The 144,179-nt window shown below is 38.5% G+C and overlaps 3 protein-coding genes across 7 annotated transcripts; 1 reads left to right on the forward strand and 2 right to left on the reverse strand.

Moving 5' to 3' along the window:
• Positions 1 to 968: 968 nt before the first annotated feature.
• LOC137273223 (small ribosomal subunit protein uS13) lies at positions 969 to 14,163 on the reverse strand. Its single transcript, XM_067805729.1, has 5 exons — positions 14,127 to 14,163; positions 13,546 to 13,647; positions 12,519 to 12,605; positions 11,505 to 11,698; positions 969 to 1,088 (listed from the first exon to the last, which is right to left on the reverse strand). Exons 1-5 carry the CDS (start codon positions 14,130 to 14,132, stop codon positions 1,013 to 1,015), a joined length of 465 nt encoding a protein of 154 aa, XP_067661830.1. The 5' UTR covers positions 14,133 to 14,163; the 3' UTR covers positions 969 to 1,012.
• Positions 14,164 to 14,183: 20 nt separating this feature from the next.
• Positions 14,184 to 48,780, forward strand: LOC137273224 (vacuolar protein sorting-associated protein 52 homolog). 2 transcript variants are annotated; one of them, XM_067805731.1, is made up of 19 exons: positions 14,184 to 14,275; positions 17,479 to 17,554; positions 19,474 to 19,526; positions 19,837 to 19,912; positions 20,582 to 20,649; positions 21,067 to 21,180; positions 22,800 to 22,861; positions 26,496 to 26,646; positions 26,902 to 27,002; positions 27,224 to 27,356; positions 38,505 to 38,562; positions 39,328 to 39,461; positions 39,807 to 39,962; positions 41,138 to 41,256; positions 42,323 to 42,446; positions 44,553 to 44,756; positions 46,130 to 46,307; positions 46,657 to 46,775; positions 47,430 to 48,780. In XM_067805731.1, the coding sequence occupies exons 1-19, from the start codon at positions 14,210 to 14,212 to the stop codon at positions 47,574 to 47,576; spliced, it is 2,139 nt and encodes a 712-aa protein (XP_067661832.1). In that variant the 5' UTR covers positions 14,184 to 14,209; the 3' UTR covers positions 47,577 to 48,780. The 2 variants fall into 2 exon arrangements, with proteins under 2 accessions (XP_067661832.1, XP_067661831.1); XM_067805730.1 differs by having other exon boundaries at positions 14,194 to 14,275; positions 39,325 to 39,461.
• Positions 48,781 to 54,317: 5,537 nt separating this feature from the next.
• Positions 54,318 to 85,252, reverse strand: LOC137273225 (nuclear receptor subfamily 6 group A member 1-like). Of its 4 annotated transcripts, none has more exons than XM_067805735.1 (6): positions 85,182 to 85,252; positions 67,704 to 68,656; positions 64,377 to 64,525; positions 61,048 to 61,109; positions 58,445 to 59,441; positions 54,318 to 57,503 (listed from the first exon to the last, which is right to left on the reverse strand). In XM_067805735.1, the coding sequence occupies exons 2-6, from the start codon at positions 68,654 to 68,656 to the stop codon at positions 57,304 to 57,306; spliced, it is 2,361 nt and encodes a 786-aa protein (XP_067661836.1). In that variant the 5' UTR covers positions 85,182 to 85,252; the 3' UTR covers positions 54,318 to 57,303. The 4 variants fall into 4 exon arrangements, with proteins under 4 accessions (XP_067661836.1, XP_067661834.1, XP_067661835.1 ...); XM_067805733.1 differs by having other exon boundaries at positions 55,444 to 57,503; positions 85,128 to 85,252; XM_067805734.1 differs by having other exon boundaries at positions 55,444 to 57,503; positions 85,186 to 85,230.
• Positions 85,253 to 144,179: the final 58,927 nt, after the last annotated feature.

The raw sequence follows: 144,179 nt of genomic DNA on the forward strand, positions 1-144,179 counted from the left end.
GGTGATCAACATGAGCATCAATCTATGAAACTGGTATGTGATGACGTGTGAACCAAGTCAACGGCTACAGAGCAAAGTGGAAGGAGCGTACATAAAAGCATTCAGTTCTGCTCCAGAAACAAGTATTGCCAGCAATTTCAAAGTCAGATGTGTTGCTATGGAAATGCAATGTCTTATTCAGAAATCTTAACTATGAAAAAGGCACCAGTTCACCACCAGACTTACCTATGAGCACCAAGTATTGTGTAGAAATATTGCATGGTTTAATGTTCTGGTCCAGATTGAGCACTGACGACAGAGTCCATTTCAAGAACACCAGGAAACACATTGTGGTAGATAAAAATTATAAGCAAATTGCAGTCTTGCATGTGCGTGTTTGTTTGTTATAGAGTGGAAGGAGAGTATTGGAAGGTTTTCAACTGTTGCTCCAGAAAGGAGACACAGCACCTACTCCAGTTGAACCTAACCTTGTTGGAAACACGAACAAAAAATTTATATCACAATTCCAAACCTACCAAAAAGCAATAGTTCACTGCTACATATGCATAGGTACTAAATTTGGTGAAGAAACCATGGGCAGAAAAGTTCTGCACCAGAAAGAACCACTACCACTAACTTCAAAGCTGAATTTGTTGCCATGGAAACAAAAAAATATTTAATTCAGAATTCCAAAACTACCAAAAGGCACCAGTACACCACCATACCTATGTATGTGCCAAGTTTGACGAAGAAACAGTGAATGGTCTTAAAGACCTGCACTGGAAAAGACAAATGTACATGGACGCATGAATGGAGTCTAGTGACTGATATTATGAGCAAGAATCTATTTCGTCAGGGTTCTTGCAATGTTCCTAGTCAGAGTATGATTCCTCCCCATCACATTCCCTCTAGTTACCAGCATAGCTTTCTTGGAAGTGACTTCTCACTGATGGTATTCAAAATGAAGAATGTGCAAAATGACAAACGTGGAGTTTTTCTTGTTTATTTTGACATTTACAGAGCTGCAGAGATTTTACTTCTTCTTTGCCACACCAACGGTTCTTCCACGACGTCCTGTGGTCTTTGTGTGCTGACCTCTCACCCTCAAACTGAAACAAACAAATGCATCACTTAATGACTGGGAACACACATGCACACTGGAAATAGAAAACCTACACAATCAATGTCCTGGTAGGACTTTCATGTACAGGTTTACTGCACAGGAAAACTAAATTGTGAATTAAATAAGCTGCTCAGTTCGGCGAGTGAAAGATTGAAATCACAGGACGTCATCCACCCAGAGGGTAGGTTCATCATGGCAGCTTATGATACCACATATTCAAGTGTCAGGTCATTCAAACAATGTCAAGGTTGTCACTGAGACATATTAAAGCAACGACTCGCTTGTGTTAAGTAAATAAGGAGTTCAATTATACACCAGTTAAACTTAAAGCTTTATTCCAGCAATATCAGGGCAAGGGACACCAGAAATGGGCTTCACACATTGTACTAATGTGTGGAATGAAATCAGGGTCTGCAGTGTGATAAGTGGATGTGATAAGTGGATGCGTTAAGCACAATGCTATACCTCCACCCTGTTTCATAGTAATGTCCACTCCTCAAGTCTTAATATTATCAGCCAAGTACCAAAAACAATTACATTCAGGACTTTCAAATGATCCCTTATGAGTACATAACCACACATGACAACAATTCCACAATGTACCATTATAACCTTCTTAGTCTGATAGGATGGTTACAGAAACCTTGAAAATTACAGAATCTATGTTGAGGGTTAGGTTCATCATGGTTTATAAACGGTCTATCCTTAAACAAAACTTTTGCCATTAACTACATCGAAAAATGCAGGAATAAATGGATGGATGGATGGATGAATGAAAGGTGGTCCTCGGTTGTAGGCCATGAAGCAAATGCACTATTCTCTGAAGAAAAAACTATTATGTCACAGTGAAATTCTCAGCAAATCATATTTAAACCAATAATCACAGTGTCATCCACCGAGAAGGTAAATTCATCATGGCAGCGCAATAACGTTTGAACTATTTCTCCGCTAAATCCACCATAGATAATTGTACAATTCAACATAATGTCATTACATTATTCACAGATATAGTCTGCAGCTGACTTTGTACACTCAAAACATGCAGAGTCAAAATACCTCTCCTGCAAACAAATGATTACTGTGTATAAGTATAACAGTTCCAACGTGGAAACAATTCCCAATTTAACAGCACGGCTGCTCAGTTCGGCGAGTGAAAGATTGAAATCACAGAATGTCATCCACCCAGAGGGTAGGCTCATCATGGCAGCACAGTACTGTATGAACTATCGGAAAATATAACAAGCCATCAGCAGCAAAGTATTATCTCCTGAATCAGCTGAAACATGGTGACTATTTCATGACAATGATGATGACCTTCAGATCCTGATGTAACCCTTATAAACACAAAAGTCAATATTTTGTATGAGAGAGAACAACAGAAGTAACACCAATCTCATAACACCAAACAAAAGTATCAAAACCTGAATCACATAACATGTGCAACTGGAACTGTACTTAGCATCACTTTTGTGTTTGATGCAGGAAACTGATCAGATTGTGAGCAACATTACTGAACATGAAAGTATTACAAAGCAAAACATCTTAAAATTATTTCTTGATATGCTGCTCAGTTCGGCGAGTGAAAGATTGAAATCACAGGAGGTCATCCACCCAGAGGGTAGGCTCATCATGGCAGCACAGTACTGTATGAACTATCGGAAAATATAACAAGCCATCAGCAGCAAAGTATTATCTCCTGAATCAGCTGAAACATGGTGACTATTTCATGACAATGATGATGACCTTCAGATCCTGATGTAACCCTTATAAACACAAAAGTCAATATTTTGTATGAGAGAGAACAACAGAAGTAACACCAATCTCATAACACCAAACAAAAGTATCAAAACCTGAATCACATAACGTGCAACTGGAACTGTACTTAGCATCACTTTTGTGTTTGATGCAGGAAACTGATCAGATTGTGACCAGCATTACTGAACATGAAAGTATTACAAAGCAAAACATCTTAAAATTATTTCTTGATATGCTGCTCAGTTCGGCGAGTGAAAGATTGAAATCACAGGAGGTCATCCACCCAGAGGGTAGGCTCATCATGGCAGCACAGTACTGTATGAACTATCGGAAAATATAACAAGCCATCAGCAGCAAAGTATTATCTCCTGAATCAGCTGAAACATGGTGACTATTTCATGACAATGATGATGACCTTCAGATCCTGATGTAACCCTTATAAACACAAAAGTCAATATTTTGTATGAGAGAGAACAACAGAAGTAACACCAATCTCATAACACCAAACAAAAGTATCAAAACCTGAATCACATAACATGTGCAACTGGAACTGTACTTAGCATCACTTTTGTGTTTGACGCAGGAAACTGATCAGATTGTGACCAGCATTACTGAACATGAAAGTATTACAAAGCAAAACATCTTAAAATTATTTCTTGATATGCTGCTCAGTTCGGCGAGTGAAAGATTGAAATCACAGGAGGTCATCCACCCAGAGGGTAGGCTCATCATGGCAGCACAGTACTGTATGAACTATCGGAAAATATAACAAGCCATCAGCAGCAAAGTATTATCTCCTGAATCAGCTGAAACATGGTGACTATTTCATGACAATGATGATGACCTTCAGATCCTGATGTAACCCTTATAAACACAAAAGTCAATATTTTGTATGAGAGAGAACAACAGAAGTAACACCAATCTCATAACACCAAACAAAAGTATCAAAACCTGAATCACATAACATGTGCAACTGGAACTGTACTTAGCATCACTTTTGTGTTTGATGCAGGAAACTGATCAGATTCTGAGCAACATTACTGAACATGAAAGTGTACAAAGCAAAACATCTTAAAATTATTTCTTGATATGCTGCTCAGTTCGGCGAGTGAAAGATTGAAATCACAGGAGGTCATCCACCCAGAGGGTAGGCTCATCATGGCAGCACAGTACTGTATGAACTATCGGAAAATATAACAAGCCATCAGCAGCAAAGTATTATCTCCTGAATCAGCTGAAACATGGTGACTATTTCATGACAATGATGATGACCTTCAGATCCTGATGTAACCCTTATAAACACAAAAGTCAATATTTTGTATGAGAGAGAACAACAGAAGTAACACCAATCTCATAACACCAAACAAAAGTATCAAAACCTGAATCACATAACATGTGCAACTGGAACTGTACTTAGCATCACTTTTGTGTTTGATGCAGGAAACTGATCAGATTCTGAGCAACATTACTGAACATGAAAGTGTACAAAGCAAAACATCTTAAAATTATTTCTTGATATGCTGCTCAGTTCGGCGAGTGAAAGATTGAAATCACAGGAGGTCATCCACCCAGAGGGTAGGCTCATCATGGCAGCACAGTACTGTATGAACTATCGGAAAATATAACAAGCCATCAGCAGCAAAGTATTATCTCCTGAATCAGCTGAAACATGGTGACTATTTCATGACAATGATGATGACCTTCAGATCCTGATGTAACCCTTATAAACACAAAAGTCAATATTTTGTATGAGAGAGAACAACAGAAGTAACACCAATCTCATAACACCAAACAAAAGTATCAAAACCTGAATCACATAACATGTGCAACTGGAACTGTACTTAGCATCACTTTTGTGTTTGATGCAGGAAACTGATCAGATTCTGAGCAACATTACTGAACATGAAAGTGTACAAAGCAAAACATCTTAAAATTATTTCTTGATATGCTGCTCAGTTCGGCGAGTGAAAGATTGAAATCACAGGAGGTCATCCACCCAGAGGGTAGGCTCATCATGGCAGCACAGTACTGTATGAACTATCGGAAAATATAACAAGCCATCAGCAGCAAAGTATTATCTCCTGAATCAGCTGAAACATGGTGACTATTTCATGACAATGATGATGACCTTCAGATCCTGATGTAACCCTTATAAACACAAAAGTCAATATTTTGTATGAGAGAGAACAACAGAAGTAACACCAATCTCATAACACCAAACAAAAGTATCAAAACCTGAATCACATAACATGTGCAACTGGAACTGTACTTAGCATCACTTTTGTGTTTGATGCAGGAAACTGATCAGATTCTGAGCAACATTACTGAACATGAAAGTGTACAAAGCAAAACATCTTAAAATTATTTCTTGATATGCTGCTCAGTTCGGCGAGTGAAAGATTGAAATCACAGGAGGTCATCCACCCAGAGGGTAGGCTCATCATGGCAGCACAGTACTGTATGAACTATCGGAAAATATAACAAGCCATCAGCAGCAAAGTATTATCTCCTGAATCAGCTGAAACATGGTGACTATTTCATGACAATGATGATGACCTTCAGATCCTGATGTAACCCTTATAAACACAAAAGTCAATATTTTGTATGAGAGAGAACAACAGAAGTAACACCAATCTCATAACACCAAACAAAAGTATCAAAACCTGAATCACATAACATGTGCAACTGGAACTGTACTTAGCATCACTTTTGTGTTTGATGCAGGAAACTGATCAGATTCTGAGCAACATTACTGAACATGAAAGTGTACAAAGCAAAACATCTTAAAATTATTTCTTGATATGCTGCTCAGTTCGGCGAGTGAAAGATTGAAATCACAGGAGGTCATCCACCCAGAGGGTAGGCTCATCATGGCAGCACAGTACTGTATGAACTATCGGAAAATATAACAAGCCATCAGCAGCAAAGTATTATCTCCTGAATCAGCTGAAACATGGTGACTATTTCATGACAATGATGATGACCTTCAGATCCTGATGTAACCCTTATAAACACAAAAGTCAATATTTTGTATGAGAGAGAACAACAGAAGTAACACCAATCTCATAACACCAAACAAAAGTATCAAAACCTGAATCACATAACGTGCAACTGGAACTGTACTTAGCATCACTTTTGTGTTTGATGCAGGAAACTGATCAGATTGTGACCAGCATTACTGAACATGAAAGTATTACAAAGCAAAACATCTTAAAATTATTTCTTGATATGCTGCTCAGTTCGGCGAGTGAAAGATTGAAATCACAGGAGGTCATCCACCCAGAGGGTAGGCTCATCATGGCAGCACAGTACTGTATGAACTATCGGAAAATATAACAAGCCATCAGCAGCAAAGTATTATCTCCTGAATCAGCTGAAACATGGTGACTATTTCATGACAATGATGATGACCTTCAGATCCTGATGTAACCCTTATAAACACAAAAGTCAATATTTTGTATGAGAGAGAACAACAGAAGTAACACCAATCTCATAACACCAAACAAAAGTATCAAAACCTGAATCACATAACATGTGCAACTGGAACTGTACTTAGCATCACTTTTGTGTTTGATGCAGGAAACTGATCAGATTCTGAGCAACATTACTGAACATGAAAGTGTACAAAGCAAAACATCTTAAAATTATTTCTTGATATGCTGCTCAGTTCGGCGAGTGAAAGATTGAAATCACAGGAGGTCATCCACCCAGAGGGTAGGCTCATCATGGCAGCACAGTACTGTATGAACTATCGGAAAATATAACAAGCCATCAGCAGCAAAGTATTATCTCCTGAATCAGCTGAAACATGGTGACTATTTCATGACAATGATGATGACCTTCAGATCCTGATGTAACCCTTATAAACACAAAAGTCAATATTTTGTATGAGAGAGAACAACAGAAGTAACACCAATCTCATAACACCAAACAAAAGTATCAAAACCTGAATCACATAACATGTGCAACTGGAACTGTACTTAGCATCACTTTTGTGTTTGATGCAGGAAACTGATCAGATTCTGAGCAACATTACTGAACATGAAAGTGTACAAAGCAAAACATCTTAAAATTATTTCTTGATATGCTGCTCAGTTCGGCGAGTGAAAGATTGAAATCACAGGAGGTCATCCACCCAGAGGGTAGGCTCATCATGGCAGCACAGTACTGTATGAACTATCGGAAAATATAACAAGCCATCAGCAGCAAAGTATTATCTCCTGAATCAGCTGAAACATGGTGACTATTTCATGACAATGATGATGACCTTCAGATCCTGATGTAACCCTTATAAACACAAAAGTCAATATTTTGTATGAGAGAGAACAACAGAAGTAACACCAATCTCATAACACCAAACAAAAGTATCAAAACCTGAATCACATAACATGTGCAACTGGAACTGTACTTAGCATCACTTTTGTGTTTGATGCAGGAAACTGATCAGATTCTGAGCAACATTACTGAACATGAAAGTGTACAAAGCAAAACATCTTAAAATTATTTCTTGATATGCTGCTCAGTTCGGCGAGTGAAAGATTGAAATCACAGGAGGTCATCCACCCAGAGGGTAGGCTCATCATGGCAGCATAATACTGTGTGAACTCTGGAGTTAAATCCAGCATCAATCCATTGAACATTCACCTTATGTTGCGACCTTATCAACAGATCTCGTTTATTGTTGACTTCACATATCCAAAATATACCCAAAGGAAATCAACAATTTTAACATGGTAAAAGACACAGATGCCATAATCAAAATTATCTCTAAACAAAATAATGAAATCATCTCCCTGACATAAACATTCAAGGTGAGCTGATTTTTACGCCACTCTCAGCAATATTCCACCCATATAGTGACGGTCTGCAAATAATCTAGTCTGGACCAGATGATCCGGTGATCATCAGCATGAGCATCGATCTGCACTACTGGGAACCGATAACGTGTTAAAAGTCTGCGAGCCTGACCACCTGATTCCGTTAGTTGCTTCATATGACAGGCATAATCGCCTTTTATGGCAAGCATGGGTTGCTGAAGGCCTATTATACCCTGGACCTTCACAGGTCTGTAACATTCAGAAATACCTTAAGCACTTGCTGTATGATTAGTTTAAACAGTTCTTGTGCAAAATTTACTGAATCTACAGAAGCAAGGCTGCTCAGTTCGGCTAGTGAAAACTTGAAATCACAGAACGCCATTCACCCAGGGGGTAGGTTCAACAGGGCAGCATGGGAATAGCTAGATGCTAATGGTATATAGACAAAGTCTGCCCAACACAGAAGCAAAGCCTGATGTGGGTGATAGATCGATCTTGTTCTTTGATCACTACAGAAACATGATCTGAGCTCATGCACATTATTTTTTCTGAAATACCACCTAAATAACAAACATATACATTTGGGAAAGTTACATCTGCAAAAAAAAAAAAAAAAGACTATGCTTCTGAAACATTTCTAGAAAAGTGATCGCCAAAGAAAATCAACTATCAACTAGGACCCCCCACCCCCTCCACTTTGATCAACGGAAATCCATGATCACACAATGCTTGAGAACAAAACAAGGAAGAAAAACTTCCGAGACAATAGTAGGCATGAGTCTCATTTCCTTCAGGAACTTAAAAAGGAGACATTATCATTGAGAAATGCAGACATTTGTCAAACAAAACAAACATTGCAGACAATCTAGTCAAAACTGCACTGGCTTGTTCCTTCCACTGTTTACCTGGAAAAACTCACAGATCATGTTTTATTGTTTTAAAATCAAATCCCCTTAAGAGAATTTCCTGAATCTTTAAGTACTCCTCTATCATAAAAGGTTGAAGTTCATGTGAATGCAAAGATCAATTTTGAGAAACATTCCAGATTGAAATAAAGACTAAACCTGAACACACAAAAACAAATTGTTTAATTAGATCTCGATGTGCTGCTCAGTTCGGCGAGTGAAAGATTGAAATCACAGAAGGTCATCCACCCAAAGGGTAGGTTCATCATGGCAGCACAGTACTGTATGAACTATCGGAAAATATAACAAGCCATCAGCAGCAAAGTATTATCTCCTGAATCAGCTGAAACATGGTGACTATTTCATGACAATGATGATGACCTTAAGATCCTGATGTAACCCTTATAAACACAAAAGTCAATATTTTGTATGAGACAGAACAACACAAGTAACACCAATCTCATAACACCAAACAAAAGTATCAAAACCTGAATCACATAACATGTGCAACTGAAACTGTACTTAGCATCACTTTTGTGTTTGATGCAGGAAACTGATCAGATTCTGAGCAACATTACTGAACATGAAAGTATTACAAAGCAAAACATTTTAAAATTATTTCTTGATATGCTGCTCAGTTCGGCGAGTGAAAGATTGAAATCACAGGAGGTCATCCACCCAGAGGGTAGGCTCATCATGGCAGCACAGTACTGTATGAATGACTTAAAGACTGCATCAAGTGAACATTGAAGGCAAAGAACAAGAAAATAAACATAAGGAAAACAACCCAATCAGTATTATCTCCTGGTTAATCTACTGAAATGACAACTTCATGTCCATGATGTTCTGTATGGTAACCTCAAGGACACACTGATCAAGATTTTATATAAAGATGTCAAAAACCAATCACAAATGTTTGAACACTAAGTTATCCAAAACTTTAACGACAATAACAGGCAACATTGCTAGGACGTCACATATACCTCATGCCAAACCAACATGTGTTATATCACAAAACATGTGATTATAGGTAGCTGTTGAGACCTTCCCTCCTGTGTATACTGAAGCTTGCAAGTAACAAGTGAACTAATTGTAACATTAACCCTTGAATCGTAAGTTTTACTCGGTAACAATTCTTTAAACTATTTCTCAATCAGCTGCTCAGTTCGGCGAGTGAAAGATTGAAATCACAGAATGTCATCCACCCAGAGGGTAGGCTCATCATGGCAGCTATAACATGAGAAATCGTGGCATCTGTGTTAAAAATATATCTAATTTCTGTTGATCTTCACGACAGTAAAGTTTACATCTTTATAATGCAAACAGTCTTGGATCTATGTTGAGTGGCGTGATGTCTGATTAAAGATTCGCCGTTGCTGTAGCAATGAATTTTTCTATTCAACAGTCAAACAGAATGAAACATTAGCGGTATCCAATGTCGAGTTCACAGTTATTAAATTAACAAAGAACTTACAGATTACCAAATTCCTATATGAAGTGATTCAATTAATGGGTACAGATATCTTTTTCCATAAGATCTGCTGATAGATAAGCTTGCTAACTTGCCTTATCAGTTAGCCTCAGCTCAATAAGGTGAGTGAAAGATTGAAAGCACAGAATGTCATCCGCCCAAAGAGTATGGTAGGTTCATTATGGCGTAGAACAGCTTAAAAATTAACTTGACATTTGAAATGTAATCAGAAAACTAGCCCTATCAGAGCACACATCAGGTGAATCAATAACTCTTATAGTGACAACATAAAAACTGCTTTTTGTTCAGGTTTAAAGTCTTAAATTTTCAACAACACAAACACCTGGGATCCCTAGTACATATAACCACAGTAGATCTGATCTAAATATAGCAGATCAGAACGGTAGTTTAATTTTTCTACTGTACTATCTTCATTTCATGAGTGACATTTACAGGTGTTGTGAGATACCTCTCAACAAGTATCCTCAACTGTTAGGACTTATACAACACTCAGAACTATTCCACTTATCAATGCAGACAACAGTCTGGACATAATCAAGTCTTGAAAAGGCAATACAATTATCAACATTACGAGCATTGACACAACTATGAATGACATGCCGTGTAATGCTGCATGCCCAAAATTGGTAACTCATATGTACATATGTGTAGATACAAATAAAACCAACACTTTCAGGAAATGCTGCAATATATCTCTGCTCAGTTCGGCGAGTGAAAGATTGAAATCACAGGATATCATCCACCCAGAGGGTAGGTTCATCATCGCAGAGATACAAATCATATTATATTAGGCTTATATACAAGTCACTCCAAAATTCAGAAAGCAGTATTGAAAAAATGTACCTGTGATTTTCAAACATCAAATAAAAACTATGAAACAGATTCAGTCGCGAGCCTACAATCATTGACGTATTGCAAAAGCAATGTATTGCCAAACAAAGATCACCACTTTAAAATATTTTAGTCAAAACATATGCGTAAAGCAACGAACAGTTGTCATTACCAGGTTATTTTATGCATTGATGTAGTCTCAGAAGTATGATTATATATGGAAAATTCTTAACCTGTGTGCACTAGTAAATATCGCCTTAGTAGATCTACAGTTTAGTGACACCTTGAGGAGTCAAAAACTGAATGGAGATGAACTGCAACATCTTGACGCATGGTTAAAAGATGTCACCACTGAAACCAGTTTGTACATCCACACAAGGGACCTCACCCCTGAATATTCAAACAGAATGTCAATGTGTATCTGGGACCTAATCTTCACAAGATCCTCTTGAGGAAAATATTTATCAGAACATTTCCAAGGAACATATTGGAGACAACACGTCTAGTGTACCTATTCAGCCCAGAATCTTACAACAGAAACATTTTCATGAGGGGATGGGAGAGCTATCTTGCTAGAAATACAGACAGCTCCATCAACTCACCCCCAGTAGTGACGGAGACCTCGGTGATTCCTGATCTTCTTCAGCCTCTCCAAATCCTCACGGAGTTTGTTGTCAAGCATGTTGGCCAGCACCTGGTTGAACTTGCCATCCTTCACATCCTTCTGTCTGTTGAGAAACCAATCTGGGATCTTGTACTGACGGGGGTTTGTCATCACTGTGATCACCCTGTCCACCTACAACATCCACATGTTAGTCAACAAATCATGAACATGAATAACTGTACAGGCTGTTAACAAATGAATTCAAAAACAATAAGTCAAGTGCAACCATGACCATGAGAAAGTATTTCTTGCTTAAAAATTATTTCAGGATTACAAATGAAACTAAATAAATAACATAGTACCATTAATAATGAAACATGCCAACAGTATTCTGTTTAGATTCTTTAACATTTTAGTGATTCTGCATTCAATAAATCCCTCTGGCAATAACACATACAAAATTACAGCGAGATCTAGCCTGGACCAAGAACTCCAAAGGATTCTGGTACAGCAAAATGTGGCAACCCAGCAGTGTAATTAAAGTTACCTTAGTCTACCTGGAAACACTTGCCGCAAAAAAATTCAAAGGACATTGTAAGTATGAAGATAAAACAAGGAGCTACTCAGTTCGGCGAGTGAAAGATTGAAATCACTGTTCTTCATCCACCCAAGAGGGTATATTCATCATTTGTAGCCCTTCAATTTCAGGTTATACAGCAGTATTAGAAATGATTTAATTATATTGTTCTTAAACTCAACCAGAAGTAAAGTGAGTGTTAGCAGGGATTGGGATAGAAAACTTTGACCATGTGCAATCTTCAGGATCATTACCCATGTTCTCAATATAGAATAGGCCACTGCCCTTGTATCAACAGTAAACATCAAAATTTTAGTGGGCCTTTTTGTTACTCTAATGTGCAAAATGGCCCATGGCCCCTGCCTTTCCCAATCCCCGTTGTTAGGTTATTTACAAATGCAACTATCTAAACCATGAGAAATGGTGTGATTTTACCTCCTCATCAGAAAGCTCTCCTGCGCGTTTAGTAAGGTCGATATTTGCCTTCTTCAACACAACGTTGGAGAATCTACGACCCATACCCTGGAATAAAATAACTTAACTTTTACAAAACATAGCCAAACACTGTTTCTGGTTCAAGAATGTTCAAGAATGACAACCTGCAAGGAGGAGGAAAATACCATTTATACTAATCACTGGAACATGTCTAACAATAAATTACAAAATGTCTGTGGATGCATTCACACATTGGCATTTCTTGAAGTTGAGTTTAAGTTTATAATAATACCTACAGTATTTCAGCCATATCAAGACTAGAACTAGATACAAATTCCCAGTATATATACAAGAACAGAAAAAGAAAACTGTCAGTGACGGACAGCAATATGATTTAGGATTTCACAGAAACAAAAATGAAAACTAGCATCCATCTCTAAAATTTGATTTCATCAGGACAATATAATATAAAAACTGAATATTGCAAGCAGCTGAAGGTAATCACCATACTTCAGACCTGGGCAATTATTGAGAAATTTAGCTGAACATTAAAATAATACCTTCTACTATTAAAACATGGTAAACATAAAAATACTTTGACTGAAATGGAACTTACTTACCCTCTCCAGTGGATAATTTTATGGTACTTTGTTTAAACTACTAATTCCACTAATATAATGGTACCAACAACACTGTTTGGAGCACTAGAGGAGTGCATTATAACTAATATAAGCCAAAGTCGAAAGTCGCCACCATAGGTACAACAGAACCTGCAGGTATACAGAAATGTTCCCTAAACTATGTAAAAATATATCAGTATGTGTAGTAACCCCATCGAACATGGGTCACCATTATTGCCCCCTTCTTCACAAGTTACCACCAATGTATCCTGGCTGATTATAAACACATAATCAACAACATCCCATGTCATGACATTGTTATGACTAGCCAACATTTGGCTACAACTACTTCCCATTTCTTGCAATGTACAATAAACATCACTTACATGGGAAATGAAACTACACACCTTAATTGCTGTAAGGGCGAACATAATCTTTGTTCGTCCATCAATGTTTGTGTTCATCACACGCAAGATGTGTTGGAACTTCTCGGGTATAACCAGTGACCCCTGGAAAGAAAAGTCCTTTTCATTTATACACGAAGTGGCCATGCATTAATATAACAGGCCATCAGTAATGATTTTGTAATGACTTGGCCCCAAAGACTTTAAGCTGCACGCCATTCAGTATGGAGATTTGAGCAGGTCATATAACCTTTAATGACAGATATGATCAGTTAAATGGAATCTCCATGCGAAGGTACTGCAATCCGCCAAATGGCATGGGCAAAGGTTCATAAATACGGACAAACAGGACTGGTAACAACTTCTAAAATCAGGCGTTGTGAAATAACAGACGAAAAGATATGTAACTATTCATCGAATAACATGTCATAGTAATGTGGAAGTATCTTTATATCATTTAAAATTGTGTCGAATGTGACAAGACAACATATAAATGTTTGCTCCTGATAGGTATAATGTGTCAGAAATATCACAGATTTCCCTGGATGAGTGGATTAAATTCTGGAGTCGCTTCCACAACTCACCGACATGTTGGAGGTTTAGCGGAAAAGGAAGTACAGGGGGGATAACTACGTAAAATGAGTGTGACAACTTCCGCCTTCGCAAAATGTCGGCAGTCGTAGCAGATGACACGAAGACCAGCGATGGTATTATTGGCATTGGAGAAGATGTGGTAAACTCAGTTTTAAATTAGTATAGAAACCTTTCTAGAAACAAAATAATGTTAGACAAATAATCATATTTCATCGTTGCTAGCCAACAATAAAGTAATGTCATTTGTCGGTGATCATAGTGGACAAATAGCAAGTACAAGTTCGCCCTGTATACAGTTGCGAGTCACCAAGCTCCTTTAAGAAAATAGCAACCAAAAGTGTTCTGTTAGACTGTCTCAGACCTCTCTGTGGACGAATTAAGCTGCTGGTCAGTGGAACAAGTATACGTGTTCATTCTCAACGGCAGTGTTTGCCCTAGACATGACAATTTAAGAGTCGTTATTTCCGTGGTGTCATGAGAGGGAGTCATAGACATGTTCTGAGGAGTTAACTTCAGTATGGAACTTTCATCAAGGCATCAACTGTGACTGTTTATTAATAATGATAATGAACTTGAACCCAGTAGACGTTTAAATTCACTGAGTATTTGAGATCATTTGTGTGTCAAATACACAGGTTTTCTGTGTTATGGCAAACACTGATACAAATTACAAGTTAGCAAAATTATGAAAATACATCATGTAAAGACTTGTTATAGATACAGAACACTGGTAATAAAGTAGTCATATGACATGTTCGCAAGCAATATAATGCACATGTATTTCAGTCAATTCTAGTATGCTGCTAGTGTCAATTTGTTTTCTTACATAAAATTTTGCAGGTGTATTAACTCCACCAGCTGTTAATCAGACCATGAACTGTTGGCATTTGATTATATTATGATAAAATAATAAACCTGGCAACAAAGATCTTAAACTAAAGGAGTATATGAGAGAATTTCAATAATTTTCTTAGTGAAAGATAAAGTCATCAGAAACATATACCCAAAGTTTCATATACAAATTATGCTTATTTACGTCTTAATCACGAAAACAGTTTCTGTTATCTCAGCTTCGGCTGTTATACATATTCTGCTGGAAGTCATGTGACCTTTCTGCTCATGGCGTCAAATGTGACAAGCATCTAAAGACCAAGCGCTCCAGTAATACAAGTCGTGTTGTCTCTGACGTTTTTGCAAATGGTACGATGATTTATTCAGTTATGTGGGGATGCGTGGAATCATCGAACAATGAAAAGAGCCACCATTTCACATGTTTTCCAAGTATAAAGACAGATTTAGGCAAGTTCATTTCGAGTCAGGAGCGCTTTCTTTCAAGACCAGTTGACATTGGATTGCACTCACCACAGTTACACCAAAGACTATATTAAAGTACAACTAAAACATGTCTGTGTGTGTGAACTGTGATACCATCATCTATGTGATTCATCTGTTAAAACAGTCTGACTGTTTTTCTTATGGGTGGGTAAATGTGACGGTAAATGTGTGTGTGTTTGTGTGTGCGTGTGTGTGCGTGTGTGTGCGTGTGTGTGTGTGTTTTAAGCACTTTGACTGTTAAAGGGATGGAGGAGTGTTATGCAATAAGGTATTATTTTCACATGAGTAACTGCGTGTGCTTGCCGGTTGTTCCGATGACTGTCTGATGGTTGTTATACTATGTGTGTTGACTACAGGTGTGCCATTTTAAAATCATCATGGTTTTTATCCTTGTGTTATTGAGTCTCATATGCCTAAAGAGGCCGTACGCTCTGACACAGTGTAATGCACAATTTCCTCTTTATCAGAATGAGAATCAATCAACTTTACCCATCAAACATAAAGCGCGTTTATTGCTTTGAATGTTATCATAAACCTGTTTATTTTACATGACGATTTGGTACAACAAAACGAATTCCAATGAACGTAAGAATAAAATGGTACCTACTGCATGGATTGTAAGATGTGAAAAAATGTCAACAGTGTAAAAAGCTAGACAACAATTAGTACTTCATGAGTAAAGGGGATGCTAGGTATTATGGATGCATAGAAAAGGTACAAACTACATACTTAAAATCATTTTGAAATGTTTGCAAGTGTGCATCAAATAATGCCATATTGGGTGGGTGTGGTAGATACGCACACGTTTCTACTCAAAGGCGTGTTATAAAGTTTTGGTTAAAAGTATTAAGAATGGAATCACACCGCCTTCCTCACCAATGTTATCTATTCCTATAAAAAAAATTGATGAACATGGTAAGCATACATATATTTGACATGTCCGTCACTTATTTTTCACAACTGGTCTTTCATATGTTCGGATAGAATTGAATTGAATGGAATCAAATTGGTGCCTCCAATTCAATTGATTCATCGTTTTCATTCACTGGAAGTTTCTCCTGCTCAATGTAAAATCAGTTAGTATTGATACATTCTAACTTACAGGTAAAATATGACGTCGGGTACATATATACACTGTCAAGTTGTCAAATATAACCAAAGAGGAAGCCACCGGCAATAGTCAAAGTGATACCACCTCTGCTCATTAACTGTCGGGTCTTTCCATAACAATCGGAAATCCGAGGTCGTTTTTCACGTTTTTATTGCGATTTTACAAACTTTTTGAGAAATTTTGACACAGAAAATGATCTTTAGAATGCGTGTTTCCATATATCAAAAAATAGTTTTACGTTAGTATTCTCCTTTAGGTAAACATGATGTCAAATTTAAGCGACTATTGGACATCTTCTTTCTCTTCATTATCATATTGTTTACCTTAATGAGTGAGTGGGTTTAGTTTCACGCCGCACTCAGATGTATTCCAGCGGTATGGTGGTGGACTGTAAATAATCAAATCTGGACCAGACAGTCCAGTGATCAACAACATGAGCACTGACCTGCACAACTGGGAACTGATGACGTGTCAACCATGTCAGCGAGCCTGACCACCCAATCCTGTAGTCTCCTCATATGACAAGCATGGGTTACTGAAGGGCAATATTCTAGTTAGAACCTTTTAGGTCTGTTTACATTAATGCCCAGTTTACAGTATTATGAAAAAAGGGATCCACACTGTGTAAATGTGTTCACACATGTGTTATTTAGCCATATATAACAATATGGCAAGGAAGTAAATAATGTTTATGTATTTACTTTGTTACAAAGAATATAAAGTTGTTACCTATAAGGCTTCCATGTCATGATATTTTTTTAAACTGATATGCTGCCATATCATAGTTGCTGCATCATCACATGCCTTTTATAATATAGCACAGTGACTTGTTTCTTTTCAAACATTTACCAAAATCCCTCAATGTTGCATCAGTGTTTTAATTTATTTTGTTGCAGGGCATTGAAGAAGTTCATCTTAATCTGGGAGAACTGGACTTGACATCAAATGAGTTTCTCCTAGATGAAGTTGATGGTGAGGAAATTTGGGATTTTCTGATGTAGGTTTTTTCAAGTTGTTGAATACTCTTTATAATTGAACTGAATCAGCCTATTGGGTGCACCATTCCTGATATAACTTGTACAAAAACCAGTGTTTGACACCACATCAGTGACAACAAAATGGTAGGAGTGCCATTTTGAAAGGTCGACCTGAGCTAAACCAGAAAATGTGCACAGTTGGAAGACAGAGATATTACCTTGCTGTCAGAAAACTGTAGTGGATATATGGTATAGCTGTTGATTTTATAAGACAAGGATGGTAACATCAGGTTCTGTATCAACAGAAATTAACACCAGTAAGAATTACTGAAACCTGTTGTCATATTGGTGACATTCTGATGAAAGGTCACATGCAACCAAAATAAACAACATAATCAAAACAGAATTATCACTTATGCATGACATGTAATATACATTGCTGCTTGTAAAAAATCAAATAAACAAAATTTTGAGCATACAATCGCGATTCAAAAGTGCAGTATGTTATACTTGGGCTTACTTCCCTCAAAACAAAGCCCTCGAGAGGCCAAACCCAGTCATAGCATGGGGATGTGCACTCAAGTGTAACAACAGCTTCTGATTGGCAGGTTCATTTTCTAATGCAATGAGGGCTCATTGTGTGTATAGAAAGACGATCTGTTTGATGGGCATTTTAGAAGTAAGGTGAGTCACAAGAAAGTAAGATTCTTTATGAATAACAGCTTCATTTATTGTACTTGATGCGTCGTGTCAGTATGGATTCATATACAGTTGTCAACAAAATCATATACGCTAGAAGAAGTTGTTATCCATAAAGAATGTATATAGAGATGTTGGGTTTTGTAAATACATGCTCTCTGAATTTGCATTCGATCCAATAAAAAATCATCTCAGTAGAGATGGTGAACTACTGCGTTGCTGGAAACTGTCATTCGTCCAAGTAGAAAGCACGACTTGAAATTGACAAAAGTTTGCACCAGTTTCCGTCAGATCCAGTCATCCGAGAAAAATGGATGTAGTTTGTTTGCAACCTACAGACACAAAAACATGTCATGTGTACAAGTATCACACCTGCCTAATTACATAATGTGGCAGAGACATTATTTGGATGCACGAGTCATAAATCAATTTATTTTGTTTATGGTGTATAGCCTGAGAGGTGTTAAGTTAATTGAAATTAATTGTGTGGAGAAAGATGCACCATGTGTATTTCCGTTCGTTAACCTCATCTCAGTGAAAACACCAAATATGTATTACAATGTTGATGGATGTATCAGATCACTAATGGTAAATGACTTTCACAAAAGGGCATTGTCACAGACACAAGTATGCAGGATGTTATGAAGGAGAGTTTCATTGATTCATTGATTTAGCAATTTGCGTTAATGTTGCATTTAGTAAGTAATCAAACCATGTTATGTTCTATAATGAATGAGACAATTATAATGATATGAGAAAATTATACACTGTGTGAACTATTAGTCTGAACTTTGTTTTGTTCACATTCAACCAAATTCTCTACTGAACATGGCATTTGTTTTCACACTTGATTTGTATCGCTTGACTTTACAGAGATGTTTGGCATTGGTGATGAGGTCATTTGTCATATTGTTAAATGTATGTGGAAATCAAGGATTCATCTAAGGAGGCTGATTTATATGTGATGTAACTGGCGTAACATAACTGACATGTAACACGAGTTTTGGACACACTGTAATATGGTTGAAAGCAATATGGCGGCAGTCTATAAAAATCAGTCCAGTGATCAGCAGCATGAGAACCGATGACATGTGTCAACCAAGTCAGCTAGGCTGACCACACAATCTTGTTAGTTACATCTTACCAGAAGCATGTGTTACTGAAGGCCAATGTTCTAACCCAGACCTTCACAGGTAAAAACCCTCTGTGTTTCAGTACACATCCAGCAGAACCTAGAGGACGACATTGTGAAAGAAGCCCTAAAAACTGTAAGTAATTATTAAAGAATAACCAACAAGCTGTAAGGGGTAACAAACTCTATAACCATGTGAATGGATAGTGTAAGCCTTGACCTCTTTGAAAGAAACACTCATATGATTTAAATTTCGTAAATAATTCTTTTTAAAAATTGCACTCTGGTTGGACAAATAAGATTTTAAAAAAATGTTTATTTGTCTGTAGCTCACTTTGGCATCTTTGTCTGTTTTGCCTTCTTTGAATGTAAGAGCTTCTCTTTCTTAAATCAAAATTATATCCTTACTACATTGTAAAGGTTTCGTATCTGATGGTTTGTTTCAGGGTGTAGACCTTCGTCAGTATTCCAAGCAGATTGAGAAGGAGTTGCTGGATGTAGAGAATGCCTCTATACAAGACTGTATCCTTCTGACAGATCTCAGACCACCCTTTTTTCTATGCATTTGTTATAGCCATGTCAACTATTTACTGCAATACTGAAATCAAGCACCCGTTTACCCACAGACATAGGCTGTATTTACACAGGCGAGTATGAGTTGGTGAATTAAGTTTTACGCTGCTTTTAACAACATTCCAGCAATATCATGGTCTTCACACATTGTACTTTTGTGGGGAATCGAACCTTCGGAAGGGCTAGTAAGCGCTTTTACCATGAGGCAACTTCACTGTCTGGTATACACATGTGAGAACAGGTGCTCTTGTAGGAGCATCACATTTACTTACAGACTTGATCATGTCCTGTTTACATATGTTCCCAGTGTGGTTTCACCTTAGACAATTTATCAAAAATTGCATTTGTTCATCAAGCAATGAATGGGTACCCAATGGGATAAGATGGTTATATGGCTAGGAACCGTCTAACACCTCACAGGCGGTTTGGTGAACCATATTAATAATGTTTGTGCTTTAGGCATGATTCGTCCTTAGTACCACTTATCTATCTTTTAGGTGGATATTAGGTGTTCTTCAAATGTATCATAAATATATAACATTGTCATGTCGATAGTGATTGTAGTAATTGTTGTAGAACTGTGTCATTGGTTCTGATGTTGTCCTTGACCTTGGTGAGATATCAAGGAGAGCCAGAATATTGCCAGCCTACACAAACAGATAGCAGCATGTGATACCATTCTGGAGGTGAGTTGGAGTTGCTGAATGTTGACTTGAATGCTGTTACAGATAGTTTGTATTTCTAAATGACTACTTCTAAAATTCTATCTGTGTACCAGTAGGTAATCATTCTCTGTTTTATGTATGTATGCTCCAGTTTTGTCACTGTATTAGTGCCACTGAGCATCTGTAAGGTGGACATTAGACACATTAATGATGTATTTTTATGTTTTTGTATTATGTTTATTGAGTGCTTGAGTAAGTGAGCAAGCAAGTGAGAGACATGTGGGTCAGTGAGTGAGTTTTTTAGTGAATGGGGCTCTCAGTCAGTCTTTGAATCACAAGGATGTTTAAGTGAGTGATCCAGTGACAGAGCCTTATACATGATGGTGAACCCTGAACCCAGGTTCTGTCTTTGACCCTGTCACTGTGTTTGTGTTACAGAGGATGGAGATGATGCTGAATGGGTTCCAGGGTGACTTGAGCAGCATCAGCAATGAGATTCAAACTCTGCAGGACCAGTCCATCACCATGAATGTCAAACTGAAGAACAGACAGGTCAGTGTGTGTTTATAAAGGTCACGGACAATAGAATAACAACTGCCTGACTGTTGACACATTTTGTCAATGTACAGAAGAACCTGGTTCTGCGAGGGCTCCACCCTCAACACTTGCCACGAAGAATATCTCTTAGTTTGTTTTGATGTTTTGCATACCACTTATCTTGTCTTCACATCTGGCCTACCACTCAGTTTGTCTTGGCATCTGGGATACCATTCAGTTTGTCTTGGCATCTGAAATACCATTTAGTTTAGCATACCCTTCAGTTTGTCTGTACATCTGGCATACCATTTAGTTTGTCTTGGCATCTGGCATACCCCTCAGTTTGTCTGTACATCTGGCATACCACTTAGTTTGTCTTGACATCTGGCATACCACTCAGTTTGTCTTGGCATCTGGCATACAACTTAGTTTGTCTTGACATCTGGCATACCACTTAGTTTGTCTTGACATCTGGCATACAACTTAGTTTGTCTTGGCATCTGGCATACCACTTAGTTTGTCTTGGCATCTGGCATACCACTTAGTTTGTCTTGGCATCTGGCATACCACTTAGTTTGTCTTGGCATCTGGCATACAACTTAGTTTGTCTTGGCATCTGGCATACCACTTAGTTTGTCTTGACATCTGGCATACCCCTCAGTTTGTCTTGGCATCTGGCATACCACTTAGTTTGTCTTGGCATCTGGCATACCACTTAGTTTGTCTTGGCATCTGGCATACAACTTAGTTTGTCTTGGCATCTGGCATACAACTCAGTTTGTCTTGGCATCTGGTATACCCCTCAGTTTGTCTTGGCATCTGGCATACCACTTAGTTTGTCTTGGCATCTGGCATACAACTTAGTTTGTCTTGACATCTGGCATACCACTTAGTTTGTCTTGGCATCTGGCATACAACTTAGTTTGTCTTGACATCTGGTGTACAATTCAGTTTGTCTTGAAATCTGACATATAACTCAGTTTGTCTTGACATCTGGCGTACAAATCAGTTTGTCTTGGCATCTGGCATGCAACTCAGTTTGTCTTGGCATCTGGTATACCAGTCAGTTTGGCATCCAGAGCCTTCTTAAGACATATCGTAACCACTACCAGGATGAATACTTTTCACATAGAATGAATGACCACGTATGTTCATAAAGTCAGCTCAAGCTCAGTCTCAGTAAACTTATCCTCAATACTTTTCGTTACACTCCACTACCATGTCCAGCAAAACCTTATGGGAGGTCGTGTCAGGTAACCATTGAGATTGACCAATCACAACACAGCTTATGAAATCGCGAAAATGCACATTCGCACATACCTTTTGAACTTTTTATCTTGAAAAGGTTCGTACCCGAACGATTCCGAATGCTATTTAGTGTATGCTCGCTTCCAGGTGATGCACACGCCATATAACAGTGTTTTCAGCAATATTCAAGGATGTTATCTTGCGGAAATATTAGCTAATGGTAACCATGTCAACAGAAACCCCAAAGTGTATATCCTGCAGGTCAAATACACTGAGACTAAGTTTACTTAGACTGAGCTCAGGATGTTACCTTGATTTATCTATCTATCAGATAAAAAATTGATATCCTGGCCTTTTCTTGTGTGAAAGATGGATTTTTGTTTCAGGCAATACGAGGGGAACTGAGTCAGTTTGTAGATGAAATGGTGATCCCTGAAAGTATGATCACGTAAGTTATTTTGACAATGTTGGTCTGATGGTCCTTTGTTAAATTGCTCAGTTTACTGTTCTTATTTTGATTGCTTAAAGAATGCAAATGTGTCAATTCTTTTTCAGAAGAGGTCCTCCTTGGGGTACATATAAGCATTTTTATGTCCATTAAAAATCCCTACAACAGTTGTAACTATTTTGATAATAATATTTACAGTCAAAATGGGTATATTGGTTTTAAGACTCTTAGTCTTTTTTCATGGTGTTACGCAATTATATGTACACACTTGTAGCTTGCATTCATCCACTTATACATGCTGTTTAGCTGGGTTAAATGTATTTTAGCTTGGTTTTGGCAATTTATTATCGCCTGTGCGTTCATATTTTGCTTGTGGTGTGTTTAATTGTGTATATATTTCTGTACATCAGTTACCATTAGGTTGGTTCAGATTGTTACAGTTCCGCCCCCACACTTCCTGTGGTAATACCCTACCACCTCTGGACCCACATCAGATATGTCTTAGGTGTCTAGCGGAAGAACACCACGATGATCAGGCCTGTGATAAATGCAAGACGTTTTTGCCACGAACTATCAAGAGCCGTGCGGCCGACTACATGTTTTACAACAACTTGTTACAGGCGGGGAGGATATTTGGGCACAGGACCCGCCCTGCAAAAAACGTCAAGGGGAAGAAGTCAAGAAGAGCTCTAGCTCTTTGGAAGGTCCAGGGAGTAAGCGGGGAATGTACCCTCCTCTTCCCCTCTCCCCTCTACCTCTAAAATCCCTCCCCCAGCACCACTCACTTTATCTGATATATCATCTCTTTTACAGCAGCAGATTTCGTCTGTCCGGTCCTTGATCATGAATGCGATGTCCGATCTCTGGCAGGGGATCTGCAGCCACCCCTCTGATCTTCATGGCCTGGGGTCGTCTATGTGGGGCACCCAAACCTCAGGTTTAGGCTGGGGCACAGGTGCTGTCCCTGGAGGAGTGTCCGATCCGAGCTCAGGCTCCAGTGACAGCCTCCTCGCTGGTTCGGCGAGTTCTGCACTGGCCTCTGGCCTGGGTGCAGCTCTGCTTGCCGGTGCTGGTCGATCGGGTCTCGTATCGTTGGTCACCGTCAACCTCACTGGTGGTCATCGAGGACCAGCTTTGCCACCTGCCTCGGTTCCACTCAGTGCAACAGGGGTCCCTGCTTCGGCAGCCTACCCCATGGGTTCTCGGCACCTGGGTTCTTTGGTAACCCATGGGTCGGTCGGTTTGGGCAACTCGGCTCTTCTAGATCCGTTGTCCTTGTCTGCGGGTTCCTCGCGCATACCTTCAGAGGTATCCCTCGGTACGGAGCAGTCGCGGGAAGTTCATAGCTTCTCGCCCCGATCATCCCTGTGGCAAGTGCGCGAACGTATTGCTGTAGTTTTGCCGCAGGTGGTCGTCCCTTCGGACGCTCCCGATCCTGCAGAGTTCTGTCTTCCAGGGGAAGCGTTTGCTCCATGTAGGGTGGCAGAGACTCAGTTGTGCATATTGCCTTCACTCATCATTGAGGTTATTAATCCGCTTCTGTCGGTTAGCCACTCGCGGTTCGATCTCCCGGAGCTCAACCGCAGCTACTCAATCGGGGAGGATTCGCTGTTTGACCATCCTGTTGTCGATGAGTGCATTTACGCCTCGATCGCGCTTGGAGGGTCGTCTGGCCACAGTCGGGTGTCTGCTTGTCAGGGCCGCTGCTTGCCACCTTTCACCTCATCGAACCAGGTGTTGTGCTCGGTTTACCACTCTTTTGAGGAGCAATATCGGAACGCTGTGCAGCAACTTAAGGTATGCACTCAGCTTACCTCTCTGTCCTGCAGAGGCAGCTGGTGTCACAGGAGGACGGGGACGAATATATTTCCTTGTCCACGTTAGAACGGCAGCTTACGGAGGTGCATTTACATCTGGCGCGCGACTCAATGTGTTCTTGCGAGAGTCAGATGATGTGCCTTCGTATGTTATGGCTGTCTGTCGCCAGGTATTCACCGGCAACACAGCAGGCACTGCTGTCTCTGCCTTTCTAGCTGGGCTCGACCCTGTTTGTGGGCGCTCAACAGTAGTTAGGGAGGCCGCGGAGGCTGTTAGTCAATTGAAGGGCTCTTAGCCCTTGCTTGAACAAACCTCCACCTCTTGCACGTGGCCTTCGGTCCTTAGCTTGAGCTATCCTGCGACTCACCACTACAGACACGGAAGGGCAAGGCCAAGGCAGCTTCTCAGCCGCCTTTTCAGAGGAACGGGAAGTCTGCCCAGGCTTCCCAGTAATCGTACCCCCAGAACCCTTAGTTGTTTCGGTCCAAGCGGCAATCTCTCTGCCATCAGCCGAGACACATTGCCTTCTGTCCGAAGTTCCTGTGGATGGTCGCCTCCCGTTATTCCTCTGGGAATGGGAGAGAGTCATGTCCAATCCCTGGGTCCTGTCCACACTCAGGGATGGCCACATGCCACAGTGGAAGCGAGAGCGTCCTATTTTTTTTGGCCGGGATTCGCTTCACTTCGGTGCAGAAGTCGCCAGAAAAGGTGGCAATCCTCCATGCTGAAGTTCAGTCTTTATTGGACAAGGCAGCTATAGAGATGGTTCCATTGGGCCAGGAGAATATGAGGTTCTACTCCACTTATTTCCTGGTGACCAAAAAGGACGGAGGGTTCAGACCCATTCTAAATCTCAAGGGTCTGAACAACTTGATACAGGTGCCGTCTTTCAAGATGGAGACACTGAGGTCAGTGATCTCGTCTGTAGAGCAGGGGACTAGCTTACATCAATCGACCTTAAAGACGCATACCTCAATGCACCGATGCATCCTGAGTTCAAGAAATACCTCCGGTTTTCCTTCGACGGGGTTTGTTATCAGTTTCATGTGCTCCCCTTCGGCATCTCCACGGTACCAAGGGTGTTCACTAAACTCATGCTAGTGCCAACTCAGGTCGCCAGGGCGCAGGGCAACTTTTGTTTCCCGCACCTGGACGACTGGATCTTCAGGGCGTTCTCCCAACACCTAAGTCAAGAATCCACACAGTCAGTGATGGATATTCTCACCAGGCTAGGTTGGGTTATCAATCAAAAAAAATCAGAATTGGTGCCGACACAGGACCTGATTTTCTTGGGAGCGAGGTTCGAGACAAAACGAGGGTTGGTTTCTCTGTCCCAAGAGCGCACTACCACGGTCCAGGGAATAGTGTTATGGTTCCTACTGTCCCCCATGGCCTCGGCACGAACTTTGCTTCAGTTGCTAGGCAACATGTTGGTGACGGTGGACTTGGCGTCCACTTCTGAGAATGCGTCCCATTTACCGGTGGTGGACCGATACCAGAAATCTGTTCAAAGGTTTACCTCTGACGACTCCGGTACCGTCGCTTACAATTCAGACGGATGCCTCCCTCACAGGGTGGGGGTGCATCGTGGGCAACCTCACAGTGTCGGGTCCAAAAACGAGTTTTTTGTTTTGTAAATATTTTATTGTCAAAATAGTTTCAACTGTCGTAGGGATTCTTAATGGACATAAAAATGCTTATATGTACCCCAAGGAGCACTTTCTTAAAAAAATTCATGACCTCTACAGGTTTGTATAAATATTGCTGTGATGAGCAACAAGCACACTTGTGTCCATGTTTGTGTCATATTATTCAGGCACATATTAGATACACCGGTAACAGAGCGGGAATTCTTGGAGCAACTCCATGAACTCAATCACAAGATAAACTTTGTCAAAGAACAGAGCTTCAGAGAGGCTCGGTCCTGTCAGGATGTAAAAGATATTCTGGAAAAACTTAAGATAAAGGTGAGTAGGTCCTCATGAGTGAATAAGTGAGTGAGCGAGTTTAGTTTTATATCACAGTCAGCAATATTACAGCTGTATGGTGACTGTCTTAGCATCAGTCAATGCAAATGTCCTATGTAGGATGTAGTTGTACAACTTGTAGCTGACCAGTGGAAAGAAAACTTGCTTTTCATCAATAAATGATACAGAATGATAGACTTTTGTTTTAATGACCTTGTTTAACAATAATATTTTTTTATTCTTCTTTTTTAACAGGCAATAGCAAAAATCAGAGAATTTCTCCTCCAAAAGATCTACTCCTTCCGAAAAGCAATGGCAAACTATCAGATCCCACAGAATACCATGTTAAAATTTAGGTAAGTTGAACCAAGATTTTAAAGAAACACAACAATTAGCCGCAGTGGTTAAGTGGTTTTAGACTGCTGACATTTTGTGCTGGAAATTGGGTTCTTGAGTGTCCTGTATTAGACTGAAGCTGAGAAAGGTACTAGAATCTGTACTTGCATAATGGGCACAAACTGGTCCACTTATCAATAACCAGTTTGAAATTTTGATACTTTGTTGTTTTTATTGACAGGTTCTTTAATGAGTTTTTAATGGCTAATGAGCGACACATTGCCAAGGAAATACGTGATGAATACATTGACACAATGAGCAAAATATACTACTCCTACTTCAAAGGGTATTCCAGCAGACTGATGAAACTACAGGTAAGTTGCCTTAGGAAACTAGAATATCCCGTCATGTTTCGGCTATGCTCAGCTGCATACTTAATTCGAATGTAAGCTCTAAGGCAAAATGAAATTGTGATCATTTAAATGTATCTGTCAGGGATTTATCTCATGTTCCTTACAGCCCCTGGGGTGGTGGTGTAGTCAGGGTATATGACCAGATGGTGGCCACATAAACACGTGCATACACCTAGTTGCAGGTACAGCAACGTGCAGTAAACTTGGACAAAGTGCTGTGACTATGTGTCCCAGTCCACCCAGCTGTCAATTGGGTACCTCGTTAGGATGAGAGAGCCACAATAAACTCGGTGCGCCTAGTGGCAGCAAGAGTTGTATACTCCCCAGGGAGTAGAGATTGAAATACGATGTGCTGTTGAGATTGACATCCGGTGATGGAGGGAAAAATACCAGCGCCTTGAGCATTCACTAGTGCGTGGATATGTGCGCTATATATATAAATATCCAATATATAGTCCATTGGTTAAAGTGTGTGCTTGTCATGTCGGAAACATAGGTTCCATTCCCTATGTGGGTACAATGTGTGAAGCCCATTTCTAGTGTTTACCACTGTGATATTGCTGGAATATTGCTAAAAGTGGTGTAACACCAAACTCACTCACCCTTACAGTCCCACTTGGGAGACAGAGTATTAGCAACAAGTGACATTTCCTTACAGTTTAATTTGTAGAACCTGATGGGCACCATATTCTTCCTCATTCAATATACCCTTTTACTGAATTGAAATTGGGGTTGAAATCAATATGTGACAATGCATAACGTGCTCACAGTTTCTGTAGCCTATGGTTTATTTTTTATGAGATATCCTGTCCTTGTTGCACCGTCAATACAATGCTTGTTGTAAATGGCGACTACTATCGGGATCAGTTGGGCACTGTGTCTGAGGCATATGAATAATGGGCCCCATTTCACAAAGCTCTCATAAGCCTAAGGTCTTGTAGTATTGCTTGTAGCACTAGTACCTCCTGTGTTACAATATGAGAGGTATGAATGCTATGAGAAAAGTTACAAGATCTTTGGTTTAAGAGAGCTTTGTGAAACTGGGCCCTAGACTGTGGGCTAGTGTAGACCTTTGAGCAATCACTGGTTTGTCTGGTTGTTTTGTTTTACAGGATGCTTTGATATAGCTGTGATCAAGCTGAATAAAGGCAATTACTTTGTATCTTTACACACTGACTTGAATTGCATTTCCCATTTTATCAGTAGACTGCATACATATGCTCCATGTTACGTGTGAGTCACATAAGTGCATTGCTTCAGATTGCTAGGGGAAACAGATAATTTGAAATAACATATACATGGTCTGCAGGTTAGCACAATCTGTTCTTATTCAGTACCTGCTTTATCTTGTCCTCCCTGACTTGTATAATCAGTCAATCTGAAGCCTTGTGCTTGGTTGACAATAGTTTGTTCATCCCATCGATTGGTTGACAATAATGACAGTAATTATATCTGTTGATAGTGTTTCTGTTTTGCGTCCATGCTTCAGTCTGTTCATCATGAATACTTCAAAGGCTTGTACACTATGTTCCACCATGACTGAGATGTGCAGAATGCTGCTTCCTGGTGTAGTGCTAGATTTAGTTCATGCATCATGACTGCCAAAGGATGCTTGAGAATGCTCTGATTAATGAACCTATGTTTATGAAGGAAAATATCAGTTAGGACACTGTTTCTTTTCCCAGGCAGACCCACGAAGAACCGCGATAGAATAGGTCTTCAGCAACCCCTGCTTACGACAAAAAAGGCAACTGTGCTTGTTGTAAGAGATATGGGATGTGGTGGTCTCGATGACTTGGTTGATACATGTTATCTGTTCCCAGTTGTGGAGATCGATGCTCATGATGTTGATCACTAGAATGTCTGGTCCAGTAGGAGTTATCTCCCTTAGACTAGTAATTGAATCCTGACATTGTTCATGTGAACCTTTGCCAAATACCAACAGGACCCTAATCCCAAGGTGATTGGGGACATTTATACAAGTGTAATGGTAATAATATACAAGCCTATGAAGTATACATGATGTGTGCCCTCTCATCTATGTACTAATGTCATCGCCCTCTCATTTCGCCTTTCAGCCCATCCAATTAATGGTAAAGTTAAGCTTGGCATCGTCACTGTTTTAACTCTGCGTGTTGTAGTCAGATTTGAATTGTGTTTGTATTTGTCATCATAATTCATGACATAACTACAGTCATTTATGATTACTTAAAGCACTTTTCTAAAAATACTCACCTAATTAACGATAAAGACTATAATACAGTCTATGAAACGGACTTTTAGGATGAGCCTCTGTGCTTCAGAGTGCAACAGTGATTAGGTAAAACAGCACTTGTTACTCCATTTGTAGACGATCTGAGTCTTGTGAACTGGACCCAGGTGCTTGTCATAAAAGGCAGCCAGCTTGACCCATAGGTTGTTGATATTCTGTCCATTAACCCCACTGACATGGATCATTGTTCATAATATGAACCACTGGTAATATGCGATCAAGCAATTCTGAGGTCAGGTCCACTGACAGAGTTGATAGTGTGATATTCCCTGTTAACAAGGATAAATGGTCACAGTATCAACCACTGGTTTTCAGGACTATCCTAGTCTCAAAAGGAGACCAAATGGATCAGTAGGTTAGGCATATTGGCATAATTGATAGCGTGTCATTGTTCCCTGTTGGCAAGGATCAATGTTGATCACAAGATTGTCTGGTCCAGACTTGATTATTTACTGTCTGCCATGTGTAGCTGGAGTATTGCTGAGTGTGGCAGAAGACATTTGCTCACTGTTACTGTAATGTTCGTGTTTCGTCTGTAGATGCATGTCCTTCTCTGTACAGCACACAGATTCCCAGGCTGTTAAAAGCTGTATGTTGTAAACATTTTCTTGTTTCAGATATCTATGTTAAATGTTAGTGAAATGTAAATCTGTGTAACAATAGATTTTCAATATTTGTATCCAGAACTGCTGGAAACCTGCTCCACAAAGTCATCATCGGCAGAGTTTTGTGTTTTTGTAGGGGTTCTGGGAGAGAGACTCTTTGGTGGCTTCTATGGAAATGTCCAATGAGGTGTCAAAATCTGAATGTCATGTTTTACCCAACAACCATATCAACCCCTGAAAGCATTTTCCTTGACTGGTGGAGATTTTTTAATTTAAGTGAAGGATAAAAACTGTTTTAACTTCTAGACCAGGATCTTGATCTGCAAAGCGTCAGTAACACTACCACCTGCGGTATCTCTATGCTTCATCATTGGCTTACGAATGGCATAATGCTGTGAACATTTTGTGGATTTTGACCCTGCAACTAGACACTGAAGATTTGTTGCATAGTGATTTATTCTGACACCCTGAGGATTTAAAAGGCTTAGTGCAGGACACTACCACTATGTTTGAACCAAACTACCTACTTAAGTAATAAAGCAAACAACCTGACAGATTGTTTGACTAATGCTGATAAAAAATTTGTGTAAGACAGATAAGAAATAAGAAAGGAAGATTCCAGTCAAACACATCAGACACCTGTCAAATTAAGCACACCTCCACTCAAGTTTAAATTCATGTAAAGGTGAGCTGTTGTACCTCAGGTACTCATCCTAGTTTGTGACAGACCTGTAAAGATCTGGGTTGGAATTGGTCTTCAGCAACCCATGCTTGTCTAAAGAGGCAGCTAATAGGATCGGGTGGTCAGGCTCGCAATCATAAATTATGGTGTTTTCATGCAGTCCAAAACAACAAAACCATTGCTGTATCATATGACAATATATGTAGAGTTATGGACGTGATATTTCCTGCAACATTCAGTCGTAGCTCTGATGACTTTGTGGAACAGAGGTGATCAATATTGCAGATTGTGATGATCATCTGCAGTGCATATTGGCTTGTCATGTATGTCAACAGCTGCAATAGTCTGGGAATTGTAACACTAAAATGGTTGTGTTCTGCACGTAATATACTTCTGTTACCATAGTGACACTGTTTCTATGGTTGATACTTTAAGGGATGTCTGCTGCAATGTTTTGTGCTCTTGGCAACACTTTTGTCTTTTGTGTATCAGGACTGCTTTGTGAATATTCCATTTCATGATATGGTGTAGTTTGTTTATAGATGTGACTAGCGTGCAGTCTTCATTTATTACTCAGAAGTTGAATATAACACTGTTAAATAACTCTTTAAAATCTTAGCTCAGTTGCATGTATATATAAATATATTATGTTTGTCCTTTTTTCATACCCCATTGTTTATGAAATGTATTCATATGCTTTCCCCATGTTATGACGGCGTAGTGTGCTTGTTCTGTAAGTTGAATTTTGAGATATTATTTTGTTAATGTTGGACGAGTAATAAATAAAATACTAAACAATGCAATACAAATACCATTCACTCATTTCATAAATGCTAACTGTGATTACTTGCCAGTGCAGTTATGTTTGGCTTAGGCCTTCTTTTAAATGGGTAGATTATATCCTTTAGATTGGATTAAGCTTTGTACAGACCAACAGACATCCTTAAGTTGACGTTACCATTGAGCAGCTTGTAGGTAGAGCTAACATGTTTGTTGGTGTTGGTGATATAGCTACTGCACTGATACACCTCTAACAATGCCTAACATCTTAGAGAGCCCAGTCATTGCAGGTGCAGGGTTGCCTCCCTTTGGCATGCAAGAAACTTATGATTCTTATGACTTATGGTTCAAATCCTGGTTTGTCTTGATAAAAGTTCCAGGTGTGCCTTGTCCTTGTTTGTGTTTTTTGTCAAAATAGTAAATTATAGTATGTTTTTGAAAAACCCGGAAATCTTGATTGAAGTGGAACTTGAATACAAATCAAACAAATATTTTAGATTTTGTCAGAAGAAAGAGTCAAAGAGGCGTATGATGATGATCTTATGAGGGATCACCCATTTTGTTCTTGGGAGGTGTAGGGGTCCTCAATTTTGTACACATATAGTACACAGGTCAGCAGTGAAGTACATAAAAATATTCAAAAAACTATGCTTAAAAATGAAAGGAAGGAAGCAGGTGGGTGTCACTGATTTTGTACATAATATGCAGGAGGGGTCACCTAGGGGATTGGCATTCTTCATAAAAAATCATCATCACCCCTCTTATCCATTAATTATTAACAGTCTCATAAGACACTAGTTTATCACCTGACTTCACTTTTTGTGTGTTACTGTATTGCTTGTTGGGGTGAGGTGTTCATGTAATGAAGTTGTCTCCTGTCTCTCCTGTCCTTTTATCTAGGTATGAATTTTTCAGTGCAGAACATTGGCTTTTTGAATGGAAATTAGCGATACACATATAGCAAAAAATCATGGAAGTAAACTTCTTTATTTTGATGAATACAAATTGATAATGATTACTTTGTTCTAACAATTTTGTGTGTTGACTTCCTTTGTGTGAGATGAAGTGAGCTATTATCATTGTATGTGTTGGTTCAGGACTGTTGTGATTGCTCTGGCTTCAGGTCTTGGTTCGTTTCTAATGGTGTGGGGCATGTGGACTTATGAAATTGGGCTTGGATTGTTCTTCAACTCTCTCTTGTGATAAATGAAAAGAATAACTCAACTACTATCATTACATCTCAAATATCTCAATATTATAATGAGATCAAGTTCTAAAATTTTATGGTCTATTGTATAAATTAAGTGCAAGTTAATGAACTGGTTGAGGAAGTGATGATGATGACTGACTAACAGGATCTGTTGGTTGGGTTAAAAGATTTGGTTGATGAATCTCATTATATCACATTTGGGTAGATTGGTTCTCATAATGTTAATCACTGGATTGTCTGGTAGAGACTATTTCATTTACAGTCATATAGGTGTAGTACTAATGAATGTGTAACCACATCATAGACAAACAACCAAGACGTTATATTTTTACATTGCGGCAATAAGACATTTTCTGCGATGATTAATCTGCACTGTTGTAACAAAAATGTCTGTCTGTACAAAACAGACAAAAACAAATTAGATCGGTAAAGGTAAATATTCTTGTCTACTGATATGTATTTGCAAAAAAAATTGCACTGTCAACTGACAAATTTGTCTTTTCTTGTTCATTCATGCGAAGTGATACAATGTCGTTTTCTTACCACCATAATCATATTTGATGAAAGGGTAACCATTAGATAAGCCCACTCCTTTCTACAGACTTCCTTTCTTTCAGCTTTTTTTGGTCTATTACATTTAGCATGTTTGGTGACTCATCTGTTTGATTGGCATTGGTGACTCAATATGGAAGTATTTTAAACTGTTGACTATATACCCTGGTCAGGTACAATGCAAGTGACTGCATTCTCAAAGAGTTACTCTTTGTCTTGATTCGTATAACTACCAAAGGGTTGATAGATCGGGTGTAATGGTTTTCATTTGCGTTTTAGTTCTTTTCAAAAATGATCCTGATGCAATCTGTGCCTTCCAAATGAATCAAATGTAGCCACGGCCATCATCATCATAATTGGCAAATAATAGGATGGTAGTCTATTTTTAGCTATTTATAGAAAGGATTCAGTTACTTGAGAGTGTTTGGGTGTTACACCCACTACAATTCACTGAATGAAATAGTGGTCAGCGATGAATGACTTGATGGATAGAAAGTTCTGTGATGAAGAGAGGGAGACAGGTTGAAATGTAGTGCAGTTATGTGTGACATCATCCCATGAAACATGACGTAGCAGCTGTGACATGTAATACTACTGGTTTATCTTCCAATCTCTTTAAGTCAGATTTTATATTTGATACATTGGCATCTCAGCTAAAGTCTTCAGTACACTCTCACCACTGAGCATTATCATAAGATGTGATTAACTGTAGGTTTAACATTGTCTGCAAGTAGATACATGAGTGGTATTTTTAGAAGTTGGATGGTCAGATAAGGGCAAAATTCTTTATTCTGGTGATGCAACATTCTTGTATTGTTATCTTCTTTTATTCTTGAAAATTTAAAATCTGGAAACGGAATATCTGTTATAGGCAGTCATTTTTATTAGCTAAGAGATTGTTTTGGGATCGTAATTGACTGGAGGGTGAGGTTTGTGGATATTTCAGGTTCATGTATCGAGAGCCTCGCTGTATTTAAATGTCAATGACTCACAGTATCACAGTTATCACAAAGTTTGAAATACCAAGCCCGTTGGTTGTAAATTTACCATCCTGTAACAGAAATGGTATATCCGTTATAGGCAGTCACTTTTGTAAAATAAGGGATTGGTTTTGAATGATAATTGACTGGAGGGAGAGGTTTACAGATATTTCTGGTCCATGTATCAGGGGCCTCACTCTATTTAAATTTCAGTGACTCGCAGTATCACAGTTATCACACAATTTGAAATACCAATGACACATGGAAGGGAATGACAGTTGTGCTCACTCACTGGGGATGTATTGAAAGATTAGGTGATAAGCTGATCAGAGTTGTGTTAACTGCAGTTTGGTCATCTGATGTCCTTGCTTCCTGACAAAATATGTTTGGTGAAATGAAAATGATTACTTTGCCGTTTATTGTGTTGTGTAACAACTGGACAGAAATCTTTGTTTGGCCTGAAACTAGTTCAAAGTTTGGTTGCTGCAGTGAAATAGAACTTTTTTCAAACTCAAAAATCTTGGTCTTTCACACTTAAGTAGATAATATATCAGTTTATTGCATTTTCTTTAAAGTCATGCATATGTAATTTAATTCTTGTTGGCAAATTTATGTAAGTGACAAGTCAGTTTCAAATAATTAAATTCAGAAATTAGCATGCAATAAGTGTGAATAAAAAACAGTTTGTTTGTATGTAAGTGGAGAGGATCTGCAGTTGGAAGGCTGTGTGTTTCAGTACTGAGCATTTACAATAGATGAACTATAGTCAGCAGAAGAGGAACAATTTTTCTGGAAAGACAACTTCTTTCATGCAATAGATGCTTCATAATGGTGTTAACTTCAACACCACTTTGTCGCATATGTTGCAATAAAAGAAGTAACAACGTATTTAATGTAACAACACTTCGATGTAAATTTTCAGCTTTTTGAAGCACAAGTATTTGATGACAATAAGGGGTACCAATTAGGCAATTAGCCAATACCGACAACAACCAAAACACTGCTAACACGAAGTTCTGCTTTCCCAGCAGGCAACATAGAAAATGTTATCTGCTTATAAAACTCATGTGGTCGATTGATTGGCTGGAGGGAATGTATGAGATGAGAGTAAAATATTTTGTGAAATTTTTCTCATTTACATTTGAAAAGTAGAGAAATTAGTTCAAATTTCAGTATTGGGAACCAACAAACTGGTTATGTATAATGGTGATTCTCATTAGCACATAAACTCATATATTTCTCCTGTATATATGAAAATGAAGGAATTTAGCTCATCAAGCATCCAAAGATACATAACTCAAAAAACCCATCAATATTTTCAGACCAAAATTAGTAGATATAGTAGTGTGAACCTATGGTTGTGCCTTTTGCTATTTAGAGATTTTTGGCATTTTTATGTTTTCTTGTTTTTCCATGGAACATTTTCATCTTAGTCAAAAGGTGGGGTGGGTTTTGTTTCTGGAGCATAACTCAAAAAACATTTGATATTTTTCTACAAAACTTATTAGATATATCAGTCAGAACCTAAAGTGGTACCTTTAGCTATCTACTAGTTTTTGTGATTTATTATTTTCTCAAAAGTGAGAGAAGTGTTTCCTTTCTGGAGCACAACTTGAAAACTTCCTAATATCTGTCAGCAAAACTTGGTAGATATGTAGACCCTAAAGTGGTGCCTTTTGCTATTTACAAATTTTTGTGATTTATCATTTTCTGGGTTTCCATGGAAACGATTTTGACTTAATCTCAAAATGTATGGATGGGCTTTAAGGGCTTTCCGTAGCAGAACTCAAAAAACTATTTAATATCTTTCAAGAAAACTTGGCAGATATTTGAGGCATACCACAAAGTGGTGCCTTTTGCTATTTACAATGTTTTGCCATCTTTATCTTTCCCGGTTTCCATGGAAACAATTCTGACTTAGTCTCAAAATGGAGGGATGGACTTTGTTTCTGGAGCACAGCTTGAAAACCATTTCATATCTTTCAACAGATCTTGGCAGATATATGAGATAGATCTTGAAGTGATGTCTTATGCTGTTTACAGATATATGGCATTTATATTTTTCATGACTTCCATGGAAACGATTCAAACTTAATCTAAGAAAACATCAAGTAACTGTCAGATGATATGTCCTTTCAGATATGTGGGGGTCGGGGGGATAGGTCATCTTCTGATGACTCTTGTATTTAAAAATAAAAAATACTCTTTACCTATTTCCTTAATGTAGTGTATATGTTTCGCATTTCTTGTATACATTGCAACATCCAACTAAATGGTGAACAAGTATGTAGTTATTGGTGTACATGACATAGGGTGTTAATACATGTGGTGTTTATTGCAGGGATATTAAAGCAGATCTCTGCAGCAGAACTCAAATACCTTTCAATACTCTCCCTCCACACCGCCATATACATGCCAAAATATGAAGAGTATTTGCCATTGTCATTGTGGGAGATATTGGTGACTTTGTCTTTTTATTAAGTTCATGACAAAGCACGAAAGAATGAAGAATGAACACATATTATATCTCAATGCATGAATCATTTTGTAATATATTAGCAGTGTATGAAATAAGGCCTGTCTGACCACACCACATGGGCTAGATTTCTTAGAGACGGTGGAAATTTGCAAGTAGCCAGGCCGATGGTCTGGTAAAAATATTAAATGTTCCATACATCTAAGTAAATTCAGCACATGTTGATGTCTGATCTGGTTAAATCCTTTGCACACTGGTAACATTGTGAAGTTACAAGCCCTGATGTCAGACTTGGTTTTTGGCTTATTTCATACACTGACATTATTTTACAGTAACCATCAGTAAACACTTAACTTACAACAATGAGCCTAGTGTCTCTTGTACTTAGGTTATTCCTAGTTGTACACGTATGATGATCGAGGACTGATGTTTGGGTCTCAAGTGAAGCATACACTGCAAACATCTGTATAAATATTTCTCACCTCTATTGCTACATATGACCACTTTTTGTAATGTTCTCTTTGTAGAATGTTCTATTTTGTAATGCACTTTTTATATCAAAATTTCTGTTGTATTAGCTTTGACGCAATTCTACCCTTTTTTGATGTAGTTTCAATACTGATTTTCTCTAAAGAAAATATTATAACATTCAGTATACCAAATTTAAATATTGCAATCTTTAGAGATATCTAAAAGGTTTTAATCCAGAAACTGCCTTTTGGATAGTATCTTTATGTGGGAATGTACATAAATTCTTATGAATACATCCTTCTGACACTTCAGAGCCTTTTTCCTTAGAAAATATTTTAGATTCTCATGCTTTCCATTAAGAAAGATAACTCCTTCAGTAGAGCTTGGGAGAAAGAAAGAGAGAAAGACAACACAAGAGCATGAATTAAGGAAGTAGTTTTTAGGAAAAAGGCAATCATGTGTTAGAAGTTGTATTCTAAGAATTATTATCATTGTTGATAATGTTCCAGTATTCAAAAGGATGTTAGTAAAAGGTCAACATTGTGAAGATAAAGTTAGAAATGGTCTTCAACAAGACATCCTTGTTATAAATGTGACTAAGAGGATGCAGACCAGGTCATGTTGATGCTCATGTAGTCAATCACTCAGTAGTCACATAGTCTTACATACCAACCACCGTGATATAGATGAAGTATTGTTAATGGCAACATTAAACAAAATGCAAATTTTAAGGGTCATAGGCTTCAGTCCAAGATTCACTTTTTCTAGGGATTGTGGGGTAGCCTAGTTGATAAAGTGTTTGCTTGACATGCCAAAGACACGGATTCCATTCACCACATGGGTACAATGTGTAAAGCCCATTTCTGGTGTCCCGTACCATGATGTTGCTGTAATATTGCTTAAAGCTGTGTGAAACCTGGCTCACTCACTTTGATTAAGGTGCAGGTGTCATGTTAATGGTATCAGTAAGTGTCAAGCATTGATATGTCGTTGGCTTGAGGTAATGTTTAAATGGCTGGAGATGTAACAAACGTAGTGTGGTTTTCTGTGGTTGTACCTATTGTAATATATTTTCTTACAGTTTGAGGAGATGGCAACGCGAGAAGACCTGATGGGTGTTGAAGACACAGCTAAAAAGAGTATCCTTGTACTGACATACTGAAACTCACTCACTCACTCACTCACTCACTCACTCACTCACTCACTCACACTTGTTTGTTAGCATGAACAACTTTTTTCAATGTGTAACAGTGTCTGTTGCAAATGTGAAAGGTATCTACATCTGTAGGTGGATGTCCTCAGCAGGACCACTGAACTACTAGTCATATATAGAGGCTGTCAAGCTAATGAACAGAGGATGTCTCCGCTACCTGCAAACTTCTTTGACCTTGATGAGATGCCTCAATCTCAGTACAATCATTGGCAGACTGGTTATTTGAGCTGATCAGGCGGATGGACCATATCAGCCATGACCCGCATTCCCTTTGAATTTCCTCCACTAGGCGACCTGTAAAGTTCCACGTCTTTGGCAACCCATCCTTGTCATAAAAGGCGACAAAGGATCGGGTGGTCAAACTCGCTGACTTTGTTGACACGTCATTGTATCACAATTTTGAGATCAATGCTCATGCTGTTAATTACTAGATTGCTGTTCAAGACTCGATTTTTTACAGACTGCCACCATATAGCTGGAATATTTCAAAGTGTGTCATTAAAAAACCAAATAACCAACCAACCACACTCAAGAATTGTTGCAAAAACATTCAAACTGTTACCAGGCCATGACCTCATTATATGTGCGTCCAGATCAGGATCGGTCCTCACATTGTGCACTCAGACTCATACACAGTTAGAACTGTTATTCAATAGCCTTCTTCTTTTTCCATGTTCCTTAACTGTAGCAGGTTTCTTCTCATCACGTCCGTCACTGACAAACAGATCCACTGTCTTCACACTTGGACAGCGAGGGGACGTGTTGACGTCAGAGTTAGAAGCTCCAGTCATTGTACCCCATGCTGCCCAGAAGTCAGATGTTAAGGTAGGTCTGAACAGGTGAACTGTCTCTACATTCTGACATTAAGGAGTTGTTGAAATTGTTTTGTAACTGCTTGATTGAGTCCTTGATCCTTCATCTGTATTCATTGTTACTCATGCTATTATTCATTTGAAATATTTTGTCTACCAGAAATCGCATTTTATTCCTGAAGCTCCTTCAGACTCATACTTTGTATGTGGTGAACGCTTTTCTGTGAGATATGTCATATACATAGCCTAGACAAGTATTCCTGACTGATGTGAACCACATCTTTGTTAGCACAGATTTATATTCTAAGATTTAGGGAACTGCTTGAGTCATGATATTTTCCACTGTTTGCTGTTCCAGTACACATTTGAGTGCCTGTTCCGTAGTCTTCACTTTGCACTGATGGACAACTGCTGTCGGGAGTTCCTTTTTGTGGTGGACTTCTACATGGCTACAGGATCTGTGGCCCAGAACCTTTTCGATGCCATTATGGGGAAGACTCTGACTATGTTCCTGGTGAGTCAGAGTCCTTTAGTCAAACACAAATTACAGCTTGTTCAGCTTGACCTGATCAAATGAATACTAATGCATTGTGTGACCATGTCACAACTGGTTGGGTTGTTGTTTTGAAGGGCTGCACCTTTGTCAGTTGCTTGTCAACATTTCTGAACAGTGGAGACAAGGTTGCCGTTTGACATCTCAGTGTTGAGAAATCGCAAGCAATGTCTTAACTTTCTTTAAAAAATAAGTTACAGGTGGTTTAATGTTGCCAATGTATGCATGTTTTGCATGAATGCAATACTAATAATGCTCACTGTTCCCCTAAATAATGACGTTAACTCGACCTGCCATTTGTGCCATTTGACCTCCTGCCTCATGCACATGTAGAGTAGTGTAGGTCAACCTGAACAAGCTGTCAGCTCACTCTCTCTCTCTCTCCCTCCCTCACTCACTCACTCATCCTTTAGTCAAATCAGTTATATAGTGTCTTAACTCAGAGTACATAACGGTCAGTGGTTCATACCTTGAGATGGTACTTGTTATTCACCCTGCATGGGCACTTTGCATTAAGAGAAACAGAAACAGACTGATCAGCTCTGACCCTGAATAGTGTGTAATGCCTCTGACTGGAGTTTCACTGTTAAACTGCAACATGGTTTTTTGATTTTGTGGCCATGGCATACTAACAAATGGTAATTGTTGTGACACCTGTGAAAATCCTGGTTAGAATTGATCATCAGTAATCCATGCTTGTCGTAAGAAGCAACTAATGGTATCAGGTGGTCAGGCTCGCTGATATGGTTGACACGTCATGGTAACCCAGTTGCGTAGATCAATGCTCATGCAGATTCGATTATTTACAGACTGTCACCATATGGCTGGAATATTTGTTAAGAGTGACATACAAGTAAGCTCGTTCACTCACTCACTTGTGACCTTCTGCCTCCTAGCATAAAAGGGTACAACTCAGGACTGGTGAACTCAGAGCATGAATAATGTCTTGCGTGTTTAAATGAGGTATCCATGTTAGCATGGTATGACATGCAGCATGGTTACCAAACTTAGGGTTTATCCAGCATTAAGCCATGGTATAACTGACATACTGCATCATGCAGAACTGATTCACAAAGGGAGAAAATCATTCAGTTTTAGTACAGTTTTTCTAATCTCTTTTTATGTCTTGTTTACAGAAACAAATGGAGGATTATGTGAATGACTGTTATGACTCTATTGCCATCTTCCTGTGTATACACATCGTATACAGATATCGGACCATGATGCAGAAGAGAAGTGTACCAGGCTTAGACAGGTAGATCATCGCCATCTTTCTCTTGTGACAAATATCCACATAATTTGTTATAGAGGATACACACATTATAGCACTGCTATTTCATGGTTTGAAGAGATCGTCAAAGGGAATATGCAAGGGTCCCAAATTCTGCCCAACAGCAAACTTTGAGGATTTCAGATGCACTTTACAGTGACATATACCTGGGTTCTTTAACAATGGGGCTCCATGGAGTTAAAGCCTTTGATTGTGTTGTATTTTGATTGTTGTTTAACGCTGCATTCAACAATATTCCAGGTATGCGAGAGCAATCTGTAAGTGTTCAAGGCTGACCAGAAAATCCAGTTATCAACAGCATGCACACTGATCTACACAATTCTGTTATGATGACATGCGTCAACTAAGCAAGTCTGACCACCCGATTCCATTAGTCACCATTTTCAACAGAAATGGTTGTTGACAATTCTGAGCAGGATCTTCGTGGGTCACAGGTTGAAAAGATCTAGTTCCTAATTGTGCAAAATGGGGGTCCTGGAAGATATGATGTCGATAACTTAAAATAGTACACTATCACAAGTAAAATTGCAAGGCACATTAGTAAAAGCTATGAAACTGAAATGAGTTTTCAAATGCCAGTGATAGAAGGTTTTGAAACATTTCTAAATCTGTTATACATTATGTTAACTCTGACATTTGGTAAGAGTGATACCTATTGATGCCTAAACATGCAAATAACTTTCCAGCAGCCCAATAAATGCACTCTGTATATTTATGGGGATAGAAACTAATATTATACATTCACTGAAATGCCCACACCACAAATATTTTGAAAAGGCTAACGGTTATATTGATTAGAGAGCAAAGCATTGATTTACATGCTGGTCCAGCTGTTAGTTTGGACTGTCATTTTCCTGTAGCAGCTCTCACCAGCCAGTGGTTAAAACATTCACTCATCACACTGAAGACCCTGGTTTGATTCACCATAAGGGTACCATGTGTAAGGCACTTTCCTAGAGTCCCTTGCCGTGACATTGCTGGAATATTGCTAAAAGAGGCATAAAACCATACTCGCTGACTCTTGTTGCAGGTACTGGGAGGCGTTGCTGAATGCCATGTGGCCACGCTTTGACTACATCATGCAGCTCAACATTCAGAGTGTTAGGGACTGCGACCCACAGAAGCTTCGACACATCGATGTCAGACCACATTATGTAGGTGACAACAGTCATTCCGTATGGAATTTGTGGCAATGATGTCATTTGGAACCAGTTTGGAAATGTTTCCCAGTCAGTGAAATTAAGCACACGAATCTTTGATAGGCATTCTAGAAGTTGTGTAGATGAAGAATGAGGACTAGGACTTATGGATATACAACTTCTTTTATTCAGTGAATGCGACGTTTCGAGATACTAATGTCGTTGTCAAGCAAATGGTACAGGATAATGAATTGTGGAGGAATATATACATGAATTATTACAACGAGTGAGAAGGCGATGAGTTGTTTACACAATTAATGGGGTAGATGTACACAAGCTGATGGGAAGCCAGAAGTTAATAAGGAGTAGGTTGTAGGAAATTGGAAGCCAGTAGAGTGTTGTTAAAACAAAATGGATTGAAGTACAGAATGATTTTATCAAGTGATGCTGGGTAAAGAGCTTCTTGTAGGGTTCACCCCTATCACCACTTATCACTGAAATCTACATGCCCAAAACCTGTGGATGCAGTTCACCATGGAAACAGAGACAGACAACAAACTCCCCTTCCTAGATGTACTGGTCCAGAGAAAAAACCACACCCTCACCACAAGAGTATACCACAGGATGACCCACACTGACCAATACATCCACTTCTCCTCCTGCCATCCCATCCAAGTCAAGAGAGGCGTTATCGCAACTCTGACCCGTCGTGCCAAAAACATCTCCTCTACACCTGAACTACTCGAGATCGAGCTGGACCACCTCAGACATGCCTTCACAGCCTATAACAAATACCCACCCTCCTTTGTCAACCAGACCATCAAGAGCATCCTCCATCCAACCACCAAGAGCCCCAGACAACAATCAGCTCACTTCACCATCAGCATCCCGAACATTGGATCAACCAGCCACCACATCTGCAGACTCCTGAAACAACAGGCCAACATTGACGTCACCTTCCAAAGAGGCAACACCATCCAGATTCTCCTGCAAGCAACAGACAGGCCCACAGCATCCCAGAAGCCAGAACCAGTAAGTGTAGTGTACCACATTAAATGTGACTGTGGCGACACTTATGTTGGTGAAACCTCCAGACTCCTCATCCACAGACTCAAGGAACACCAGACCTCAGTTTGTAAATAGGAATCCAAATCAGCCATTGCCGACCACATCAGAGACCACCCAAACCACTCCATCAACTGGAACAACATCAAAATCTTAGAAAAGAACCAATCAGACTACAAAATCTGCAAGCTACTAGAGGCCATCTACATCATGAAGATTGAACCAGCCAGAGATGAGGGTTAGCAAATCCCACTCGCATATCATCACTTTTGTACTTCAATCCACTTTGTTATAACAACACTCTACTGGCTTCCAGTTTCCCATACCCTACTCCTTATTAACTTCTGGCTTCCCATCAACTTGTGTACATCAACCCCATTAATTGTATAAAGAACTCATCGTCTTCTCATCCTTATAACAACAATTCGTGTATATATTCCTCCACAATTCATTATCCTGTACCATTTGCTTGACAACGACACTAGTATCTATGTTGAAACGTCGCACTCACTGAATAAAAGAAGTTGCATATCCATAAATCATAGTCCTCATTTTTAAGCAAATGAATTTGAAACAAAGTTTCAGAGATTTTTAACAAATGTACTTGCATATTTAAGATCCAATAATTAGATTTATATGTAATGTTTAGTGTAAGGATTAGCGTTGGGCATAGTGGACATTTTTTAGAAGGAAATATATACTGGATATGAGAAGAAAACTCATAGTCTTGAAAACGTTTTCCTATGAAAAGCCATTCCATTTGACTATATTTCCTAGACAGAATAGTACAAAGGAGCAGTGACACTACAGAAATATTTACTTATGACCAGACAACAGTTATGCAAGTATTTCAGCTTTTTCAAAAAGTTGTTAACTGTTCTTTTTTAGGTATATTTATGTTTGTTTTGTTGACATCCAGTTAAGTATGAGATAAACATTCAGGATTGTGAGTGACATTATAATTGCTAGATTTACCCTGGCATTCAAGTTGACCAAGAGAGGTAATGTACACCTTGGTACATTCTGATGTTTTCATTACATTTTGGGGATTTTCAGATAACACGACGCTATGCCGAGTTTTCTGCTGCCATTGTTGGTATCAACCAGTCATATCCAGATGAGCGGGTTGACCGTCTACTTGGACAGCTGCAGTCAGAAGTTGAAAACTTCATCCTCAAGATGGCCGCAGAATTCCCACAACGCAAGGAACAGCTGGTGTACCTCATCAACAACTACGACATGATGCTCGCTGTGCTCATGGTATCAGCTGTTTTCATTGTATCATCTCCAAATGTAATCAGGAATCTCATCTCTCTTAAGTCAAAACCCATCAAGATCTTCAGTATTGATCTTCAGTAACCCATGCTTGACATAAGAGGAGACTAATGGGATTGTGTTGTTAGACTTGCTGACTTGGTTGATACATGTCATTGTATCCCATTTATGTAGATTGATGACCATGATGTTGATCACTAGATTTTCTGGCTGCCGTATTGCTGACTAAGGCATCTATCATTCACTTTAGTCTCACCAACGTTGAAAACCAAACATGGATATATCTCCTTGGAGAAAGTAATAAATAATACAGAAATGATAGTATATTCTGTTGCATTATTTTAGACTTGTGATCTTAATAATTTGTCAACTAATTATTGTTATCTGAAAACGTAGTGTGCTTCACTACGATGATCCCCATATTTTATCAGCAGATTTTTGTTTAACCTAAGCTTGTCAGAATAGGTGATAAACTTGGTTTGACTAGAACATCTGCTATTAGCAGCCATATAGGTCAAAGTAACACATAGCATATAGCTCAACATGCAGCTTAACATATTCAGCATTGTGACACCTTATGCATTGTGACATCATGGGCACAGTTAACAGTTACTGTTCATTATCTTTACCTGATGATGTGTCCAGAACAGGCCCAAAATGTTGTATCAAAGAATAGGAGAAGATGAAACCCAGGACATTCCTTATGTTCATCAAGTAGTATCTTCTGAAGTGCCAATCAAGCAACTAAAGCTCAAAACCAGCAAGGATGTTTCAGAATTAGTTTGTTAGTACTGATTTGTCTGGCAAACTGGTTAATATGTTTCTGTTCCAGGCAGTGGGTGAAATAGTTCCACAATTTTGCGATTCAGTCGGGCTAGCTGTGCCATGAAATTACACATTTTTACTAGCCACAGGGTTGTGGGCCAGTGCCTGTTTTGCACACTGGTTCTGATACTCATGTCTGCTGTTTCTTCTGTGTTTGATGGCTCCATCACAACAGTTGTAATGTTTTGTGAGTGGGCAGTGGAGTAGCCTAGTGGTTAAAGGGTCTGCTCATCAGACTGAAGACCAAGGTTCGAGTCCCTACATGGAATTGGTAAAGCCCATTTCTTGTGTACCCCTGGAATATTGCTAAACATGGCCTTATAAAACCAAACTCATTCAATTCACTCTTCTGAGACATGTTGTGTAGAGGTGTGTTTGTTACCTGTACAGAATCCATTGATTCTTGGATGCCATCCCACAGCTGATATCATTATCATCGGATTAACATTGCCATACCTTTGGTTCTAACATCCAACACCTGCACCAGTTTGAGCTCTCCTGTCTTTGTAAGTTGACCTGTTTATTTGTTGCAGGAACGGACTGCTGAAGATTCCAAAGAAACAGAAAGCTTCAAAGAGCTGCTTCAGGCTCGAACTCAGGAATATATCGAAGAGATTCTAGCACCTCACTTTGGGGGAATGATTACTTTTGTCAAGGACTGTGAGGTCATCCTGGAGAGAGGTCAAGCGGAACAGCTCAAACAAGAAGAGAGTGAGTCAATTATCATATCTGTGTGTATGTCAGCCATTTTCAATTAACCCCCAATGAGCAAACTTAACAGGTGCTTCAAGATGTATGACGTGCTTGGGTACTTGAGCTTAACTCACTTGCGACTGGGAAAAGAAAAAAAAAATTGGTTCCTTGCTGAGCTAGAGTGAGTGAGTGTAGTTCTACCTGCTCGATCATTCACTTACTCAAAATCCCTTTGTCTTAAAGCAATAAACCATTATGTATGATAAACACTTTTAAAAAATAGTTGACTTGTCCAATATCACTCTTTAACTATCAATTATAATTTAAGAAGAACTGTGACAGTGTTAACCTCTGTGTTATCTTGTAGAGCGGGTGCAGCAGATCGTCCGTGGTTTCAACAATGACTGGAAGAAAGCTCTGGAGACCATCAACCAGGATGTGATGCGTTCCTTCACCAACTTCAAGAATGGAACCCAGATACTACAGGTGAGGCAGATACTTCTAACATCCACAGACAGCACCCTGCACACCATGCTTGTATCCATGAAGAGATTCCATTTAAAGGGTTTTCAGAAGACCCCCCATGAAGATCCAGGTAGCATGATCCTCCATAACCCATGCATGTTGTAAGAGGTGACTAACAGGCTCGTATGGTCAGACTTGCTGACTTGGTTGACACTTCACAGTATGCCAGTTGCGAAGATCAACCTTGATCACTGGATTGTTTGGTCCAAACTCGAGTATTTACAGACTGCCACCATATAGCTGGCATATTGCTTAGTGTGGCATAAATTAAACTCACTCACTCACTCACTCACGCACTCACGCACTCACACACTCACTCACTCACTCACTCACTGCACACATGGCTTCCTCAGTTTTGTTTCTCTAAAGAGATTCTTTTGAAGGATTCTCAGTACCACATTCTTGTATCTCTCGTGAGAATACTTGTCAGTTGTCGACCCTTAGCAGCCTCTTCATGTGTGCCAAGATCCCAGCAGGATATGCTTGTAGGGTACCTTTTAGCTACAGCTGCAATGCTGAAGGTCATCATACACTAATTCTGTGTCCAAATCGTAGTTATACATGCACTGTGATATGTACTGAGATACTAGTATTCAAATTAATGTTCTATTGCAGGGTGGTTTGACGCAGCTCATCCAGTACTACCACGGCTTTCAGAAGGTTCTCTCGCAGGGACCACTACGTAACTTCCAGATTCGCAATGAGCTCATCAACATCCATCATGTCATGGTAGAGGTCAAGAAATACAAGCCCAACTTCTGATGCTGGCTGCCAGATAGACTAGGGAAACTTGCATTATCACCTGGCAAAGACCCAGAAGTGTTCCACAAAGCACTGTTAATAGCTGAACGATCATTGTTTACTGTGATGAATTATGTGCTTGCTATGTGGATCAGTCTGTGATAGTGCTTCAGCAAGGATTTTTTAGAGTTGCCAGTTGGCACATCAACTACACATACTAAAATGTGTGCCAGTGCAGTCCAAACTTTTGCCATTCAGGGTAACCTATTTATGGAAGACCTGTGGATTATACTAAAAGTTGCTCCAATCTGTATGCTCTAGCATTGAAAACAAGAGTATTTCATATTTGGGGCGTGAATTGCACAATGGCACTGCCTTGCTAGAGCACTGGTTAAGGCTGGATGTGTGAAGTATCAGCCAGAAATGTGGCCCATTGGTCCTTGCACAGAGATGTGTACCTTTGGCATGTCAGGGTCTTATACTTTGACCTGATTATGACACTTGGTTTCAGCTCAATTTGCTTGTAGATTTGAGTGAAGTTATAACTGGCTAAAACCTGCTTCAACTTGAAGTGATGAACTGACATTGTGATACAACTGACTGAACACATTTACAGTCATGTCCGCTTTCACCACTACATTCCTGTAATATTGTGACATACCTGAGTTTCCAAGCAGCACTGCTATTTAAAGGGGCACTGATCCAGGGCAATTAAAGTTTCATGTTAACAATCTAATTACAAATCCAAGCTGCTAGTTGGTCAGTGACAATATTAAGGGTGAATGTCCATCATTATTTGAAAGTATTATTATTTCAGTGAACTTTAACACCCAATCAAAATAATTAATGTTTCTTTAATGGCTCTGCATGTTTCTGATTGGTTAAACAAACAGACATCCTCTACCCTGATTGGGTTAGAAAATGTCAGAAGCGAGTCTGTCATGATTCATGACAGGCATGAATAATGCATGAACCTTACACTCACCTGTAGTTTTTAGAATCAAAATAAACACATCAATAGAAGTTAATGAACTCGCTGATTTTTTTCCTGTTATAATATTACAGAAATATCAGTGGTTCATTTACTTCTTTTCAGTAGTAGTTCAGGCTGTAAGAGACTAGCACATTGTGCTGTTGTGCTACATATTTCTCTGTACATGTAATATCTGTACATGTAATGTGTATATATTGTTGGAATGTGCATTAAAATATGTCAATCTATAAATGTTTCTTTTGAAACTGAAACTTTCTTCAAAGCTGTCTTGCATCAAACAAGCAAAACAGAAGTGTTATGTATTTTGTCTTGTTGGGTATTGGGCCAAAGTGGGCTTCAGGAACCATGCTGGACATACGAAGTGACCTTATTGATCAGTGGGGAGTACCCTAGTGTCAGAATGATGTCTTTGGACATCTTTAGCTGAATAGGCATGTTGACATCACCATTCATGACATCTACAAATATTTACAGGCCATTCTCACAGATCTAGAATATTCCTGAGAGTGGTGTTTAAAAAACAACATTTTTGAAACACCGTTCCCAAAAACAAAACTAACAGATCTGAGGTTGAAGTGTTTGTTAGGGGGTCCATAAAAGACATATACTGAGCTCATGTCAAGTCTGTAATTGTTTTAATAAAAAGACAAAAGATACGTAAGTGACAATGATGTTGGAGGTTCCAGCAAATCGTTACATCATGGATTTGGCAAAAATCCACTAAACGCGATATACCTTTTTTATTTTAGCATGTACATTAGCTGCCATGAGTCAATAAGACTCTGTCAACAGACACACGACTGTGGCCAATAATACATGGAAATCCCTGCATTATATATAAATTCATGACACAAACAAAACAGTGATACCATTTAATATTTATTAATATTCAACAGCCAACTTCCACAATATTACAAAAAGCAAATGTGACAACGCGAGTCTGGGCTTAATATCGACATGAAGACAGGTGTGTATATACATCCGAAATACTGAACACTGTATATATTCCAGCCAACTGGCTCATGCAACTGTCACTGTACAGAACAACCTGGACTCGTGTTAACAACAATATATACAACTAAGTAACGTTGTCAGCAACTACCTGTATCACGTGGAAACAATGAAGTTAACAATGATATGAATCTTAACAATAATTATAAATTAACATAAATATTTTATCAACATTGAACAATTGGCCAAAGATAAAATTTAGCACTGTCTCCTTGAAAAGAAATCTGGAGTTCGAAATACAAAAGATTCCACACGTCAGTCCTGAGACCTGAATATGAAACCTCTGTAGACACAATAAAACTGATGTAATACCCACAACAGAACAAAACTCTGCCTCTCAAGCAATGCTACAATAAACAATGCAGTATATCAAGGTCCCTCTTCAGTTAGCACCCGAAGATTAGCAAACAAACATTTCCACATTACTTTACTGCAAGTCCATCAAAATCTCTGTCCTTCCTTTTATCTTTCTTATTCTTATATCAGTGGAGGATCAAGTACGAGAGTGGCAACAAGCATGCACCTGGATACCTATGGTGAACCTGGGTGGTTTACCTCACCATATAGTAAATCACTAAAAATGTATTTGAAAGCAAAAGATCTGGTCCTACATAACAAAAATAATACTCTTTTTCATGACTTTGGAAAACTAGATTTAGTTTCTTGCAATTCAACACAGGAGTTTGGCTACATTATAAATAACAATAGCTTCTTAGAACAAGTATGCTCAACAAGCATTAAAACCAGTTTAGTGGTGCCATATACTCTGTAAATACCTTCATAACAGTGCTCATTAACAGAAAACAGAAAAAGCAATGACTCGAGCACTCTTAGCACTGGAATGTTACAGTCTAACATTTGTGTCCATTTGAGTGATTTTACCACAGCTTCCAGCTAATACTAATTTTCTTCAGTTTTATCACAGCATGTAACTCATTCAGTACAGAAAAATTGGTGAGAAAGGTCAATTTTTCAAATTACATTTTACCTTGAACAAGTCTTAAAAAGATTATTTTTGTAATGTATTACTTCACTTCGTGACTTTATTTTGGTTTACGACTGATATTATAATGGTGTGAAAGGCTTCTTCATCTCAGAGAGCTTACAAAAGTCTCAATTTGTGGTATTGCAAGCAGCATACATTCCTCATTTTCTTCTTAATGGAACCTCGGCTCTGTTTATAATTGATACTGTGATAAAATTTCCTTAATTACCCACACATAAAGGTCAGGAAATGTCAGTCCCTAACATGCTTTGAAGATGTATTCAAGAATATATAATTTGTGACACATGTTCAATATAATTCATTTGGCACAAAAAAAAACATTGGCAATTTTGCCATTTAAAAACTTCGCAAGTGTTTTACAACCAATGAGAATTCATTTCACTTGAATAACTTCTAACTCCACCTTGTGTGATTGAAGCGATTGTTTTTCATACATACAATCATGTTTTGAACAAAACAGTCTAACTCACTGGCCAGGGGTGTTCCAATGCCAAAATCTCCCATTTGCCCAAATGCAATTATTCAAACTTAAAAATCTACTACCCTGCTTAATTAGAATAAAATATTTTTTTGTGCAAAATTGTATACGGAAGCAACAGTTAATGGGGGATGTGCACAGCAAATATCAACCTGTCAAGTTGTTTCACATCAGAACAAAAACACCTGCTGCATCTTTCAGAATTAATAAAGCCGACTTTCTACCTTGCAGAGTTGCCACAAAGCGTTTATTTTCCAACTTGCCTGGCATTGTTTTCAAACATCAAGCAAGGTAACTGAACACCCCCGCTTTGACAAAATTAGTCTCCTTGCATATGATTTCAGTTTATGGATGAACTTAACAATGAAGTATATTACAATGACAGATATTTTTCTCTAAAATAAATATGAAAATTTCAAGACTGATATAAAATTCAAAATTTCTCACATATTCTGAAACCACCATACAAACAATAGGTTGTTGAACAGAGAGACCAAAGTGTATTATGATGTAAATAGAGTTATCTCCCTTGAACACATTTTCTGTTCAGCAAGAGACAGAAAGTAAAGACAAAGGCACTTGATGACAAGTATCTACTGCATGAACCAGTAGTTTAAGGCTACAGTGGAGAAGTGAGATACGTAGACATTCATTCAGAAGGAGCTGGGCAGGCAGTCCTGACTGTACAACCGCATATGAAAGCTGCATTAAAGTCATGTTCTGGAGCACCCTTCCACGTAACTGAGGGGCGAGGTAGGACAATTTGTTACTTTCCAGTGAAAAATGATGTTGAGAAAGGAACCTCATTCTCTCTATTCTCATGAATAGCATACCAAAGACCAATAGGAACAAGCTAAACTTGATTCTTACACATACAAAACATATTGGGTTCTTTTTATGGATTACAGAGTCTGCTTTAGATGAGGCGCAATTGTGCAAAACTTCTTATTTTCAACCAAAACAGGAATTTAAGTTTACATTTAGATACCCACGAAACAATTCCTTTGTCAAACGTAAACATGATCTTGACAAATGTCCATGGACTTATGTACTTAGGTGGTTCCTGCTTGTGTCGTCCATAGTTGGTAGAAAATGTACAGTAACACTTTATTCCACAAACTAGTTTCTGGAAACAAGAAACCACCAGCAGACTGATGAATGTCCTCTAAATACACTAAATCCTGTATGCAAGGCACACATATTATTGTCATGGTTGTAGTCAGATACACATGATAAGTAGATGAACTGGTCTGCTTATTCTAACCTGATTAATATTTTCAGTATCTGGATGATTGAGAATGTTCCATAAATGTTGAAAGTGTAAGCACTGACGATAAATATCTATGTCATGAAAGTTCAATATTTCTATCACTTAAAGACACTTGACAATGAAATATATCTACAGTCGTGAAATGATATGAAACACAATGATCAAAATTAACAGATACTACATTGGAAACACTAAATATACTGATCATGAGATCAAAAATTTGCTGCAACATGAGAGTTATCTCCCATTGAAAGTTATCTCCTTTTTAAGAAAAGAAGGACAAAATATGGTAAAGACCCATTTTGGTTTATAAGATCTGTATTATTAAAGAATCAATCAAAACTCTCACAAATACCTATGAAAATTATCAGATGTGTTTCTATGAATGAGTGCTTTGTACATTCCTGTATCTACATTGTTGGGATCTTTGTACTTGAGCAAAATTACCTAACAAGGCTCTTAGTGAAGCAGGGTTTGACTTGAATATTCAGTCAATCTACTAATCTTGCTGTTGTGTCCTAAAACATTTCAACAAATGATTTGGTAATGTCATCAACTTGAAAAAAAATAATGCTCCAAAATGGGGCTGGGGGAGGTGGTGTAGCCTCTTGGTTAAACTCATCACACCAAAGGCATGGGTTCATTCTGGTGTCCTGTGCTGTGATATTGCTCGAATATTGCTAAAAGCAGCTTAAAACCCAAGTCACTCACACAAAATAGGGCTGTGCTGAAATTGCATACCATTTATTTACCATTCACTAAACCTCGAGATACCACATAGCAGCATTACTATTTGGTATAATTTTAACCTTGCTCACTGAAACACTTATCTTGACTTGATGATGCTATGCACTTGATGATAGCAAAGTTCCAGGTGTGTGATAAAACTTATCTTTTTGTGAGTTATGTCATCATTATCCACCTGACAATTTTCATAGGACAATTTCAGACATTTCTGGAGAAGTAAAATCTGACATTTCCAGAGGCAAAATAGGCATTTATCCTATCCCATCCTTCCAGTCGCCTGTCCATTAGAGAATAATGGCCCTATACCCTAATAACATGTACAAATTCATGAACATTCTTACTCTGATTTCTACAACTAAACACAAGATGTTACAATCATGTTTTTTAAAGTATATTTCTTCAGTATAATGTCAAGGCACTTTACCCCCACTTTTATTGTGTTAAAAAGGAATATGACAATATAATTGAGATGATCTTTACCTACACAACAGAACAATGATTTCCCCATTAAAGTCACAACAATTTACATACACAAACTCTGGCGTAAAAATGGAAAAAAACATCTTACAAAATATTCAACTCTAGAAATACACACAGTGCATCTTTATGTGAATATTTACATTTCATTCAGTATTAAGTTTCATAAAACATCCTAAATAAAATAGCTGAATTGACATAACACCTTCAAAATAGCATTTGTATATAAACTCGCTAACTTTTCCTGGATAAAAATGTTCAAAAATATAATTAAAGAGAAACATCATCAAAGGAATTGTCCTCATTAAACCAGAAACTAAATGTTACTCTCCATGGAATTAGGCTGTTTATCTTGATACAACTTGACAACTTAAACATTTAACAACTAGCAATTTTGTTCGTGTTTAAAATCTAAAGAAAAAGAACTTAAAAAAAAGAGAAGAAAAAAAAAGAAACAAACAAAAACTAGTTATTATCCAAATAATACGTTTCAGCTTGAAACCATTTGAACATAAAACAATATTTATCAAAAAAATTGTACTGAAGAGTTTATACCCGTACTCTTTTAAAAGAACACATTTTCAATGCAGGACCATGTTAGCAAGGAATCTTTCATGTAAGAAATGTGGTTCCTATAACAGTGAAGATATAAGGACTGGTCTTCAGCTACTCACACCAGTTTATATATATGCAATGCTAATCCAAGAAAACAGTACTGTGTTACTGAATGTTTGAACTTTCTAATATTCTAAGATGAAACAACTCCACAAAACATCTGATTTTTTTTTTTTAAATTTCTAAACAAACAATAACAAAAACATAAAGTCATAAACTTACAATGTGAAATTAACAATTTCTATTATTTACTTCCAAAGATCTATATGTTCATAACTGCCATACTGTTCAAATTGCTGTGATTTTGTTTTTTTATGAAGAAGTTGGTGTACTTTATAAACTGAGAAATGAAAAAAACCTATGAGCTGTAATAAAAAATGAGTCAAATATTACTACGACCCTGTGGTATTATTAATGTTACATGTACAACATATCATCTGGATACATTACTTCACTTTCTAGATTAAATTGAGGACTAAAACATCATGCTGTTGTCATCAGTGAGTTCTGACATCAATGAATATGGGGAATAAAAGATGATCTATAAATGAATTGTATTGATTACAGCTAGAAAGGACACCACACATCAAACAATGCTAGAAAAAAGAATTGTCTATTAAGAGCATTACATGATGAGCAGAGATTTCTAAGGTGTGGCCGAGCCTCATCTACTGACTAGGGTGTGTCCACAATGGTCTTACAATAAACCTATCATTTTTTCAGGTCAATATTACGTTTGAACCTGGCAATATATAACAGAAGGTAATGAGTTATTATTCTTTCAAATACTTTAATTATTATGTATAAAATTAAGAATTAATTTAACTTCCTCAGATTTTGTAATAATGTACTTATATTCTGGATAAAGAAATTCAACCTAACATGCCTATACTTTCTGATCGTGATTTTTCTCTCCTGTTCAACAATAAAATACAAAGAAGTGGCTTATAACATGTTTTTTGTCTGCATACTAGCTTAATAAGTATGGCCTTCCAAAAATGTGCTCATTTCAGTGTTTTAAAGGAAGATGGATAGGTACATGGATGTGTTTTGAGGTATTGTGTTTTATACAATTAAAATCTATAGTTCAAATAAGGCAAAAAATACTGTTAACTGAAAGCTGTGCTTGTTAAGATTTTATGATATATCATTTCCTGACATATACTTATCTGAAACTAAAATGCATTTTAATAAATAAAAATTTCTCTGTAAGAGTGAAGGTTATATCGGTCTTTAGAGACACAAAATCTGTTTCATAGAATGAAATTTGGTTTAAAAAATTCAACTTAATTTTTTTCCTTCTAACTGTTTGTAGTAGTATGCGATAGTTTTGCTTTTCATTTTATACAAACAGCTTTCAAAATTCTCACATTTTGACCTTTTCCTTTACAAAGAACTTTATAAGTTCTGATGAGATTGCTTTATGGATTCAAACGGTATAAAAATCAAGATGACAATATTTTCAGCAGCCCCAAATATTAGAATTAATAATTACTCCATAAAAGCATTTTTAAGCATGTACATATCCATACTCTCGTGTCTCAGATTTTCCTGACAAATAACTTGCCACAGCACATCAGGGTATGTTAATGCATGGCCTCTATAGCCATTAATTTTAGCCTTTTAGATTAGAACTACCAACTACAAGTATGTTCACAAGCTAAATTTTGTTTAGCCTACTTACATTAATGTCAGCAGAGTTTGATTGTTTGCTTGACTGTTCTATACAGCCTGCCGTTGGAGTGAGTTATCGGGGTTAAACACAGTATTGAACAATATTTCAGTTATATCACAGCAAGCCAGCTTGATGTGGGAGTGCCACCCTGAACGTGGGTCTTAGATGTGAGCCAATTTAGTTAAAACCATAGTGTAGGCATAGTGCTAACAAACCCACTAACTTACAGTCCCTCCTGGATTCTGCAGTTGCAGAAAAAATCGCGGAATTTACCTTACCATTCAGAAAAACGTCTGGACCACGGAAAACGCATTTTCTTGCAGAATCTGTGCAGAATTTGCCACTTTACTGAAGTGGAATTTGCTTATTTTAAAAGTGAGTGAAAACTGACTGACAGCTGAAATGAAAAGCAGAGTTAATGTCAAAAGTAGGATTGGTTATACATAAAACGAATTGACATATGTACTGTGACAACATTTTCCAAATAATCATGATTGAAGATGCTTTATTAATAAAGTATTAGGCATCTTTCCAATAATATTATATGAATTTGACACTGCAAGTATGTTCTCAAAATCGATCATTCTGAAAACTGAAATTATTTCAGATTTAGTTTAAATATAAAATTGCTATTTGCATGAAGCTGGAAGTTGCATAAAAGATGCATCAAAGTTACAAATTCTCAAACAGAAAAAGGTGTTGGTGCTTTGTCATCAAACTAACTCAAGATGTGATGTGTACTGTTGACTTAACACTATATCTGTGTTTGAGAATTAAACTATGAAGGTCTGTATAATGTTTTTGTTTTCCCTAAATGTTTTAACCGCAGAATGTTTTGCAGAATATTGAAAAATAGGGTGCAGAAACTGCATAAATTTGCCGAGCGAAATCCTTAAAAATTTGCCGCAGAATCCAGGAGGAACTGAACTTATATGACACTAAATCTGGGATTCAAACCCAGAATCTAGGAGCTATATCATGCTACATGAACAACTAAATGGACTTGGAGATTTACACAGCCAATGACTTCCTGGATTAACACAAAATGGTTTATCTCCCTTTGCCTGAACCTTGTTCACAATACACGAGTCTACAACAAACCAGCAGATGAATTCAAACTTCCTTGTTCTTTGTAATATAGATTTAACATATATGTTTCAAAATTGATGATAGGAGTAAAAATGAGATTGTCTTGTTTAAATCTGAAAACTATCACGACTGTATAAAATGTTTCTATCACATGTGACATGTATGTAAATAAATTAGCAGAAACTTCATTTCTGAAAACACTTTTGCAATAACAATTTCAGATAACTTCATGTGAAATATTTACAAACAGATCATGTATCAACATCAATATACGTGAAATTTACAAAATTTTTCACAAGTGTCCTCATCACTTTTAAAAAAACACCATCATGTGAGTTCTCTGATCAGATTGTCCAGGCAACAACAGACGTACAGAATACGATGATTCAAGAGTTGAGGAGGAATGGGATGTATATCATCTTGCTCTTCAGTAGGAGGGAGGATGCAGCTTGTATCTGTGGCAACTGCAGCAACAGCTCCCCGAAGCGGTTTGGTTCGTTAGAATAATGTGTATGGACGTACGTCTGCAGCCCGGTCATATAGCGATCCTGCACCTTCTCCATAACCGGACTGGGATTTGCATCATCTACACATGGAAACATGAGATTAAGGACGAAAAAAGGTAGCAGCAGTGAGTCCTACTAACGTTCCAAGCCACACTTGTACTTAGTATCTTTGGGTCCGTCTCACAATACAAACTCAGCGCTAAGATGAACACTACTGCACAGCTGAAGCTAATCCTGAATATACCTAGCTTGAACTATAAAGACTCGTCATAAACCATGAAGATTTACCTTGAAACATAGAGCTATCATGAACTATTGATTCATTACGAACTGTAGAAACTTACAGTGAGCTATGAAACTGGCCATGAAATAGAGACTTGTCCTGAATTCCGTTAATTCCAGTCTTGTTACAATGAACTTCAGAGATTTATCACAGACAATAGCTTCTCAGATGAGCAAAATAGACTGTTTATTAAATATGGAGACAAGACAGCTCTAAACAGACTTTACATAAATACAGTTAATATTAGAGACTTGCCATCATGAAATCTAAAGACATATCACCTACTATGGAGAACTGCCATCATCACTAACTATTGAGACTTCCAACAAGAATTATACAGACGGACAGACAGACAGTCGTATTTGTAATGTATGTACAGTGGCATATAATACAGTTTACAATTCATTTGAAGAAGTTGACACTGCTCAATATCAGTGTACAGAGGTTGCTGCAAGTTTCAAGATATGGTGAAAGAACTTAGCAGGTGTATGGATTATGTGATGTTTTAGAACTGAAAATAGCTGGAATAGCTAGTTGTCCATCATAAACATTTTGAAGATGTGAGAAATTCATCCTGTATATGCTAATATTTTCACATATGAAAAAAACATGGTTTTCATTTTCAATTTCCCGAGACTTTACCAGAGTCTTGCCATCATTTAATACAGATGTGTAAGTGACTTGTCACCACCACGACAATCACTGGATCAATGAGAAACAAGTATAAAGGGTACTTACTGTGATTTAACAAAAGGATGATCTGCAGGCACACATACTCCTGGAGTGACAGTGACATCTGGTAGAAGGATGACATGATGTGGGTCACCTTCTCCATCACATCGCCAATCTCGGAGTGCAGCTGGTCAATGGAGAAAGACTTCCCAAATGTGTTGTTCAGATACCACTGCATTTTCTGCATGTTACGCTGGTACAGGTCATTGTATGACGGAGTCTCATCTTCAGGCTTTGTATTCACGGCTCCATACGCTGTCATTATCAGGAGCAGAAGCTCATGCCATTTGTTGGTGAGAATCTGAGACTGAACGTCCACTGGGATTTCCCTATAGAATGGCAGCTGTCTGATCCATTGGACCAGCTTCACCACAATATCATCCCCGATTTTACACAGGGTCTGAGCCACGGAGTCCTCGCTGCCTGCGAACTGGTCAATGCGATACGATTCCGCAATGCCCAGTAAAGAGTCAACATGCATGAGTTCATCTATGAGATGTTCGGAGTCAGGATTGCTGTTAGGGCTGAGAGCTTGATATGATGTTGACGATGTGTTGGACACGGGGGACAACAGAGCTGTGCTCTGGTAGGAACCTGGCGAGTCCATGAACGATCGCTCGTCACCATGCGTGTGACTGTTGTCGTCAACACTCATGCGAGACTCGGTGTCCGTATGGACTTGCGTATTCAGAATGCGGAGCTGTGTGTCACTTCTCCGATCGTACATTTCACTTCCTGGGAACATGTGCATGTTTTCTTTAATCGTCATTGGTGGTACGGCATTTCCCATCACATGACTTTGTGAAGTTTTCACAGAGTGAGTCTGATTGTGTGGCATGTTCTGAGATCTTTTGGCAACGGCTGGCCAGTTTATTGGTTCCTTGTAACCCCCGGTAACTGTTTCTGTGGCAATTTGACCATCACAATTCACCTTGATCTGTGCCACTCGTTGCTTGTACATTCGCCCACTTGCATCTCGTCTCTTATGTTTCTTGTACTTTACCTTAGAAAGAAAAAATTTGTTAGAAAACATGATCAGTTATTGGAACTCCTACTGCCACCATGTACATGAGAAGCACTGAGTTTGTAATAAGTTTCGAACATGTTTTAATAGTCACTACTTTTAGAACTCAACATATTCTTTGCATGCAAATTATCTGTCTCCTGTCTCTATGCAAGGAAACACTAGAGAAGAAAAATTTTTATGTGCCAACAAAATACTTACTCATGAAATAAACCAAAGTTTCTAGTCTTTAAGTCTTATCATTACATACCCATATAGTCTATTAATACCAATACAGCAATGAAATAGGCTTAGGTGAAGTTCATACTACACTCTGATTGCTGTATTGCATGGATGCCCAATTTTTCTTCCATAAAAATCATAATTTACACATTATTTAGGTCATTGGGATTCCCTTTTTAATGTGATCTCTACATATATTTTTTCTGGATTGTTTCTTTTGTGATCAGTCTGGCACTTGCTTGCTGAAGTCAGCCAGAGGACGCGAATGTATATATACATGATACATCATGTGCAATACTGAGTGATACTCAGTTTTGAATGCACAAAAATCAGTGGAAAACAAGTATCTTTGAAAAAAAAAACCAGCCTTCTAAAAGAGAAATTCTTCAGATTATTCAGAAAAATGTAAGTTAAGCATTGGCAAGGAGAAGTGTGATGGGTTTAGTAAATGGGAAACGTGCTGTCATGGGTGGGACTCAGTCCAACACAAGAAATAAAACTGAGAGAAAGGTTAATACTATACTCTGTTTGAGACATACAATTAAACATGAAAAACGAACAAAAGAAAGAAACTGGACAAAAAACAAAAGAAACAGGACAAAAGAACCAAAACATGCACAATTCACCCAACATAAAGTAGTAACAAAATGATTGTAACACAAAGAGAATAAAAGTCCAATGATTTAGTGGAGACTTCCACCCGTTGCAACTATCTGGATGAAAAGGCTCCCTTTGCAATCTAAAAGGGCTGCACAATTTAACCGGTTTTCCGATATTTACTGGTTCAGACATGAAACTGACACGCATTGTGATATGCTGATCAAAAACCGGTATTTCAACATGCATTCTGAAAACTTTGTAACACTCAGAAATCTTCAGATGTTTCCGTTTTTCACACTTGAAATTAAGTTCGATTTGGATCTGTCTTCATAATTTTTGTTCAAGTGTTTTCCAGTGTTTTGTATCTGAATGTTTAAAATATTTACTCATTAATTACCAATCATCTCTGATAAGTCCTGATTGTGTCAACAGGCTGTCTGAAATCTGAGGACTTTTTTTTAAAGTGAAGAAACTAGTTGAAAGTAGTAACCACTGTTGATGGTATATTGTTCGTTTCCTTGTTGTTACCTTTATAAATGAAGCATTAACTCGGTTAACAGTTGCTGATTATTGTTGTTCCTGTTTTGGGGGCTTTTTTTGGGTGCAATACATATCACAATACATGCTTTCTCATCACAATATACTGCAAAATGAAATATGAAAATTCTCTACAATACCCAATACGCATCCCTATTATTTTGATGAAGCCTACAATGAAGACAGACCTGGTATAGGAGACATGGACTAATGGAAAAACACTTACCTTGTAGAGGTTGTACACCGCTCCTGAGTTTCTACCCCCTGGCATTCGGTCTTCCCGCACAGCTGGAAACATCACACATCCATTAGTATTCTGTAAAGCTGCACAGTGTCCCTACACCATAAGCATGACTAATAGACAATTTGGAATGGTAGGGTTCATATGGAAGAATAGGTCGATGACTGGAAATGTGAAATGACAGATGCATATGCAAATGAGTTGACATGGTTGGAATAATTATTGTGTTTTGTTTTAGTTGAACATCTAAGCATGGTGAATAAAAAAAGCAAGGTCAGTGGGTTGTATAACATCAAATGTTTGTTGTTTACACCATGTGCCTTCACCACTAGCACGATAGCTAAAAATGACACACTGTTCCTTAACGAGGTGGGTCTGATTAGCGCACTTTAAAAATAATTTGACTCAAATCAATCATATCAAAACATACCTCTTCAAACTCTTTAATATTCATAATATATTTTCACAATTCCAAGCGATAAATCGGCATTAATAATCCCCACAGTGCTGTACATGATTTCCCACATCTAATGTAGTGCCTAAATCAATGCATGGGGCTTGTAATATGTAGCTTATTCAAGGCATGCTGTTTCGTTATACATTAAGAGTTACGTCCCCTACCAGTGTATTTCCCAGGTCTATATCAAAGGGCAGTAACTGAAGTTGAAAAGACAGTGTGCAGTTATCGAAATAAAGTGTAGCTGAAAAGTCATTTGCTGCTGCATTTTTCGAGACAAAAAGAACAAAATCTGATAGAGAAAATGCCAAAACTGTTGCAAAGTGTAGTGATAACAGTTCTAATTTAGTAACTGAGATGAAACTATCAAAAGCCAATGATACGCCAACCGATGTTAAACCTGAGATCATAACATTAACCCGTTCATTCAAAATGAAATGGGAAGGCTTGTATCTGTGGGTTACAAGTGTAAAAACAAAAGGAATTGTGCACTTAGTCTGAAAAATGGAAAACATACTGTTTTCACTCATTGAACTGATAATTTCTGTACATACACACCCAAGAGACACGCTATTAGTGCTGACCATAAACTTGCTGTGCAAGCTGAATCGTTGAAGGAACAAATGAAAATGGCAGTGAAAAATATGCTTCGCGGTAAAGAAAAGGCAGCAATTCAATTTAAATTAACACTTTAATTGATACAACTGAACAGCTTTTTGTATAACAAATTCATTAGAACTGCAGAGTGAATGCATTGTCTCTCTTGTCTTTTCTGATGACCCACCTACAATGGCAAATGCCCTACTATTTTAATTAACCATGGGCCAAAGGCCCACGTCTTCTAAAAAGTAAATTAGACACTGGTACAGTGCAAACTCTAAATGCACATTTCCAAGAGGAGAAATAACGCACAGAAGGCAAGTCTGAACAGGACGGTTTTGCATTATACACAAAGACAATGATTCAGCCTTTGAGGTACTGGGCAGAAAATTCCAGACTTTAGTGGCTGAATATGAAAATGTTCTCTCCCCATAGCAGGATGTTTTCACTACAAGAACATAGAGCTGGGCTTTGTGTGGTTAATGGGTGTGGATGGGTGGAGCTGATGAACTGCTCTTGAGGGGGAATATGACAACAACTACAATTTAAACTACTTCTCTGCAAGATTACTATTCATATAAGCAAAAGGTAATAATAATAATCAAAAGCACCAAGTGTTAGTGATAAATGTATTATTTCCTGTTTCAACCAGGAAGTGGAATATAGGTCAAGCAGCCAGTGACCCACCAGAGATCGTACAACAATGTGTGACAATGTCTGTTTCTGTAACACTGTTTGCAAACAAACATTCCTGGAAGCAATCGCTACATGTAAACGCCTACAGACTAAACATGACAATAGATTTCAGAGAAGCCTACATTTGAACTGCATTGTTTAGACTTTGTGAGAATCAGCTTCGAGCCAAACAATGACTGGTTCCCGGCTTAGTGTTTATCTGAGGCCCGATATGGAGAATATTAAACAAACTTAGGTGGAATATTTGTCAAGTCTAGTCCAACACCTTTCGCTCCAAACATATAATAGGAAGTGTCACATTTCCAGAGACACGGCTCTGATTGTGTAGAAATTTGCTCGCAACCAAAGAAACGTTTCGCCAACATTGTTTGTCTTTAGCGTCCGTAATTGATTCAGTCGTTTCCACCCATTTCTAAACAGAAAATTCTTGACACGATTAACAAAAGGAAATTGGTGAACTTGCATTCAGACCTGTTGAAATCTGTTGCTCTACAGATAGATTATTGCGAAAAACAATAACATGACTCGCAAAGAGTAAAGAATAACATGAAATGCCATCTGAAGATATACTGATGTTGACAGTCGTTGAAAGTTGAATTTAAAAGGAGAGAGAGGGCGGAGACAGGGAGAAAGAGAAAGAGGGATTATTTTCGCAATATTCCCACAGTGGGGAACACCAAGCACAGACTTGACACGTTCTCGTATGTGGAACCATCAAAAACTGGTCTTCAGCATGACGGGCCTTAACAAATACCCTACCACCCTTTACTAGCCACTGAATGGATAAAGGTTGAGAGTTATGACCTTATAACATTTTTATGCACAGTTAAGAATTACTTAATGTTGAATGGTGAGGTTAACAATGATGATATCACATACCTTCGATGTTGAACCAACATGACATAACACAATCCACTGTTAGTGGCACAAACTGATTACATCATGTCACATGGACCAGAGGCTGTTTAAGATAAGATTACATATTTTCTTCATTTTGTTTATTAAAATGAAATTGAGTTATATACAGATTAGCCTACTTACAAAGTGAAATGAACTATGACACAAATTCCAGACATCTAATCAGAAGAGTCGATGGGGTAGCTTGGCAGTTGAAAAGTGTAAGACCTGGGTTCGATTCTACATGTGGGTACAACGTGTGAACCCCATTTCCATTTCTGGTGTGCCCTACCATGGAAATATTGGAATACAGCAAAAGCTGGCAAAAACCTTTATCACTCACTCACACTATTCCATAAGCTCACATGATCCACTTTATCAATCATGAGGTCGTCCAACAACCGACCCACAAAGGTCCGGGTTAGAATGTATCTTCAGCAACCCATGCTTGTCGTCCAAGATGACTAACAGGATCGGGTGGTCCAACTCGCCAACTTGGTTGACACATGTCATCGGTTCCCAATCACACAGATCGACACTCATGATATTGATGATTGGATTGTCTGGTCCAGATACCATTATTTACAGTCCACCACCATATAGCTGGAATATTGCTGAGTATGGCGTAAAACTAAACTCACTCGCTCACTGTCCAACTACCCACCTGCTAGAACCATGCCCATCTGGAGACATTTCTTGAAGCGACAATACTGACAGCGGTTCCGCTGAGCCTTGTTGATTTCACAGTCGCCGTCAGACACACAAGTGTACACCCTCTTGTTCTGGACTGTCCGCTTGAAGAAACCCTTGCAGCTGAAGCAGATTGAATACATGTAGAACTCCCAAACCACAAAGTGACTTCACAACACTTGGATGATCGTAACTCCCATACCTTAACACTGACTTGTTTCAGTTATAGTATAGAGATGATCTTAACTCCCATATTCTAACACTGACTTACTTCAGTCATTGTACGGAGACAATCGTAACTTTCATATTTTAACATAGACTTATTTCAGTCATAGTAAAGAGATGATCGGAACTCCCATACTTTAACACAGACTTCATTTAGTGGCGATACAGAGATTATCTTAACTCCCACATTTTGTTACAGACTTACTTCAGTTGTAGTGTGGAGACAATCATTACTCCCATATTTAAACATAGACTCATTTCAGTTGTGATACAGATATGAACTCCATACTTTAACATGTTTTAGCTGTAGTTTGGAGATGATCTTAACTCCCATACTTTAACACAGAATTATTTCAGTCGTTGTATGGAAACAATCGTAACTCCCATACTTTAACATAGATTTAGTTCAGTTGTGATACAGAGATGATCGTAACTCACATACTTTAACAGACATATTTCAGTTTTAGTTTGGAGATGATCGTAACTCCCCTACTTTAAGACAGACTTATTTCAATCGTCATATAGAGATGATCGTAACTCCCATACTTTAACATAGACTTGTTTCAGTCATAGTATGGAGATGATAAGAACTCCCATACTTTAACATAGATTTATTTCAGTTGTTGTATGGAAACAGTCGTAACTCCCATACTTAAATGTAGACTTATTTCAGTTGTGATATGCAGATGATCGTAACTTCCATACTTTAACATAGACTTATTTCAGTCGTAGTATGGAGACAATCGCAACTCCCATGCTTGACATAGATGTGTGTAAATAAAGTTACACTACTTCTTTACCAGTAGTCGAACCTGCACTGAGTTATTCATGAAATAAAGACCACTTTCTGGACAAATGTCATCAAACACCTATCTTATAAAAACTTCCTGCCTTGTAGAAACGACTTTCACCTAACTGATAACAGGAGAAGGAGAAACATACTTATATATGTATGGTTTAAGATTACTTCATAGAGTGCAACATGATAACAAAATGTTGAGATATCTCCGAGTTGAAAATATTTACACCATCAAAGAAAAATCTCAATGGAGAAGACGTCTAAAACTAATACTGAAATAACACAACATGCACAGGGGAAGTATGTTAGTGAGCACAGGCCACTAACTTCATCACTGAACAACAAAGAGATGTATGCCTTGTCAAGGCTCAGCAACTGGGTGGAGCTCAAAGTCATATTATCCAGATTATCAGAAAATCTTTCAGGTATGGATGATACATTACTCTGATGACTACCTCTACTTTGGGTACAAAGTGCAACTGACTTCATCAAGGGCCTGCTATTTAATGGTAATCAGCTTTGTGAACTGTGTTCACAAAAAGTGTATTTTGCTTTCGTCAGTTCAATTTTGTGAAGGGTTCTAAAAGAAACAGAATTCTAAAATGAAATGAAAAAACTTACGTCTTGTGTTAGTTGGTACATAGCCATTTATTGGCTCGTAACAAATTCAGCAGCATTTGCGTTTTGCGCTTTCTTTCAGAAACTTGGTAAAATACATACCTGACAAAGATCACCATGACAGTTGTGATAATAACAGTAAGTAAAACACATACAAGGGAAATAGCAATTGTTACGCACCATGTAGTGGATGAAATCAGTACTTTTGAACTAGTTTGAGAAAATACATGACAAGTTACTGTCACTGAGATGACTGAAAAACTAAGCTTGTAATGTTTCCTATCAAAATATAACAAGAGGACCAAATCATTAACATCTCCACAATGATAAAATACTCTTCATGAGCGTGTCAACTAGCTACGGCAAATATCACGCTAAGAGGACAATATTAAAAACCATGCACTTTTTACAGAACCCAAATCAATTATTCTTACAATCCATTAGTATATTATTATTATATAATATAGGTCAGTCATGTATTTCAAAAAATCACTTTTTTTTGTTTTGCCCCTGATGTATTAAAAAAGTAACAAAGACAAAAATGAAAAAAAAGTAATCTTTGCCATCAAAGTATCCTCACCAAGAACAAAGACCAAAAGGGCACCTGCAACAGCTTCTGAACCTCTAAATTCAAAAATAGATTGTCACACGTCTTCATTCAAAAATGCTTTTCTCTGACTTATTTTTGTATTTCAAAGACACTTCCGCAGTTCTTGGCATTCAACACGGCTTGTTTTTATGGACATATAGTTTAGGATATCTTATATTTGGGTTGGACTTTAACAGTGACCCTGTGTTAGTTCCACCCCATGTCAATGCTCTAGTTTGTCGGCAAATATGAACAGCGCTGGCGGCCTTGGTGTGGCTATGTCTGGGATCCTGCTAATACTTTGGCATGGGATTGTAAAGACGGTAAAGGAGGACATTAACTTGTTTCATTGGGTAACGGATTTCAATTACCTTAACTGGCTCAAAACTGGCTGAGAATAACTTTTTCTATTCCTGAATATTCCCTAAAGAGTATCTGGGGATTTTGCTTGAGCCCAAACCAAAAACAGTTTTGCCCCAGGGACTGGATTTAGTTAGTGATAAAAGACACTCTAATGTTTGCAATTTCTTTCAAAAACCTTGGTGAAAGGTCATTATTTGCTTAGGTCGCAAAATGATCAATTCTCTTGGTTTACAGATCTGCTGACCTGAGAGTTTGAAAGTTCAGAATTAAAACATATTTTTTTCAATGCTAAAGGCAGTATCACTTTGACAAAAAAATAATTCCATGGGAGTTTTACTGGAAGTGTTTCCAATGTTAAATTATCATTGCATTTCAATTATTATGACGCAATTCTTCAACATTCATATTTATATTCACTGAATTTTCATGAATCACTTTTACTATCATTCACTGTTATTATTCCCTAATTTGTTACTATGGTTAGAATGACATCCAGGCTATTCAACTATGAAAAAGTAATGATAAATGGAGAAAGTTGACAGATGGTAGTGGTCGGACTCAATCACCTGTAGTTTCTTGGGATGTCATATGATGGCGGTTTGAAATAGGACACAAATATTGCTAGATGTCAATGGCAATACACTGCAATACATTTCACAACCAGGCACAGTTTGCAACACTGCAATACAATTCCAAGGAATACTTACCCTTCACATGTGATGATTCCATAGTGCAGACCTGTCGCTCTGTCATTACAAATGGCACAGATCATTTGTTCTTCTGGATCAGAATCATAGTCTTTGTGCTCTGACTGGTCTGTTGAGCGGTCATTTGGGCGAATGTCCTTTTCAGCCAAGTGACCGCTATATACAAACTTGCCGTTCGTATAATGAGCAATAAAGTCTTGTTCCTTGCAGAACTTTTCATTCCCTGTTGCCTTTGAAGATTTGAAGTTACTTGAACTGTCAAGCTTCTGTAGGCTGGATCCAGATGCTGAGTTTATGTGGCTTCCATTGCTGCTTGGGAGGTTGAATAGTGGCACATTTTTATCCATCATCGTCCCACTGCTTGAAAACATGAACCCAGTAGGGGGCGCTGCAACAAACATAGGAGTTGACATGTTGGGCAACGATGTCGGCATCAAGCCCGGCATGGCGCCCATAACTGGGATGAATCTCATCCCAGTGGGGACAAGTCCTGGTACCTGGGACACCCCATGATTTTGCAACATGTTCACATATGCCGGTGGGAAACCAAAATATGTCATTCCCATTGACACGTTCTTGTTCCCACCTGGTTCAGAGTTTTTAATCTGCTGTGTGAAGTTATCAAACTTTCTTGCACTGTCATCTTCAGATGTTCGGCACGTTTTCAGTGGCGGTTCATCAATGCTGCGTCTGTCACTGATGTCACTGGCTCGATCAGATATATAGGCACTGTCTACACTTTCACTGCTCACATCACTCTGACGGTCACAGTCGCTTGACTCATTCAGTTTTGTGTTGTGTGTTCCAGAATCAGTGTCGCTTCCAAAAATGTCTTGAACACGCTTCCTCTTGAGTTTGAAATCTCGGAACATGCTGGGTGCTCGGTACAAGGACTTGTCACATCCACTCGTCTCCATTGGGAGATGATATCTTGTTGATACAAAGGCTGTCATCTGAAACAAAAGAATACAATGTCAAAACCATTATCAGTAAGCCCAAATGACTATATCAAAACAGAGAATCTCAAGCAAGTGAAATTGATATTGAATTCATATCACCAAAAGTCTTAGCCAAAAGACACTAAAAGGCTTACCAAAGAATACAACATTGTATCAACAAGCATTGATTTAAAAAGACACAAGGATGATATTCTATTTATCATCCCATGTCAATCTTCAAACTACAGAGGTAGAGACTACAGTGATGTCATTTGATTGTTGTGGATCATAAAACCTTTCTACACATTATTGTTGCAATCACAGACAATCAGTCTGGGAACTGAACGTTACTAACAGCGCCTTAATTGCTGGGCCACCCATGGCCACAATGAGATGACCACATGAAGCAATAGGATGCCATAATTAAACGCCTGCACATAACGTGACATATAAGACAAATTTCTGGATGATAATTTCTTAGTTATTTTATAACATAACATTACTTCTTGCTCCTTCTTCAGGTGATTAAAGACAGATGTACAAAAGTTACTGTACAAAACATACTATATGCACCAGAATTACAGGAAGCCAAAGATGTGCATGTATATACAGTAAATCACAGAGGATCAATCAAAACACATTTTGATCACCAAATTGCTCAGACTGCTTTGAACAACAGAAACCTAGTCCACTTAAGTATTTACAGGTCAGTGAGCTGGGATAATCATACAGTGTGGTGTTAAACAAGCAAATGTGTACACTTCATACGCTGCAATTATTAGAGGAAATATGGTAGTTCAAAAATAACTTTTCAGTTGACACATGACACAGTGTCTTGTAAATTAATGACACATTGCTGCAATGAGTGCCAGGAATATGACCACATAATCTCATAAAATGAGGCTTAAGAAAGCCTAAAATCACCTTCAATGAACATCTTTGAAATAGATCAGATCTGTCTACATTCACAGGACTCTGCCAAGCATAAACCCATGAAGCTTCACCTCTAAGCACTAAGGCTAAGACAAAGCCTAAGTCTTCAGATCTCTTTGCTAACACTGCATGTGCTTTTTCAGGGTTAGAATACTTGCTGACTTAACTATGATGGGGATGATGATGTATTCAGATTCCTCAAGTAAGTACAACTGGTAGTTAAATTAGAAAAATTTCTCATTTTGTACAAAATAGTTGAGTCTTTTCAGATTAAGAAGGCTAATAGGTCACATGTGATCTCTCTCTCTGGCCACTAAGGATCTTGAGATCTGCACCATGGCAGTTAATTCATAGTTATTTTCGTAAAGGCTTAAATATTCTAACATCTTGTTAGGATCAAAACATCACTTTTCTGGTTCACATATATATAGATGTAAACAACATACAGATAATAATAGGTTAAAGATGCGTATCAGTAGAGACTTTTGGATTGATTTAATACTTTTTTGTAAACTTTTTTGACAACACTTCACAACTAATTAAATAACTGCTCACCTGAAACAAACTCTAACAATAATATGAAATCATCACAGAGATTTAACTGTTTGACAACTACCTCCATTTTTCTTATTACATTTGAGTTTTAACTCAAATGAGGGAAAAGGGACGATTTTTCATGAAGATTCCAACCAGGAGCAAATATGTGTTACAAAGTGAAACTTTTCATAAGTGATGAATAAATTCAAATCATTTATGTGCTGAAATGTAAAAAGTTGATCACCCATGAATACTGGCATTTGCTGAACTGAAAAAGTAAAGGATAACGAACTACTGTGCATATACACAACAAAGGAAACAATGTCCTCAATTATACATTCCATACATTCTGGCTTCTTCCTCCTTGTTTATGAAGAACATGGATTAATTCTGCAACTTATTATCTAACATGCATAAACATAAGCTGATTTGAAAAGATACAGAACAAAACAAAACAAAAAACTTTCATTACTCTATCAACATGCAATATAGGTTGTTGAATACTGGTATATAATATAGTCAAAAGGTTCAAGAATGCCATATAGGTTGTTGAATACTGGTATATAATATAGTCAAAAGGTTCAAGAATGCCATATAGGTTGTTGAATACTGGTATATAACATAGTCAAAAGGTTCAAGAATGCCATATAGGTTGTTGAATACTGGTATATAATATAGTCAAAAGGTTCAAGAATGCCATATAGGTTGTTGAATACTGGTATATAACATAGTCAAAAGGTTCAAGAATGCCATATAGGTTGTTGAATACTGGTATATAATATAGTCAAAGGTTCAAGAATGCAATATAGGTTGTTGAATACTGGTATATAACATAGTCAAAAGGTTCAAGAATGCCATATAGGTTGTTGAATACTGGTATATAACATAGTCAAAAGGTTCAAGAATGCCATATAGGTTGTTGAATACTGGTATATAATATAGTCAAAGGTTCAAGAATGCAATATAGGTTGTTGAATACTGGTATATAATATAGTCAAAGGTTCAAGAATGCAATATAGGTTGTTGAATACTGGTATATAATATAGTCAAAAGGTTCAAGAATGCCATATAGGTTGTTGAATACTGGTATATAATATAGTCAAAAGGTTCAAGAATGCCATATAGGTTGTTGAATACTGGTATATAATATAGTCAAAGGTTCAAGAATGCAATATAGGTTGTTGAATACTGGTATATAACATAGTCAAAAGGTTCAAGAATGCAATATAGGTTGTTGAATACTGGTATATAACATAGTCAAAAGGTTCAAGAATGCCATATAGGTTGTTGAATACTGGTATATAATATAGTCAAAAGGTTCAAGAATGCCATATAGGTTGTTGAATACTGGTATATAATACAGTCAAAAGGTTCAAGAATGCAATATAGGTTGTTGAATACTGGTATATAATATAGTCAAAGGTTCAAGAATGCAATATAGGTTGTTGAATACTGGTATATAACATAGTCAAAAGGTTCAAGAATGCCATATAGGTTGTTGAATACTGGTATATAATATAGTCAAAAGGTTCAAGAATGCCATATAGGTTGTTGAATACTGGTATATAACATAGTCAAAAGGTTCAAGAATGCCATATAGGTTGTTGAATACTGGTATATAACATAGTCAAAAGGTTCAAGAATGCAATATAGGTTGTTGAATACTGGTATATAATATAGTCAAAAGGTTCAAGAATGCAATATAGGTTGTTGAATACTGGTATATAATATAGTCAAAAGGTTCAAGAATGCCATATAGGTTGTTGAAAACTGGTATATAATATAGTCAAAAGGTTCAAGAATGCCATATAGGTTGTTGAATACTGGTATATAATATAGTCAAAAGGTTCAAGAATGCCATATAGGTTGTTGAATACTGGTATATAACATAGTCAAAAGGTTCAAGAATGCCATATAGGTTGTTGAATACTGGTATATAATACAGTCAAAAGGTTCAGGAATGCAATATAGCTTGTTGAATACTGGTATATAATATAGTCAAAAGGTTCAAAATGTAGTTTGTTCAGTCAGACTTGGTAAAAAGTCCAGATGTATTCAATCAGAATGCACAACAATCAAAATTTGAGTTATGTTAAAAAACATGATCAAGCAATTTTGTCATACGAGAAGAATGCATAAACACTGTATCCTCCACATTAACCAGCAACAGGTATGGGGGTATATTCCAGAAAGTACGCATGAACACCTACCGCCATTGCGTCCTGTACACTACTACAGCCAATCTATAAGGTAAGCGCCAGCATCGACGTTATCCCAAGCCCTTTCAACTTGACACTGACAATGCCAGCACTCGGACAAGGGAATACCTCAAACAGTGCTGAGCGTCCCTTCCGACACTGGGCGTTGGCGGAAGAGGAACTGTTTGCTTAATACCTTAATAGTAAACACCAACAAAAAGCCACTTTGTTGTGACCAAGAAAAGAGCCAGCGGCTGCTGGATAGGCAAACAGCGGCCAAGACCTCGAAATCCCTTGCTTCTAAACATAGGGTCTCACAGCCATTCCACAATTATTGACAGAAGACAACAAAACTCAACTGAAATGACAAACTAGTGACCTTGGATCAACAGTTCTCTCCCATTGTCAACAGATGAGGGCGGGTCCATACTACACTGCTACAAGAGGGATAGGTGGTAGCACTGGCTTCACACTGTCGACCCACTGCAGCCTGGATATCTGCCATCCAGAGTCTATTTTAACAACTTTGGTTTACACCCAGTTCAAGACAAATACTTCAAAGTCAATGACACCAGGAAACTTCATTGCTGTGTCCACTCTCCATTCCCTCTTCACCTTGACTACTGATAAGTTTCAAAATGCAAAATGCAATATTAAAAACAAGTCTGAATAATGCCGAATCGATGTTGAACAAAAAAGTAACATCCTAAACACCATGCTGCCATAAACTCATCACTACCATCTCCTGATAACTGCCAATGTTTGACCCTGACCAGTAGGGTTTATCAGAAGGACCAGCAGTGTGAGTGATTGAGTATGGTTTCATGGAGCTCTTGGCAATAATCCAGCAGTAAGACGCTAACAGACACCAGAACATTACACATTTATATTTATAAGGTGTGAGTGACAGTTTGCCCTGACGGAGAAAACCATTGTAGTTGACACCTATCTGATGCACAAGCTTGTAATACTGTATTCATCATAGAGAACATGGGTGCTTTGCAGAACTGACAATACAAATGCAGGTTTATAAAGAAAACATCCATGACAAGTTGAACTTGTTGTCACTCAGTGAAAATGAAGAAACTTAGTTCCCATGATTTTTAATAACTACTCAAAATCTTATACCTTATATATCTTATATATATCTTATATCTTATATCTTAATCTTATCTTCTGCACTACTTGTTTTCTTAAGAAAAAAATGAAAAGTGCACACAGCTAGCTACAAGGTATCCAAAATAGAATTGCTTGCACCTTGTAATTCCTTTTTCCAAAGTAAATGTCAAAATTATTTGCCATCACTAATTTTTAAAAGTGACAAGTTGGTGGATCAATGAAATTCAAGGCTCATTTTATGAACTACCTAAAATACTAACATCATACCGTGTACATCCTGTGAATAGATGGATTGCATGGTGCCTATCATCCATATTTACTGTTGTTCTGCTTGCACAATATGCTAATGACATTAGGAACACTGAAGCCATGCCATGGTTTCTTTCATGTTTTATATGACCTCAAACTATACAAAAATAGAACCATCTTGGTAAATTTCTTTGTTGCAAGACACTACCGCTTAGTGTTCTTTTCACAAACGAATCATTATTACACATGTATCTTATTCATCTAAGAGACAACAGACGGAACTTTCGGTAAGTAATGCATCAAAAAGTAAATGTTTGGTGGAAGATAAAAAAATGCACTTGTAGGCATCAAATACTACACAATTCCTTGTATTTCAAATGTTTACATATGTCAAACTTAAACATGGATGTTTTGGAGACTGTTTATCAAAATGCATAGGACACATGAATAAAGACTGTTTACAAACAGTTTAAGGTTTTCTCCTTGTTTTGTCTCTGTGTTGGAAAGTAGCATTGTCCTCATAAATGATGGAAATATATTTCTCATTAACAATTTACACTCACTAGAGACACTTACTATATGTTATGTGTATATAGATATGGTTACATCGAGGACTGATTTTTCCACTAACATGGGGGAAAACAACTGCAAACTTCACGCAGATAAATTGCACGAGTATCATGCATCAAAATGCTGAAAAGCAGGTGCAAATATTGTACATGTGCATGTGAACAGCTACATTCTTGTACAAAGTTTTGTTCAAAAATTCAGCAATTTTCACTGATATTCATCATTTATTGAATTCATGACTTTAATCTTTTCTAGTTTATGAATTTGTTTCACAATACACCAGTTCATATGTGAACAGTGCCTTAAAAATCAAGTTTGGATGACCTGAATGAAAAAGTGGCTGATTTACACTAGTGAGTGTATTGCAAATGTTCAAAACACCTGAACTATTACCTTCATCCATTGTGTACAGATAAACATGTCACTAAAACAATCAATACATTATACATCTTACTGAAATATAACTCTGCTTTTTGTTTAAAGGGCATTCTAGAGGTTGGCTAGTCAATAATGAAACATACAGTTTTATGGATCACCACTTCTCCTTTATTACGTTGAGCGAGGTTTTGATGATAACGATGTAAGAATCTACATCGAAATGTCGCTCAACATAATAAACAAGAACTAAAGCTGTTTGTTTCATTATCAACTCTGCTTTTACTATCCATATTTTGCAATGAGAATTGCTATTAGGCATTTACAGAAGGTTTCAACAACAAAAATGAGATACCTACGATTAAGAAATACCTTTGTCAAATCTCATTACTAAACCCATGCAACTTACTTTCCAGTACAGTCTCAATTCTCCAATCTTTGGAAATGCATCCTTGACAGTCCTTAACAAGACATACAACTTAAAACACACTGACTGATGTTACCCCAAAATGCTGAATGGCATCAAAGTATACATGTTACCCATGAATCTACTGTTTATCGCTTGATATCATGCAAAATTTCACTTTTATCACCAAGACCAACTTGTTTTCTGACATTTCAATCAAAAAGAATTCATTATATCACAAAAATAATGTCTAAACTACAGAGTATTAAATGCTCAGGTATGTAGCCATTTGAAACTTCATGGAACCATTTTAAGCTATTTGATGGGCGGCACTGCATACCTCATCAGTTTTATCATCTGCAATAACTGTGTTCAGATTAAATTATGTTATAGCAGCATATTGTGTTCTCTATTTCATTTTGTTCACAACAAATACATGTGACGTACAAATACTGTGAACCTAGCGGGACCCCATGTCTTACCAATTTGAGCCCCCATGTCAATTCCACTTGCTGCCAGAGGCCTTTGTTACAATAATAACTAAAACCTCACTAAAGTTGGTTAGTTTTAACAGGTGTCATATGCATCGCATGTTTTTGCGACAAGGGTTTATTCTAAAAGGGGATTCTTACAGAAGTGGTAAAATACACTTACTGATCATCAAGATATAGTCCAGTTTCATCTATGACGAATTCCAAATGGACCACATGTCACCTTACTATTTGAATGTGACCAGTTGTTTGTACTTATAAGTAACATTTGGGAGTTAAAAGTTTACCTATGAATACAGATTATTTTGTTTGAAATCTTCGTAAAAACAGCACAGAAAATATTCAGAAGTGGCACACATATGTACATTTTGGTCCTTTGCACTTGAACTTAGGATACCATTCTCTAGTGTGTTCATCTGTGCAAACAGAAACATATTTAATGGTATTTGTAAGTAACGTGAACATTGGAGTCAAACAGAAACATATCCAATGGTATTTGTAGGTAACGTGAACATTGGAGTCAAACAGAAAAATATTTAATGGTATTTGTAGGTAACGTGAACATTGGAGTCAAACAGAAAAATATTTAATGGTATTTGTAGGTAACGTGAACATTGGAGTCAAACAGAAACATATTTAATGGTATTTGTAGGTAACGTGAATGTTCTTACGAAATCAGACTTTGATTTCTAACATTTTTAGATAATTACTTGTAAGAAAGATTATGTAACTCCACTGCATTTGAGTAGTTTACATATTAATGATGTAAAAATAGCAAAACAAATATACCCTTGACTGGCATTTACATAAATTGTAAAAGTACTGAAAACAAATTATACCAAAATTACAAATCAACCTCTAGACAAAAATCATTTGGGGGATTTATTTGCAAAATATTTGGCAATCACATTAATGAATTTCTGTTCATCCAATGTGACTAGTACATAAGACACAATATGTTTTCAACAAAATGGCCTATTAATTTTCAGGTAAAATATAGTCATGTTATATATGGCTGGAATTGTCCCATTTGTCCTGATGTGATGGGCCCCCACAACAGATGAAGGTAGTAATGCTAAATGCAAAAACGCCGTGTACACTCTTCATTGGAATCGACCATGTACACAATAAACAGAGTTCTTATGTGAATGTTGATTTTAGGATGGCGCACTTCTAAAAATTTGCTTTACTGTATGACGTATTAGCTAAATTACTGGAGCAGTGCACATAATATGGTGAAGGCAATAATTGCTCATCCTCTCTTCAACTGTCATCCAGTCATATATGAGGTGCTAATTCTTTTGTTCAGGTCCTGTTGCTTGTCATATCATTACTATGATCTCAGATTCTGTTGACCCTAAAATATTTAGAAAACGTATTGGGCCTTTAATTATTCTATAGCGCTGAGTGTTACCTAAAGCATGGTTAGAATGAAATACACTACTGATCATATTACCTCACCTCAAACATGTACAAAGTCTCATACTGATTAGATTTAACACACCACTGACTGACACACACTCTGTTGAGTCACGTGTTTGTAAACCTGACCTTAACTGGCCCATGAGCTGGTAATATAACATGACACAGATAAAGCTCCACTGCGCATGTGAAGGTCAGGGTCCTATCACTTAACCACTTCAGCTACTCATCTGATATCACAACACCTATCTCTATGCAAATGTTTGTAAACATTCATGGCTGACATCTGCTCTTAGATATTGCCCTTGAGACTGCAGAAACATATAGTACAAGAGAGATGTCCCAGATTCAAAGATCTACATTATCCAAACATTATCGCTAGTTTTGTTATTATGCAGAGGTCACAGAACCAAACTGAACAAGCATAACAATGTGAGCAAGGCTCACTAATACCCCTGATCAGAACTCCCAATTTCAGTTGAACAATAATTGATGATTATTCTTGATAAAAATACGAAATCTGTATTAAAATCTGAACAACACCTTTCCTAAGATGCCCTTAGCCGAATCTGAAAACAACCCATTATATGATTGTGAAATGTTTTGGACGAATAAATTTGAATCTTCAGTTCAAGAGATGTATTTTCTGGATAAATCAATAATATCAAAATAAAACTTTCCCAATAGCTATTGTGGGCGATAACCAAATTAGAAAATAATCCTTTCAAATGTGTCCGTGTTACTAAGTGAAGTAAAATTTCCATGGTTCCTTATAAGTCTGAAATTTGAAACACGACACATCTCTTTCAAAAATTAGAAAATCAGAATCAAACAATGCACTGCACCTCTCCTTTACACAGAAAGGCTGTTTTCCAATTTTGAGAAACATTTTGACCAATAGTTTTGAAGTAATTAGTTGAACAAACCTTCTTTTAAGTTCATTAGGCTGTAATTCTTAAAAATACTAAAATATATTAATCAAACATTGCACTGCAATTCCCCATTACAGAAAGAAGGTGGCTAAAAAAAACGAGAAAAATGAAACTAATAGTTTTCAAATTATCTAAAGTATTCAAAACCGTCTTAGGACGGACAGATGGCCAGATGAATGGAGAGGAATTTCTTGTGACCTTCTCCCCATACACTCCCTACACTTTCAGTTTGGAATTATGAATCCCCAGATTATAAAATCCACAAACCAAGATAAGGCCTTGTGACTAAACAGATACTGATATCACTAATCACGTTGGTCCAATTTATGCACTTAGATGATAGCAATGGACTGCAAAGGTTGTCTATTCTTGGCTGTGATAAGCACCACTCTCGATGGGAAGTTGTATAACACATAGGTGCAATAACTTCTAGCCATTCGGTCACGCAGGTACAATAAACCAACAAGTCATATACATTTTTTCAACCAATGTTTAAATACAACTCATATCTTCAGTTGATGTATGCAGTTAAAACATGTTCTTCAAATGAAATAATTATATGTTTAGAAAACAACAGATAATGAAGAGAATAAATAATATATAAATTTTTCCTGAACACCATTACACATTGTAAGCTGATGATTCTTTATATTCAGTCATGATAACATGATATATTACTTGACATGTTTTGATGATTTGTCGCTATAACGACAAGTGACCAAATTACCGTGAAATGAAACATATAAAATGGATATATTCCATTTATCATATCTAACTTAAATAAATAACGAATTCAAAATAATTTATTTTTTTCCTTTAAATTCAAGAATATTCAATTCTTGTGAATGACTAGTTAAATTCATGAACTACTAGTATATGGCTCACCTCACACTCACTTCACAACAGGGTAAATACATGCCATTTTTCAAACCTGACTTCACCAGACATGGAAACAGAGTTTAAGGAAACACCTCCAGTCATCAAGCTCACAGTCACTACACGTGCAGTGACCGTTATACCATTCACATGTCGTCCATGGTTACCATGCCAACCACTAGTCCATCATCAACCATTATGATGTGTTTATCAAGTCTAGCTCTTCCACATGCGTGTTCAACTATGGTCACCACACATGACAATTAATGAAAGACCCTACCAAAGATAGCACTGACACCAATATACTACTTGGATGTGTATCCTCACTCAGCATTTGCTCTAGGCATGAAAATTTAGGAATCAGCATGACTCCCTTGTGTCATAAGAGAGAGTCATGGACACGTTTTGGGAATCAACTTCAGTTTGGGAATTTCATTAAGACATCAACAGTGATTGTTTAATAACAGGTAAAGCAGGCCAAGAACTTGATTAGCGCTTAGCAGTCAACTCACAAACATTAAACTAAGTAGTTTTAAAAAACAGCAAATTACCAGTTTAGATTATCTCAAGCAGCCTAGCAGCATTCCGTCAACAATGGCACAAAATTCTAAATTCTCTGCGCATCTGAGATAATTTGAGCATCAAATATGCAGGTTTTCTGCATCAGGGCAAACACTGACTATGTCCACACAGATGACTAATCCATAATGTGCTTCCTGAGAAAACACTGACGAAGTCTCGCCTACCAAATACTCAGACTGACGCTACAACACTGTCTGCAGAAGGTCAAAATCTCACATACAAAGCACTTAGATTGAATCTACAACACTGTCTGCAGGTTAAAAATCTAATGTACGAACCACTAAATTGACTCTATAACTCTGTCTGCAGGAGGTTAAAATCTAACATGTAAATCAAAGACTGACACTGTCTGGTAATTGATTCACCTAACACAGTCAACAGAAGACTTATTCAGTCACGAGTGAGTGAGTCAGTTTAGTTCTACATCAAACTAAGTGACATTCCAGCTATGATAGCTGTCTGTAAATAATCAAGTTTGGACCAGATAACCCAGTAATCAACAACATGAGCACTGATCTGTGCAATTGGGAACTGATGACATGAGTCAACCAAGTAAGTGAACCTGACCACCTGATCCTGTTAGTTGTCTCATGCGACAAGCATAGTCACCTTTTGTGGCAAGAATGGGTTGCTGAAGGCCTATTCTTTCCCAGATCTTCACGGGTCTATCCTGGGATGAAAATGGGCATGAGCGAAAGAAAGAGAGAAAAATGAGCTGGAGTGTTTGGAGCCGCAGATTTAGACGATTCCCAATTAAGAACCACGCATGATCAAATCTGCCGAATTCCACGGAGGAAACATCTCATCACTGCTGTTTCATACATGAAATTCATACCAATAAAACTACTGCCATGAAATGTGGTGTACAAACAGTTACCTGGTGACACCTGTCAATACCAGTTACCTGCACTGGCAATATTCTACCTGCTCTGGTGTTGACTGGATATAGCACTGATCCCTGATGGAGCATTAAGTCAGACTCTAAAACATAGCCTGTGAACATTGTTAATATCCCATGATGACGAGGACCAACTATACATCAGTGAACACTAAAACTGAATCTTCCACACACTCTGTTGGGAAGCGTATTTTGGTCTGACTGTTACTAAATATATCAAACACAACTGTCTCCGTAGAAACCTTATAAGGCTACGTCAGTTTATGTATCGGTTTGATATACCATAGGTCGATCATCAGAGTGAGCAGCTCAATGGGTTTTCATTATATCCTGTTGTGTGAATGTCTGATAGTGTTGTCCTCTTTTCCAGCAGTTTGTTCAATAATCAGCTAAATCTGAATTTGTTACTGTTCACGATTTTAGTTATTACATCGGACAGTAAACTTCCAAAGAGAATTAATTACCTTACATCTTTCTAAATATTTTCAAATAGATTTATAAAGCCAACATGGCTAAATTGTATTAATACTGCTTTTATCCCAATGCCAGTTACAATACTGGATGTCAGCCCATGTTTGAAGAGAGCCTGAAGTTACATGGGTCTCATACCACCGGTTGACGCATTTCATCCTAATCATAATGAAGTAAATCAATGCTCATCATGTCGATCACTGGGTTGTTTTGTCATGATTTGACTCGTCATCATATGGTGGTAGTATGCTGAGTTCAGTGTTATACAACCCAATATGTCCAAATTTACACTGAACCTGGGGTCCTCGACTTGTAAAAACTCATCTGGAGCACTAAATAACAAATTTGCAGTAGTCCTGGTATTCACTGAATTTTAAAAAAAATTCAGAGATATCACAAGTTCAGATGAATATAATAGCATTGATAGTTAAGTAATCTTATTTTGGACCACTGCGTACAGATAGGACCACTATCAATATTGCTGCTATATGTCGGTCGTTGGTAAATAACTGAATCTGGACCAGATAATTTAGTGATTCACAGCATAAGTATTGATCTGCAAAATTGGGAACTGATGACATGTGGCAAACAGGTCAGCGAGTCTGACCACCTGATCCCCTCTTAGAACAATCATAATCACTCTCGTGGCAAGCATTCTACCCCAGATTGTCATAAGAGTTTAGTTTAAACAGGTGAGCATCAACAACCTGTTCAACGTTAACATGTCAACATCACACATAGCACCAGGGATAATCTACAACAGGGATGGGTCACTCCCCTGCTTTCTTTACCATTTGTACTAATTAAAATGTGCCTCGACATGCTCCAATGCACACAGTGACTTGGCTCATTCCCAGCACTACTTCAGCTGTTTTTACCACAGTAACAGTACTGCAGCCTGTTTATTGTATCACTATCAGTCGGAATTTTACAATGAATGAATGAAACAGAGTAAGAATTAAAAGCAAGAATTAAAAGTGAATGAATGAAAGAAATAAAGAAATAAAAATGAAGAAAGAATAAATGATACACCACAGCCATCCCTCCCCAAACATGTTTATGAACACAAAAGTATCGCTAGAGCACACGTGTTAACATCAGCTGTCCTTTTAAAAAAAATGTACTTTGAGTTTGAGACATTTTTGTTTACATTGATAATTAATTCAGATATCTTACTGCACGTGGGGAATGGCATGGACGTTAACAGAATGTTAACTGACAATGTCACACATCCCTCAAAAACAGAAAGTGTAAAATTATCACAAAGCGTTATAAACACCTTTCCAGTTTTGTCAAATAATAAGATCAACAAGAAATATTAAGATCAACAAGAAAGAACGAAGTTACAGAACTATAACCCTCAAGCATCACTAGCATCAAAGGCAGATCAGATCAGATTCTCATATTTTTCACACACAACACATATGCCCTAACTATTTTTCCAAAATCATAAACCTATCACTATTACTTGCAAACACCTTTCACCTGATGGTATATTCCCCTCATGAAAATGAAAGGTGTCTGTGAAAGAAGTTTTAGAATAATAAGTAGAAACACTCGAAAAATGTTGTGAAGTATTTCAATGGCTGATCAGATCAAATCAGCGATATGTCACATTTTTCACACACCTCAAATACACCCTAACATGTTCTTTTAGATGATGAAACTATCACTATTACTTGCAAACACATTTCACCTAATAGTATATTGCCCTCATAAGAATGAATGGTGTATGTGAAAGAAGTTTTTGAAGCAATAACTAGGAACACTCAAACAACTTTGTGTAGTATTTCAATGGCGGATCAGAACAGATTAGCGATATGTTGTATTTTTCACACACCTCAAATACATCGTAACCATTTTTTAAGTCATAAAACTATCACTATTACTTGCAAATACCTTTCAACTAAAGGTATGTTTCCCTTCTAAAAATTAAACGAATGCGTGAAAGAAGTTCTTGTCGACTTAATTTAGTCTATCTTTCTGCTGAATCGAGAATGGAAGCCAGTGAGCTTTAACATACCGACTTGAAACGTAACTACAAATCTATTGTCCCAATACTGACACTGATAACAAATTATTTGACTTAAACTGAACTGACAACATAACTAACTTTTCCTCTACATATAGGTGTTCAGTTGTCACAACACTCAGCGATTGTAATCAGCTGTTCAAAAGAAACCGGGCTAAATCTTAAATATTTAGCTGCCGCCATATTGTCTACACTGGTCATGTGACGAGGCGAGACATACATTCTGGGACTTTTCGAGGAGTTTCCTCGCCCTCTCTATATATATTGGCTCCCTGATAGCGCATAACATTATGTTTGACTTTCTTCAGCTTTCTCATACGACATATTAAGCAGTAAGGAGGCATAAACGTTTTCAACATGAATGTGTACTATACAACTTCTAGGATTAATATTTATACGAGGTTTCAACATAGTGCTTACAAAATACATACATCCTTAGGGTAACAATTAATACTTTAAGTGATAATTTCACGCACACAAAACTATGAACAACACATCATCCTTCTAACTGACTTGTGCCCTTGTACCGTCCTCTTACCTAGACTTGCCTCTAGACTTAATATACATCCATGGTCTTTGAATAGATACACTTTAGAAGAAGGCTACTTATTAAACTGAAAATGCAGTTAAATGGGCATAATACATGAGGCATAACCCTGTGTATTGACTGAACAGTTATATGTAATACACAGAAAATGTTTTCATGTGTCATTGCTGATGCAATATTTTATTTAAAAAGTGCACCTTCAACCCAAATAACTCCACTAAACACTTGTCTTTTGCCATTTCATTATTTTCAGTTATTAAATTGATTAGTTAACCATATTAATTAATTATTATAATTGGTAACCATTCACCATTTCATATTACTTACAATAGCAGGCAACAGTCTTTCAGACCTTGCATCATTCTGAATTACAGTATGACTTACTTTATTGACAAAATATTCTCATGAAAAATAATATGAAAAAAGACTCCCAGCATTTACTCAAAGTCACCTCGATATATCTGAGAAAAAAAAATGAAAACTGTCATCATTCAATGCCAGATGAGTAATCTTCAAAATGTTCCTATAAATTAGAATACGTTTTACAAGACATGCATCACTAAAATAATAAGTAACCCACAGATCATTTATAACCCTTACTATGTAATAAAAGACAATGTTTCCAATAAAAGCTGTTTAAAAACAACGCTGACATTTACACATAGCGCATCTTGTCCTTTGAAAGCTGAAGAGACAGTCTCGCATTTTACATCCGATTATTGGGTAAACAGGTCTGGCGTGTATTGATTTATATATCCAAGACTACCTCATATGGCCTTGGTCACGTGTCTACTTTTATTATGCAGATCAGGAAAGCCAAGGAAATCCCTCCGCCCGTGTCCATCGTCAGCATACGCATAAAACACATTCTAAGTTACCATAATGAATATACAAAAAAACATATTTAATGTATGGTTAAATATCATTGTGCTCTAAAATGTCAAAGTCCGTGAACGCCAAATGTTTTACACCAAGGGCAAGAGCACCGAGGCAGACACATGGGACCACGGAGTGCCGCCTCCCCGACCTTGACACTGATCTACAAACCGCCCCCCACTCAACTCCACAACCCCCCACAACCCATGTCTCGCTGTCTCTAATATCATTGAAATACCACAAGGCCCAGCGGTTTTGACATATATTTCAATACTCTTATTGAAATCACTCAGCCGGTTAGTCGACTTCAAACTTCCATGAGGTAGTCACAATTTTTAGATTACCTACAGCAGACGGTATTGAGGCTACTAATTCCAGGCAAATTAATTTCGGTGGATGTATAAATTGGGTATCGCCACTAGGCTTACACATGGGATGACATTTGGTGTCGTAAAAAGACCGTCGGGTGTTCACACGGAATAGCGATCCACTGTGTCGTAATCGATACACCACGCTGCTGACAATACAGGTGCTATACATGCCATTACGAACGACTCGATAACAATCGTCTGCGAGTCTCAGGTCACGTGTCAGAGAAAACCTCCAGATTGAAATGGTAAAAAAAACACCATGACCAGTAGCTATTATTTACTACATGATATTACGATGTTTGTGACTTTATCCATATTATTTACTTCAGCATCCTCAATATACCATTAATTAATTTTTTTTATATTTTAAGACACGTGACGATATTTTTTCCGATGCTAGGATGAAAAAATATTCTGTTTACTTGATAAAATTAATTCGTATGCAATACATAATTAATATGTCCGTTGTCACTTGTACTATTTTTTAAAGGCATAAGATTTCAGCACAAAAGCATATATGTTTAAGCAGTCATTAACCTGTGAGTAAAATGCTGTTACATACCACTCCAACCGAAGACACACCAATATATTTCATACTTACAAACTAAGATATGAGTGTTTCCTGTAGAAAAAGGCCAGCTCATTCAAAGCTTACCCACACATTGAACTTGACTCGCCTTACTTCCACTTGCTATAGCATACAGTCTCTTGATCCTGGTCACGTGTATCGGTAAACTGACATGTGATAACAACCGCACAACTACCTTCGCCGAAGCTTCCGCGACCTTGAGAACGTACGATAGACGATATAGTTCCGTGTCTGTGTTCGAACGCATTGTCATAAATGGCAAGATACTTCAAACTCCACTACTGTACAAATCACCACCCATCATTACTCTTTTTGTACAGATAGTAAATGACGTGTTTCTAGACAAATCTACAAAAACGTGACCTGGCGTATGTATACCTGGATGTACAGCTACAAGTATTCGGTGTTATTGCACTTGACCTATTTGCATATTTATGAATAGAAAACAAAACAAATGTATGAAATGTACGTTTCGTTCGCTGTATCTGTTCGTTTGGATGTAAGAACAATACGCATGAAAATAAGAAAACGATACACTTGTCTCATATGATATAAAACTCCTGACTGTGTTTGTATCAGTGATTTTGGGCGTGGCGATCCCAGACACCCCGAATGTACCGAATAACACGTAGGTACATCGTCCTGGATTGAAGGGCACGTGTACAGTCACGTGCAGGACGGTGGCAGTTACTTGATAAATAAAACATGCATTTCTAGGGAAACGCAAGTCGATGTAAACAATGCCTGATTATCGTATTACTTGCTTGTAATGTTTGCAGCACGGTCCACCGACAAATCTGGACCCATAATCACCGTATAATGTGATATTGATCCAAGCCACAGCCTGGCAGGATGATAGGAAGTTTAAATCGATATCTGTCCAGAGTGAAGCAAAAACGACATCTTGATACTGTACTATTTTTTCACATTCGCCCGTTTCAGCTATTTCTGATAAACAGATAAACATAGATTGTTGACGGTCAGTAACAACGGTTTGTAACAACGGAGTATATTTTTCATTCCAATAAAACAATTACAACTCTGGGCAAAATATAAATATATAACACGGAGTACATATTTATATTTATACGATATAGGTATCTATAGTCATATACCTCCAACAGTATATTTTTCTACGTTATCTGTTGTCACATAACAGTATCAGTACATCCTTATACTTTATACTTTTCGACATTCACGAACGTTTTTCTGTTTCTAATTACATATTGTCACATATCGACCCTAATATAATCCTGGTTATACATTCTCGATTTCAAATATCAACGTCAATTTATGTACACTATCCATTGTCATATCAGGGATACTCTATAACATAGTTAGAGTCTTGCTGGCCGTATACTTACATTTATATGACGGGTATGTATGACAAGAGTATGACATGCTCATACTAATTATCGCAATGAATTTATTGAGATGTTCAAAATTATAAGCTAACATCAGTGATCCTTATCTAGTTAATGGACCAGGTACTACCCACTTCACTTATTCAGTATTCTGGTAGTTGATCCTAACCACGGGTAACCCCATACTTGCAGAAGATTGAGTCATGGAGTGTCATCAAGTTTTGCAACTGAAAGGTTGCACTGCCCGACAGAATCAAGAGGAGAATCAATGGTGACTATTTAGAGAAGTCTTAATGACAAGAAATCAAACTAGAGTTTCTTCCCTAAAACGTCTTGGTGATGATTAAAACTTTTTGATGCTCCCTCGTATCTGTTGTCGTATGCCTAATCAATTTTCTTCTGTCTATTATCGTAAAGTTGTATACATATCACTTCTGTAGATTCAGTAACTTCTCTTTTTTTGAGCGTGTGTAGACATTATCTGTGACATAATATGCATTGTGTTTATGGGAATGCATGATAAACCGGAATGGGAATGCATTGATCACAATGGCCTTCCCGAATCTGTTGGTTATTCCGGCGCACTCATCAATATTCCAGCCATGTGGCGGCGGTCTGTAAATTTAATCCAGTCCGGACTAAACAATCCTGTGATCGGAGCAGTTGGGAACCGATGACACGTGTCAACCAAGTCAGCGAGATCTTCACGGGTCACTAACCGAATGGAACCCCAAATAAAAATATATTGAGTGTGTACTTTACAGACAAAGTGTAATCCCAAACATTTCTTTCCCGATGTGAACAAGTCATCGGGCATTTTTAATGTGACAATTTGGAGCTCGCTCAGGAATGCGTCTTTAATATGAAATTTAAGCCGTCATCGCAGAGCTATCAGCGTGAAAACCTGAGACATAAGCTTCCTAAGACGTTTTGAAAATATTTTAGCTATAGACGACAAAGGATAAACCCTGAAAATACTCCAAGCTTCTAAGATTTTTGTAATTATTTCTTTGACAGTGCAACGAGGGATTTTGAACATTTTGCTTATTCAAATGTTGAATCTAATCGGTCTGATTATTGTCGTCAGAACACAGAAAGATGTCAGGTGCTTAACAGTCCCATGTCACAGGAGTATCGAGGTGCTAAATGGTTTAAAAGTGAATGCGTCGGCAGGTCTCGATGGTCTAGTAAATGAAATGTTTATATGTTCTAGCCACGTTACTCGATGATCTCACAATATTCTACAGTAAGATACTTACCTCACGTGTACATGTATATCCTGTATCGTGGACTAAAGGTGTAATCATTGTAATTCCTAGTCACACGATGGATAATGCAATTGTTACTGGAAACTGTGTCACGTCAATTAGTTGTTTTTCAAAGGTCTTCACGGTTGTGTTAACAAATAGTTTAAACGTTTGGACTCAGAACAATAGGAATATATCGGATGTTCAGTTTGGTTTTAAAGGGGTCACACTACGCTTGGTGCAATTTTTGTACTTAGTACACTCATCAGAAAGTTTATTCCAGGGAAGAACAAATTTTACTGATCTTTTGTTGACCTTTCGAAGGCATTTGATAGTGTACATAGAAATGGAATGGTATATAAGCTATTTTTTAAAAAGGTGTGGCAGGCAAATGTGGTTGGCTATTAAATCTATGTATTCGGAGGTAAGGTCGGATGTCAAGACTAATTAACTCTGCATTATCTGAGTTTCTGAATACTGGTGCAGGCATCGAACAGAGAGAGGATATGTCACCTATTTTGTTCTTGAAAGATCTTGAAGATAAACTTGAGGCAAATTTTCAGGGTGGCAGTACTGTTGACTTTGTTATTTTTTTTCATTTTATTTGCTGATGATATGGTTGTTGTCTCTGAAATTTCAGGAGGATCACAGGCTCATGTAAATAGCTTGCAAGAGCACTGAACAGATTGGGGTTTGCATGCCAATATAAGTAAGACAAAGGTTATGGTGTTTCCCACAAAGGGTAAACATAAGAGATAATGCGTTTTGGACGTATAAAGTCAGGGCCTTGGTAATTGTGGATCATTTCAGTCTTCGGGGATAGTACTTTTCTTACTCTTGACATTTTACATTCGTTCAGAAGACGTTTCAGAAGTGTATGGATGTTTTGTCTTCTCCCTTAAGGCGGGGAATTTTCTTACCCAAAACTTGTTGTCAACTTTTTGATTCATGCATGACTAGTACTCTTAGTTACGAGTTGTGAGATATGGGGCTTTATGGTGCACTGGAAATAGAGAAAAATGCATCTTAGGTTATGTAAGAAAATATTACATGTCCATCCCAAAACATCAAATGCAGCAGTTCAGTATGAACTTCGTAGAATACCATTGTGTATATATACATTGTAGAGTTATGGCTTAATGGTTAAACGCGGTATATTACATATCACTACTTTTTTGTGAGAAAGGTGAAAACATTTCCTGCCACTCTGTGAAGGAATTGTGTGAAAATGGTTATGCATATGTTTGGCTAGATCCGCCTTCTGTTGATTGCATGTCACTTGTAGACTCATAAACAACGCATGAAGATAATTATACGAAGAAATGGCACAGAGAAGAGTTGTAAGCTTATATTATATTCGAAAGTTAAAAAAGTGTTTGAATATGAATCTTATCTTCATTTGACTCCACAGAATCTACGATGATATGTAACAAAGGCTAGAATACCATGTCATAAGCTACAAATTGAAACAAAACATGACGAAATTTGAGGTATTGTGAATTGGCGTCTGAATTTTGAATGTCATCTGGAACTCATGTCACAGAAGACGAATATCATTCCTTCTTTGTGTTTCCAAATCACAAGATTAAAATATATAGATATATATTACTAGGAACCCCCAAATAAGTCAAATTATTAGAGTTATTTCAGTGTAAATCTAAATTTTCAATGTTATGGCTAAGTTGTTTCAAACTGTGTTTGTATAAATAAGTTCACTTTCTGGCACAAATATAAATCTCTTTAGAAAATAGACGAGGTGCGGTTTTTCCAAACCTTTGAAGCAATAAACAAATGCTTTGTCTTGTTTTGTCTTGCTGTTGCGGGAATGAATGCTGTAGTCAGGCTCGTAGCAAGCCAGTTTTTCCATGTAGGGTTGGGTTGCAAACTATTATATTTAGATAGTACTGAGGGTATAGTACTGAGGGTTTGACCAACCTGTCTAGCAACAAACATGTGAAAGCCCTGACTTTTTTAACATTAGTAGTTTCGCCCCGGTACTGTAGGTACCACGTGACCTGATACGGTCGTTGTCAATGGAATACAATGTATGAACTAATTGCCTACGATGATAAGGCATTGACTTATTTATTTTATTAAAGTAATTGCGGGTGCCGTTATGTAACCTTAGTCCAAAGTCTATCATACGTCAGTGTTGAAGTATAGGGAGTGTTGAAGTAAGACGAAAGTAGTTCCGACAGATTATATGTTTTCAGAGAAATATGCCAAACCTATACTTTCCATAAGACACTGATAATTGTGGGAAATGTGAGGCTAACATTCCAAAGTCTGGTGGTGTACCTTCAAAGCATGTATTGCTATAAATCCCCCAAAGCTCATATAATCAATGCAATATGACGTATTACACCCGACAGTTACCTTGTTCCTGGAATGTCTTTGTTAATATCCACACAAAGGAGTTGATATCTCGAAGACATGCATCTGACAAAGAAACGTGTTTGATGCCACATGTCTAAACTGACGCATGCGCCTCATTAACCAATTCAGACAATGACCTACTTTTCAAACGTTCGGAATTTTCTCTCGAGGAAAGGAAAATAGACACTACATTGAACTCTGGTTACACAACATAGCAATTCCTTGTTTCTTTATATTTACAAATGAATTTAATTCTATACTTTCATTAAATCATGTATCTGTATTTTATGGGGGGTGTAGGCTGCATGACCTAAGACGGCACAGACTGCCCCTGTATGATTTGTCGTAAAATGATTCACAATTTATCTGGCTCAGTGGTTCCACCTGTTATATTTCCTTTGCGCTTATTCAATGTATTTGTGCATCGTACGATGTGATTGATATAATATCAAGACCTTACCGCCAACCTTTCTACCGACCGTTTTGGGATTTCACCGATTTGCTTTTGTCAGAGCATGCTGTACGATAGTGCACGCAGCAAGACGTGTTTTTAGGTATAGAAGGAGCAAACTGTAGCCACATACAAGTGATCAGATGTATCAAATAATACTGATTAATATTTATATATCTATTTGGCTGAGCTGGTCAGATAATTATGGACTGGCTATTGTTATTGTTCTAAGCTGCGCAATGGGCGGACCCCGTTAGCAGGAAACGATACTGTTACATAATCATTGTTTTGACTTGTTGAAACTTGCTAATATTGTACATTAGAGATAGGGTTCAGGGACAGTAGAACTCGTGATCCTTCATTAACTGGTCACGTAAATGTCTTTTCCTTGTCCCGCTTAAGCGAAAAGTCTCATTAGTCAGCTGAGATGATGCTGACGAATCCTCGTCTCGTCACGTCCACGGTTCTTTAAAATATACATGTATTAAATTAGATAACAATCTATCACTGTACTATCGACTCGGTACTCTCAACAAAGGATGTTGTTTTTCACAGGTACTTTACGCTAGGACATCCACCCCAAAGAGTTTACTTTTATACTGGCCAAAACCTGCTGTGGTTTTTTAGAACATAGGCGTTCTTTATTGGATAAATAACATTGTATTATTTTGTTTCCCTTGGCGATTGGTCGCTTTTATTCATTGTACCATTTGTATGTATTTATATATCTGTGCGAGTGAGATGGAAATAAACAAATCTGTCTGTCTGTCCCAAACAATTAGCTTAGACAAATACACCGTTCAAGGTAACAGTGATTAAGAAATCAACGTAATCTCAAGATCGAGTTCAAATTGTCACTCCTCTCAAGCCGCCTGCCACGTGCATATTACATAACACGTAACGCATTAACCGCATCACACCCGATTATCCATGGTTGACTAATTATCACAGACACGGGAAATGCCAAACCACAATCATTGTAATTTGAGTTATGTTACCATTAATTATGTTATTAATTATACCATTGAGTTATGTTACCGTTAATACCTGTAATGTATTCATTAGTGAACATCACGAGGATGACGACATATTAAGTAAAGAAGAAATTAGGTAACACGTTCTAAGTTTAGCGTCACCTGTGTTGGGTTCCCCTGCCGTTTAGCTTCGCTAACTACAGAATGTTCAGGGACGCGTATGTTCACCATGAGCATGAATGCAAGCTTTCTACACGTCTTTGCCATTGACCAAATGGGTCTTTAAAGTTGTGGAATCATCTGTCATTTTCTCTGTAACGCCTTTTCCAGTTCAACCAAACTCTGGGGTGAACATGGAGGCCGTAAACACGACTTCTAACAATGTCACAAGCAAGTTTTGTGGGAGACCAGGTGGCCTTGAAGGTCAGTTCATATGTGTGATGTTGTTGCTCACCATTATCAACTCATCTCGGGTATTGTCATCCGTGGACGGACATTATCTTCCATTATAATGAAGGTAGATCCCACTTGTTGAAAACAGTTGAAAACAAGTAGGTTTTAACCCATGAGACTGCATGTGTGAATATGGAGCACATTCTTGCTACACATTTTTCATGTTGTTTCTGAGGGTGGTTGTATTCGTGTGATATTATCAATGTTATCAGATAAATCAATTTGACAGTAACGAAAGGTTATGTATTCTTTGATTATTACAATATTACAATAGTTTACCGTACCGATATGCATCATATACGTTTTTAATATGCCTGAACGTGACGTACACCTGTACTATAGGCGAAACAGACCGCTGGCGTACTGATGTATACACGTGATGAAATGCATGGCAACATTTACTGTTTTCCTTCCTGTTACCATTAACCATAGCCAAGGTCCTTATCCAAACGTCTCTTTAAAGGTCACATGCAACCAAAAAATCAAACATAAGTAAATTACAATTATCATTTATTCATGACATGTAATATACATTGCTGCTTGTGAAAAAACAAATAAACAAATTTATAAGCGTGCAATCGCGATTCAAAAGTGCAAAATTTTGTACTTGGGCTTACTTCCCTTCCCTCCGATTTCGCGGGCTTTTTTTCATCGCGTTTTGTTCAACTTTATAGGTTGAATTGGCATTTTTGATGATTTGTTTCGGTAAGTGAATACCGAAAGGTATCAGAATCTGCAAAGTTGTGTTTTATGTTGCATGTGACCTTAAACATACCATCTGGATGTATTGACCCTCAGAGACTTATCAAATTGCAAATCTGTACGTTGAAAGAACGAAAACTTGCAGTTTATTGACAGAAGGAATTTATAGAAAGAATTATGATAGAAGACATTATGGTTGGATAAAGATGACGATTCAGGGTTCATTTTCAAGTTTCTGGCTTACAATCCCCTAGAAATCCCCAAAGTATCAATAACCAATCACAAGGTCCACATCTGGTGTACCCGCCGTGTAAAGGAATAACACATATTCAGGTATTGGATTCCATTCTTGATGGAGGGTCTGTTCATGTTAATCACGACTCTTTATTGGATGATCTCTCTGAAGTATTCTGCGACCCAAACATGCCCCATGGTATTACGTTCTTGACCTTGGTGGGCCACGGTGGAATAACTACTGCGTGGTAACTAAGGGCGCGTGGATGATACGGCCTAGCATTGCCGGGCGTGTGTTTAAACGGCGGTCATGGAAATGTGGCACAACAACCCCGTGTGGAATAGTAGTGACGTGCCATCGTCCAAGGGGTGAGTCTTCCTTAAAGTAAGTAAGTTTACTTTTATGTCGCACTCAGAATTATTCCAGCTACATCACGTCGGCAGTCTCCCTTACAAGCGCGCAAATGATTCAATAAAACATTTAATCATCTTCATTCCATTCTCAGCTGTCGCACATTCCCTATTCCAGTTACTGGGATTAAGAGACATATTGCGAGTGTACGTGACACATAAGCATATTCCTGGAACTATATACGTATTTAAGGAACGGCACCAATTGGAGCTGACAAATGCGCTAACGTACACGGAGGACGTTCATAGGAGCTCAAGATATCGGTCAGGGGTCTGACAATCGTCATGACAACAGCTCTAAAGAAACACTGATCGCGGACGCGAGTACGTCGCGTCGAAGTCGCGCCATGGTGACAAGTATTTTTTTACTATCGCCTAGCAGCAAACGCGTCACTATCGCGACAGGTATGCACAAATCGCGCCTCTCAATGGCTTTTGTTTAGTAGTGTAGCTATTACAGCCCTTGTTGTGACCGGTAACAGAAGTACCAGGCTACTTCATCCCTGTCGAGGGAACATTTCTTTGGGATAGTGGTGTAACTGTATGAATCGGACGACATTGAGACCTTACACACGGGCAAAGCGGTAGGTTTTCGTTATAAGAATGTGACTCGCACCCACCTGGGCAAAGGTAAGTATACACTAGTGTTTGATGGTGGCCAATTGTAAATATATAATATTTATTCGATGAAGATGTGTTCAATAATCACCGTTTTGTTTTGGACCGTAAGTTTGCACTGAGTTTTCGACTGAATTCATCCAAGTAACCTGCTGATAACAACCATATGTTCGGCTAAATCCAGTTTTTGCGTGTATACTTTTATTTCACTGGCAGTTTATTAATGGTGATTAAGATCAATGTATCATGATACATGATGGCGCTAAGTGAATAAGGGTGTGGAGTAGCCTAGTGGTTAAAGGGTCTGCTCGTCAAGCTAAAGCCGTGGGTTCGATTTTCCACATGGTACAGTGTATGAAGACCACCTCTGATATAGCCCGCCGTCATGTTACAAGAATGTTTGTAAAAGTGGCGTAAAACTGGTTATCCGTGTAATGCTCTATTAACTGATCACACTCAATCACACTCTACTACAGTCCATGGAATCTACCATCAGAAGAAACTGATCGAACACTCATCTGAACGAATAATAATAATAATGATAATTAGTATCCACCCACAAGGTAATCCTCAAAGCGCATAAAATGAGAGAAAAGGCACACGTGATGAAATAATAGCATAGACTAAAACCTATGAGTAATAGCCTTAATCACGTTATGAATAAGAAAAGGAGATAATGTCTAGAGAAAGTCCATGAATAATAGAATGAAATGAAGTCTGTGAATATTAGGCTGATAATAGGTGAGTCTTGAGTTTTGAATACAGGTAATGATGATAAAAGTTTGATGTCTTGAGGAAATATTTTGTTCCATAACCTATGGACCTGCGTGGCCGAGGGACTTCTGTCTATAGCTGGTATGATTATACTTCGGTATGCTGAGAAGATTCAGCATAACCCTCTGTGCTTTCGACTCACTGAGGGGACCCAACCCAGCAGAATACCAGAATCTGTACTTTAATGAGAATAACAAAGTGTAATCCCACACATGACGTATCTTGCATTTGATTTCTTTCTTAATGGCATTATGTATGCTTGAAATTGTGTATTCGCCTCGTTGACTCGGTTTTCCTTCCGGAAATAGACTTAAATTCCCGTACTTGCAGACAAGCGAGAAGGGGATTTTGAGACTATTATATGCGCAAATATTCTACATATGTTGCCATTTAATTTCCAGTTGCGGAGTTAAGTTTACACTGCATGTGACTCTGTATGATATTGTTAAAACGGAACACCAAATGTAGCGAAATGCCCCTTGATTGGAGAGCGGTTGGGTAGTGCAGTTGGCAAAGGGTTTACACGACTGAGTGGAGGGATCGGCATCGATTGTCAACGTGAATACAGCATCTGAAACCTATGAATGGGGTCATACATGTATTATAGGTGGAATATTGGTGGTGTTGAGGTGGAACGTATTCAGCCGAAGGCTAGAAAATGTCAATGGGGAGGATGGAGGCGGAAGTGTTGGCAGTGCGGGGCATCCACAAAGTTGGAACCTAGCGGGCATGTGTTTTATGCGGAAGGACAGATAGCTGTATTCCGCTGTTGAATGGAAGATATTCGTTCATAAATATCATAATCCAGTACCCCATAAACTCCAAAAGAGCTCCAGATGAACCAATTAATCAGAAACATCTTATCATCCCCATCCATCACTCCGACTGCAGTAGCCTCTTATGCCAAACATGCCTAATCTGACTGACGTAGATTTATCGAAGAAAGGAAATGTATAATATGGTATAACTGATATGCAGACATGAAAACTCCACCAAAGACAACTCCCAGCACGTCGCCTCATGAATGAGAAAGAACAGCCATTCATGCCAAGATCTCCGGAAGTTCACGTAAGAACGCCATCTGACGGATTTGTACAGACTTCAAACACCGTTAATGAGAACGACAAACCCTTCATTCTTTTTACTCTGACATGGAGCGTTCTAAGACAAAGGAGGGAATCTCGGGGACCTTGGGGGTGGAAACTACCAACGTGATAATGTCTGACAACTGGAAGCAAGACTCCCACGAGGGGGGCGCCTTCCTGTGATGCAAAGGTGGTGATATTGTGTCTACACCATTGAAAAATCACGTGGATTATGTCACAACAATAACATTGTTCACTCACTTAAATTATCTAGTTCTTCACTAAGCAGGAGTCCAAACAGGGTGTTGTCACTGAACTCTTTCAAACTGGCATTCGTTTGGATATTCGTTGGATATATTATTGTTTTGAAGGTGCTCTGCGGTTCCTGTTTTGGAAGGAGGTAAGTCGTATTTCTATATTCGCTTGATGCACACTGAGACACAATGGTATCCCATGACTAATGGTTTCGGCGACAATCAAATGAGTTGGGAATGGGGGATCTGTAGTGTGAGACTGTGATGCCAGCGGTCCTGGTATCTTCATATTTACAGAGAAAATGGTGCTGTTCCACGTGGGAAATAACAGCCTTTCACGAGGGAAATGTGAATTTGGGACACACGGCTGATATAAACAATGAGAGAAATGTATTTGACAACACAGCAAGGGGAGGAGGGAACGGCTGGCACGGCGTCTGGATCGGCGTTACAGCAGCACCCTCACTCACTGCTACAACGATGCCGGCGTAGATGTCACAGTACTTTGATTACTGACTGTACACCCGTGTTACACCAATCCATACTGACTGCAACCACATCTCATATTGACACAATGGGGTTTGCCGACCTGCTTTAAACAGGAGTGCAGTTTTATCAGGTCTGCTTTATGTGGTGTGGGAGAGCAAATGGACGCTGGTTGTGAGCGTGTTCCATTTTGATATAACCTATAAGTACTTTTTGGCAGTAACAGACCAAGAACCAGTTTATTATTCGAACCCCAGACCAGATAATGGTGGTACAGCAAGGGGAGTGAACTCTGCACGGCTAATTGAGTCGCGTCAGACTACTCGACCACTTGGACTCGATTTTCATAGCTTGCATTGTATCGATCAATATTGTCTCAGATGAGTTCAAAACAAACATAACATAAATGATGTATGGACGATGTTTGTGTGAGAAAAACACATCAACACTGACACCTCTGAAATCTGGAAGTGTGGTGTAGTCTACCGGGAATATATTATGCTTGATTGACAAACAGGTTGTTTCCTTCCAATACGAATGTCTTTTCTGAGGTAAGCGTCTTTTGTTAGTTTGAGAAGTGAGTTCCTTATGAAAATGCATTAGTTCAACCATCACTGGATTTAAATGAGACACAAGAGAGTGAGAGTGAGAATGGCTTAACGCCATCTTTAGCATTTCTGGTGTCCCCTGTCAGTAATATCATGACAGGGGACACCAAAAATGGTCTTCACACATTGTACCCATGTGGAAAATCCAACCCGGGTTTTCGGCGTGACAAGCGAACGCTTCAACCACGAGACTACCCCAGCACTCCTTGAGTAGAGAGACGAGATGTTATATCTATATCTCGCTCCACTCACACCAGTACATCTTGTGATGCACGTGCAATCCATGAAAAACATGTCACGTGATCCAGTATTTACAGTTACAATGGCACTTTAAACCTAACAGTATACATAGAGTCATTTGATGATACGTTTTCAAGAAAAAATATCATACAGTCACACATCGCTAGAGTGAAGTATCTCTTCATGAGCAATCAGCTATCACTTCCAGTCATGACGCCAAGTGTTCACTGAAAGGTGGAACGTGTACCTACATTTTTATTTTATCGTTAGTAGGGGCTATTTTGAAATTATGCTTGTTTTTGTGATTGTTAAGAAGAGGTTTACATCATGACAATCAGAATCCATACATTCTAAGGGTGGAGGAACACCTCAGTCAGGAACAAGGTCTTCGATGACTGATGTCAGATTAGCGACGACGAGGAAATGCATATTGCCTGTCTACTTATAGCACCCTTTATGTTGGGTTGACTTGTGAGAGGCCAAGGAAAGTCAGAATGGACCATTGCACACAGGTATCCGTTCATTGTGGCTAACTAAATGATCTGTTGGTATGACATTTCGCATGGCTAATGTTAGTCTTGTGTATGGTATTTGCTTTCGGGTCAGATGCTAGTTTGGCCATCTTCTAGTTGTGATGTCGCTCGATTTCACAGTTTACCGGAGTCAATGAGTGACTCCGCTTCCAGCAATATTCCAACAATATCACGACAGAGGACTCCAGAAATGGGCTTCACGCATTGTACCCATATGGGGAATCGAACGCGGATCTTGGGCGTGACGAACGCTTTAACCACAGGGTTACCGTTTATTTATATCTCTGTGTGTAGTTCACATAACATGACTGTCGATTTGAGAAAAAAATCCCTTTCATGTGGCTAACATGAATAAGGTTTGCAGTTCGGTGCAATTCAACCAGATTGTGCTGACAAATATGATAGTCACCTGAACGAGCGAAACTATTTATTTCGATATAAATAGGGATCTTTCAGCTTGCTAGACTTCATTACCTTTGCGATTGAGGTCACTGTCGTGAGTTGTTTGGCTTTCTTGGCTATCTCTGTCTACCTTTTTGATCTGGGTAGTGTTGTTTGAGACAGGGTTTCTATCCAGTGAGGGATTCTATATTTTTATCCTGGAGATGCAAAATCACAACATTTCACAAGACATGAAATATCTGCGGTGTTTTATAAAAAAAATATTGTATATTATCAGTGCATCACGTTAGTGCAATGAAACTACTTTTCAAAATGCTGACGTTAGTTTTGAAATTATTTCCAAAACACAAGCTCTTTTATTCTCGAAACGTCCGTAGCCCTTCGTTCGTAACTTTGATCGAAGCCGGTGTGTTACGAAGTGGCTTAAGAAGTTCCTAAGGCTGCGAATGTTTCGAGAATAGCTAGACAGAAGGATACTTTCATGTGTACATCAGTCTATTTACCCCCAACACGCCAGTAATAACATTCTCTCGCAATAAAATAGCATTCTCTCGCAATGTAGCAGTGTTCTCCCACAATACCTTGCCATATTCAATGCTCTCATGCAACAACTTTCACGTTCGCTCTCAATTAAGTTCCCGCTCACAGGCTATACTATATGGTACCCTCGCCATATTACACTGTCCCCTCGCAATAACCTATGCGTAGTCGGTACGCAACACTGCAGCGAAGGAAGTGGATAGTATCGATAGTGCATCCCAGGGTAGACTTCCTTAATAAGAACACACACGATTTGACCTTCGCCTTCCAAAAAAGATATTACTGGCCCGTCTCGCTTACTCACCTTGAAGATGGTGCTTGTCACTGACCTCAGGCCGGGTGACTCGCTACTGGAATACTTTAACAGGATATCATCTTTCCTCCGATGCACACGTTCAGAAATGCACTAATGCCACACGATGCGCGTGTATTAACAACGGTTGCAGGTAAAAATGAGCTGTTGGTAACCATGGCAACGTGATAGCGCAGTTGCGTTTCCAAAGACACGTGTAATGTGTATGGTATAACAAAGTAAGTCAAGTAGTTTGTCAGATCCTAGTAGTAAGAAGAATACACAGGATAACACCATGTTAGTTAACAGGTCTTGGAGACAATTTGATCAGAAGTCATCTGGGCAAGTGTGTAGCCATATTCCAATAAGATCACAGCTGGGGACACCAAGCATAGACGTGATACGTTGTTTCCATATGGGGAATCATCAAAACCTGGTCTTCAGCAAGACGGGCCTTAACAAATATGATACCCCTGCACCCCTTGCTAGCCACTGAAGGGTTAAAGGTTGAACGTTATGCACAGTTAAGAATTTCTTAATGTTAAATGGTGAGGTTAGCCACTATGATATCACATATCTTCGATGTTGAACCAATGTACCATAACACAATCTACTCTAGTGTATTCTCTCTCTCTCTCTCTTTCTCTCTCTCTCTCAGAAGCCCCGCCACTGATGATTTTACGGAGGCTTCTCTAGCTTCTCGTCGTTGAGGTGGGAAGTGTTTTTTTCACTGTTTCGTTCGGTCAGATCAGGATTACGGACTCACCATACCAGGAGCACTGGCACAATTATACCAGGAACATTGAAACAATTATACCAGGAACATTGACACAATTAAACCAAGAACAAGGACACAATTATACCAGAACACTGACACAATTGTACCAAGAACAAGGACACAATCATACCAGGAACATGGACATAATGATGCCAGGAACATGGACATAAATATACCAGGGGCATGGGCGCAGTCATATCAGAATCATGGACTCAATTATACCAGGAACATGGACACAATTATACCAGGAACATGGACACAATGATATCAGGAACACTGACACAATGCCCCAGGAACCTGGAAACAATGATACCAGGAACATGGACACAATTATACCAGTAACATGGACACAATGATATCAGGAACATTGACACAATGATATTAGGAACATTGATACAATGATATTAGGAACATTGACACAATGATATCAAGAATATTCACATAATGATACCAGGAAGATGGAAACAATGATACCAGGAACATGGACGCAGTCATATCGGGAACACGAAGATAATTATACCAGGAACATTGACACGATAATTCCAGGAGCATGGGCACAATGATATCAGGCACACGGGCGCAGACATATCAGGAACACTGACACAATGATACCAGGAACATGGACACAATTAGACCATGAACATGGGCATAATGATACCAGGAACATGGGCAGAATATCAGGAACATTGACGCAGACACACCAGGAACATGGACACAATTATACCAGAAACAGAAGCCTGTATTCGGCGGCAAGTCTGCAAGGGTCAGTTTAATTACATTGATATGTATTTCTTATAACGTTATGATATTTTTAGAATGGAACTGTATTTCATTGATAATATCATTATCATATAAAAGAAAAAGCTTTAATTCTTAGTTTGATTTTATTCTTTAGGGAAAAAGAACTTTAGACATCCATCTTACACAAAATTATAATTGTCCCTTATTCGCCTACAGTGCTCACTTACTTTTGAGATCCCCCTCATCGGTCAGGTACGCTCTACGATTCTCAGGGGTATTGGTCGGAATGTAAACGTGAGTGTGTGAGTTTGGTTTTTAAGCCGCTTTTAGCAATATTCTAGCAATGTCACAGCGGGTGACCCCAGAAATGGGTTCCACACATTGTGCCTATGTGGGGTATCGGTCTTGAGCGTGACGAGTGAACGCTTTAACCACAAGGCTACCCCACCACCCGATGCAAACTTGGTCACATGATCCCAGGATGTGTCGGATTACAGTACCTTAGTACAATGACATTGTTTGTTTTTTTTGGTTTGCTATTTTCCTATTTGCGGCATAAATCAACATTTCCTCACTCATTTGATAATATTTGAAATGCTGAAAGAACATTTCGCAAACCTGTATTTTTTTCATCGCCGTCCGTTGGGCAGTTTTCTTAGCTTGCTGCATAGTAAGCATCACCCAACGCGACATCTCACAAGATAAAGGGTTAATGTAAACGTCAATGTTCTCAACACCTAAACATCATCTTAACCGCTACACCCACTACTTCAACGGCAGCGTCGGGCGCCTTCTATTTACAACATCATTCTGCTTTTAACTACGTCAGTGGTGGGCGGCGGTCTCTCCCACATGATGTGCTGAATCGACACGTGATGCGTACTATAAACTGCAATCCTGACATTCACACCTGCCGAGCAGTTCACAACGTGGCATTGCCACTGACCTTTAGATGCGCAGTTCGGAGTGAGCGAAGCGTACATAAAAGTAAGACGTCGTTCCAGATGCTGTGTTGATTTGAGCAATTGCTGGTTTGTGTTGAGCTAGCATTATGTTAATGATGAATGGATAACTGTGGCTAGTGTTGACATTGCTGCTTTGTAGTATATTACGTGATTGTTTCGTATTGCTCTTAGATACATCAACCGAAAATACAAACACTGGTGCATGCAGGTATATATTCATGCATTATTTGTTGAGAGTGACGTTAATGTTGAGGTAGTATAAACGCGGGTTCAAGATTAATCCACTTGCATATAAATATATGCGTGAATATGCGTGCGTATATGTATGTGTGCGTGCGTGCGTGCGTGCGTGCGTGCATGCGTGTGTGCACTTGTTAGGATAAATGCACTTTTTCAATTGCAAGGTTTACACTCAGTTTTTATCTGACGTGAAATTTGTCGTTCATGAACTGAAGGTAGTTAGACATTACTACTTGAAAATACAATGAGTATATGAGTGAGTGTTTTTACAGACTATCATTATCACGATGGATCTTTCCAGATATACGTCTGCTAAATGTAACCACTAGGAGAGTAGTTTTATGACGCTTTTGGCAATGTTCCAGCTATTCCACGATGGTAAACACCAGAAATGGACTTCACGAGTTGTATCCATGTGGGGAATCAAACCCGGATCATCAGTAGGTTACCTGAATGAGTGTCTAGAAGAGTGTGATAGAAACTCGACCCTGAACGAAGCTATGAAGTATGTACCTTAATATAGTACACATATGTAATTCCCTGGATTAGAGAGGATGACTCGATTTGTGATCTTTCATAAATATCAGCGGACGTTTGTAAGTTTGTAAGTATATCAACATACATTTCTTATTTGTTGCTGATCACGTGGTGTATACAGGTACGAGTGAGTGAGTGAGTGTGGTTTCACGTCGCTGTAAGCAATGTTTCAGCAATACCACAACAGAGGCCGTCATACTCCACTCATTATCAAGGTTTACCGTTGGAGCTGATATCCTTGTCAGCCCTAACTTAATTATCGAAGAGAAACTATTAAGAGTGTCATTTTGCTATGTTTCCATCCTGATTATTATGAACAATGGTGTTCCTGGACATGTACCAGTTTGCCATGGGTGTCATCCTTCTTATCTTACATCGCTTGTTCGTTATCATCATCGCCGTAGTCATTTTTATACTCATCATCACCATCACCACCACCATCACCACCACCATCATCATCATCAATAATATTTTAATCGTCATCGACCCAGTTGCCTAAGTCCAAGTTTGGCGTCATCACGACAACAATGGTCGTCATGATCATCCCTGGTTTACAAATAGGACACACTGGTTGATTAATGTCCTCATGCTCGAGACATTATTCTAACCGGTAGCCACATGTTCTACATATCAACCGCTGACTTTTCTTGACGTGTTTCAGTAACAATGTCGCTGACTGCTGTGCAGAGCAGCACCATGCATTCTTCCACCATCACAAGTTCATTGTCGTCCGTAGAAACCATCTCCAGACACAGCATAGCGGGGAGACTGCAATCGATATTCTAGCCGTATCAACTAAAATCAACTTTCTAGCGTAATAGTGATCACGTGCTTAAGGAAATATGGGAAGAAACAGTACGAGACACTGAGCGACTTCCTATCAGTGCTTCGGGTCGGTCGGTGCGGTTTTATTTCGACGTACGACTATGATATATCATGTATGTACTTTTCATCTGTGATCGGGACTACGTGTTTGACCACTGGATCGAGCTGAAGAATCGACGTAACTCTCGCGATGTTTCTTTCCAATATGTCGAAGATACCCGGTAATATATTGTACAGTGAATGATCGCCCGATCCCACGGCCCGTTTCCTCCTGGCCTGTCCATTCACTTCAAGAAAATAAACTAATCATCATGGTAACTCACAAATCAAATACGTACCAGTCATCCGCCTACCCGTTATCGCTTACCCGTAAAAAGTATCCTCACTCAAACACGCACCCGTTTGTAGCCACCCTCATACATCCACCAAAACGCCATCACGTACCCGGTTATCTTTACCCAACACCATCATGTACCCGTTATCTCTACCTACACCATCACTCACCCGTTATCCTCATCCCAACGCCACCATGTACCTGTTACCTTCATCCCAACATCATCACGTTCCCGTTATTCTTGTGTCGACACCATCGCGTACCCGTTATGTCCCCGACACCCTGACCCTCCTTCACCACTACACAACGACCCCCAGACCCTTCCCCACCCAAGACATTCTGACTTACGAACATACCTTTACCCCGCCCCACCACGACCAACATATAACCACGACGCCACAAGTCCCATCCGCTCCTCTACTCCACCCCACCCCATCACCACGTTACCCTAACGGCCCCACACCACGACCCTCCCATACCAAGACACCATGATTCTCTCACACTATGAAGATCCAACTATCCCACAGCCCGACGCCCTGTCCTCCCACACCACGACACCCTGACCCTCCCACAGCCCGACACTACGACGCCCTCCCCCTCCAACACTCCGACACCTCAACGCCCAGACCCTCCCACAGCCGAATACCCTGGCCCTTCAACACCCCGACCCTCCCACATCTCGACACCCTGACCCTTAGAAGACCCGACACCCTGACCCTCCAACACCCAGACCCTCCCACACCACCTTTCTGCCACATATGTATATCAGACATTTCAATTAACCCAATCCCGATCATATCAGATTTCTGTAAAAGGAGCAGAGAAAATCAGTTTTAGATAAATCGTAGGTGATCGTAGGCGAGGAACTAAAAACAAACACGGCAAACCCATTCATTACTTTTGCACATATTTAACAAAAAAGACCCCATAAAACCCCATAAAATCCAGTGATCGCAATCTCAGACCTCAGCTAACATCATTCACAAGAGACAACCAGGCGTCACAGCTCCCACCGTGCTGCAGACGGACTAGTGACGGTCACGTGACAAACGAAGGCTTTCCCCCTCCCTCACCCCACCACAAGATAATCTATCGTAACCGCAAGACATAGCAGCACCACCATTGGCCAGAGTGGTGTCTTCATCATTAACGATGACGACAGCCGTTGGAGCTATATTTGCAGTCAACTTTGAAGACATAGGAAAATGGCTGCTGATCACAAATGGCTGCTGTTTTATCACAAGGGTGAAGATCATCAGTTGTTTGTAGCCTGACATTATGCCCAGAAACTGTCACATTTAAAAGAATGATGGAACTGGAGTCAACGTAGCTGTTTATTTGTTTATTTCAATGTAATATGAAATTTATCATGACAACAAATAATAGTTTCCCGAGTATGTTTTGTCAAAGGTTTCGACAGGTTAGACGCACGATCATTCGTCCTTCCGCTACCAAGAAAACAGTAATTATTCTGTCATCATACCGGGTGATTATCAGTTCCACAGGCAATATTACATTAACAATATTACCCATTTTACACTCTTTAATGAATGGTGCCTACATGGGGTCCTGCCCTGTGTTTGTCCATTGAACCGTTAAATAGGTGTGTTCGTCTTCATGTCAACGTCTACATTTCGGTCACGTTCGGATTAACAAAGTTTCTGGTTAAACAGATAAATACCACTGATCGGTTCTTTAATATAAATATGTATTTTTTTCATTTTCAATAAACCAAAAAATCGGATAAACAAATACGATTTACAATTACGTGTTTGGGGCGTTGTGAAAATGATAGTCCGGATTAGGAAAGTTCTGTCTTAAGCGCACATTTACGTTCGGAAGATCCATCTATCGGATTACCGTTGTTTTGTCTCGTAGATTGTTCTTCAGTTAGTGAAATTCTAGTGAAACACGAGAAGCATGTCATTAGATGGTCTGCACCCGTATAGAACAAACCCCTGTTAATCCGACTGATATCTTTATAGGCAAAATGGGCTTGATTAACCATCTTTCCAGATGTTGCTGTTGATCTCAGACAGAACGGATTGTCAGTCGTATGGGACTTAATAAAGGAATTATTCGTACATTATATTTCATGATATAAGCATATTCCCCGAATATGAGGCACTGAGAAAGTGTAATTCCAAATATGACATATGTCACATATTCCCCACATAGTTGTACTTGGCTTAACCAGTTACTTAGGCGTTGATCAATTTTAACATGGAATTCAGGGAAAATTGGCATGCACGAAATCCTATTTTCTGTATTTCAATTTTAATATTGTTATATCGTGCTTACCAAAAGCGCTATGCGGTCCTAATGATGGCGCCTGTCGATTAGCGTTACTTTTCATATAAGAACTGATATACCATATCCGACAGGTATTGCTTTTGAGGTCATACTATTCGTTTGCAGTCCAAACCTGAAATTGACTCTAAGGTGCAGTAAAAATCAAAGTATCCACCAAATTACTGAAAATAATAGTGCATGAAATACAACGGTAGAGGTTACCATTTCTTATAGTGTTTTAAACAACCCACCACGGCAGTACTGACGATCATTAAGATATTTGATTAATGGCAATCGAAAGTTGTAATCAGCTGCAATGGCTGAAATACTCAGACTTGCACTCTGGTGGGAGTGCTGCTGGACGCAGGTGGGTGGGGAGGTGGAGACTGCAGTATAATCAGGGGTGGGGGAATGGGGAGATGATGGACACGGTCAACGAGGTGGTCAGATACCCACATGTCATCAAAAACGACGTCTTCGATGTCATCCCGAAAACTTAGTTTTTCAGAATAAACATAATTCGAAAAATGTATGTAAGGGAACAAATCTTCTGACAGTTCTACAACATTTTAAACTAAAATTGCCAATTAAATATATTGTACAAAATACTTCACCCTAGAACACTCTAACGGAATGATCAATCGAAGAACAAACAAGAAAATTTACCTGTTGATGAAAGTTTTCTTGCAAGGAATATTTTACATGCGAAAACTGTACCACATCTTTATCAAAATTAGCATAAAGGTAAACTTTCTGCATGGCAATGCATACGTAGTCAGGTATCTGACCCCCAGCTAGGACCATGTGACCAGCATCCAATCAAAATGCTTAATCGCCTCTGCATTCCATATATGGTAGTGGAGGTATTGGTCCTTGTCTTATGTATGACATCGTCCCAGATAAAAAAGTCCATCAGAATTCAGAACATATGTGTTTCCCAATTACCCATGGTGCGAACAAAGTAGTGTGTACACCATACCAAACTACAAAGTCGTCTTCATTCATTTAGTTCCGGGATGACCTTTTGACCTCATGCCATGCACGCTTCCAATAGAGGCCAAAGAAGACCTTCTGGATGTCATCATACCAGTGCAAGAATAAGATCCCGCGTCCAAATGTAGATACGGAGTTAAAGTTTGTCTCTCAGGTACCAATGTTTTGGAATGTTTCACAATTTACTCTGCAAGACATTACAAGATGGCGTCTGTTTATGAAGTTTCTGCAACTCAAACCTTTCGCAAGTATTTGCCGACAATAGCTATTGTATATTATTCGCTTTTCACAAATAAAAAGAAATATAACATACGTTTGACGAGTTGCAACGACTTCTTCTGTATCTGATGTGAACATCTTGTTTATCTTGCACGCAGAATAAATGTAAGGTGACCTACCTTGATCCTTTCCAGTCCCACAATATCCTTGTTCATCAGTGAAAAGATCCTCATATAATCCATATATATGTCCTTGAAGTGCATGCCGCTGATAAGATGCACGATTCAATGCGCACACAATGAACACACAATGCCATGCAAAACAAATTTGAACTTATAGAGGATTTTCAATTGTTCAACAACTTCAGAATATTATGTGTGTTTCGTACTGGCCACATTTGAGCTGACCCTAATAGCTGAGTTTCAAATATGTACATACTTATACAACTAATTCAGAAAATATCAAAGGATATATCCTAGCACAACCCACTGTTCGCAACAAGGCTTCAACAGATTTAAAATGTCACCACTGAAACACAATATGTACTCGAGTCTTCTAAACGATTCCTAGAGTTAGAATTGCTTTCATTCGTCGGTATTACAAGGTAATTAATGTTTTTCATTCTAACACTATATAGAAAGATTAAATATCGCGCCTAAATAAAGGAAACCATTTAAACCTCAGCATTATGGATCTGTCTGGATTGACATTAGAATCTTCACCGGACAATAAAATATATGGATATGTCACAAAGCCTAATAACAAACAGACTTCAATGCTACAAACCATGCTACTGGCCAGCTCTTCTATAACCTAGCGTCGTGCAGCCCAGTATACCCCAGTCAATATCTCTTTCACAGTGTCACGTGGCTCTAAAAATGCAGTCTCTATATTGACCATCCTGAATAGCCGAATCTCCGGGCCCAGTATAAAGCAATCTCATGGCCTGTCAAACGCAATCTCGTGTTCTTGTCAACTACAGCCCTATGTGCTTGTATTGTCCACATATGTGACTCTGTATTGACCAATCCTAAGTCCCTGTAGAACTCAATCCCATACTCTTGTATAACCTGATTTCAAGTCCTGGTTTAGCAAAATCTTATAGCCCAGTATAGCCTAATCTTATGACCCTGTATAATTAAATCCAAAAGTTCCGAACAGCCCTTGTGTGAGCAAATTTCAAAAGTTTGCACAACAAAATGCCTTTATCCTATGTTGCCCAATCTCAAAACGCTGTTTAACCCCTTATCACTGACCACCATAACCTAATATCATAAACTTGTATTGCCCTATCTCAAGAATCACATATAACGATCCCATGATCAGTTATAACCTAAGATTATTGTCCTCTATAACCTATTATCATCACCTTGCGTTGCCCAACCTCACAATCACATATAACCTAATATCATCACCTTGCGTTGCCCAATCTCACAATCACATATAACCTAATATCATTACCTTGTACGGAACAATCTCATTGTCTTATATAACTTAATATCACCACCTTGCATTGAACAATCTCATGGTCATATATAACTGTCTTAATATCACCACCAACAATGTCATAATCGTATAACCTGACAAGAACTAATGTCCAGTTTTAGTTCCAGCTCATGAATATGCATAACCTCAGTACAGGACGCGGTTTGGCCCAAATGCATGAACTACATGTTTTCAACGTATGACCTTTAATAGCCCCACCCTGTAATGCTGCATAGCCCTTCCTTATGTCTGTATAGCATCACCCCGGTAGTAGACAATATCAACTACAGATCATCCATCAATGATCCCTTCAACTTTCCAGTGACAAGTGAAGGACCAAAAATAGCCGGTCGATCCTCCATGGCCACAACCGAACCCTTTGGTAACCACTGGCAGCAGACGAAACCACCCAGGGCTGACAGTCTATTTCCAGCACGTCATTATACAGGAGTATGGTGGCACTCTGGACTTAACTGACGAGTCGATGTGTCTATCATTAGACACGTGCATGACCCTTCCCCTGCGGACAGTAGCCCGCGTACTACAAATAACACCATCAACGGGCAGGTGTGTCCACGATTCCTGATTTAGTCGCCAACCCCGTGGTACCCGGTGTCAAAGGAAACTTATAACCGTTGACAGTCCTGTCGACTCAGCTTAACGCTTGCAGTTGTAACCTATATCAATACTTTGCCACTAACGTAGACGAAAGTAAAACAACCTGTTGACACTAAAAATTAAACAGAATCGTTAATATCCCGGTTTTTTTCAGTTGGCGAGTATATAGCCTTGAGGATTAATGTGAAATGACAAAAAAGTTGTTTTTCTTTATTGCTGACTGCGCATAAAACTGCTTCAGCTGTTACGACAAATGACTTGAACACTCGGATGTGATAGAGCTGATATAGTTTCCCATAATAAGACAAGTATTTATACGAAATTAGTAAGCATACGTTTCAGACGGTAACAGGTCAAGCAAACAGTTGACCACACCAGAAACTGTCAGCAGCTTTCGGGTCAAGATGACATAGAATACATGAAATCACTACCTGTATCTTCGTCGACGATGCTGTTGCGGTGTCAGTTGCCTCTGGAGACGTTTCCTCCGTCGTGGCCATGGTAAGAAGGCGAAACAGAAAGTAGTTTCAGTAAGCAGGTACCCTGTTACCCTACTGAGGACACCAGTACCCACTTAACACAAGTATCGCGGAGCCTATAAGCACTTAACAGGCTTAACGGAAACAATGGAAAATGCACTGCATTCATACATACAGAAACTTGATAGGATCATTTGGAGTGGATGTCGAGACATTGAATTACAACAAAATCGATAATGGTTAAAACAAAAAAATAAGTTACCATTTAAGTTATGTAGAAGAATTTTCAGCTATATAGTGACATTTATTGAACAAAACGATACCTGATTGTGGTTTTAAAATATCAAAGGTCTCCGAAAATAACAAAAATAGTGTCCACTTACTAAGTAAATACATTGAACATTCGAGTTACGATCGGCAGCTGAAGCGTCACTAGTTCCCATGGGAGTCCTCAATTCTATCACAGGTACACTTCACTAATTGTCTTGATTAATTAACATTCTAGTTAATTGTTTATACCAGTAACCCTAGCGCTCTGTAAAATCCTTCATCAAAGACAGGTAGGTACCGACTGTCCGCTCTTATAGCGTTACAGCCGATGTACACACACAAACAACAAACCACTCACGTGTCGAGTAATGCGGAAATTTCCTCGTTGTCACACGCTCGCCGATACTACTACAAAACTATTTTAAGAACAAGAAAATTCATTAAAACACCTTTCCTGTACGATAGGCCCGCCCCCCGCGTCACAGCGAGCCAATCAGCGAGCAGCCGCGAGGTTTTCTTCCTTCGAGCTGTCGTTATTTCAGTCCGCACGTGACAACGTGGGTGTAGATTCTGCCGATTGCGGACGTTTGAATGAAGCCACGTGTTTGGCTAGTTTCTACCTATACATGATACACTGTTTCTGTACTGCTGGTCGTGGGTGTAGGGCAGTTCCATGACACTGAGAGAAATGAGGAGGGGTAACCCATAATATGTTGACGGTGTACATATGTTGACAGCAGCCTTGTGTCTGGTGCACACCATTACAAAAGCCGTAAGTTCATAACCACTATATCACGGTCGTAGTACACTTAAGGGTTAAATTCATTGAATGGAACGGGACATGATACGTTTCGCAATTGCGAAACGTAGCAACTTTAATATAAGGGGAAATGGGCGGGTTGCGGGGGTTTGCAACCTCAACCCCCTTTTCACAATTCAAATTTCACATATTCTGGCTAGTAAGTTTACGACAGCTCATTAACCATACGCACCCTTATTTTCTGAGGGGGTGGTGAGATACGAATAATCAAGCTTCAGGTCGTGATCTTGTAGGCAGTCGAAGTTTCTGAATTATTGGCAGGACTCATTCAGGTAAATAGCTTTAGCTTTTTGTTAGATCTTTAGTTCTAGAATGTGTCCGCCATACAGATGGAATATTGCTGAGTGCGGCGGAACTACAATATGTGCCCAGGAGAGAGTTGACCTTTAACAACCCATGTTTGTCTTACGAGGGCAACTGATGGGATGAGGGATCAGGCTCTCTGACTTAAATGATGCAGTCGTCATGACCCAGTTACGTAAATCAATGCTCATGATGTCAGTCACTGGATTGTCTGGTCCAGACCCGATTATTGATTTGACATGTGTCGTGTTATTGCATCCATCTAAACATCCTTTCCAAATAAGTTAATAAACGGCGTGATGAATTTTTTGATTTGCAGGAAAATATGTACATTTAATTGTAATATATCGATCTGGAATTGGTATATCTTTTTACTTATATTGAGCAAATAATGTCAGAATGGCAACGCTGGTTTGGGAACATTTTAGTGATTCTTGTGTTTGGAAAATTCGGGGGTCAAAAGAACAAACATTCGGAAATAAGGTAAAAGAACGCGTCGTGATCACATTTTTCTCATTTGTACGAAAATGCTGATTTAAAATTTGATGCATGTATTGTGTAATGCCAGAATGACAGCAGTGGAGTGGATGCGCTTAGTGATTTTTGTGTTTGGAGGTCAGATCATGAAACACACTATTTCAAGGTTAGGCCTTGGGTCAAACCGTTCGTGATAAATGATTGCAATTTCTTTGGGCATTAGATGGATCGACGTAAACATATGTCTCTACCGATCATCACGATCGGTTGACCAAATGTCATGGAACAGAACCCCAAGAAAATGTGGTACAAACCTTTGTAGGTTGACTGGATAACGTAGGGTTAGAATTGTTTCGGACAAGGTGTTGGTACCGAGGCTATTGGGGTAGCGATCGTGAGGAATGGATACCATTAGTACACCACAGAACACGATCAAGATGGTGAACATATGCTCTCAAGCATGGCATTGTATTTGTGGGCGGATCGAGTGAGATGTCAACGGACTGTGGGCAGGAGAAGGGGGTCATAGAGAGGGGGGAGGGGCCATTAAACTTGAGGACATGGGTGGGGGATGTGACTGTAGGACAAAGCGTGGGCACACCAAAACCGTGTCAAGAAATGAGAGTAGGTGTGTCGCATAGTACGCTGCATTGCATAGCAAAATTACGAAACACCAGCTCTCATTGAACAAGACAGTAATGACACCTTTCCTAAATGTCTGGGAATCTGCTAAGTCTTCTGTTTAGGTTACCGTGGTCTACATCCGACAACACCGACACGCTGCATTAATATCACACACACACACACACACACACACACACACACACACACACACACACACACACACACACACACACACACACACACACACACACACACACACACACACACACACACACACACACACACACACACACACACGCACAGGCACACGCACACTCACGCACACACATATCTTTAAATGATATATATTGTTAGTTGCGCATAATAATGGTTACCCACACCATGATTGTTTTTTAAAGGTCTAATGCCTGTAATTTCTGATAAACAAACACACGGTAAGCAATAAGGTTCTGACACACGGTAAGCAATAAGGTTCTGACACACGGTAAGCAATAAGGTTCTGACACAATAAGGTTTTTGGTTTGCGTGGATGTTTATCGATCAGCAACAATTTTGCAGCTATGTGACAACTTCCGGTAATGAAAGAATCTGAAACAGACAATCTCGTGACCGATGTATTCAACCGCGTCAGTACGAATATACCCCGTGAGCCAAGTGGCCAGTCCCTTCCGCCCAGTTCATTAAGTCATCCAGTGTAGATAGGTGCAGGATTTCAGAAGATATTCTGATAAATGTGGAAAAAGGTTTGTCACTTTAATTATTCTTGACTGATACTAGATATTTAAATGTATTAAATGGGATACACTGAAAGGGAGACATGTGTCAGGCAACATAAGAAAGAACGATTTTAGATACACCGAACAACGAAAAGTAATTGGAAATACCTCAAAATTAAATTAACCCATATCTAGTATCCATTTCCAAACTCGTTTTCAGTGGAATGTGCCAACGTGTCAATATCACACTGTAAACACATTCAATGTAGGCTTATTAGAGCCACATCAGGCCAGTAACAGAAAGGTGAATTCCTTATTAAAGTAGAACTGAACAGTAACATCGCAATAAACTTGGACAGCCATACAAACTTGAAATGAGTCTTGTTCATTATGTCATTACCATATCAGTGCAGCCACATTTGACCCTAAGATAACTCACAGTAGCATCAACAGATGACATTATGCCAGTGTTTATGACCTAAGAGCAGTATTAAAAAAAAGAAAAATGAAAAACTCCACCAACCAACCAACCAAACAACCAACCATCCAACCAAACAAACAACGAAACAAACCAACAAAATAAAAACAAACAAAAAATCCAACTCAGTAAACACATCACGTTCGACGGCAGCAATTACACAAAAAGCCCACATTGTTTCATGATGCATCGATACATTACTTAACGTCACAGCAAACAGAACTAACAAAACGTCAGATAAAGGTATATCAGCAAATGTAACACCACGTCAGACTGCAACAACAACTACTACACCAGTGGGTCCTGATGTCAGGCTATGTAAGTAAGCACATAAGTAAACAAAGCCCAAGAATGAGTTTCCTCACAAGTAAATTAGCCCATATCCTGTATCTCTGGACAAATATAACATCCTTTTACATATTTATATATGATCATGCCAGAACGCAACAACAAAGATGAAGTCAAGTCAAGAGAAACACGAAACAGAACAACAGTAAACACAGCCTCACAACAGACATCAATAACTATAACATCATGATACACAGCAACACATAATGTAAATTCCTTTAAGCAACATTAGCGAGCATAAAATTAACGAAGGGTGTAAGAGGTAATACAACAAACATAGCGTCATATCAAACAGCAACACCGATGACAACAATAGTTTAGGTGGCAAAACAAAACAAAGCATCATATCAGATGGCAACCACAAACATAATTCCATTTAAGACAATAGTCAGAAACATAAGAACACACCAGGCAACAACAACAAATTAAACTTAAAAAAAACCAAAACCCCCCAAAACTGCAATTATTCAGACCGCAACAATATAGAATAGAGGACATCCGAAAGAGGCATCACAAATGTAATGTCACACAACAACACCAAATATAACATCTCATCGCACAGCAACACCAAACAAACATCATATCACACGCAACACCAAATATAACATCACATCACACGGCAACACCAAATATGACATCACATCACACGACAACACCAAGTACAACATCACATCACACAACAACAACAAATACAACACATCACGCAACAACATTAAGTACAACATCACATCACGCAACAACATTAAGTACAACATCACATCACCCAGCAACACCAAATACAACATCACCCCAAACAGCAGCGCCAAATACAGCATGACCTGAGGCAGCTGCAAACATATGTTGTTTGGTGAACGATCCCTGTGGTATTTACCCAGAATACGTGAACAGTGCTTATTTCGTTGGTGTGGTAGACACATATACAGACTACTGACGATTTTTACTTCTAAATCCTTGTCCGTTTCATTTTCGAAAAAGCACAGGAAACGGAGCCCAACCAGCAGTTAACCACGTCGGTCCCTTGAATTAAAAATAGAAAAAAAACCCAACAACACGAGTTTCACTGAAAAACATGTTTCATTACTATTCACAGGATTTCCTCTGCTGATCACATGATATATTTTATCTTGACTTTGATGATACAAAAACCATATCATCAAAGGCGGAATCTCAAGTTCTATATGAAACATTCATCCTTTCGAATTGGACATTAGTCGAGCCTTGAAACCGAATGCAGAATGGTAGGATCCAAACATTATATGAAGCGAGGCCAGGTAACATAATACGATACGATGCGTCTATTTCCATTCTACAGTTCAACGGGAATCGTTTGGTAATAACGAAGATATTGAGTGACGTGACACTGGCCACTTTTAACCAGCTCAACAGTCTACAATCAACGGCGCTTTATACGTTCAAACACGCACCATATACTTAGCCTGCATAGCATAGCATAGCTAGGATATAAGCTTATTTGAAATTGCCACCCTTCAAGACAATTGTAACACACGTCGCTAAAAGATCAAAGAGCCTGTTGTATTTTACCCGGCGATAAAATACTACCACAGTGGCCATACGTCACGCAGAGGTTCATATTACCTACATTGTGGTCTAAAGTGTCGCTGCTGACATACTTATCCTCCAAGTTGGATCATTTACATGACTTATCTGTGAAATAGATTCTTTAGATTAGTTGAATGATTTCATTTGATAACCAGGAAGAAATATGACTAGGTGATGTCTTTCATAAGTTGCACATACAGAGGTGTAAGAGCGTTATCAAACCCGTGAACATCCAGGGTGGAATTTATTTTCAGTAGTTCATGTTTGTCGTGAGAGGCGACTAACGGGATCGGGTGGACTTGATTGACACATATCATCGTATACCAGTTGCGTAGATTAGTGTTCATGATGTTGATCACCGGTTTGTCTGGTCCAGACTTGATTATTTATGGACTGCTGCCATATAGCTGTAATATCGCTCTGTGCGGCGTTAAACAACCAAAAAATCAAACAACCAACCGAAAGCTTTCAAATCATATTACCGTGCTACAGAGGTCACGAGGTTGTCAGAGGCAGCAAACTCCTAATAAATAGATTCTGATCTAAATAGGCACGTTGTAACGAGTTTCACAACTGCATATAGTCCAGCTGTTGATTGCAGTAAACAGACCGAGTACTGCCACTCTTTCTACGCTATGTTTGTCCTACCTGGCACCATATCAAGCCCCGTACAGGGTGTCGATATGCGTCGTTCATGGGGTCATGCAGTGCAGTGAACTTCAGGCAGTTGTCTTACTGTTAAAGGACCACTAAACTCATTTTTTGCTACTCTTTTTATCACTGCATATGAAAGACTTTTGGTTAGTCATAAACGAAACACCATTTCTTTTAAATTAAACCCCCCCAAAACATGTAGTTAATTAATACCAAGCGCTTCAAAGTTGCTGAAAAGCCGTCTGCCTCTCTCTCGCCCGCAAACGAAACCACAGACAGGTTACGTAACTCTGTCGCCAGAGCCCTGCAGTGACGACATAGAAGGAACGATTTCCAGGTAAATGTATAGAAAATGTGTAGTAAGCTCGTCATTTTGCTGATTTCTCGACGTCACCAAAGACATGCCGAATTGTTGTGTTGCCGTCAATTGTTCCTTGGGGTCGGGTGATGGTGTCACTATGCACAGATTTCCACAAGACTCCGTAGTTTGTGCTTAAATTGGTTGTTAGTGTGTGCGAAGTGAGCTTTGTGGAAGCCTGTGGTATACTAAATCGGATAGTTCGCCCGCTACCACACTTCCAGGACAGAAAATGGAGTTCAAGTTTCATCGAGTTTATGAAATCAAGACTGCTTACTACACATTGCTGACCAAAAGGATTTTGCATGGATATAATGCTTTCTTCGAAAGTGACAAAGTGACAATATTATCGTAAGTAATATTATATTGATCCCTTATACTGACCGATTCCAAGAGTGAAATTGTTATGTTATAAGCAATGTCATGTAAAATCCTAATGTCCATCAATAAAATACATATTTTACTACCAGCAGAAAGTAATTTTGATTTTGTAAGTCGGTGAAAACAAACTTAAATAGCATTCATCATCAGACAGGGCGCCGCCATTTTTGAAAATCGCGAAGTCACGAGCTAAAGTGCTTTAGAATTATTGAGATTATGATTTGTTCTCATCAAGTTAGAAAATCAAAACTACTTTTTACTGGTAGTTAAATATGCATTTGAATCATGGCCAAAAGGATTTTGCATGACACAACTTTTAACATAAGAACTTCTTCCACAGAAGCAAGGTGGGGATCGAAGTGACATTTATATTGCAAGCAATGTTATATTGACCTCCCACTCACTACCAAGAGTGAAATTGTGATGTTATAAGCAATGTCATGCAAAATCCTATTGTCCATCAATAAAATATAAATATTTTACTACCAGTAGAAGTCGGAGAAAACAAACTTAAATAGCATTCATCCCAAGACAGGGCGCCGCCATTTTGAAAATCGTGAAGTCAAATCCATTTGAATTAATGAGATTATGTATGGTTTGTTCTCATCAAGTTAGAAAATCAAAACTACATAAATATGTTTTTGAATCATTACCAACAGGAGTTTGCATGACACAACCTGTAACATAACCTAAACGAGGTCGGGGTCGAAGTGAAAATGCTGCGCGATAAATTTCTTCACTTGCTAAATTTACTTGGTTTGTAACGTTCACTCACCAGTATGTAGACACTTGTCAGTATACGTCTTTATACTTGGTGTCATAATCCTAATTGCTTTATAATCACACTTGTATGCATTTTGAAACTTAATAAAAAGAAGCGATCTGCGAATATATAACAGGAATGTAATATGTAGACATTTCATAGTTTTCCTATATGAATCATAATTCGCACGCACGCCCTAGTGTATGTCGTCTGCACCATTACACGTACGACGAAAACAATGATTCCTTTGAAAACTACAAAACTTATTAAAAGCAAAAAATGCAAATATTAAAATTAAAGTTATAGGAGCAATGTCAGGCTATTACCTTCTTCGAAGAATGTATCCATCAATATCCACAAAACAAGTGGTATATAATTCATCTGCAGATTTCCCAAGTGATGTGTCTTTTAACAGTCTAATTTACGAAGACGTGATGTATCGTTTCAGGTTTTTCACATTGCTGTATAGTTTCATTGGTTACCCAAGATAGCACACCTGGCAACTAATTGCATAATGTGCGTCATTCGTTTTAAAAAGTTATTTAGTTAGCCAATAATGAGCAATCAATCAATGTATTGGCGGTTAATCCTTTGAAAGAAGGGTGTTGTTTTACATACACACTGACACGACAGAGTGTATTCAGTATAGATTAGTAAATGTACATACATAAACACTATCTTTTGACAAATCCCCCATTTAAATCCCCATAAAACTAATTAATCAATCAGCGTGTTATTGGTTAATCCTTTGATCGATCCAGACAAAAGAAATGCCAAAAGGGGGTTTTTGTCGGGTAATCTAAGTGGCGTTACCATTCATTAACTGAGCATCAAGTGAATGATGACAACGTGTAGGTTTATACCACCTAACACGGATTACAACCTAGCGACACCAAGTGATTTTGACAGAATCGTCTATGAAAACAAGGGTTGTAACTCGAAAACTAGGCAAAGCAGGAGACAAAACTAAATGATAGTAGATTGTGAGAACATATAGCTTTCCTTTTTCTCATACCTCATTTCTATACCCACTATTACGTCACGGAGACGCTCCGCTCTGATTGGTTGAAATTTCGTTTGCGGCTGAGAATTGTGCACTGTTGACAAAAAGGTCGATTTAATGTAATTAAAGATAGAAATGAGCAGTTTTATTTATAACGATGTCAGCAAGTGATTTTGCATTTGTACCCTATTAGAGTATATGTGACCTTTAACAAAGAAACCAAGTTGAAACGTTCTCGATAGAAAACGCCAACTCATAACATCACACGATCCATATCGCCAACCATGTGCGTTAGCGTCGCCCCACAATCGACTTGTGGAATGTTTCGATTAGCACGGGTCAGTTGAACCAATCAAATAGATATATAATAATAGATATGTTGCAGATACCAACATAACAATTACTTGAACCAACATTTTTCAGTGATGGGTATGAAACCAAACAGCAGATATTTTGGAGTATATTCATTGGTTTTCACTATTCCGTAATTTTAGGTTTTGCAAAACAACGTTATCATTTGGGGGCAAACTAACTGTAGAGTACAAATGAAATTGTCTAAATGATACGAAGTCACAGCGTAGGTGTGAACTAGAAAGTTGATAGGGGAATTATTTTGTCTCTCTGATTTTATTATCTTTATTGTCAGGTGGATAAATTAGTGGAACTGACTTTTTCATTGCTTTTGAAAAATCAATATGCCTAAAACTCAAGAAAATCTTCTTGGTGACTGTCGCTTGCTTTGATTTTGCACAAAGAAGCTGTAAAGTACATTCACATTTCCTAACGATGTCGACCTTGTTCTCAATGGCATCTTGCGTCCTTACATGTCTAGCAGTCATACAATAAGGATACACTTCCTACTGAACCCGACAGTAGAAATCTATCATAAAGTTAAATCACTCGCGAAAGTTGAAAGTGAGTAGTACGCTAGTTATATGATGACGTAAGACGAAAGAGATGGAGAGCAAGAAGAAGAAACAGAAGAAAAGAAGGAGAAATGTATTTTATATCAATGTGACACATGCTGCATTTCACTGGGAAAGACGTTACATAATTACAGGAACTTTAAACCTGCATCCGGGCATATATCCTATGAGGCAGATATTATCACAGTTGTATAAACACAATGGTAATAAAATCACACTCAAACATACACGTAAGCCCAGGCATGTAGACAAACATTTTAACGATTATTATTTCCAATGGAATATTACGTAAGTGTCGTGAATGATATTTCTCGATATTTTGGACAAATTAAGGGTACGAGGCATTTCTGTTTCGGTCGCACAAATGTAATCTATCCGTTCGATCTTAGGCACGCTCCATCTTCCTTTTCCAATCATAAACATAGACAGAAACGTGTAAGCGCAATTCTGTACTTCTGAACATAAAAATTCGTTAAATATTTCTCGATGCAGTGCTTCCTTAGTGTGAAAACATGAACGTGAAAACGCGACAAGAGTGCATAATAACGACTGGTTGACGCGGATACGTGCCCCTCAGGTAGGCTATGCCACTTCAGTGTCCCTTTTCTTCAGTTCATACAATGAACGAATCCAGCATTTCACACTGATCACGTTTCACAGCCGCATTGATCAAGGAATTAAAATGATATTGGTTAACAGGTTTCAGAATAACATGCCCTGATAAACCCATGCCCTTTTCTGAGATATTCCGTTATATATTGTTGATCAACATCTTAAGACATTGGGTATGAATCTAACTCTTTTCTGCAAATACGTCATGCATTTGTTTTGCATTAGTGATTGAGTGAGTTACTTTTACGCCGCTTATAGCAATACTCCAGCACGATCACGGTGAGGGACAGCAGAAATAGGCTTCACACATTGTATCAATGTGGGGAATCGATCCCGGGTCTTCAGCGTGACGAGTAAGTCCTTAAGCTGGTCAACCCGCCTTCTCAATCTTTTCTCTATTTTTAGCATTGGGTTAGTGAGTGACGAGACACCATATACAAAATTTACACCCATATGAACGCCAGAAAATGTGGTAAACATTGCACACAGAGGGAACCGAACCGAGCAGATACTTTTATTTCCAGGCTATCACCTTTAACCTCCAGGCTATCACCTTTAACCTCCAGCCTACCTCCTTTAACCTCCAGGCTAGCCAGTGAAATGACGAAACCACAATATCCCTAGGTAGGTTAAGTCAAAAACTAGGCCACCCAAACCTCGCCTTCGTTTTATAAATGTAGCAATTCTCTGTCAAGTAAAGACAAAGGACGTTTGGACAGGAATAACCTTGTTATACCCAAGAGCAGGCCCTAAATAGAACACGATAGTAGATTGCGAAACGTGGCCCAGGGTAGATCTGAAAACTGGGACTTGGCACTGCTGGTGGTATTCACAGCGAGGGCAGACACGTGTCTCATCTACTAATTACCACATAGTAGGTTAGGTTTGGTACAGGCTTGTTTCACGGCGTTATGGTTAATTGTAGAAATGTATATTTCCGTCTTAATAGGAGTGACACAAGAAATAATTGACGGTCAACTTCTCTCTTGTAGGCCTACGGGAAACATCTCTCTGTTTAGACGTTCGCCGCTCTGGCGAAACTCACTCACTCTGAAATGTCACAATGGTCGAATTTGATGAAATTCTGAGAAAACTTTCAAAGGCTAATAAGCGGTTGAAAAAATTACAGTTTAAGTAACACTACTTTGATTCCGTCTTATGAGTTGAACAGTTGACCCCGATTATGTTTTCAAGATTTGTCAACACGATACCCATGATCGTGAATACCTTTGAATTTGCGTTGTAAACACTCATAAATATCCCTGATCATAGGTTTAATGTCTCCTATCAGGAAAAAGGACGATGGCGTTTTGAAACTAATATGAGAGTCAAAATAAATTTTCGTTATACTTCTCAGGTGTTCATGTGGTTGGTTTTGAAATGAATATCTTATAAGAGATATCATGTCCCAAAATAGAGTTAGCACGTATGAGGAATAATTCTACCTTGTCTAATTTTCCCAATAAAATCAGTAGTAAAAGTTATTGTAACATGAACTTTTATCAATGGTAATGTTGTAAAATTCATTTTCGGATTTGAGTCAGAGTGTCTTAAAATGGTTTACCATTGTCATAACCGATTACCAATTTGTTTAAAAACAAAAGGAATTCGAAACGACGTCTAGCTTTTATGAAATCTTGGGTATATAAACGGAGTGGGTGGTTTGGGTTTAACGACATTCCGGTAATATACTCTACCAAAATAGAACTGCAAACGTTGTTTTCAGATGTATACTTTATGCATTATCTAAATACCAAGACATCATGATATATTGTTAAAATGTATGGCAGGTTACTGTTAAGGCTTTGGTTCGTCGTTACATGTAATGACACAATGGAATGTCAAGGTGAACGTCCAACTGATGGAATTTCTGTGGCTGTTGCTGTAAATGTTCGATGGGAGTTTAGATCTGAAGACTTTGCGGACCTAGGCAGAACATGAATTTTATGGTTCCTCAAAGGACGTTCTCTGTTTTGCCGTGTGAGGTCTGGCGCTGTCCTGTTGAGAAATGACGCTTACTCGTTACATAAAGGAAAGGACGTTTGGCCGAAGAATGTCATCATTGTGTTGTGAAATTGCCCTTGACATGTTCCAAGCCTGTTCTAACGGTATGGGAGCTGTCGGCCCACATCGTTACGCTTGATACCAAACCTGTCCACTTGCTGTTTACAGTTTCTAGTATTACGTTTACGGCGTCAGTAAATGCGGAGTACGCAGAAGCACAACCCGTCACTAAACCAGTTATATCTGCATCACAGTGTGACCATACTCTGTGTCCTTGACACCACTATCGTCTCAGCCGACTGACGCCACTGATATCGCCCCAAGGCGTTCTTACATTGAGTTTCTGTCAGTCGTTTCATGTTCTCACTTTTTAATCGTGATATGAACACAGGCAAATGAAAACACATCGTTTTATAGTCCAACGATTCATGTGTGAACATTCATTTTGTGTTGACTTGATTTTCCTCCACGTTTCGGCGTGACTGCTTACTCTCCCCTCCCCCTCTCCATACATAAATGAGAAATTCATATTGGTATTCACTTGATGTAAGATCACCAAAATCCGTCAGGTAGATTTTCAATTTTTCAATACTTCTCATGGAACAAGTTTTGAGCACCTCACCCTCCTCATATGGTAGACAATGCTGTAACCTGTGTCTGGTAGACATTTCCGATGACGTTACTGGTATGGAGAGCAGTAAGCTACACCAAGAATACAGCTATATTGTGCATGGTTGTTTCACAAATTCAGAAAATGTTTTTAAGTATTGAACTGCTCACAAACATGTACATTCAATAGTTTGAGGTCAAGGGCAAGGTCACATGACCACTTCATCCATGTGTGTACAGATGTAGTGAAGGATCATTTCAGACACAGATAATTTCACGATATACCAAGTTTTATGTTACTCGTATATGTACCAGTTATGTTATCGGCGTAGGTCCTTTATGCTGGACTGTGCTATCCAGACATAACTTTCAGCAAAACTGACCACTAACAAAACCATTGTTTTCAGAATGAATGTTGAATGAAAGGAAATCCAAACTGTAATCTGAAACCACAAAAATACTGATGCTGGTAGAGTGAACAAGCTGTCACTCTGCCGAATCTTACTGCACTCTACATCTTGTTCTTTAGATACACGTTTCGGATGTTTTAAAGACAAGCCCCATCATATACACCAATACAACACACACACGCACTGTCACTTTCCTGATGCATGTACTTTTTAAGCAACATCTTTTAACATGATACATTCATGGGATGTTAACTCATTCACCGTCCATGGAGAATGCGACTGGCATAGATTCAGCACCAAGAAAAGTATTCCTGTCTCCTTACGTGCTCACCCGTGAAGATCCGAGGTAGAATAGGCCTTCAGTAATCCATGCTTGCCATAAAAGGTGACTCTGCTTGTCGTAAGAGGCGACTAACGGTATCAGGTGGTCAGACTCGCTGTCTTGCTTGACACATGTCATCAGTTCCCAATTGCGCAGATCGATGTTCATGCTGTTGATCACTGGATTGTCTGGTCCAGGCTCGATTATTTACAGACCGCCGTCATATAGCTGGAATACTGTCGAGTACGGCGTAAAACTCATACTCTCACTCACTCTTTACGTGCAGCCTAGGGGCGTCGTCACATTCGGAACACGAAACTGGCTTGTATGTGATGGTTGTAGACTCGCAGTTCACGAAGAGTCGTCAGCTTGTCTCTGATCATTCCACACCTTTATGACTCATCTCAGTAGCAGGTATGAAACGCTCATGACTGATGGTGATGGCAGTATGAATAAAACACCTGTCTTTCATTGCATAAGTGGATCATAGTTCATTCTGGACACCAGGACAGTACGGCTTTACCACTGTGCACGGTTTGAGAAAGGTCTGCATATGATGACGAGGGTCAGCCATTTCGCGTCATTTTAAGTAACAACAGTCACTATACTTCAGTCATTTCATACAATTTCACTGAATGATTTATTCTGCAAAAGTGGATCACAATTTCTACATCAATTATTGTCAGTAACAGATATAATTATTGTGGCAGCGACTGTATTAGCTTGGCCTTGAAGCACTTACACCTGCTTGTTTGACACTTACTGGCAGCCACATCTCAAAACCCTCTGCCCACCAGATATTGATGAAATGAAATTTCATGAAATGACTGAAGGATGTTGATTGTTGTTTCATAAAATGACTCGAAATGGCTGACCCTCTTAGCCATTTCACGATATGACTGACTTCACGATATGACTGTGATATAGACATGTCTTTATAATGGCCAACACGTCATTTGGATGCTTGGCTTTTGTTGGCATAGTCCACAATAATGAACATGCAAGATACCATAGTGAAAGACTCTCTCAAGGTTTACTTCATTCGTAGCAGCATTTACCATTATACCCACGAAAGGGGACAAAACACCAGTACTTTCGGTTGCACTATCCGGCTAACCGATTCATAATGTAAATCACTGCATTTGGCTGGCTCATTCTGGATTATTTGACAACACATAGTTAGAATACAGACACAGAAGGCGTTCAGACCCATTGACGTAGCTACCATTATGCGCATGCGCACAATTCTTGCCAAAGGTCACCATGAAAGTTGGGCAAGCCCTCAATCCTATCTTAATATAAAGCTTTGCAACTTCTCGGGTTTGCACGAAAATACTGACCTGCTACGCACTTGAGATCAGATCAGATATCCCTAAAGAATTTCATTCTCAGCATCTCCCAGAACGGTTATTTCGGAGGTCTTAGAATGACAAACTGTGTCTCTCTGCACATGTAACACCAGATGCAGCACATGTGGACGAGAGGCCAAATTTAACTCAAACCCGACCAATGAAAATATGTTTTGATAAGAAAAAAAAATAAAAACATCCTCATCTTAAAACTTACTCTAACTTATCTTATAATCTGACAGCTAATACCATTGTTATAAGGTGAAAATTGCATTCATATACAAGAAACGAATTACACATCCATTATTGAGATTTGCGGTTAGTTCGTCATAGCACCAATGCTATTACTACTGGGTAATATATTAAGGGATGGAAAAAGGGAATAACCGTCAAGCAACATAACAGAATAGATTCGTCAAGTAGCAATTAAAGCAGATTCACTCATTAGAGTTAAAGGAGATTGTCAATCACGAGGTACGACATGAGACCAGGGAATGATGTAATTTCTATCGAATCAGAGAGATTGTAGAGGGCCATGTGACAAGAGTGGAGCAGGCTCGAACACCTTAAAAAGATACCGTCAGCACTAAAAAGTGTGCGAGGTGCGTACGTACGTACGGTCTGATTAAACAGGTGGGTAAATATAAACCAGTCTATGTATAAAATGCACTAAAATGGTCCGAGGAGTAATATGAACCACATTGCAAATTGGTGCTTTTGATAGCATTTGACAGAACACACAATATACAGCATACCCAATCCCTGTTCCAAGGGTTTATCTTGATAGTTTAACAAGTGTTCGTGTATGCCGACAGATAGAAAGATATTAATAATGTCATCAAGTTGGACAGATCAAATGCTTTTCTTTCGAATTGTGGGGACCTGCAATTGGTCATCTTACGGTAGCTATTACGTCAGTAAGGTAACGCTGAACCCAATCTCTTCTTTTACAGCTCCAGCCAGCATGCAAGGAAACTTGATATTGTAATCACTACCCTCTTCCTAACCGCAAGTGTACATCTCGGATCTACTGAAAAAACCCAGTTTGTCCTGCCCTGTTAACTGACAAAATGACCGACCATACTCACACAGTGACCTCTACGGGTAGTAATCGCTTCACGAATTCACGTTTCGTGGTTATAGCCATATTGGATATGTTATGTTCGGGTAAAATCAGTAAGAACTGTTCTACTTTGCACCAAACACACAGGTATTATTAGAGGATATATATAGCGCACATAACCATGCAACTAGTACATGTTCAAGGGCTCATGGGTTCTTTTACGTGGACAGGGTTGTGTCTAGGGGTTGGGACAACAAAGAAAGAGACTGCACACAAAGTTGACTCCAACGTTTTTACACCCGGTCACAGATGGGTCTCATCCCCGCACCTCACGCTCGCTGGAACATCAGCCTGGCGCCTTAGACAGCATTAGACGTAATCAACTGTGTAATCGAGCCGTAATCTGGGGAGGTAATGTAATGCAATGTAATGTGCGTGCGTGCATGCGTGTGTGTGCGTGTGTGTTTGTACCCAGTTACTTACATGAATGATAGTTTCATTAAAATATCTCAGTTTGACACGCTTTTGTGTATAGACAGTGTGTTCACAATGACAAACATGAGATTGTACCACGGAGTAAAGTGTCTCCTGAGAGTGGAACTAAATGAGGGAAGGTGTTGGCGAGTTGGTGGGTGAGTGGGTGGTGATTTTTACACTGTTTTTTTTGCAATAAACATAGACCAATCAATGGACACAAATAATTGTTTTCAATAAAAAAAATCGAAAGCAGGACTTATACTTGACTAACCTCTGACAGCTTTTACCACACACAGTAAAACCGACGTTCAAAACCTGCTAAGCCCAGTTGTCACGTGTTGTCACTAGTTTTCTCAAATTACAGTTGACTCCCTTTAAACCGACATCGATGGGAACCGGTGAAAACTTGTCCTCCTTGGGGGAGTTTCTTATATGTTGTTATATAGGGACAAATCCAGGACCAAATAAATATGTTGGTTTTACAAGGAATGTTGGAATAGGCGGGTGTCGGTTTAAAAGGAAAATCGCATCTAAACCTGTTCATCCAGATTAAACCGTATCAGGAAAATCTTCATAACAGTTTAACGCGTTATTGACACACTGTATTGTCACATAATTTTAAAAAAATGAATCAGATCCTTAAAACGTAAATATTTGTTTTTTATAATTTTTGTAATGACTTTCGATTTTCTTATTTCTTTGTTATGAACAATATTATTGAATATTCAGAGCTTGATTTCGTGTGAATCTTTAGTTATCATTTCTGCAAAAACAAAAGGGCATTCGTTCATATTTCATTATGTTTTACAGATTATCATCAATATACAGCAAAGAGCGTTCGGGTGCTCCTCAGTCGGTCATAATCTAAATAATGTGTCAGGGCCCTTGCCCCCTCCACACGCAGCCGAAAGGCGGAGTGGGAGTTCTCCCAGGAAACGCTTTCTAGTCGAACCCACCAAGAACTTTCCGGAGAATACGTAGACTCCCCAACGTTGTACATTATAATTATTATTATCATAGGATATTTATATAGCCCACATGTCCAAGCAACTGGTGCTTGCTCATGGCGCTAGTATGTTTTCCCTCGATCACTGGATGTTAATATCAACTCCCTTGAGAGAATGATTGTAATATCTCATTAAGAGCATGACAGAATTATCTTCAGTATGGGAGCAGAGTAATTCAATTCCTCATTTCAATCATAAATAAACAATCAGTAGTAACGTCTAGATGTAACCGTTTTGACAGAGGGTGAAGTATACATTTGCGTGTGCTGGTATCTGGGATTCTGACGGTGTTATCAATAATATCCTCGAAGAAAACCCTTCATTTGGAACTGAGACGAAACATAGGTAATGAAGACATGTAGCAGACCAAGAAATGTGAAGAGATTAGATGAAATGAGAAGAACATAAATCTAAATTTTAATAAGATGTTTTCATTTACACTTTGGTTTAAATGTATACGGCCGTTATCATCAATTCTAACTGATGCTCACGTTAATTGGATTGCTTAGGCATATGACAAGGATTATCAGGCACTGTGACCCCAAAGTCTGTTATCCAATTTGTTCGTTAAATGTATTGTGATCAGAAAACATTATTATGATTAGTAAAGTAAGAATTTGTTGAATGACTAAAATAACAAAAAAAATAACTCCTTTCAGGATTGGCTGACATGATTTGACGTTTTAGATTCGTGTTCTACTTACTGGAATTTCATTCTATTTTTATGAAAAGGGTTTGTCGTTTCTTCGGAGGATATCTTTTCATTATTTTTTTGTATTTGTTTTGATCTTATGACACTCTCATATTATCACCCTTACAGTCAAACTGTTTTCTATCTCATTTTTTTTTTTTATAAAATGTGAATTTGAATTGACACAGCGGATGTACTCAGTGGAGAGAACATCTGTTATGGGGCATTACCTCTCTTTGTCATAAAGAAAATATCCTATTGTCGACTGCTCTTACCTTGAAATTTGAAAAAATATTGCTTTGAAGAATATGTGGGCGACGCAGACTATTTGAGGCATTTTTGTGACAGGATTCCCGTAGCAGCCTATGTGTTTGTAGTGAAGAACTGGCACGTGTTCTCACATGTGGGCCATTCCTTCAGCCTCCAGCGTTAGGCTCTATCCGTGCAGTAGGAATCGCTGTCTGATGCCCTCCCTCTAAAACATTCCGTCACGTTGAGGAATCAGAACATTTGGCGCGGTAATTACTCATGTGCATTTTCCATTTATAATCTTACTGATTTTCATCAAGGCCTTTTCGTTTACGTTGTACGAGCATGACTTTAAGGTTTCTATCATGTCACACACCCGCCTCGTTGATCCTGTTGAAAAGATTGTCAACATTTTGTAAATGCAATGACGGAGATAAGGTAATTAACCCGAACCCATTATTGTCTTAACCAAATTGATTTGCATCCTTAAATGATTGTTTGATAATACATATAGTTACATACGCCGTTTAGAAATGTTATTTTATTTAATCTTCACCATCACAATCATTGAATCGACTGTATCATAATTTTATACTTCATTGCACTGATGTTGAGATAAAGTGTGAATTAGTGTGGTCAATAAATCATATGTTCCACGGATATATGTGCTGATATATTACAGCGAAACATTGTGCGCACTTTACTTGTCATTGCGTGTGTTTGTGACGGTGTCATCGTTGGGGCAAAATAGACTAGCCCAGGGAACACCCGGTGTCAACACTAATTCATAGTTAATCATAATCACATGCATGTGATGTCACAGGAATCGTACAATGGAGTCTGTGTTCAACTGACAAATATTGTGATTATGGATATTTATGTTTGCTTGTATTGTTTTTGTTTTAAATATTTAAAATGTCCCGACACCTTGTACCGCCACACAGCCACACAGCTAGAGCGCGGCCTTAAGTATACCAAGTATGCGTCTTTTATATACCAACCTTTCTCTAAATCGATGCTATATTTTGGATTACTTTAATATTTGTTGCCAGCACGAATTAAACTTAGAAATGTGAAAATAATATACTTAATATATACTTTGAAGTGAACTGTTTGTAGCTCAACTGTTCTACCATTAATACAGTATATCATTCAGCTCAAGGTGTGTGATCATGTATGTTGTGATGTAAGATTTCTGATGGAAAAAAGGCCTAACAAACGGAATATCTATTCAAATGGTCAATCGCTAAAATGGTTTTGTAGGACAGGAAGTTTGACCTGTACATATATATGGTTCAAAGCTTATGACAATCACGAGGAATCTTTATTAAAAACACAGTCCCCCATATGATTCTCACATTTGTGTATGTCTTTATAAATCACTCAAAGGTGGCACCAGGGGTTCGCGAAAACGAATACGGATCACGATTCAACGTTGTTCCTACAAGTTTGCATTTTAATGAGGGACAGAATGTACTTTATCTTTGATTTTATCAAATATTTGTTTTACAAGATTCCTTAATGTTATCATATCGAACCACGTGTATGATGAATATAGGATATTTTCCTTAAAAATATGGTTTGATTTAAACCGATTTAAGATCGCATAATGTGTTAAGGGTGACGAAATATCTTCAGACACTGAAAATCAATAAATTCACTCTTCGCCACAAATTTAAAATTCATAAATGGTAGAGGTTATTTGTTGCCAATTAAATCCCTACCCAGGTCTTCATTGATCCAAAGCAATGTGTATGTTTACTCTAAATTTCCAAATATAATCTGTGTATTATCATATTGTGTATTACCCTGTGGCAGGAATGAGTAATGGTGAAACATACGTAATCTATGTAAATTTTCGCTTCTGTTTTTAGCTGCACAAAACCTTCACATTTCCTTAGCATCGTATTAAGCCTATTATGGATTTTAGAGTAAAACTTTGAAGATAATTAAGAAAACTTTAGTATCATGTGTCACATAAAATATCACCGCGTGATTTGGAAACGACACAGTTACTCGGCGATCGAGGTTGCGTCACACAAGAACATATCAAACTTGTCAGGTTACGAGATGAGAAAAAAATGTAACCCGACAAGTAGAAGACCTTTACACTTTAACTGAACACACATGGATAAGCAATAACTGAAGTATGTTCATTTACATGTATCTATGCCACATAAGTAAGCGATACTAAATAACAAGAAATAGACTAATACTCTCGCTGAACAGTCTTGTGTTGTGCAAGGGTTAAGTAACAAAGGTATCTTCTACGTATAATAACTATAATATTTAGAATGATAGGTAGGTAGACAGACAGTCACATGTCCAAACGAACGAACGAAAGAGCGCCTTAAATAAATAAATAAATAAATAAATAAATAAATAAATAAATAAATAAATAAATAAATAAATAAATAAATAAATAAATAAATAAATAAATAAATAAATAAATAAATAACCACTTCATGAAGTATATTATGAGCATGTACCCATGTATCACAAATACTTTTGATTTTTGCAAAGGCGAGAAAATCTTGCCCTTCCGAAGGAATAAACACATACGATTGTAAGGCAATTATGTAACGGACACAGGAACACATGATTCACTTCACTTGAGATTAACTGTGTGTTCCTAAAGATTACCTCGTCACAGTCTTGGAGAAATAAAGTCAGTTCATCATATTTACGTATAGTGGTTAAAGCGTTCACTTGACACGCCAAAAACCCGGGTTCAAGTCCCCAAATGGATACAATTTGTGAAGTCCATTTCTGGTGTCCACCGCTGCTACGTTGCTGGAATATTGCTAAGAGCGGCGTAAAACTAAATTCACTCACCCACCTTTACGGATACACAATAACAATGAGTGGTATTAACACCGCCGCTTAGTAGAATAATTCGGATGCGGACTGATGTAGTAGGTCTGTAAGAGTGAGCAGAGCAAGGAGGTAACGTTCTACTAACCATGGCACCATGTCGAGTTGGGCAGCCTTGTTCTGTTAGCCACAGCTGTGAAATGAAAGAGCATTCTGAGTGAAAATATTTGCACATTAATCTGTGTGTACAATGATGCTTCCGAGACGAATGCTTTAGCCATATGCGATAAAATACGTTATAATTTGGATAAGACGCTTCTATAGACAATATTAACCCATTTCATTCGTAACTACTCGTCCCTTTCCGTGATCTACACGCCATCCGGCTTGCCGAATGATACCAGTAGTTAAGAACGAACCCATTTATGCTTAGGGTCTTAGATTGTCATCAAATTTTGTGAGCTGGTTTCTTTTGGCAAGCAATGAAAGGAATGCGGTGTCATTTTCCCATACTTTTTTACGCTACAAAAGTGCGTCCTATAAACGCCTCCATGAAATACCACCAAGCTGGCTTTGAATCAGTGTATAACAAACTGAAAACTGAACATTTCATGGGCATTCTTGATGTGTGTTCTGCACACATGTTAATGCACACAGTTACATGTAAAAGCCAGTTTGGTTGTATTCCATGACATCTTTTGAATTAAAAGAGTCAATTTTAAGAATTAAGAGGTTAACCTCCCCCCACCTAAGCTTTATATATTACCTAATTTAAGTTGACGTATCTACATATAGTCTCATATTTGGGGTGATACTTTAGTGGAAAACTGAGTATGGAAAAAATACACACCATTTTTATGTAATGGTTGGGCAACATGTATTTTGGGGGGGAATATTCTAATGAAGGTCTTTTGTCATCAATCACTACAAAAATACCCCTGAACCATTTGTGACCCCTCATGTTTAATTTGTTTGAAATATTTCTCGACGGATAACATAAAACATAATTAAATTACCATTTTGTTCAAACTTATGAGAGCAATTACGCATCGTGATATTTATGGACGTTTGAGTGCAAATGAATGAAATAAATATCGTGCCATTTGAAAATTTTATCTGGATTTCTTGTGCAAATATCATGCCATTTTGTATGAACGTTTGAGTCCAAATCTTGTGTGGATGTTTGAATAAAAGTACTTCGTTACAAATGGTAACTTTCTTGGGCGTGAAACATCTACGAGATCAAACTACCTTACCGTATTATATTCGACTTCTAGACGTATTCGCAACATCTGGTTTGGTTACAGAATTTTTGTAATCCAGTCACCATTTTCCCCTGTTCTGTCTTTATGTCCATGAAAGCTGCTGTAACAGATAATGCAGACTAAATTACATTATTTTGAATAGTAGGGTTTATGTTTGACATATTGTTTGGTCAAATACAGAATCATGACGGTATCTGTATTGTCTTCATTCTTTGTTCCAGCCATATCATGGACGACAGGTCAAGCTATAAGGAACTACATACTATACGACAGAGACTTGTCGGCTGTCATTGAGATACAACTTTGAGTGTTCGCAAATAATAAGAGTATGGATCGATATCTTAAATTTTTCACAAAAACGGTTTCCAAAGCCGAATGAGAATCTGCTCGTAAACACGATCACGCATAGACTTGATGGCGCATGCTAGACGGATTATGATTAGTAGATGCTTGTTACTATGTTAAAGCAAGCATTAGTTATGAGTGCAATGATGCACGTCCTTATGCAGGTTTCAAATTAGACCATCCATGTTGGAAGACATTTTGCAAGTTATATGTAAATATACATGTAAGTGGCAAATATTATCGTTAAAGGCAAGTGTGTATGTCAGAAGTAACCCATTTGGAAGAAAGTATGCGTGTTAGACAAAACATAACGAGACCGTATACGTAGCTGCAGCAAAAATAAATGTTACAAGGAATCGTCAAAGTTTGACACAGTTATTTATATGAATATGAAGTAAATATAAACGTTATAGGCAAATGTACTTATTTGTGGCAAGTATTGTCAAAAGCAAGTATACTTCTTGTGATCACGCGATACCATTTAGAAAGTGGTCAAATGTAACATGTCATATTTGAGATTACTTTTTCTAAAGAAAGTACAAATTATAGAACTTTTTTCTGTTGTGTCAAATCCAGGAGGGAGCGGGTTCGAATCCCGGATGGGACTGAACAAAACAAAACAAAAAACATAAAAAACTACTATAAAACTACTTTCCTTAGAAAACGTAATTGCAAATATAACATATGTTACAAGTATGCTTGTTATTGACATGAAGACATGTCAGAATGAAAGCATGGACACACTGCATGTTAAGATGGATGGTGTATGTATGGTAGAAGCAAGTATTCAATTTTGACGCAAGTGTTTATATTAGAGGGAAGTTAGAAGAGAGTATGACGAGAAAGTGTGCATAGACAATAGAAGCAAACATTCAAAATATAAGTAAACATTAATGTGAATAATTATGCATGTCACAGGCAAATATTTGTACATATATGAGGCAAGTAGTATATTAAAGGCAAGTATGTTTGTTTTGACAAGAAGATATGTTAGAGGAAAGTATTCATGAAACTATGTTACAAGTCTGTGTATTAAGTACCAGAATGGTTGTATTAATGTTGCGGGCAAGTATTCATGATAAAGTAGTAATAATAATGGTCTTAGAGACAGTATTAGCAGTAGCAGCACAGAAGTAGTAGTGTTAGTTTGATTGAGGTGGTGGTAATCGTTGTAGCAGCGGTAATTAAGTTGTAGTGACAATAGTAGTGGTGGACGTAGTTGACGTTGTAGGGAGGATGGTGCTAGGAATCGTAGTAGCAGAGGTGATGATATTGGGTAGGATATTGTAGCAGCGGCGTCTATAGTGGTAACATAGTCAAACCAGTAGTGTTCGTGTGTGTATGTTTTTGCAGAAGTAGTAGTAGTAGCTGTAGAAGTAGTAGTCGTGGCAGTAGTAGTAGTACTTGCCGTTGTTGTCGTAGCATTTGTTTGGAGTAGTAGTAGTAGTAGTAGTAGTAGTAGTAGTAGTAGTAGTTTAAGTAGTAGTTGTAATAGTGGCTGTAGTACAAGTAGTGCAGTAGTACTAGTGCTGGTGCTGGTAGGAGGAAGAGGTGTTGCATTAGTTTCTGTTGGTCGTTAGATAAATGTGGTAGCTGTAGACGCAGCAGAGGGAAGCAGTAGTCGTTGTCGTTCAGGAGGGAGGAGGGAGGAGGGAGGGGGGAGGGGGGAGGAGGGAGGACGGAATGTCAGCACACCATTAAGACATGCGATGTTTACTAGCTGGACTGGACGGATCAAGGGATACCCCACTATATATAGGTTATAGAAGACGTTCCAAGGCGTCCCTGAGAACTCCCACTCGTATGCTCTGAAGAGTCCTTCAAGGCACCTAGTTTCACGCCCCCACATAATAACAGTGAACACTTCTGTGGGACATGTTAACTTTGCAGGTTGGCTGATTGGTTACTTGATCTCCCCAGTTTTCTTGAACCTGGAAAATCGTGAGAGGCAGAGCATTACTGCTGAACGGCTCGTGGGAATGCTTTTTATCCTGTTTAAGGTCTAAAGATATATCTGCACATAGAACAGCGATTTGCTGATCTGTTGTTGGTTATGAGTGTCTTTTATGATAGGTCGGTATGAACAATGACTTGTCACACTTTGCTCGTTGTAACAGATCATCTATAGTAGTCGGAGGTTGTTATTTGTCGAGACATGGCGCCAAAGGCTGGCCTCAAGTGACCTTGTGTCACCCAACCCACATAAACACCTTTGAGGAAAATACGATGGTGCATCGTGTCATTGATCCTGGTTGAACGCAATTCAGGTTGCATACAATGCACTTAAGGACGTAATAGTCAAACCGTGAAGAAATACGTAACCACTCGTTTAAACATGGCTAATTATACAGCTCTGGCCTGAGAGACACTGTGTCATTCAACGCACCCACGAGACTTGATGGTAGGCTGTTGATATCAGGGGTTTGTTATCAGAGGATTGAGGTTTTATGTCAGAGGTTTTGTTGTTGGGTCTGGTTGTGAGGTCCTCATTGTTAGGGTTCAGATAGCGGGAGTGAGTGTGAAGGGCAGATTGTAAGGTTTCAGATATGAGGGATTGGTTGTGAGGTCCTCATTGTCAGGGTTCAGACTGAGGGAGTGAGTGTGTAGGGCAGACTGTAAGGTTTCAGATATGAGGGGTTGGTTGTGAGGTCCTCATTGTTAGGGCTCAGACTGAGGGAGTGAGTGTGAAGGGCAGATTCTAAGGTTTCAGATATGAGGGGTTGGTTGTGAGGTCCTCATTGTTAGGGCTCAGATTGAGGGAGTGATTGTGAAGGGCAGATTGTAAGGTTTCAGATATGAGCGGTTGGTTGTGAGGTCCTCATTGTCAGGGTTCAGATTGAGGGAGTGAGTGTGAAGGGCAGATTCTAAGGTTTCAGATATGAGGGGTTGGTTGTGAGGTCCTCATTGTTAGGGTTCAGATTGAGGGAGTGAGTGTGAAGGGCAGATTGTAAGGTTTCAGATATGAGCGGTTGGTTGTGAGGTCCTCATTGTCAGGGTTCAGATTGAGGGAGTGAGTGTGAAGGGCAGATTCTAAGGTTTCAGATATGAGGGGTTGGTTGTGAGGTCCTCATTGTTAGGGTTCAGATTGAGGGAGTGAGTGTGAAGGGCAGATTGTAAGGTTTCAGATATGAGTGGTTGGTTGTGAGGTCCTCATTGTTAGGGTTCAGATTGAGGGAGTGAGTGTGGAAGGCAGATTCTAAGGGTTCAGATATGAGTGGTTGGTTGTGAGGTTCTTATTGTTAGGATTCGGATGTTTTCAAGTCAATTCTTTTATTCTCAAAACCACCTGGGTGATACAAGATCATGCGTTGTAAACGTATATGCAAATACAAAATCAGAGTCAAAATCCAGATGGCAGGAAAACAACATATTTACATCTTTTTCTGATAAGTGTTGATAGATGTAGAATATATTTTGACACTATGTCACTATGTCTTGAGAAGTTTTGAAGAAAATATTTTCGAGAGCTTTCATTGGGTAAAGTAGTTACATGGATGGGTAGATATTGCTTCCTCAAAGTATCTAATGTTTTACAATGAAAAACATTATGATACTTGTCTGGGATGCTTTAAAAGTGCATATTTGATATGTCCTCTCGTCGATTGGAATATTACACCAGCAGCCCGTCTCAATAACTAAGCATGGTTACATGTTCTGCATCTCATCAATGGCAATGCAATACTTTTTGGAAAGAGGAGATATGCATCAAGATGAGGAAACGGCTTTAGATGTTGATAGTATTTATTTACAATCCTACTCGCCAAATAGTATCGATGAGCTGTTGTGAGGCCTCATTGTTAGGGTTCAGATAAGGGGGTGATTGTGAGGGGCTGATTGTGGGGTCTTCATTGTTAAGGTTCAGATGGGAGGGACTGCTTGTGAGGTCTGATCCATAGGGTTGAGAGGCGAGAAACTGATTCGAGGAATTCAGTTGTGAGGCGTTGGTTGTGACAGGGTGGTGGATAGGGTTGAGATGTGAGAGGCTGAGTTTAAAGATTCATGTGTGATGAGTTGGTTTTGAACGGATGATGGTAAGCGTCCAGATGTGAGGGGTAGATTTGAGACGGATATTGTAAGGGTTCGAATGTAAGAGTCAGTGTAAAAGAGTGAGTCAGGTGTGAGTGGTTGGGTGTGAGGGGGAGATTGTAAGGGTTTAGATGTGTGGAGTTAAGTGTGAGGATCTGAATATGTTGGTTCAGTTTTATGGGGATAGAAGACAGCGGTTAAATGCCAGGGGTGAGATGGCTTTCACTGATTGAATCCAAACCCTCTCATTTGCATTCACCAGGGGGGGACACGAGCAGTTTCTAACAGGTCATAATATCAGTATTGTGAATATCACATTTTCCATGAACAGTTTCACGATAAAGTAATATTAATATCCATAAAACCTTGATATCAGAAGAACTTCCATCTCACTTGCATACATACTGGATGAAGCGAAATCTAGTTCCTCGTTAATGATCACGTTACAATCATTAGTGAACAAATCTAATAACATATATTTTTCTAAAAGAAGATCTCGCCTCTTTAACTTATGATATGTACAAATTTGCTAGGTAATGAATACAACGACTTTGTTGATAAACGATCATCTCAAAATGGCTTTTAACTCTTGGGTGATACAGCATCAGTTTATTCTACAAAAATATATGCATGTCTCCAAATACTTGAAGTATATTGTTTTCAGCAAGAAACAATATGAAAGGGTTGGTTTCTGGTTATGAAGGAAGAAGGTATAGAAATCTTAGGCAATGCCCAAAACAGATTTCAACAGGTGCCTTTTGTGTACTCAGATTATCACAGCTAGAAAAGTTCAGTCTCAAACATCTAGCTGTAACTGGTGATGACATATGATGACTTGAGCACAGTGGTGATATAGTGTTTCTCGCTACTACACACGCACGCCCGCACACACACACACACACACACACACACACACACACACACACACACACATACACACAAAGGAAAACGAAACAATAACAACAAAAAACAAAAACAAAAACAAAAATCAATAATAAAGCAAAAAAACAAAAAACAAAACAAAACAAAAACACACACATAAACACACACACACACATTCTTTGCAGCACACATATTTGATATGTTTACTTCAGTTTCTCTACAACAACTGAGTTTCCGAATAACTGCCCCACTATACCATCCAATTTTTTCGTAAAGTATACCCTCTGGTTTAGGCAACGTAACTAAATGTGTAACAAAAATGTTAATAAGCAATTTTAGTTGTGTGTTTTCTAAACAGGCACGTATGTAAAGACGTATAAAACTCAATGAGTCCTAATCGTCAACATATCACCGCAAACCAGATGCACGTCGACCACACCGTTATTTTGGTAGTCAACTCTGTCCTTGCTGCAGGCGACCAGAAGCGACCAGTCAAAGACGTGTTGTAAACAACGTATGAGTCACGTATTGCTGTCCATGAGCTTGTCGGTGCACCTTTGGCCTATCACGTAGGCGAGTTTACAATACTGCCAGTATGAATTTAAGAGACCTTTTTCATATGTGCTGGTATATAAACTAATTATCAGTTGACCAAACTTTGTCTCTCTATATGACACGGTTTTAGCATACCGTCTCTGTTTCATATCATTGATAATGTTAAATTCATCCTCTGGTATCAAAGGTACATTTGATACTCATTTGTACTCATATATCAGAAAAATCATTTAATGATATATAAACATGATTATCCTATATCTCCAAATCGATTTATTTCTATGCCAGTAATAATTCACTAAATTATTTTCAGTAATTATTTTACAAATATCAGTGATAATTTCATGTTATCATTTTCAGCTTTTTACATTATTAAATGATCTTCCCGGAGGGACTTCACTACCACAACCTACATGATGTACTGTACGGGGAAACAGGGAAGCATACCTACTGGGAGAAATAGTTTGTCCATAAGTAAGTCCAGCAAGTGCATGACACGCTGTCACCATCGTGTGACTTGGAGCCAGTTCATGGTCATCATAGTCAGTTGAAAATGAGAAACGTTTCAAATCATTTGTTCAGAATCGTGGACTGCTATAAATATATAAATATATTCCTAGAAAACACACGCCGTAGTGACATGTTGGTAAATATTTCGGGAAATACTGACACGTGTGAAGTGGCGTTTGAGTGTTTCATGTTCTTTTGGGATATGTTTCAACATTCCATGTTAATGAGCATTCAGGAAATGTATTTCTGTTTCAATGAAGAATTTTTACCATCAAATGCCTTATGGGCTTCCAGTATTGAAACCTTTGAGCCATACATGCCATTTTAAAAAATGCCATGAGAGAGTCTTACTGCGAATATTAAGACCAGATGGGGGCAGGCACGCAGGATTGAAAATTTTATTGAGATGGGTTGTATTATAAATATTTCACTTCTCTTTATTGAAAAGGGTCACTTAGATTTAGGTTGTATTTTACACATTTCACTTCTCATTACTGAGAAGGGTCACTTAGATTTATTTGTAACACGAAATAAATCGTGAAGGGAAAAGACTTTTGATTTGGCGTTATCAATAAGCCCTTATTGAGCTTGGATTAAAGTACAGTCATGAAGTAAGTAATCGCTTTAAAGTCACTTCCCAGAAACACGCGTAATGGATCTGTCTCGTGGAGTTTAGGACTGTCTTATTCCAATTGCTTATGAAAACCCCCTTCAAAGAAAACCTGGTTAATGCTTCTGTTTGTGGAGTGACACAAAGGCGTCTTATAAACTAATTATGAAAGAAGGGATCACTGGAACCGAACGATGTCTATTCTGTGAACGATACTCTTTGTAAAGAGAGCCCTTATGTGAACAATAACGAAAATTTGAGAAAACGCTGATTGACCATGAGCTTAATAAAGACAAAGATAATGCATTGGCTTCTGCAACCATAATGTCTCATATCTTACTATTAAAGGGGTGATTCCAGTATGGACAATGCAACTATGACGCCCACGTGCAGCAATATGTAACGCTTCAGACAAGACCTTCCATGTGAAGCATTCATGTGTAGCAAAATGGTTATAGTAAATATATGATATAATTTCACGTGCAGATAATGTCGTAATACTAATATCTAATATCATGTGCACTATTATCGTAGTATGAAGGATGATATTTCATGTGCACTATTGTCGTAGTATGAAGGATGACATTTCATGTGCACTAAAGTTATAGGATTACGTATGACATTTCATGTGCAGTAATGTTACAGCATTTAGTATGTCATTTCATGTGCAGTAATGTTACAGCATTTAGTATGTCATTTCATGTGCAGTAATAGCGTAGTGCTAAGTAACACGTTCCATGTGCAGCAATAGCATAGTATTAAGTATTACATTCCATTTGCAGTAATGTTATAGTATTAAGTATGACATTGTAAATACAGTAATATCGGAGCGTTAAAACATAACGTGTGCTGATACGTTCCTTCGGATGAGGTTTGACAAATTCCATGTGCAAAAATATCTAACCTGTGAGGTGTGACTTTAACGCTGCAGTAATAACTTTAGTGTTAAGCATGGCAACCCCTGTGAGTTATGATTTTCACGCTGATATTCAACTTGTGGGTCTGTAATATTCCCCGTGAATTGATATCTTTCGTATGAAGTATTCAATTCAGCAGGGGGTGTGGCATCCTTGGTGCAGCTATACTGTACGTATGAAGTATGACATTCGGTGAAAGGCATGCACTGAAGTGCTACAATATTACTGCACATGGAATGCCATACTTAATTCTATAATATTACCACACACACACACACACACACACACACACACACACACACACACACACATCCTGAGATTACTGTACATGGAATGCCATGCTTAATACTAAGATATTACTAGACTTAGAATGTCTAACTTAGTACTGAGATATCACTGCACACGGAATGTGTTACTTAATACCGCAATATAATAGAATATAAGGACAAGCTTTATGGATTAACAAGTTCTGCTTGACAACGGTACAAGAATCTGTATCGAAACGTCGCACTCACGCAGTAAAGTAGTTGTTATCCATAACAATTTGTCCTATTTGTACACCTCAACTTCTAAAGTGCTACTCAAACAAGTTATTGAGCACCTTGTGGAACATCACGCCTACACCTGTCTTTGAATGCAAGTTACAGACAAGCTCCAGAATGCCCAGATTCAAGACAAACTTCAGGCCGAATATACATCACGCTTAAAGAAAACCTGGAGTTTAGTGCAATATCCTCGAAACAAGGTTAATACCACCGATACTTTTATTCATTTGGAGTAGTTGACTGGACAAAACAGATATTCTGATACTGTGGAGGCTCTTCCATGATAAAATGTTATTGTGTACTTCTGCACATTTTTATTCATGGGATGATCTTCTAGTGATGCATGTTAAAACTCACGATGAAAGCAAGGAAACCCATAGATATTTTAAGTGCCCCAAGGTTGTTGGACAGAATATGAAATTTGAGATTGATTTTGTTGATGGCAGTATACTGCTGGACGGTGGAACCCTAACTAGGTGAACTTATTCACCATGTCTGCCAAATTCGGTGCTTTGTGGAGAAGCTTTCTGAGAAGCTATTACATCGTGTGTAAATGCAGTACGTGGAGCAGAATGGCAATCCAACTCAAATGTGAAACTGAGGGCTTTATGTTTGTTGCTCAGGACCAGTCGCTTCCCACTCGCAATCGCCTACACGTGATTCTGAAATTAAATATTCCCATGAAATGTCGATTGTTCGATGAATTTTACTCTTCCACGCCTTGTCAGTGTTCAGTGTCCCCTTTGACGGCAATGTGATTGGCAAGATTCAGGCGAAGCATGCTTAGTATTCGGACCTCGCCTTTGAAATGTCGTACTTGCATCCCAAGTACACTGTCGTCAGCGGTTTACGGTGCACTTTATGGTAGCCTCCCATCTACATACTTGACTCGGCACTTTGTCATAGCTGGCAATCTTCATGCTTGACTCGGCACTTTGTCATAGCTGGCAATCTTCATGCTTGACTCGGCACTTTATCATAGCTGGCAATCTTCATGCTTGACTCGGCACTTTATCATAGCTGGCAATGTACATGCTTTACTCGGCAGTTTATCATAGCTGGCAATGTACAAGCTTTACTTGGCACTTTATCATAGCTAGCAATGTACATGCTTTACTCGGCACTTTATCATAGCTAGCAATCTTCATGCTTGACTCGGCACTTTATCATAGCTGACAATCTTCATGCTTGACTCTGCACTTTATCATAGCTGGCAATGTACATGCTTTACTCGGCACTTTATCATAGCTATTAATCTTCATGCTTTACTCGGCACTTTATCATAGCTGGCAATGTACATGCTTTACTCGGCACTTTATCATAGCTATTAATCTTCATGCTTTACTCGGCACTTTATCATAGCTGGCAATCTTCATGCTTGACTCGGCACTTTATCATAGCTAGCAATCTCCATGCTTTACTCGGCACTTTATCATAGCTAGCAATCTTCATGCTTGACTCGGCACTTTATCATAGCTGGCAATGTACATGCTTTACTCGGCACTTTATCATAGCTAGCAATCTTCATGCTTTACTCGGCACTTTATCATAGCTGGCAATCTTCATGCTTGACTCGGCACTTTATATAATCTTCTTTATATAATCTCCAAATTGCGTGTTAGCCTTCACACATCACGTTTCACACTATGATAGCTCGCAGTTTACATGCTTGACTTAGCACTTTATGATAGCCTACCATCACTGTGTCAGATTTCCCACTATATGTAAGCCTGCAATATACATGCAGGTTTAAGTCTCTCTACTTACTGTAAACGTCTCCCCTCCATGCCTACTGTCTACGTTTTGCTCACTCTACTTAATGCTAACCTCCAAGCTGCATGTTAGTCGTCCTAGTTTATGATAGACAGCAATCTAAATGCTTGCTTCAATATGTTATGAAGGTACCCCATATATATGTTACATGTTGCATGCATTCCTACTTCATGTTAACTTCCAATCTACATTTAGCATCACCACTTTATGTTAGTCTGCAATCTACACTTTCGCATCACAACTTTAAGTTAACCTCAGTGCTACATTTAACATTCCTACTTCATGTTAACCTCCAGTCTACATTTTATCATCCCTACGTTCTGTAACCTCCTAATCTACCAGTTACCTACTCCGTTTTGACTTAGCTTCCTTTCCACATTTTGACCTCGAGACGTACTGTAACGCTTATTCCTATCCCAATGAGAAGTGTATCAACTTACGTTTCTAGTTTCACACAATATGCCACATCTCAACCCATTCCATAATGAACTGCTACAGAAGGATCGTGAAACAAAGAATTTATTCCAACAGGAATTCTGCATTAGATTTTTCCAGCGGTTTTTGATTCACTAAATTATCCACCACTCGGTAGGTGTGTTTCGTTGGTTTTTCTGTGGTTCCCCCTGTTTTCACGCAAGTCAAACTGCTAATATTATGTACGATGTCTGTACAAAAAATATACTTTTTTAGAATACGTTGCCTTTTGCGCTCCGTTATGTATTCAGCATGTCAAGTGTGATATGCTTTTTATGTAGCTGATTACATTGGACAAGATGCACAAAGCGTGAAATGCGTGTTGTTGAGTATCCTTAGGCTATGAAAAAGCAGGACCAAGATACTGAAGGCAGTATGGTCCATTTTCCAGAATGTAGAATCACATATTTTTAAAGCGATGTAACGATAAAACAGTGATCACAACGATCAGTTGCTGTTAACAATGCGATATGACGTCATCCACCAACAGAGACACCACAAAGAGACGATGTTACGTCATCAATACGATATGTTTTACTTCCATGAAGCTTTTTGGTAAAGCTGATGTTTAATGAGATGATCATTCTTTTTTTTTTTTTTTTTTTTTTAAAAAAACGACATTTCTTTAAAAGAACGACCATTTTGAGGCTCTAGATGACAAATGATTTGTTCCAAGTAAATGAACCTCCCATGTCCTCCAACCCATGAAGATCTGTGTTGGAACTGGTCCTCAGTAACGCATGCTTGTAAAAGCCGACTAATAGGATCGGGTGGTCAGACTCACTGACTTCTACATGCCATTACATCCTAATTGCATAGACTCATGCTTGTGCTGTTCACCACAGGATTGTCTATCCAGATTCGATTATTTCCAGACTCGCGCCATATAACTGAATATTTCTGAGTTCAACGTAAAACTTAAGTCACTCCCTCACTCGTGTCCTCCACCAACGTCACTCTCTGACACGTCAAAGGTGAAGAATAATGACCTGCACATTGTTGGACTAAAACTTCAGTTTATCATCCTGGATGTAACGAAGCAGAAATTCTGCAAATTGTATCATTTGAAAGCAAAGTACTGCACAATGTTACAACGGTTAACGTAGTTCACTTATGTATAAATCATACCATTTCACAATATATATATTTACTTCTGTTGTGCATAAACCATACCGTGCTGCTAACGATGGCCAAAATGGTGAGTGGTCAGTGAAACATACAAATGTACAAGATATTATTACGTTATGCCATAACTTTACCTGATTTCAATGAAGTGTCAAACCAATATGGCTCGTTCTGTTATGAAACAAATACAAGGTCAGAT

This window comes from Haliotis asinina, chromosome 2 (assembly GCF_037392515.1).
Source record: "Haliotis asinina isolate JCU_RB_2024 chromosome 2, JCU_Hal_asi_v2, whole genome shotgun sequence".
Taxonomy (NCBI): domain Eukaryota; kingdom Metazoa; phylum Mollusca; class Gastropoda; order Lepetellida; family Haliotidae; genus Haliotis; species Haliotis asinina.

Bases quoted from the DNA above. Each gene is read 5' to 3' on its own strand.
- LOC137273225 (XM_067805732.1), bottom strand. The intron at 64,526-67,703 runs GTAAGTATTCCT...AATCTGCTTCAG, and splicing joins GGAATCATCACATGTGAAGG to CTGCAAGGGTTTCTTCAAGC. The intron at 59,442-61,047 runs GTAAGTGTTTTT...TTTCTTTCTAAG, and splicing joins CGGTGTACAACCTCTACAAG to GTAAAGTACAAGAAACATAA.
- LOC137273224 (XM_067805730.1), top strand. From the start codon at position 14,210: ATGTCGGCAGTCGTAGCAGATGACACGAAGACCAGCGATGGTATTATT. The intron at 20,650-21,066 runs GTGAGTTGGAGT...TTTGTGTTACAG, and splicing joins CATGTGATACCATTCTGGAG to AGGATGGAGATGATGCTGAA. The intron at 22,862-26,495 runs GTAAGTTATTTT...CATATTATTCAG, and splicing joins ATCCCTGAAAGTATGATCAC to GCACATATTAGATACACCGG.
- LOC137273223 (XM_067805729.1), bottom strand. The intron at 12,606-13,545 runs GTGTGTAGTTTC...ATTTTATTCCAG, and splicing joins TCGCCCTTACAGCAATTAAG to GGTATGGGTCGTAGATTCTC. The intron at 1,089-11,504 runs GTGAGTTGATGG...TGTTTGTTTCAG, and splicing joins GGTCTCCGTCACTACTGGGG to TTTGAGGGTGAGAGGTCAGC.